Genomic DNA, 144,179 nt, shown 5'->3' on the forward strand with positions numbered 1-144,179 from the left:
TTCAGACAAATATTAGGAAGTCAGTCACCTAAGAACTAAGAAGTTTCCCGGGGGCGGGGCACTCGAATATGAAAGTGACGTACCTGTGCCCACCAGCGTATGAAACTAGGGGTCTATCAGTGTAGAAATTTTCAGAAAAAAGGGGGTCATTTGGTGTTGGCAGTGTCAAAAATGGGGTGATTTTGTATGGGAGTGCCCAAAATTTCAAATCATTAACAATCAAAAATAGCTTTTTACCCAATTTTACAGTACAAAATAGACAAAACTCATTTTAGTTTCTTCAAAATGTGCACGAAGCGGGCAGAAATGTTGGATTTTGAAGACAATAAAAATTGTTAAAAAAAGGGGGTTATTCAGTGTATATAGGCTACTGACAAAAACGGGGTCATTGGATGTAGGATTTGCCAAATATAATGGGGTCATTTCATGGGCACATGACGTATGTCAATATATGGGAGTGAGGGGGGGGGGGGGAGAAGTTGCAAATTTCATAAAATAGGACCCAGAGGTCAAGGATCACTCGCATTGTTTGAATGTGAAAAGTGAGTTAACAATTTATAAAGTATCTTCTGTTGAAATGCTTTTGTTGTACATGTACTTGATTTTGACTTTGTGTTGCTGACTACAAAATTGGTAGTGAAATTTAAAACATGCACTGCAAAAACAGTGTCTTGATATTAAACACCATTCTAGACACCATCTTGTCCTCGATTTGTAAACATGTCTAAATGCTAAACATTTCCGTTTTTTAAAGTTGCAAATCTTTTAAAAACTAGATTGTCTCAGCAGCAGGGGACATTAGGCTGTCATGTGCATCTAGGTGTAGAGGCTTATCCTCTTATTCCCACTTGAGCATTTTCAAGTACACTTAAAGTGTTTTGGTCTCCTGGTCAAGTCAGTTTTAATTTAGGGGTTGTTGTTATGTTGTTATAGCAACAAGCTCAGTTTTTCTGTCCAGTCAGCTGTCACGTAAGTGGTGTGCAGCCATTCAGGTCTTATTTTTTAATTCCTTTGTTATGTCCATAGTTCTCCTAGTGATGCACTTGCAATTGTTCCTTCGATCTTGATGGACCAAAAATCCCACCCACCCTCCCAAAAGCTGGAAGGGTGATTCAGTAACTAAATATGGTTAAAGATACTCCAATAAAATGGTATGTCCAATTATGCTGCTTTATGCTTAAAAATAGAGGCTTTGTATGGAATTTCTTGAAATCTTGAAGATATCATAGTAGATTGTCTCCACTTTCTACTGCGTTTTATAGAAGGGGAATGAATGCTTTGTATGGAGTTTCTTCAAAACCTGAAGAATCTCGTCAGTAGATTGTCTCCACTTTCTACTGCGTTTTTATAGAGGGTGGTGGAGTTTCTTCGAAACCTGAAGAATCTCGTCAGTAGATTGTCTCCACTTTCTACTGCGTTTTTATGGTATTGATTGGTTTTATTGGGCTATTAAATGCTTTGTATGGAGTTTCTTCAAAACCTGAAGAATCTCGCCAGTAGATTGTCTCCACTTTCTACTGCGTTTTTATAGAGGGTGGTGGAGTTTCTTCAAAACCTGAAGAATCTCGTCAGTAGATTGTCTCCACTTTCTACTGCGTTTTATGGTATTGGTTGCTTTTATTGGGCTATTGATTGCTTTGAATGGAGTTTCTTCAAAACCTGAAGAACCTCGTCAGTAGATTGTCTCCACTTTCTACTGCGTTTTACGGTATTGAATGGTTTTATTGGGCTATTGAAAGCTTTGTATGGAGTTTCTTCAAAACCTGAAGAATCTCGTCAGTAGATTGTCTCCACTTTCTACTGCGTTCGTTTTATGGTATTGGTTGGTTTTATTGGGCTATTGATTGCTTTGTATGGAGTTTCTTCAAAACCTGAAGAATCTCGTCAGTAGATTGTCTCCACTTTCTACTGCGTTTTATAGTGGGCTATTGGTTGCCTTCATGCTTTCCTCCCTTTCTACTGCGTTTTTATACCAGGGTTATAAATGCTTTGTTGCTTATTTGGAGTATCTTTATTTACTTGGTTGTAAATACCAGTGGATTATATATCAGTAAATGGTTTAAGCATTGATGCCGTATCTTGCTGTATACAAAATGTTCGTTTGCTAGTGTTGGCATTGTTTATTCTTTTGGAGATTTCTAATTATTTAATTGCGGTTAAAAATGCTGTTTTCCAATCCAATCCTCTGTTTGATCCAAAGATGTATCTGTTTAAGATATGCTTAAGATTTGCTTAAGATGAAATTTGGTTAAATGTGATTCAGAAGTCAACTTTTGTTTGTCCAGCCTGTATGGTTGGCTTGTACACATTTTTCCAATAATTCGTATATTTATTGATTTATATGATGATGATAAATAATTCCAAATGCTTGCTGCAATTAATCATCTCAATGTATATAATTTGTTTAATTGATATGAAATCTGTTATTATCTCAATATAGTCTTAATTTCTATGAGATTGTGAAATTATTATAAATAAGCTTATGTGTATTAAATGGTCCTCATGATCGTGGGGGCAATGCGGAGTCTATTTCTTTGCGTTGTTGTGCTTTCCTGCTGTCTCGAGACAATTAGTAATTTGATGCATTGTATTTAGATATTAAACACTTGATTTTTGTTTAGATTTTACTTGTGTTTACAAATCAAGGACAAAAAAGTGTTCAATCTCTTGTTTTTGCAGTGTGCCTTTGGTCAATTAACACAAACTGCAACTGTATTGGAATTGGAATTGAATTGGAATTTAAATGAATGCTCAGAATTGAATTGAAATTGATTAGCTGTTAATTTCACTGCATTGGATTGGAATTGAAATGAAATGATTTTGAAATTGAAAAATTGAATTGGAATTGAATTGAATTAATTCTAAAGCAAGGTGGATTGAATTGGAATTGAATAGCAAGACTCCAGGTGTAGAAAGAATTGAATTTGAATAGAATTGAAATCAATTTTCTGGAGTGAAATAACAAGTTGTGATACTCATATAAGTTGGCGACAGTGTGTTGTATAATGCACAATAGTTGATGAATATTGAACATAATGATTTATTGGCTACATCATGCATGTCATCCATCATAATAATTGACAAATGTTAAATATGCAAATATAGAGGCCAAATGTGTATGCATGAGAATCATTTAACATTTCTGAGAGTTATGTAACACTTAGCATATGTCTTCAATCATCTAAGAACTGATTGAAACTTTAAATAACTATGTAGAGTAAATGTATTAAGGACCTAACATTTGGAAAAATTGTTTATTTCGGGTATTTCACTTGTGGATAATGGAAGAGAATCTCTCTCCACGATTGAATGCAATAATAATGTATTCTAACTTTAAGGAATAGGGGCAATAGCCTCAATATCAGTTCAAATTTACTAGTTTTATGTTCTCTCCCATTACAGACCGACATGCATGTACATGGATTGTCGGTGATAGTATTGTTAACAGGGCGGGAAGAACAAGAGCTCAATTACATGGTGGAGGCTGGTGTATTTTGGCGTAGTAAACCAGGTGGAAAATTTTCGATCTGAAATCCAGAATTTGTGTTCTCATTAATAAGCTGGCTTTTCCATCAACAATCATTATCCACATAGGGACTAATGACATTTTTAATGCTTCCATTGGGGAAATCAGGGCCATGATCAAGGAAAATTTGTTGGCCATTAGGGAGCTCCTCCCCTTCACAAGGATCATATGGTCAGATATTTTGTTCAGATTAGGATATTCGTTGGAAAGATCAAAAGGGGCAGGTGTTTGTTGCATGAAGAATCTGAATAAATTAAGCCCACAAGATGTACACAGGAGAAGTTGGGCGGCAATGTGCATATCATCAGATACAACAATGTTCTCCATCCAAGCTTGAATATGGCCGATGAGCATGGGCCAATATTCGAGTTCGACTGTACACACCCCAATCCAAGGGGACTGTTGATTATGCAACAGCAGATGGCCAAGCCCAATGCACTAGACTTTTTCAACAGTTACCCACATATTTTTGCATACCCTCCAGGTTCAGACGAATGGGAGTAATTAAAGAATACGTGCAAAAAAGGAGGGGGTAGCATGTTCCCGGCATGTTCATACCAAAAACATGTTGGGAGTGTTAAATTTTAACTTATATTAAGTTATTTGAAAATAATTCTATATGTACATGTAATATTATGTTATTTACAGTACAAACATGAAAGAATAATATAATAATTAAAAATATCCTTTCAATTTTAAAACATTTTCTTGTCTGCAAGCTCGGAACTTCTCACAGGCTTCAGCCAATTGCATCAAATATTAAATCTTCTAATTAATAATGCTGAAGGCTTCAGCTAATAAATTTTGCTCTTGCTTCCAAAGACAAAGTATCTCACTTTCAGCTATTTGAGGTAATTTCACAATCAGCTTTTTGCTTATGCTTCTACAGTTTCCGCTTTCAGTGATTGGCGTAATTCACACCAGCTTGTTATATTGGCTACAAAGTACTTCACTTCCAGCTTTTGTGGTAATTCACAATCCAGCTTTTCTGCTTTTGCTTATAAAGTATCTTGCTTTCAAATATCCAAATTATCCTAATGAGGCATAATAATATCCAAAATATCCTAATTGAGTGGCCCAGTGTAAAAACAGCCCATGGCACATTTTTTAGTCATTGGGAGAAATCGGCACTGTAAATGTACGAATGTTCAATAAAATACATAAGAAATTTGATGCTTAAAAGATTAAATTGACAACATTCCCGAGTTACATTCATGAGGTGTTATGTTTGTATGGATGACCTTTGGTGACCTTTGACATTTTTCAACAGCGCCCTCTATTTTTAACAAATGTGCCATGGGCCGTTTTTATACTGGGCCACTCAATTAGCCATAATAATATCCAAAATATCTAAAATATCCAAATATCTGAAATGAAGCTAATTGGATATTTGTCAATATAATTCAGACAGTTACAATCCCGCACCTTAATAAAATGTATACGTATATATGATGCAGCAGGGGTAGTAACCCTGGACATCAGAAATGGTATGGTGGTTGGTGGTGCGGTGATGAACTTATTGGAGGCAACTGAGGACATGGAGGACGAGGCTCGCACCTGGAGACCATGGAGATATAGTGACCCAAACCTGGCAGAGGAAGACATATCGGGTTTGTGGATGAAAATATCAGTTGTTTTGGTATTCCAATAAAGGAAAACCATCTAGTGATTTTATTACGAAAAATAATATCACTTTGTCCGAGGTTCAAATGTTCAAGATCTTCTTGCCCATCTGTGAAGACTGCACAAAGATTGGCAAGAAGCCAATCACTAAAATTAGGAATGACCAATGAACCATCAACTTGATTAGAACACTCCCATAGACATGCAGGTAGCTCAACTGTGCACTGCTTGCACAGACATTTCTAAATTGAGCTAATTCTTTTATTTTTCATAATTTTTCTGTAAAAATTGGAGATGTTAATGCCAATTATGTTTTGTAACTATCCTGCAAATTACAGCATCATAACTTATTTGGTTTTTCTGTAAGTGTGAGTCAAAATTGGTCCATCGCCACAGTGCGCTTAATTGCCAGTGGCCCAGTGTAGCACTGCTCAGAATGGCACAAAATATTCAGATGAAAAAGATCAGGTGAACACCTTGACCTACTGAGCTGTAATTTGGCAGAGTTGTTGTTATTACCTCTATCATACCCTCTGTAAAAAGGAAAAAAAAACGGACAAGTAGATCTCGAGTTAAAAATTAAATCACCAGCTTCCCTTTGGAATTTCCAAACACCTTTCGAATCATGTTAAATAGACACCTTTCTGAACATAAATGTGAAGTTTCATGCTCATTTGTTGTATTATTCACCTGATCTCAACCCTAAACATTTTCTTATATTTATACCATCTGCACTGACTTGCTGCTATACACGCACAGGAGCTGTACTTTTAAAATACGCTGGCGCCTAATCAATAATGAGTCTTTCACTCCATTGTTAAAGTACTGTGCTCCCTGTAGCATATGGAATGACCAGGCCCTGGATGTGATGGTTTTGTAGCACATGACAGTATTCATTCAAGCCTATCAAGGTCTGTTATTAGCCACTTGCTGAATGGCTGGGCATTATCAGCTATCAAAGAGATACCTTATGCTGCTGCCAATCACAATAGAGGTTAAACATTTTGTTAAAACCCCAGAAGTGATATCAGGACAAAGCTGTGCATGTTGGTACTTGATTGTTTGGATTCCTATGTTGAAAATCCCTTGTAGTACATTAGTATTTTTCTTATGTGTAGTGTATATTGTTGTGGAAAAAAAGTTCACCTGGACTTTTGATTTTGTGCCACTTTGGCCATTATGGATGATTTTTGGCAAATGTTTTCTAAAAGCATGATTTCAGTGCCTCGGTTTGAAGAAATACTTAATGCTATTGACTAGTAAAGTGCCATTTCATAAGAAACCCTTTGATACTTTCACAATATGCTTGTTTCATGTTTGCATATATATTAAAATAAAGAAATATAAAAGGTAAATATATGCTTATACCAATTTTGCTCACATTGCTATATTTAGACTTTGTCAATTTATTTCGCTCCAATGACCGGTCAGAATGGGAAACTTTGAAAATTCATAATTGAAAAGTTTTTGACCGATTTTGACCATTTAACCACCAAAATACTTCTGTTGATGAGTTCTTTCCAGAAAACCTTTCCTAGGCCACGCTTAGAATAGAGGCAGATTTGTTCTATCCAATCAGATCACCAACATGACAGTTGAACAGACATTCATGTTTTAAATAAAAGTTTCCACAAGAAGTAAATACAGTCGTCTTGGATACAATTTAGAGACAGATTTGTTGTAATGTTGGCCGATACCGATCTGTGAATCGGAGATCGGTGCCGATATGGACTGCATCGGCCTTGAATCTGAATCGGCAGATGAGCTATCAGCTGCCGATCTAGCTTACCGATCTCTGAACTTGACAGTAATAAAAGTACACAACAATTCTTTAAGCTTACCATTACTTTCTTATGTAACATTACTACTATTTAATGCCAATATATTTCCAAAAAATGTTGTTACCACCGCAAGAATCATGCCGTTTCATACTGTATTTTATGTATGTATCCACCCTTTGATAGACCGAATTAAAATGTAAACAAACAATCACGTGTCTCACTGTCTTGTGCTTGCGCTTTTGTCGTCATGACTTGTTGCTGTTTGACATCTGTAACCTTTTGCACATACCGCAAACCTTGCTGTTGTATTTATCAATTGAACTTGCACGCTCGCGGGCAAAGACTAATATTTTCCAAAAATAAAGCATGCCATCATTCGGCCGAAGGGATCTGTGAATTGCCCAATATAATGAATATACCTACCCCCTCCAGTACCCCAGCAGTCGTGTGCCTGGCGCGTGGCTTCGCGCGCAATAACCCGGTTGCCGATAGCTCAATGTTGTAACTCAATTAGGCGCATTTTGAAGTGATTGAATTCAGAATAAAGAAAGAAGAATGGAATTTTCTGATTTGTAATGCATATATTTTAGGCCTACTAATTCTTTAAATAACAGATCGATCATGATAATAAAGACATGTTTTATCCCCCGTTGGTTTTATTATTTCCCTTCACGTTTCCTCAATATGACAATGAATTAAATTGGGTGATTGACTTGATAATTGACCGAGCTAAATTAGCAATACTCTTGAGATATGCTTGAACTTTATTTGAACCCGACTTGCGGTTAATAGATTAGAAGTCAGTCACCCACGTGTGATTAGTTATGCTTATGCTTGAGTGCCCGGCTTGAGTGACAGCGATAACTTGAGTTTCAATGAAATAGGTCTTAGTTTGAACTTGAATTGCTGTGGATTAACTGGATTTAATCATCGGATTTGAAATTCATAAACTAGGAAAGATCGGGATTAAGCTGGGAATAATTTGACAAGATTTTAGATTTTACGTCTTGGATTGTTTAAGTCACAATGCCGCTTACCAGCAAGATCTGGGATTACTTTGAAGTAGACCTTGATAACATACAAAAGGCAAGATGTAAAATGTGTAAGTTAGCCGTATCCAGAGGTGGGCAGACACAGGCCAATTTTACTACCACTAACCACTCACCTCAAGCGCTACCACTTTAACCTGTACAAAGAGCTCGATGACCAACAAAAAACAGAAGCAGCACGGAGGGTGGAGCAGGCTGGTGCTTCGTCATCGGCATCAAGTACATCACAGGCAAAGAGAGTGCACCAACAACAAGTCAATGAAATGATAAAGGGGGCTATTCCTTGGAGCCGTGAGGATCCGCGATCAATGTGGAAGATGTAGGTTTCCAGCGCTTCATTGGAGTGTTAGAGCCAAGATACAACCCCCCCTACCCGCACGCAATTGAGCAGGACCCTTGTCCCCGACATTTACAAGCGGGTGAAAGCAGCTATCATGACGCAGCTGTATGGCATTGAGTTCTTGAGTTTTACAACTGACATATGGTCGGAGCATGAGAAGGCAATGATGAGTCTCACTGGTCACTGGATCAACAAGGACTTTGAGTAAGCAAGCTGTCCTGAATGCCACCTCTTTTCGGGGAAGTCACACTGGTGAAGCAATTAAGGATCAATTCAACAAAATGCTGGATCAGTGGAGCCTGACCAAAGATCAAGTTCATGTGATGCTGCGTGACAACGCCCGCAATGCCGTATCAGCTTTTAACCTGGCAGGTGTATCTCACCAAGGCTGCTTTGTGCACTCTCTTCAACTGGTGGTCGGCGACGCAATTAATGCTCAGCGTGCAGTAAATGATACAATAGCCATTTCAAGAAGAATTGCTACACACTTCAATCATTCACAGCTTTCCTACAGTCGTCTTAGTGACCTTCAAAAGAAGCATGGCCTAGCTGAGAATCACCTTATCCAAGACGTACCCACGCGTTGGAACAGCACATTTTACATGCTTGAACGCATACTTGAACAGAAAGACGCACTCGTTGAGTTTGCCAGCAAATACGACCTACCAGTTATGACCGCCAATCAATGGCATCTGGCGTAGAAAGTGGTTGATACACTGAGGCCTTTTGAAGTGCTGACACGAGAAGCATCTAGAACAGCAGCATCACTTGCGATGGTTATTCCCAGTGTCTACATGCTACAGCGCATCTTGGAAAAGCAGGACAACAGAGGAGTACAAACTATAAGCGACTCACTTCTTGAATCCCTCAACAGGCGGTTCGGTGAGATGGAAAGCAACAACCAGGTGGCTACAGCAACCTTCTTGGATCCCCGATACAAGATTAGATTTTTCAAACAAGCTGACACCAAAGATCATGTCCACCAATGGTTGCTGTCCAATCGTCCAACAGATGAAGATAACGATGCTTCAGATGCTACTCCTGATGATATGGAGACGCAACCTCAACCAGCAAATGCTGATGCCCAGCTCAGCCTTGGGGACATGTTTGATGAGTTTCTGGAAGAAGATGGCGCAACAGTTGAAAGTCAGGTGTCAACTCTCAATCAAGAGGTACAGGCGTATGAGAACGAACCGCTACTGAAGAGAAACCAGGATCCGCTGGAGTGGTGGAAGATGAATGGTGTGCGTTTTCCGAAGATGGCTAAGCTAGCCAGACGTTACCTGTCCGCTTCAGCTAGTAGCGTCCCAAGTGAGCGTCTATTTAGCGATGCTGGTGGATCTAATGGACTACAGAGGGAATAGATTTAACGTCCCATTCCATAATGCGGCAGCCGTGTATCATCATAAAGAGCATTTCTTCTCATTATGTGCAACGCTTGATGCTAAGCGAGAAGAAAATATGTTTGTTCATTCTTTGAATCATTGGGCAGCATATATCTGGGCCACTATTGCGAATGGTAGAATCTGACATGCACATCAAGGACACAGTTAAATACTATAGCAGACTGCATCAAAAAATTCAGGATTAGATGGTTGATCCAACACCACTGGTCAATGACAGCACACTTCTCTTCCAAGATTTCCCCCCAGGGCAAAATGACTTTCACAAATCCCTCTATCTACCAACAACCGCAAATGTCGAACATCTCACCAAGCAAGCCCTCTCAATTATATTTCACAAGATGTATGTCTGCGTCTGCCGGCAAGTTCAAGATCATCTGCCTGGTGGATGCTTTCATGATGCCAGTGACCAACTACGGCAAGAAACATCAACATGCCCCAAAGACAACCTGGCTGCTGAAAGAATTTTTTCAGGGTTAGACAGGCTTCGTAGAATCATGCCTAATGCAAATACAGTTTCGTTTGAGGGCATCCTCTTGTGGAGTTTGAATAAAACTCGAGATTACCTGGACGGTATGGACGAGACAAAGAAGAGCAAATTCATAGCTGATGCACGGAAGCATAGGGGATCTTACCTCAAGTTGTACCATCGCAAAAGTGCTGCCATCAAAAAGGTTTGTGCGGAAAGAATGCAACAGAACAAAGACAAGAAAGAGGCTAAGCAGAGATTGCTAACAAAGCAAGCAGCTGAGAACACATCAAATGCCCTTAAGATCTGTGGGACAATTTGCTCGGCACAGGAACATGTGGATGAGCTTCTAAAGATGGATGACAAGAGAAAACTTGAAGAAGCATTGATATCGCAGATCAAGCACTGGAAGAATTCGTGTAGAGGTGGAGTTCGGAAAGATCCGTTTTATTTAACAAGCAAAGGCAAGAAACTACCAACAGAACAACTGGAAACTAATCTGAGGACCATCATATATCTGGGCCACTAATGAGAATGGTAGAGTATGACTTGCACATCAAGGACACAGTTAAATACTATAGCAGACTGCATTAAAATATTCGGGATTAGATGGTTGATCCAACACCACTGGTCAAGGACTGTACACTTCTCTTCCAAGATTTCCCCCAGTGCAAAATGACTTTCACAAATCCCTCTATCTACCAACAACCGCAAATATCGAACATCTCACCAAGCAAGCCCTCTCAATTATATTTCACAAGATGTATGTCTGCGTCTGCCGGCAAGTTCAAGATCATCTGCCTGGTGGATGCTTTCATGATGCCAGAGACCAACTACGGCAAGAAACATCAACATGCCCAAAGATAACTAATACCCTGTCTTTTGAGGGGATCTTGCTGTGGAGTATAAACAAGTTCATTGGGGAAGCGGGGAACAAAGGAAGCACCTGGGATTGTACCTGAAGTTGTACCATCATAAAAGTGCTTTGTTAAAACAGACCTGTCATCAAGAAAGAATGAAGCAAAACAAGTTCAGAACGGAAAGGAGCAGGTGATCGCATATGCCAATAGGGCAGTTCGTCCCTCAGAGTCCCACTATCCTGCGCACAAGCTTGAATTTCTTGGGCTAAAGTGGGCAGTAACGGAGAACTTTAATGGCTAACGTCATTTGTTAGCATACACCGATAATAACCCTCTGGTGTATGTCATGACGACTGCCAAGCTTGATGCTCATGGACAGCACTGGGTGGGAGAACTTGTCAACTATGACCTCTCCATCACCTATCCGCCCAGGACCCAGTAACGCCAATGCTGATGGACTTTCCCGGCTCCCGACTACCGTATGCCACATATCGGCTGATACAGCAACAGCGCTTTTGAATGATGTCATGGAGAGATTGTCATCAGCAACAACGTCACCAACTGTGAGACCAGCATATGCAGTTCATTGGGCTGATGTTCTGGAGGACATCTGTGTCTTCAGGTGCGACGATCCCCCGTGTGTATGTCAGGGCACGAAGTGCAACACCCTGTTCAAGTGGACGTTGCCACTCAGACGGGAACCGGTGACAAATGTGTTACAAATAGCATTATTGTGATGGCGAGCTCCAATACCCTTCCGTCACTGACTGGATTGGAGATCCAACGTCATCAAGAGGAAGATGAGGATGTGTCCCGCGTAATCATGTTTTTAGAGGCTGTAGTAAAGCCCACAAAGACCAACGGCACACTGAGTCGTTGGCCATGAATATTATACTTAAGCAGTGGGACAGATTGTCTTTGGGGAGTGGGTCACTGATGGCAGCCATGTGAATCAGCTAGTAATTCTGGCCCTGTTGCCTTGAAAGGTATCCATGATGATGTCGGACACCTTGATTTAGATCTGAGTTTGGATTGCCCGGCTTTCCTCCAGGGATGACCACAAGTTTTTCCCCAGGGATGCCCACAAGTTTTCCACAAGGGAGGTCCACAGACTTTTCCCCAGGGATGCATTTCCCACCCAAACTGTGGCTAGAATACATGCGCATTCAAGCAGATAAGGAGATTACAATTAAGGGCCCTAGAAGTCAAGGAAAGGGAATATGCGCATAATATGGTCCTGTTAAATCAAAATGACCAACAATAGGCGTGCCGCCGTGAGCTGAGATTTCGCAAGCTATGGGACACAGAAGACATTGAGAAATATTTATGTGAGTTTGACCATGTTGCGCAAATCAATGACTGGCCCAAACCTTCCTGGTCAGCTCGTTTGGCACCAGAACTGACAGGAAAGGCTTTTGAAGCATATATGCAAACTTGTCGCTTGATGAGGCTAAAGATTACTACAACCTAAAAAAGGTGATCCTCATAAAATATGAGATAACTGCTGAATCAGACACAAAAAGGAATATAATATAACGCTTGATCTTGAATTTAAGATGATTTATTTCAAGGATCAACTTCTCTCATCCTTTCTCTCGTGTGCTATTCTCTTGAATAGCAGGATCGGTGCGATCCCGCATTGATTTAGGACGCCAAATCCTTCACCAAACAGATTAATCCGCACCCAATTACCGTTAATCAGAAATAATAAAATGAACCTGCAACACCAGGACATAACAATATCACACCTGGAAACCAAAGTCCAAAACAAAGAAGATGACTGGACAAATTATCTGAAGCTTGGAGCAGGAGGCATATGATTCCCTTTTTGAAGACAGCTTTACACCTACCATTGAAATACACAAGGCAAGACATCTATTCAACATAAGGGATTGGTTAATACCCAAAAGTTGAAGATTCAAGAACCATACCAAGCCATTGTGGTTTCGGTTCGGAGTAGAGATGGTACAAGGATAGATTATAAATTATGGGTACCACTGAAGCACACAAGGCAAGACTTCTATTCAACATCAGGGATTGGTTAATACCCAAACGTTGAAGATTCAAGAACCATACCAAGCCATTTCGGTTTTGGTTCTTAAGGAGTAGAGATGGTACAACAAGAATGCATTATAAATTATGGGTACCATTGAAGCACACAAGGCAAGACCTCTATTCAACATAAGGGATTGGTTAATACCCGATTTAAGTGGAAGATTCAAGAACCATACAAAGCCATTGCGGTTTCGGTTTTCAAGGAGTAGAGATGGTATAAGGATGGATTGCAGTTCGGACTGTACAAGTCAATACTGGCTGAAGAAGACTGTGAGAATGTTGATGCAAATAATGATTGGTGGATCATAAGCTTATCATGAAGGTGGGTTAATAATTAGTGGTTAGAGATCAAGTCAAGAATATAGAGAAGTGGGGAGTTTTTTTTATTAATTTTTCAACCCAAAACCCGAGCAACCAAATAGCAAAAAAGCATAAAGAAGTTTCTCTTGAGCTTGAACCATATTTTTGTACCAGCTGTGTGCAAACACGCTGGCTCATCTTGAAACATCACTATCAGAATTCATTCATGTTACAGATGCACCAATTTATGTTTCATGATTTCTAACCTTTTCCCCTCATTTTATCTATCATGTCATAGGTGTACTTGTGAGTACTGCAAAGTGATGCAATCTTTCAAGGCAGGAGACTGTATCTGTTGCCAGGAAATCGCGGAGGTGCGTGATGAGACAGATAGGTACAGATCAGCCTGCATCACCACGGCAGAAGCTTTTGGACCGGAAATTCTACACCCCATTTCCCTATACATTGGGTGGCTAGACTACACAGACAGATGGAGGCAAGCTGCAATATCCTGTGGAGAAGAAGTTGTTGAATTGCACTTATGGCAGTGCACTCTGCATTTAACCTTGTCTACAACAAGGTTAGTTTCCTCCATCTACTTTGCATATGCCAGAAATGAATTTTTCTACCATTGAACAATATGGTCTGTATGCACGTTCTCATCAGGGTATTTTAATACGGCAGCGATTGTATCGTGCTGACATTTTCAACTTGCCCAGATTTTTAGACCAGCGAGGGCATCAACGACATGTCGCCGAAGAAAATAAACAATTTTGTCATGCCTCATACACTCAGTACATCCTGTGGCAGCATGGTAGACTGGGCTACCACAACAGACATGTTATACCCAGCTGCTGTGCATTAAAGATGAGGCAGTGCTACCAAGACCCAAATGGACACTACGTTCTCCATCAGGGTATTTTGACACTACAGCGATTGTATCGTGCTGACATTTCTGACTTGCCAAGATTTTTAGACCAGCGAGGGCATCAACGGCACGTCGCCAAAGAAATAAAATTATTTCATCATGTCTCATACACTCAGTACAATCTGTGGCAGCATGGTAGACTGGGCTACTGCAACAGACAGATTATACCCAGCTGCTGTATGTTAAAGATGTAAAGTGTGCTGAGGCTTGTGGATCAATTCATTCATGTTACAGCTGCACCAATTTTATCTGTTGCCAGGAAATCGCGGAGGAGTACGATGAGACAGATATGTTCAAATCAGCCTGCATCACCACGACAGAAGCTTTTGGACCGGCAATTCTGCACCCCATTTCCCTATATATTGGGTGGCTAGACTACACAGACAGATGGAGGCAAGCTGCAAAATCCTGTAGAGAAGGAAGTTGTTGAAAGTTGCTCATGGCAGTTCACTATGCATTTAACCTTGTCTACAACAAGATTATAAATACCGTAGACTTAAATCCAGAAATTAGAACACAAACCCCTGGATATCAGTGATTAATGTTAATTTCCAACCAGCACAGGGCCAGGGTTTGAGATGCACAAGATCATTGGGATTTTGTGCCTTCATGAAAACATGGTTAGTTTCCTCTATCTACTTCGCATACGCCAGAAATGGAATTTCCTGCCATTGAACAATATGGTCTGTATGCACAAAACAAGTTTGATTAGGTATAACCTCGTGCTGACATTTTCAACTTTCCAGATTTTTAGACCAGCGAGGGCATCAACGACACGTCGCCAAAGAAAATAAACAATTTTGTCATGCCTCATACACTCAGTACATCCTGTGGCAGCATGGTAGACTGGGCTACTGTAACAGACATGTTTTACCCAGCTGCTGTGTATTAAAGATCAGGCAGCGCTACCCAGACCCAAATGGACACTACGTTCTCCATCAGGGTATTTTAACACTACAGCGATTGTATCGTGCTGACATTTTTGACTTGCCCAGATTTTTAGACCAGCGAGGGCATCAACGCCATGTCGCTGAAGAAAGTAAAATATTTTGTCATGCCTCATACACTCAGTACATCCTGTGGCAGCATGGTAGACTGGGCTACCACAACAGACATGTTATACCCAGCTGCTGTGTGTTAAAGATCAGACAGTGCTACCCAGACCCAAATGGACACTATGTAGGCTTCTGCCCAGCCCCACTGCTGTAGATGTATTCTACTTTGAGGATGCTAGGAAGCATGACATTCTGGCTATGGGTACAATTCATGAGTCAGAAAGCCTGTATGCTTCTGCAAATGTCTCCTGGTCCGGAAGAACAACAACGATCTTAGGCTGACGGTTGATTACAGATTGTTGAACTTTAGGACTATATGTGACCAATACAATATTCCTAAGATCGAGGAAATTCTTCATTCTCTAACTGGGGCAGCCTGGTTCTCATGCCTGGACTTCAAGTCTGGGTATTAACAGATCGAGATGGAAGAAGAGGACAAGCAGAAGACTGCCTTCTGGTGCCCCTGCCCCCATAATGGTCAAATGGTTTAATTAATAAATTGTTTTATCACATCATGATCAGCTACAATTGGGATCAGCAGCAAAGAACCATCAAAGTGAAAGATAAACTCAAGAAACAAATGGTGATGCCAGACCAACCAAGGCCACAGGCCTACTCAGTACTCATGGTTTGAAAAGGGACATTTATCAAATTATGATCAGCTACAAATGGGAGCAGCAGCAGAGGACCATCAAAGTCAGAAATTAACTCAAGAAAAAATGGTGATGCCGGACCAAGCAAGGCCATGAAAAGTTCATTTGGGTCTGTTCATGGTTTGAAAAGGGACGTTCATCAAATCATGATCAGCTACAAATGAGCATCAGTAGAGAGCCATCAAAAGTGAGAGATAACCTCAAGAAAAAATGGTGATGCCGGACCAAACAAGGCCATGAAAAGTTTGTCCATGCCTACTCATGGTTTGGAAGGGGACATTCATCAAGTCATGATCAGCTACAAATGGGAGCATCAGTAGAGAGCCATCAAAAGTGAGCGATTAACTCAAGAAAAAATGGTGATGCAGGACCAACCAAGGCCATGAAAATTTTGTCCATGCCTACTCATGGTTTGGAACTTGGAAGGGGACATTTGTCACATCATGCTCAGCTATAGCAGAGAGCCATCAAAGTGAGAGATAAACTCAAGAAAAAGAGTTTTATGTCTGGATGGAATAATGCAATGTCTCCAAACTTGCAAAGGTTTGATATCCAATGTGGAATACCCATCCCCCCTCCCTTTTTACCTTCCAATTGAAATTTGTCAAAATATGCTTGAGATACTCAAAACTGACATTCTTATACAAATAATCAAATGTTTTATCAATTTTAATTTTAAATGTTAATCAGATATTTTTACAAAATAAATAGTGATACCAAAAAAAACCAAGGCCTACTCATAGTTTGAAAGAGGCCACTTATCACATCATGCTCAGCTATAATTGGGGTCAGCAGCAGAGAGCCATCACAAGTGAGAGATCACTGAATCTTCCTCTTGGGAGCTTTGCTAGGAGGTCGCTAGGAGTGGTTGTCTAATTCTTGTCTTTAATAATGTAGTCCAAGTAGCTGTCTCTGAAGGTCTTGTGGGTAGGGATGTCAATGATGTCTTGAGGTAGGTCATTCCAAAGTCTTGTGGTCCGTGGAAAAAAAAGAATTGCTGTACGCCCGTAGATGTGAAGTGTGGTATATCAAATTGAGTGTTGTTTCCCCTCCTGTTTCTTTGAAGTTTTGGTTTGAGGTGGTCGGATGAATCTATGTCAATGTCTTGGTTGATGATCTTGTAAAGTTGTGTGACTTGGTGAGTTTCCCGTCTGTCTGTCAGCCTTTCCCATCCCAAAGAACATAACATTTCTGTAACGCTGCTGACTCTCTTGTAGTCACCTTGAACAAATCTCGCAGCTCTACGTTGCACCTTTTCTAACGCAGACTGGTGACAATTTTTGTATGGATTCCACGCAGCAACTCCATACTCTTAAGTGTGGCCGAACCAGCATCAGATAAAGCCTCTCTTTAACAGACTTGGAGCACATGTAGAAATTGCGCTTGATGAAATTTAAGACTCTTGTTGCCTTGGTGACTGCATGCTGAGTCTGTTTTTCCACCCAAGATCATTTTGGATGATTATCCCGAGGTATGTTGAATCTGTGGTCGCCTCCGAACGAGTGCCAGACATTTCATAAGAAGGTTCACCAGGGTTGCGTTTGCGACTCATTCGCATCGTTTTACATTTTCTAATGCTTTTAAAACAAGTTTTCAAAATATGTTTCCTTTTTCAACAGAGAGGGAAAAATGAAACTGACCAATTTCTCCAAGACAAATATATACCTCAAAAGACAAAACAAACATTACTTGTTGCTGGAAGACTGGCTGAAACAAGAAGATTGGAGTGCAGTAAATGCAAAAATGGTGATGAATCTCAATTTCAGAAAAAGAGACCCTGAAAAATTTTTTGCAGTCAACATTTCATTGTGGGCGATCAATACTTGATTCTGTAGAAGAAATGCAACAACTGTGGAAAGACAGATAGACTCATGAGAAGTTCTTAGTGGAAATGAGCGTACATGGCCTAGTCATAGTTTGAAACGGTTGTCACGTCATGATAAGCTACCAGTGGGATGCGCAAGAAAAAGAGTTTTAATGTCTGGATGGATCTTGATAAAGTGGAGTGAAAGTTTGGAATGGCCAAACAAATAATAGAATGTCTCAAAGCTTACAAAGGTTTGAAATCTAATGTGGAATGCATTCCCCCTTTTTTACCATCCGATTGAAATTTGTCAAAATATGCTTGAGATACTCAAAACTGACATTCTTATACGCATAATATTTTCACTAATTTAAGGTGTTAATCACAATTTTTCTTCCAGCAAGTTTTACCAATACGTTAGGAAAAAAATTAAACTGGCCAATTTATGGAGTGCAGTAAATGCAAAAATGATGATGAATCTCAATTTCAGGAAAAGAGATCATGAAGTATAAAATAAAAGGTAATGCCGGAGCAACCAATGAAGTTCATCCGGGCCAACTCATGGGTTGAAAGGAGACATTTATCGAATCATGATCAGCTACAAATATGGTCATCAGAAAAGTGCTCTCAAGATCAGAGACAAACTCAAGAAGAAAAATTATGTCTGGATGGATGTTGATAAACTGGGTAAGTTTGGAATGGCCAAACAAATAATAGAATGTCTCAAAGCTAGTAAAGGTTTGATATCCAATATGGAATGCATTCACCTTTTTTTTCTTACCCTCCAATTAAAATTTGTCAAAATATGCTTGAGATATTCAAAAGTGACATTCTTATACACATAATGAAATGTTTTCACTAATTTCAAGTGTTAATCACAATATTTCTTCTAGCAAATGATTTACATCAAGTTTTACCAATATGTTTGAGTGTTTGTTTAGGAAGAAAATTAAACTGGCCAATTTCTCAGATATCAACTACAGCCCTCAAAAGGCAGAACAAACGTTGGCTGTTGCTGGAAGTCCATGGCTGGCTAAGACAAGAAGATATGGAGTGCAGTAAATGCAAAAATGATGATGAATCTTATTTTCAGGAAGAGATCCCAAAATATTTTAAAAAAGTGATGCCGGACCAAACAAGGCAATGAAAAGTTCATCAGGGCCTACTCATGGCTTGAAAAGGAACACTTTAATATCGCATCATAATCAGCTACAAATGTGGTCACCAGGAGAGACAAACTCCAGAATATGTGAAACATGGGCCTGAGGCATAATGACTGTCAACATATATTTTAGTATGGTCATTGACATGGTACAACAGGAATTAGCAGGATCTGGGTGTGATCTGGGCTACAGAACCATGCAAGCCCGTTTACGACTAAATCATGACATCCAAATTGACATAGATACAGTGTCCGCATTGTATTTGCACTAGATCCTGAAGGTGTGGGAAAAAAAATCCATATTTTCAATATGAAAGGTCAAAATTTTCAATTGATGGTCGGCTTTTCCTCCCAGCTACATACACTTTAAGAATATATGATTAAATTTATAAAATTTACTTCCAGGATTGTTATATCTCAAAAATGTGAAAAATATCAAATTTTATCAATTTGTCATAAAATTTGTATTATATCGTGAATTTCATAAAATGAAAATTATTTGATATCAGAAAGACATTCTTCGTATTCAGAATGCAATTCGATATGTCTGATGTGCTCTCATGTCCCAAAAAATACTGTCGAAACGCTCAAAAGCGCTCATATCGGTTCCCTTAAGGTACAATTTAATGTATATAATGAAATGTTTTCATTAATTCAAAATGTTGGCACATCTCTGCCTTTAGAGTGCGAGGCTGAACCAGGCAACAAGTACAGCAAGAGCTCAGTTGTTGTCTGCTGCCCCAAATAGGATATCTGGACTTGACCTCACATCTTGTTAACTCTCATTCTAGTTTTGGAATATAGATTGATACCATCACTTGCTCTACTGCTACACGGACTGATATTTCTACCACTTTCACAGCTACACGCAGTAGCACCCCCAGTGCAGTATGCCCCAGAACTAGAGCGTAATAATTAACATGCCCGATGATGAACCCACTCCCCCAGCAGAACAGACTCTGTTATCATCAACATCCCTACAAGTAATGTGTTTAGTGCTTTGGAAGTTGAGGACATGCCTGATGACTTCCAATCCATTCCACATCCCTCTCCAAATCCTACTACCAGTGTTCAAGTAAACAAACTTCAAGACATACAAGACCAGCCACAGGCAATGAATGTGTTATTAACATGCATGATGCAGCACCTACTTCTAGTTTTTCTATGGTAGCACCTGTAGCTTCAACTACAACACAGAAATGAACACGCCCACAACAGACTGTTTTGATTCTGGGGATTCAATCCCCAAATACCTTGATGGAAGAACAATGTTGCGACGTCTCAATGTTGTCAATGAATGTATTCCAGGCAGCAGAATTGAGTCTTGGATTAGATTGGCACCAACATACGTAAGGTAGCACAAACCCTTCTCGGTCATTGTCAACTGTGGGACCAATAACATTAGGACTACCCTACCACAAGAATGCCTTGCTGCACTAACGGAACTTAAAAATTTGTGTAATTATGCAGATATGACTCGCAGATTTCTATCGCCATATCTTCACTAACCATACAGAAACACAAAGGACGATGTGCTTGGATTAAAGAATTTAATTCTAGATTATTTGAGACATGTGAACATTTAAATTGGAACTATATTGACAATAGCAACATTATACATAGGAGTCTTGTAAAGGATGGCATTCACCTTCGTCGATCACAGACAACACAGTTGGCTAGCAACTTCATTTCAAGACAACTTGTATCAAACACTTTGAACACTTGAAGACTAATCTTGAAAGAAATAGTAATATATCTAGTAGCCAAGAAAATGTGTTTTGTGGGCATTGTAATTGTATAATTGGGAAGTCGAAACATTTATCTTGTAATAATTGTATTCTTCATGCTCCATGTGTTGATATGCTGGCAGAGGGCATTACTCACTTGTGATAATGTAACAAACACAAAAGAGAGGAGTAGAACACCAAGAAATATTTAGATTGGTTTGTAGGGGCATGCAGGTGTTTGCCCTAAGAACTTTGATGGATCTAGCTAGGCAATGGAGGTAGGGCATTTCTTGTTTGTTTCACAGGTTATTAGCAATTCTAAATTTATTTCTCAAGCACCTTTGGTGCAGAAATTGCTCATCTCAAAATTAATTTCAATTCAACAACAATAACCTAAAAATACAATGTGTTTTCTCTCTCTTTTCAGCCATACCAAGACTACAGTCCACATACAAGTTGGAGGATGCAGAAGATGGACAAGCAGATCTACTTTTAACAACTGTAACATCTGTCGGCAGAGATGTGTTTGTTTGTGATGAGTCACTGCCTCTTTCTCCACCAGTAAAACGATTCACAGATACTTGCATAGAAAGAATCAGAACAGCAAGTACCAGCTTGCAAGCTGCACTGATGCATTTCACTACATTGCTTACGCTATTTTGGCCGTCAATTGCAATTGCAAATAGACACACCATTATGTCCCAATGCCACGATGCAAGCTTAAGTGCTTATTTCCAACTGCGAATTGGCAAGGATTTGTGTAACAAAATCGGAGTCGTATTTTTAACACTAACTGGATTAAGCTATATATGTTTGTCCAGATATATGCTCGACAACTTCATGAAAAACTTATTGAACTGCATGAAAAAGTAACGCCAACAGCGAACGATAACCAACCAACCCGGCAACTGAGGAGCAAAATGCCCTCAGATACACAGCAGGATATGTTGTATACCGTATGCCTAACAAAATTATGAGGGAAGCTCAAAAGATTGAAATGAAAAGTGTTTTGGAAAACATGAGTGTTGGAAGTGAGAAGGAGATAAGACTATATCTCATACACAAGAATTGGTGGAAACGAAATAAAGAGGTGGGCTGTGCCTAATAAATGATTCAACTTTTTGTTGAACTTGAAAAAATAATAAGTAATAAATTGCCTACAACAGCAGTAGATGCAAGTTGCACTTGCAGCTACCTACATGACCTATACTTACAGCTGAATTGTAGCTCTGTAAATCAACTACTATTTGAATTTCAACTGCTGGATAATTGAGAATCATAAAAGAATTCTAATTTCATGGAATCATTCTTTTTTAACACTACAATCCCAGATTACAGAGCTCCCGAAGTGACATGGAAAGAAAAACAATCCTGGAGCAAGACAATCGAAATAGTAACTTGGAGCCCTGACCTAGTAACTCAGACTTTGGGGGGCCCGACTTGGTAACTCAGGGCCTGTCTTGGTAACTAGGGGCCTGTCTTGGTAATTCTGGGCCCTGACTTTTTAACTTGGGCCCAACTTAATAACTCGGGGTCCCCACGATAGTAAATTTGAGCCTGAGCTAGTATTTTGGGCCCGACTTAGTAGCTTGGGCCACTAATTACTAAGTCCGGGCCCTAGATATTTTTTCTTTCCATCTTGGTAAGAAAAACATCTTAATATTTTTAATTGATATTCTGGTTTATTTCTTTACAGATGAAATCTGAACTTGTACTGGAAGAAACCACTTGCAGCAACAAGCTAAAGCAAGAGATAGATCGAGATGATATAGTGATGATGATGTGTAAAGTAAATGCTCCATAGCAATCACCTTTGCTATATAGCACGTAGGTACTTCAACAAAGTTCAAGCAAATCAAAATTTGAGGGGAAAACAATTGACAGAAAAAGACAACTTGTCAACAAAATGGCTGGTAGGGCCTACGTACAGGCCTACCTATCAATTAGGCTGGGAGCACTAGTATACATCACCTGCTGTTAATTTTAATATTTTTAATTGATATTCTGGTTTATTTCTTTACAGATGAAATTATCTGAACTTGTACTGGAAGAAACCACTTGCAGCAACAAGCTAAAGCAAGAGATAGATCGAGATGATATAGTGATGATGATGTGTAAAGTAAATGCTCCATAGCAATCACCTTTGCTATATAGCATGTCGGCACTTCAACAAAGTTCAAGCAAATTAAAATTTGAGGGGAAAACAATTGACAGAAAAAGACAACTTGTCAACAAAATGGCTGGTAGGGCCTACATGCAGGCCTACCTATCAATTAGGCTTGGAACACTAGTAGACATCACCTGCTGTTAATTTTACCAGTGGAACTCATAATTTATAATTATGATAATGTCCTACAACATACACAATATTGAATTAAAAATAGTTACTTTAGATTTTGTGAACAAGCAGATTACACAGGTATATTTTAAATTGATTTTGTGAACAAGATTTCATACAAGTATTATAATAAAATAAGTATGATAATTATTTTAGATTTTGTGAAGCAAGCAGTGGTGATAAACCATAAATCAATACAAAAAAAAGGACTGGCTCCTTGTCAAATATGATGAAAATATATATCCTGGGAGTTTCTTGAGAATTGTGGGTGAGAAGACAGAGGTTCAAGTTATGCATACGGCAGGAAACCTTAGGAAGTGGCCGGAGCCAGATGATACACTATTCTATGCAGTGGAGAAAGCCTCCTGAAGCTGCTGTTCACAGGAACCAGTTCTGACTGGCAGAGCTCCTTTATTATTATAGCCTGCATATCATTTCCAAATATTTTAGTTTGGATGGAAATTGTGTAATATAATAGTGACCAGTCACTTTTCCAAGATGGCATCTGCAGGGAAAAAAAAGAGATTGTGAAGTAGGTCAAACGCCACTTCCTAAAACCAACTTCGCTGGTTAGAAACCAACAAATATTTTGAATGATAAGGATATGGACATATCAGTAATGGATGCCGACTTTGATGTGAATGATGAAAGTGATACGCCTGTGCAAGATTTAATGAAGGAAATTCACCTCCCATGCAATTGGTGAAGCACTAAAGACTGATCCCGGTGTCATTGTTGGTAACTTGCTACTTCAGATGATATAGCTGACGATGTCATCGCCAAGGCTGTAGATACCTCAGCTGAGAAGTTTGCTGCAAACATCTCTTAAGAAGCCCCAGGGTTTGTCGAGGTAGCAGCTTCAACTCGGGCTTAACATCTTGAAAAGTTATCTAGCCTAGACAGATTGCATCATTGGGATTTGCTTATTTCATTTCATCCACCTTCCTTTTTAAGATGTAGGCCCAATTTTCATAAATTGATTTAGGCCTACATATTTATGCCACTAGTATATGTGACCAGCTCCAACAAACCCCGGAACAAGTCACCAGGCATGTTTTTTAGTTATAGGCCTTTGAAGATGACATTCCCATAAATGACATACACAGACTCTGCCTCCTTTGGTTATATGATTGCTCAGAATTCGTGATTATTCATTCTATCTGACAAATGTGTAGGGTTAAGAAAGTCCAAGAAAAGAGGCCGATCAAAGGAGGTGAAGTTAACTAAGAAGCTGAAAGATCTGTGCATAATGGAGAACATAAGCTAGACATGTGTAACGTTGATGAGATAGAGTACCAGAACGGAGGAGTCACAATGATTCAATGTGACAGGTGCAGAAGTAGGCAGCACAATATATGTGCTGGCGTTAGCAGTGTGCCCGATGATAAAGACTATTTTTGCTGTGGGGAGGAGGATGACAATGACTTTGAGTAAGAACATGTTTTTCTTCTTCACAACCTAGGTTTCATAACAAAGCTGTGCTCTAAATGCATAATGGAGAAGCTAGACATGTGTAATGTCGATGAGATGGAGTACCTGAACGGAGGAGTTGCCATGATTCAATGCGACAGGTGCAGAAGTTGGCAGCACAATATATGTGCTGGCATTAGCAGTGTGCCTGAGGATAAAAGCTATTTTTGCTGTGGTGGCGAAGGTGACAGTGACTTTGAGGAAGAACATGTTTTTCTTCTCTGCAACCTAGGTTTCATAACACTGTGCTCTAAATACTGATTCAGTAGAAAAGTAGATCACTTCTGTTTATGTATGAAACAACCAATAAGAATTATCTATTCAAGTCAACCATATATTTACAATAATCGGCCTTTCTGAAACTCACTTAAAGGAAAAGCCATCTGATTATTATAATTTAGATGATAATATGGAATTCACAAATAAGAGTGGATATAGAGAAGCGTGGTGTTATTCTATATATTTTAAAGTAGACTAGGGTGTTTCATATGTACGCAGTATTATGATCATGATGATGCCAAGCGTATATCACAGTGTGTGTATGTCACAGGGGTGGTCCATGACATTGGCAGTACCGTAGATGATGAGAGGCATGATGATGACACTACTGTGGGAAGCTTTGATGTTACAGGAGCTGACCTTCCCAAGGTTACCTTCAACAAGTACATTTCCCAGGAAGTCAACCTAGCGGCATCACAGTTCACAGCTGAAGATTTAGACAATGCTAAAATTGTAAAAGGGAACAGTTATGGCACAAGCTGTGATGGCGAGGTTGTGGATTTTGAGGTTACAGTCAGTAAGGGGGAAACCATAACAGCTGGAATCATCCCAGTACCCTCTGGTGAATCAGAACAGCAGCTGGACGCATTTAAATTCATGATGAATAAGTTTGCCCAACTTCTTGATAATTCAGACACAACACATGCCAGCAAGAAGCTTATTTCCAAAGTAATTCTACAATTATGGCAACCCAGCTATAATACTGGCCACAACATACACATCTTACATTCTTACTGCAGCTACCTCAATAGGGCCTACAAACCCCCAGGGTTCGGCTCAGTGGTTAGCACACAGATTCATCACTTCACCGACGCAAGTCAAGATGATTATGGAACAGTTACCTACATTCGCCAAGCTAATGAAAGGAACAATGTACATGTTGAATTTCTTACAGCAAAGGCAAGAGTGGCTCCGCTTAAACGTCATACCATACCAAAGATGGAACTTACTGCAGCTACCTCAGCTGTGAAGCAACAAAACATGCTGAAGAAAGAACTGAATACAGAAATTAACCAGACAGTCTTTTGGACACAGGATGAGGCCAAAAAAAAAAAATTGTTTGTTTGTCCTCGTCCGACCGACCGTGTACCCTGGTCCCGACCGTTTTTTCTTCCCCTTTTTTTTTTTTTTTTTTTTTTAATTCAATATTTTTCTTTTAAAAAATGCATCTGATCCTGTGCCATATACTGGGGTACCCAAAAAGGTGGCTTTGTTACATTTTGATGTGCAGTTTGGATTTCAAAACCCTGTCTCTTGGGTATTCCTTCACTTAGAAGATTCAATTAGGTCTTAAATTGAGGCTAATTTATTCTATATGACTCATGTTTTTATCCTGTTTTAAAATATTTTTCAATTATTTTCTTATGACGTTTGACATGAAATGTGCCAAGGGTGGCTGAGGATTAGGGGGAGGAGGATTAGGGGGAGGGATTCATATTGTAAATTTGATTTAAAACCCCCTTTAAAAATTTGAATCTAGTAAAAAAATGTCTAAATGAACTCCCAGATATCTAAACCAAGTAAATAAATACAGAAGTTCATTTAAAAGACCAATACTTACTCAGAATGATTGTAAATGTGGAAAAAAGAGGTGGGGTTACATCCTCCCTACTTTGTGATTGTTTTTGCCCGCACTCTCATTTTTTAACCGATTTCCATTAAAAACATGTCAAAATGCTCAGAAGGATGAACCACTTCAAATGAGATGTGTAGGTAAAATGTTTGAACCATTTCATTTTTTTACTATGTAACACAAAGGTACCCCAGGTTGTGACACAGGACCATCTACAAAGTAAATTTGGGGGAAACAGAAATATTATTACCTGTACCATGCGTATTTGGATGTTTACAGAGTCCAGGTGGAGACCGTGGAGCTCAGTTCCAACATTTCGCATTGTTGTTGTATTTTCGCCGCTGTTGTGTAAATACAATGCACTTTTCAATGACATGAAATTCTGTATATTTCTAGTGCATTATAACGTATATTTGATGTACAGATTTTAATACATCGCCGAGTCAGAAATTTGCTGAATATGTACAATTCAATTCTAAAAACATTATTATTTCCATAAATTTATCGTAACAATAGTTTATAAAGATGATAACGCATATGTTTTAGAAAAATAATAGTCTTTTATTTTTTGTTAAAAGCGTGTATATGTTCATGTTTGAGCTTCATTTACATAAACCGCACGTTGTATAATATGACGATACACACGTACCCCGGGTCTACACCTCATCAAATGTTGATTGTTAAAAAAAATAAAAGTGCATTTTCGCCGTGATATTCTTGTTCCTGATTTCTGATATTTCTGTGTCAGTTTTGGTCCGAAACATGGTCAAAAACAGGTGCAAAAACATGAGCAAAGTCTGTCAATCTGGAACAAATTTTCGTTCGTAATTTTACTTCCGCATTTCTTTTTTTAAAATTAACGTGTTGTTGATGCTACAAAGCTAAACTAGCGCTGCCACAAAAAAAAAAAAAAAGGGTTATCATTTAAATTTTGTCTTTAAAATTGCTTTTATTCATCGTAACAATAATACTAATAAAGGAAACCTAGATTATTTATGAAAAAATAAACTTAAAATATTAAAAATTGAATATTGTCAGGTTGTGATAAATAATTAAATAAACATTAATCGCATGTTAGCGGCACGTGTTCAGTGCATGCTTGCTTGTAAACAAATCAATCGGGACTTCCCCAGGCCATCAAACAGCGATCATTCGGAAAGCATGCAAAAAGTGCACGATTTCCTGATGTTGCATTTACAAATATTGCAGAATTTACTTCAATTCTTAGCAGGTGGGTCAAAATTTTGGGGCTTTTATTATCTTAAAATATAAAAGAATAAAATTTCTTATTTTTATCATCAATTAATGATAAAATTTGAAGTTTTGTCTGCGTCCACATGCATGTGACATGGACGCAAAATACTTGATCAGCCATGTGAACTCCAAATTTGTAAAATACGCGTCTGGACGCACACTAACGGGAAGCCTGATGCAGAACCATCTGAAGAGTTAAATCAAAACACACAGCACTTTACTGGTTTATTTACCAGTCTTCAAATTGTCAGTTTCAAGTGCAATATCTGTAAAAAAAAAAAAAAAAAAAAATCAGACCTACCGACCCAACTGTTTCATAAGCCTCTATGGACAAACAAACAATTTTTTTTTTTTTTTTTGCCTGACTGTATTGAACTACATAAATAATCAAACAACACGGTGGTCAGTTTTTGTAGCAAACAGATTGGCTGTGATTCATGACAGTTCTAATGCAGAGGACTAGAGGTACATTGTACATTCCCACAACTCTTAATCCGGCAGATCATGCTAGCAGAGGTTTAAGTGCTGGGTGATTTAAATGGTGAGTATCAGAGTCAATGATTGGTTATTGTCCCTCTGACTCTGGAATTTAAACCAATCACATTCAGAGATATATATCGCTGTATCATGTGGTAAATTATCAATGTAAACAAGTTTGGGGGATTTTTTGTCATTTAAAGATGGCTTAAAAAAATACGATGTCAAAAAAGGCCATTGAAAAGTGGAACAAGGAGCTAAGATAAAACCTTTGAGTTATTATTCAGAAAGAAAAATACAGTCTTTGTATCATAAATGTGTACACGCGGAGTAGAGGGAAGAATAACTCTGGAGAGTTGGAGACCGTCTTGGACCAGATTGCTGAAATCATCATTGCTAACAAAGTAACAAGTGATATTCTTCTGGCAGGGGACATAAATGCATCTCTTCATAGAACACTGCCAAACCCTCAAGACAACATCTTTATTGACTTCTGTGCAGAACATGAGATGGAAACCCACACTGGTTACCCTCCCATTCCCACATTCCAGAATGAAAATGGTAAAGACAAATCACTCATTGACTACTTTCTCTTATACTGTGATGTGTAACACCAAAGTTCTCGCAGATGATGACAATATTGCTCCCGTCAATGGTTCTGACCATGCACCAGTTGTCACAGAGTTCACCATGCCTGTCAATGTCATGCCTATAAATGTGCAAAGGACAAGAAAACCTGGCAAACCAAAACTCAAGTGGAGATGTGGGGAGATAAGTTTGTTCGATTTATATAAGGTGGAAAATATAAGACTTCATAACACCGTGTATTGATATAGAATGGCATGCACGCAGCTGGGCGCAATGCTTACGCTAGTTGTGCGTTGTGTAATGCGTGACCAGCGCATGCTTATGTGAATTTTCGCGAGCGTGAGTTGTGACTTGATTGACGCGCGTAGTAACAAAAACTGAATAATTTCCGCCTTATATAAGCCGAACAAACTTTAGAAAGGTACGCAGAGAATGTGAGAGCCAACATCCGAGTAGGTGAGATGACGCCTACAGCACCAGTGGATGTTGAAATTGCTCTCAAACATATCACTGAAGCACTCTCTTTGGCTGCCAATGAAACAATTCCAGCCTCTAGAGTTAGTAAGAGTAGAATATTTATTTATTTATTTATTTCCAGTGCCTCACCTACCATTGTGCGTCTAATCAAAGAAAGCAAACTAGCCTTTCATCAAAGGTATGAAGACAACTGAATGTGGTCTATTCCTTCATAGAAAGAGACAATTCATGGGGGCAAGTCCAGACCTCCTGGTGTCCTGTAAATGCCATGGTGAAGGTATAGATGAGATAAAGTGCCCGCTCCAGAACTCGAAGCCCATGGCAGGCAAGCCAAAATACATCAAGGTTGTGAACAACAGATTCCAACTAAATCGGGTGCACCCATACTACACCCAAATCCAAATGCAGCTCTCTGTGCAGGGCAATCCTGGTGCCACTTTTCTGTTTACAATGTCAGGGGGTTTATAATAGAGTGCATCTTCTCAGACACTAACTTTTAAAATAGAGTTGAAGCAAACTGTCTACTTTTCTTTGAAAAATACCTAGCACCAGCACTTTTGGAAAATGCTGTTTGGTAAATGGAAAGATGCCGGCAGACCATTCTGATGCTTGAGGCAAAGAGGAATCTACGTAGACAGCAATGTTAAGAGGAAGCAAAGAAGGTGATAAAAGATGTGATGTATTTCGTCTCGTGACTCCAGAATTTCACGATTCTGATGTTTTGACATTTGTGCAACCATTATTTTTGATTTTGTGGATTGATTAGGAGACAATGAAACAACAGAAGAATTCAGGGCAAGTAAAGCGTCCGGCTTCACCGTCAAAATCTACGCCAAAGCAACCGACGAAGAAACAGTTAAGCTTCTGTAGTGTGGAAACAGAAATGGAATTACAGACCAGCACATCCGGGTCACCCGGTTCTGTTGTAAACAAAGATGGCGGCACCCACAGCATGTTCGTTGCCGATACGGAAAGTACACCACCGCTGTGGTTTTGTGAATTCGAAAAACGTCAAGAAAGCAGATTGTCTGAAGACGGTGATAAAAATCCAGGAGGTACTATTGACATCTTCCCTTAGCTTATTGCAAAATATAATGTACATTTAACAGAAACACCTAATTTATCATCCACCTAGTTGAAACATGGATTCTCAAATTTTGCGAGAATCTAGATTCTCCCAAATTCAAATGCGAGAATCCAAACAGAGACGGACCCTTGTCTTAATACCTAGCTCCTAAACTGAACACTGCTATATTTAAAGTCTCTTTTAGCTATTTGCATTGGAACATAGTGAAAATTGCTGTGAACACTGTAAAAATTGTCTAAAATTTTACTTTAAAAAAAGAAAAAAAATTATTGATTTACAGTATCAGTTTGACCATTTTTGGCTTAGAAAAAAAATAAGGCTCACATTACAAATAAATAAATGCATACAACAAATGAAATAAAAAATACCTTAGTGATTTTAGATTACAGATTGTTGCTGACCAATCATTCCATAAGCTATGAAGCTCACACCAAACGCATACATGTACACACCAAAATAAACCTTCGCAGCCATCATCAGCTTCCCGAGCAAGGGTGAAATTAAGCGGGAGACGGGAGCCGTTTGGCCCCCAGAAACTCTGCAATGGCCCCTGGTTCTATCTCATTAGTAGTTGACCAGGGACACTTTTCTCACAAAACTTGACCCCTGGACAGTGAACCAAAAATATCAAATTTTAAAGCAAATAGTGCTTATTTAACCCATCCAGCATATCTTTATTTTTATTGGCCCTTGGTAATTGGAAGTGGCCCCTGGTTTCTTCCAATCTTGGTGAACCAGGGGCCACTTTTTTTCTGCCTAAGTGTCCCCTGGTTCAAGCTCTCTTATTTTTACCCTTGTTCCCGAGTTCCATACAGTTTACAATGGAACAAGTGGCACTAAGCTCTTTGTTCAGAAGAATGTCAAGCTAGCTCAAATTTTCATGTGAATAAACTAAAAGTACTGTAGGGACTAGAACTGGTCGGCTGGTACTGACCTACCTTGACTGCTTGCTTATATTTGTCCAAATGACAGCAAAGTGTAAATGGTTTGTAACTTATCCACTCCACTGTTTTGATGACTATTATGTACTTGCATATACTTCATTCAACTTGTAATAGGCAAAAAATTTTTGTTTTTGTTTTTTGAAATGCACATAAAGCACTATATGCTATAGTGTAGATTTGCAAAAGCGACCATCAATTGTGTATTTGTGCAAGTGCCATGCCCATTTGCTTGTACTATAAAATCACCATTTTATGAATCGTGTTTATTACAAGCTGAATAAAGAATCATTCATTTGTCCTTCTTGATTCAAGTGATACCAAAGCGTACTGCTGCTATGTGCATTTCACAAACTTTCATATATGCAAATATACAGCATGTGTCTTGTAAGTACATGTACCAAGTCATGCTGAACCTCATACAGGATAACACTTGAGCATGTTATTGCACTACTACTTTTTAAACTTTGAATGTTACATAAAACATGACTTAAAGGTGGGTGACCCGATAGACAGCTTCATCCCAGACTTTACCCCAGCAAAATGCATATTTTGGTATCACATGAAAGCTCATACTTTTCTCAGAACTCTGAAATTGTAGGACTCAAATATATTCCGTTACAGCAAAATTAACAAAAACATGGCAATTTGGTGGTATACCACCTTTAAAGTCACCTGTTCTATGGGCCACTTTATGATACGCATTTTTGCTTCTAGAATCCAAATCGCTTGAGCAATGTAACTCAAAACCTGATATAAGACTGTTTGGATTAGGGGCCTAAAAAACAGGTACGTAACTTCATTAGTTACAATCGGACCACCCACCTATATCTTGCAGCATAATGCTGGTTTCACACTTTCTGTCGCTTGCCGCTGAGCAGTGCGACACTTCATCATGCTGCTTGTTCTTTTGTGCAAGAGCGGCATGACTATGAAAGCCAATGTTGCTGCTCAGCACAGCCAAAAATCGTATCTTATTCTCATACGTCAGAGCGGCACCACTCCCGAGTTGACTTGTTTGACTAGAATTCAACTCCTAGCGATTGGCCGCTTGGGCAAAGCGGTGGAGTGATCGATATATCGGCATGTCACTGGTTACCGCTAGCGATTCTGGTGTGATTGCACAGTGAAGCAAAATCGTCGTCTGAGCGGCAAAGTGGCAGGAAAGTATGAAACCAGCATAACACAAAAAAGATAGACAGAGCTGCATTTTAACTTGGAAATTGAATGGACCATTGGCAATTTTTGTAAACCATTGTAAATCATTTGTTAAAAAATATTCAACTCATGTATCAATGTTTGCCCATTCTATTTCCAAATTATATTAACAATTTCACTTATGGAAGGCTGATCTATCGTCAGCTCTCTGCGACTGGTTTGCGATACTTGCATTGAATCCAGACACGATACATTGTCAACTGGCGCCCTCTGTTGACCTGTAGCCTTCTGTCAACCATATTTTGTTCTTCTTCCAGTCCAGCTTTGGTGAATAGATCTCTAAGTTCATCTGTTGACAAGGACAAAACACACAAAGATACCAATTTTGTTAAAATTGCAGAATAATTTCTTTCTTCTTCATTTTTCTGTCTGTCTTTTTGAAGATCTTGATAGACATATTCATCGATAGTCATCTCCATCCAATATAAATATAGTGTAGCTCCATAATAAACTTTGCTGGAAATGGTTACGGTATGAAGGCTTATAATTAAAGCAAAACTAGTTTGAGTCTGATGATCCTGTCAATCAAACTCCCATGATTGGCCAATATCGCGTTACTATATGTAACCAATATTATGCTTTTGATTTATCATGTGTATTTACCGTTTATCAATTTACATTATTTATAATTGTATGAGGGCCTGCTTGGAAAGCAGTGCTTGACACTGAAGTGGAATTACCCTCAATAAAGAAAGATTATTATTATTATTATTATTATGGAAAGCACCCCCTACTTACGAGATACTAACCAATCATGTGCATGTTGAAGTTTAATTGAAATAATTGTCACGTGCAATTTTTTCTACCATTTTTAATTATTGTAGCACAGTAGTGAATTCAATATTATGTCATATATATAGGAGCTTGTTGTTAGAGGGAAGAACATACAAGCACTTCCTTGAGTTATGTATGTGATCCACCAGTGGAGCTCCTGCGCCCCTCCGCAGAACTTCCGGTAGTGGATGTTCTGCGCTCGGGGGCGCAGAACATCCACTGTCGGAGTAACTGCGCCGGAAGCAAAATAATGGATTTTCTTATTATAATACTGGTGGATCATTTCTGCGCTCGGGCGCAGAACATCCACTGTCGGAGTTGATGCGCCCGGGCGCAGTCCCTTATATGTAACGGTGGATCATTGCTGCGATCGGGCGCAGAACATCCACTGTCGGAGTTGCTGCGCTCGGAAGCAAAATAATAGATTTTCTTATTATAATACTGGTGGATCATTTCTACGCTCGTGCATTATTTATTAATATAGGCCTAATAAGAAAATGTATTATATTGCTTCCGAGCGCAGTTACTCCAACAGTGGATGTTCTGCGCCAGCGCAGCAATGATCCACCGTTATTATAATAAGAAAATCTAATATTTTGCTTCAGAACGCAGTTACTCCAACAGTGGATGTTCTGCGCTCGAGCGCAGCAATGATCCACCGTTACATATAAGGGACTGCGCCCGGGCGCATCAACTCCGACAGTGGATGTTCTGCGCCCGGCGCAGAAATGATCCACCGTTATTATAATAAGAAAATCTATTATTTTGCTTCCGAGCGCAGCTACTCCAACAGTGGATGTTCTGCACCCCAGCGCAGCAATGATCCACCGTTACATATAAGGGACTGCGCCCGGGCGCATCAACTCCGACAGTGGATGTTCTGCGCCTGAGCGCAGAAATGATCCATCGTTACATATAAGGGACTGCGCCCGGGCGCATCAACTCCGACAGTGGATGTTCTGCGCCCCGAGCGCAGAACATCCACTACCGGAAGTTCTGCGGAGGGGCGCAGGAGCTCCACTGGTGGATGACGTACATACATGCTTCCTTTGCACATAAAATGGTTACCTTGTGTAAAGAAGTAGACCCTAGTTCCGTCTCCCCGTACATAGAAATGTTCTGATAAACAGCGACCTGTGGATAAAGATGGCCCACACAAGTTACAATTCTAATACATTTGGATTCAGGCACAAAATGGAAAGTCTGTTGAACTGACACTAGGGTGTACAATATCCCAGAGCTTCTTAACCTGGTTGTCATATGATCCCATTTGGAGTCAAAAGCTCAAAATATGCGGTTGTAAGACTTTCAAAGAATAAGATGGAACAGAACAGATGTTTACACATACATGGTCCCACTGTCAAGAAATGAACTTAAATCCAGACACACATGTTGGGCATTACTACCGCAAAAATTCTTCACTATTATATTATATAAACCATATGTAGCAGCCAGAATCAGTTTCATACAGGTAAGATAAAATAGAATGATCAGTTTGTCCCGGAAAGTTTAAGCTACTTCAATATTTCACAAGGACATAGTTAACTTTGACTTGAATTCTTTACCTATTCACATCAGCTATCACCAACAAGAATTCCTTCAAATCCCATGTCAAAACCCATTTATCTTCAACCTCAATGAACCAGGAAATGGCTGAATATGTTTAACTTATTTCTCTTTTGTCCCCCTCTTTTGTGGCTCTGTTTTCATCTCCCTTTTCATTTTGGACCCCATTGGAAATAAGTTGGCATATTTAGCCAACTTTATGAGTTATCCTGGCTCATTGACTTGGTTGTGTGTTTCTTGTGATGATGATTGATAGCGTATTTGTTATTTTCTGTATTGTTGTCAATTTTGCCAAATAAATAATAAATAAATAAATAAATAAACTTGCCTGTATTGGTATGATCATTCATAGTCACGTGTGCCTTACTGATTCATTTTGCTTAACTCTAGTTTATTCTTTCTTTTGTCTGTTATTATTCAATAGCAAAGTGTTTTTCTACTAACCTGTTTTAAATCTGAGTTGTGCCATGTCGTAGCGACCATAATCCCTGAGTAAGATTAAGCCCCCTGGTTTCAAGCACCTAGCAAGCCTATTCACTGAAGACTGCATTCTATATAGAGAAAGCAATAACATGCACAATATTTTGCATTCATATTTTTGTTAAAGGGTTAAAAATAGTAAAATAGTAGAAAAGACAAAGTAAACTCATTTGAAAATATGTAAATATCACAACAAGACTCTATTTGAAAATGGGTTTTTAACTTTTCATTGTAAATGCAGTGTACATGCATGTGTTTAGGATAGATGTGCTCTGTTGGTAGATATTTCTCAACATTTGGCAACATTTTAAAAGAGTACAACAATTGTGTGATATGAGACCCCCTCATCATACCATACAAATGTACGGCCGTGTGTCCTGAACTCGCCACCCTTAGCGTTACATCACAAATATTATGAATTTTTATACCATACGAGTTTCTAATTAGATTATCTCCACAATTATGTACCCAAAACTAGCAAAAGTATATATTTTTGGAAAGCTGAAGGCATGAGCAATTCAGATATATACATTTCAACTCATTATACAGGGTGACCTTTAAGTTATACAGGGTGGAATTAAAAAGATTCAGATAAAAAATGGGATACTTAATGCATTGCTTATTACCAACTTGCAGTAATAAACTGGAAGTAAACAACATTCATTTGGTTAGAGGATAGGGGGAGCCTACTGACTTTGGAAAAAACCAAAATCACAGCTGTTTAGTAATCTCGGAATACAGGGTGTTCCAAAGTATGTTAGAATATTTTACAATTCAACATATTTTGAACTGAAACATTTTGCCCCTAACCCATACAGAAAAAATAAGTCCATATTTAGATTCCTCATTAAATTTCCCTTCAGAAAATGTATACTTCGACTATGATACGATAAGTAATTAAGATAAATTAGACCACAAGCATGACAATAACTTATTGCTTAGCAGAGATATCATCATTTCATTGGAGTCGACTTTGGAAAAACGTTTTTGGATGGTGAATTCAAGACGCACGACCGTACAAGTATCACTATGGGGATGTTGATATAGTTCAGCCAGGCAATTAATTACATGCATGTGAGTTTGATTTATAAGATAACATTTGGTGTCACTAGAACTAAACTACCACAGAAAAAAGAGAACTTCAATTCTGTGATGTATAAGTTCAGTATAATCCCAACCAACAATTACAATAATTGATAGCAATCACTTACTTGTCTGGGTGAACAGCAGATAACACAAAGATCAAGATGACAATATCTAGGCTGTTTTCTGGGAATGGTAATGGTGTTGCCTCATCAGTGATGTCAAACACAAATGCATGGCAACGCCTTGGAGTGTAGTCTGCATGTTCCTATGAATGGAATATGGATGGAAGTATCAATAATATTTAAAGCTATATCTGTAATATGAGGCATGATGAGAGGATAGGTGTAGTGAGGTGACAACAAGAAGTACTTTCGCAATTCAATTGTGCATGATCAGAACTTCGACATCCAGTACATTGACAAGAGATTAATGATCCAATTCCCTCTATTATTATGTTTTGATGAATCCCAGTGTGTAAAAATATTGGATCCAAAACATAATAATGATAAAATTGGATGCTTTACGCCCAATATTTATTGGCCTCGCTATGAGTTTTAAAATATTGGACTCGACTACGTCTCATCCAATATTGTAACACTCATAGCTCGACCAATAAATATGGGCTAAATCGATCCAATCTTATATCATTGCCGGCCGTGTGGATAAACTGCGACTTTCAGGAACTTTAGTTTTCATTAGTTAACATTATCCCAACTCTACAAAATCTTAGAAAGCAAAAGCACCAGCATGCATGCATCACACATGATGCGATAATATAATCACCCAAGGTCATACATGTATGTGCACGGTTGGTGATGGCCGGGCCAGTGAAACACCCGTGGTGAGTTAGGTTTTGGCAGTTCTAATATGGTTCAACCAATTTCAATATGTTATAGCAATACGCTTATGCCAGACAAGTATAAATAAAGCATTTTGTACAAAGTTTGCCATTGAAATACTGAATGAGATCCATGCTGGTTTATCTCCCACTCCTCCACCCATGCATATTACCCACAATGCATTTTGTTCTGAGATTTACTGGAATTGTGAAAGGGCTCATTTTTTATTTTAGCAGCAACTTTACATTCAGTGGTCATCACCCTCAACCAGTACATTGACAAGAGATTAATGATCCAATTCCCTCTATTGCCGGCCGTGTGGATGAACTGCGACTTTCAAGAACTTTAGTTTTCATTAGTTAACATTATCCCAACTCTACAAAATCTTAGAAAGCAAAAGCACCAGCAGGCATGCATCACACATGATGCGATAACATAATCACCTGAAGTCATACATGTACATGTATGTGCACGGTTGGTAATGGCCGGGCCAGTGAAACACCCATGGTTAGTGGTCGGCGATGGAGTGCTTGCCACACGAGCAGTCTGGGGTCCGAATCCCGATTGTAACAAACAACTTTTTTGTTCATCTTCTCACTTTTAGAGTTAGGTCTTGGCAGTTCTAATATAGTTCAACCAATTTCAATAATGTTATAGCAATAGGCTTATGCCAGACAAGTATAATAAAGCATTTTGTACAAAGTTTGGCATTTAAATACTGAATGAGATCCATGCTGGTTTATCTCCCACTCCTCCTCCCATGCATATTACTCACAATGCATTTTGTTCTGAGATTTACTGGAATTGTGAAAAGGCTCATTTTTTTAATTTTAGCAGCAACTTCACATTCAGTGGTCATCACCCTCAACCATCAGAAAAAATGAAAACTTACCTTAACCAGATTTATAGCAACATCAGAGAAATCACAGCAGTAAACAAACACATCAGGATCACTGGAAAGAGAAGCAAGCAAGTCAAGACGGTTACACTACTTGAAAAATGAATGCCCATTATGAGACTGACCCGTAAAAACACGCAAAGATTTTCTATTACGGGAATTAAAGTTTGTTTCTCCACCAGACTGTAATTTAATTAACACTGAAGAAAAGGATAATTTATTTTTGCATTTGCTTGAAAATGTAATACAATATTTGTATGGGAAATAATAACAAATATTTGTATTTTGTGTAATTGTGGCTATTTCCTTAGACTTTTTTTTATGTCGAGCATATCTAGGCATTAACAGCCGAAATCTAAGAGATAACGCTGATGAATCTTCAGCCAGGCACAAGTGACCTGGTGAACGAAGGGGGTCGCCGTATATAGCTGGTCGGGGTAATTTTTACAGGACAGTCAAGTGTAGCCAACGATTGGGCTTGTTACCCTGATAGGAACTGACTGTAACGAGGTCTTTTATCGTGGGTCATCTGCCCCGCTTTTACCAGATAAGCCACGGGGAGAGCGGATAAGATTTTTTTTGGTCCTGCAGTACCTGCAGGGAATCGAACCCGGGACCTCTAGCACCAAAGGCAAAGTCCTTAACCAGTGTGCCACGCTGCTCCCAGAGGCGAGATAAAAACTGAAACAAACAATCTGAACAAAAATCTAGAGACAAAGACTGATGACCCTACTACATGACTCACTTGTTAGTCTGCAGAATTGGGAAGACAGTATTGCCAACGCCGCATCCAACTTCAAGCATGCGTGTCTTAGCCCACTGCCCAGGATATTCCCAATCACCAGGAATAACAAAACTCTCTGCTGTGACCTCTGACCCATCTTTTGATAGTTCATCAATAGCACTTTGCCCCGGATCAGATGCAGTTGAGTCTAGTTGAGATATTTGAGCACCATGATCCGTTTTGGTTTCCAAGTTTGAATTTGTTACTTCAGTATCTTCACACCTATTGTGACCAATAGAAACTTGGTTGATAGTTCTAACAGCTTCCCCAATTTGACAAGCAGCACCTGATTCAGGTAAACTTTGGTCACCTTTGACCTCTGATGCATGCTGGGTATTTACGGAAGTAGCTAGTTCTGGGAACTCAGTGAATAGCCAATGACGATCCTTGAAGAACCGGTTCTGATGTTGCGAGTAAAAACAATTCCAGAATTGGTCTGCTTCATTCTCATACTTATCTGAAATAAAAGAAATAAACAAAGCTTGCAATATCAGTATCACATACAATTGAGCAAGTTTCCACCTACATGTACATGTAGCAATCATACACAATCGGTTGTGTTCCAATAATGCAGTGGCAGCGTGATGGCAGCTTACATTGCTTTACTGAATCTGAAGTGACTCCCAACATCCCGTGCTTGCATACTAATCTGTGGCAGTATACCCTTTGCCAACATTTACATTATATCTCATTTCTGAAACTACTGCAGGTTTAGACTTCTTAAAATCTCAAAAGTTTCCACATATGTCTTTCATGGGAAATTAAAATTTCCCTTCAAATTCCAAAGTGTCATTCCAAATTTCCCTCAAAATTCCAAAATGTCCCCTGAATGAGCTTCTTGAATTTCCCATATTTTCCAACACTTGTCAACATGTACCTTGCATATCTGGCTCCAATACTTGACTTGAATTTGCTTCAACCTTCTTCTGAGCCTCTGCTAACTTGTCATTATCCCAGCTCACATTATCCCTGTAGAAATATATAACATAAATAAATGTGTGTGTGTGCGGGGGGGGGGGTGCATTTGTAATCACCATCGAAGAGGGACGTTATCAGCCATGGTCCCTACATTCTGAATGTGTAAAAAGCTTCAAATAACCTAAAGTTGCATTTGAGCATCATCTCCACTTATCGAGACAGTTATTACACATCCCACCATATACTATATGGCTATAATCACTATATAGACTTATGGTTGTCCAGTTGCCGAACATCATTCAGGACATTGATGAATAGGGCTAAATACATAAGTCAAAGTGTAATACACATAACACACACATACACTACTGCTTTTGCTCAACACTACATGTTTTCACCGACAACCATGGACCCATATTGTGTGTCACACAGACATATCATAATCCAAACGTGGATTTCTGTCATATTTCACAGCTAACCGTCAACCTCGTATTACACCTACGATAGAGGACCCTACTCCATATCATCAGCCTGCTACGCTAAATGCCTAAGTCATTTTTACATGTTTCTCATTTGCAATTTTGATTTTCTGAATAATAAACCCATAATTCATCAAATTTCCAGCCGCATTTTTCATTAACTTGTGGAATAATAAACCCATAATTCATGGGTTTATTACTCAGAAAATCAAAATTGCAAATGAGAAACGATATGCAAAGTTATACTGTATAGTATACTCTCTGCCGCTGTCATATGACTGTGACGTCCACGGTTTGCTACATGTATGTGTGGATTTTCACTACATAAGTGTGGACTCAAAGTCCACGTTTGGAGGTGAAAACAAACGCATCCCTCTCATTTGACCCCTTCACCAAATAGAGCACAAATAGAGCACTAAAAATTAAAGATAAAACCCTGGTTAAAGGTGTTACTACACCCCCTGATAAATTTTGTGACTAATTTTGCATTTTTCTCAAAAATTTTAATTTTTGAGAAAAATGCAAAATTAGTCACAAAATTTATCTTTTGTTACCAGTGTGTAGTTAAAACTACACACTGGTAACAAAAGTTATGTATATTATAGGTAAACCCCGGCAAAAAACGCAATCTCGGTTTTCTCGCCGCAAGTCTCGCTATTGAGTAATTATCTCGCTTTTACAAACAATAAAACAAGGTGTTTAATGCCATAAAAACTTCCGAAAATCATTGAGTCCCATGCCGTGTTGACAATTCATGTCATCAAGTAAGCTTAAAATGCACTCACCAGTGTGTAGTTTCAGTGCTTAATTGGTCTCTAAAATGTCATGTCAAGGTAATTGAATACTAAATTGTAGTAGTTTATAGTTAAATTTATTAAACTGAGAAAAGATTTATTATGTAAACAACATATTGAGGTGGAAATATTTGGAACTTCTGTTTACGTTTTTCATCCTTCGATCGTGAATCGGCACATGTTTACATACATTGGACTAATTGGACTTCCAGAGGGCAGTATTTTGTTTTTAATATTCAGGGATTTTTCTGTTTTTGGCGGTGATTTTCCGGGAAAATCTCGGTTTTTAAAGCATATTTGGGGTAAATCTCGCTTTTTATTTTTTCATATCTTGTTTTTGCCTTTAAAAATTGCGTTTTTTGCCGGGGCCTAATTATAGGGGCAAGGAATCCAATTACTTCACTGAAATTTCAGTGATACAAGACAGGTGATTCATAATATATATTCTTGAACAAATTCATCAGGACTGTTCATTGTAGAATTGTTGGTTGTGATTTCTTACGACTAGTCCAATAAAATATCCATTTACTTGCAGACGTTTCGGAAACTATCAGTTTCCTTTATCGATGCTATTGATGTAATGACATTCTGTATACAGCTGATGTTGACTGCTGCCTAGCAACTGAGTTGCCAGTTGATTTCTTGTCACCTGGAAGGGACTGCGATTGCTACGGCGCCTATGGAATGCAAACCGAAGCTGTGGAAAAGGTATGTCGATGATATCTTGGAAATTGTGACGAAAGATGAAGTTAACGCCCTCACCGACCACCTCAACCAAGTGGACGACACAGATTCAATCAAGTTTACTTATGAAGAGGAGAAGGATGGCAAGATCCCGTTTTTAGACGCCTTGATTGTTCGACGTGATGACGGATCGATTAAATTATTGGTGTATCGGAAGGCAACACACACCGACCAATACTTGAACTTTAGGTCACATCACCCTCTACACCAAAAATTAGGGGTCGTCCGCACACTCATGGACAGAAAGAACCGAATTGTCACCGAAGATGAGGACAAGGAAAGAGAGGACGATCACATCAAAGGCGCGCTTCAGAAATGTGGCTACCCGGATTGGAGCATCAAGAAGGTGAAAGATCAGATGGCAAAACCAAAGTCAAAGAAAGAGAGAAAGAAGAAAGACGATTCGAACAAGTCTAAAGGGTTGGTAGTTGTTCCTTATGTGGAAGGTTTGTCCGAGCGCATTTCTAGGGTTTTCAAAACGTATAACATCGCCACTGCAATGAAACCACATTGCACTCTTCGCAATCTCTTAGTTCATCCAAAAGACAAGCCAGAACCTCATAATTCTACGGATGTGATATATTCCATTCCTTGCAAAAACTGTAATTCGGCTTACATCGGGGAGACAGGCAGGAAATTCGGGAAAAGGCTTGACGAACATAAGACTGAGGCTGAGAAAATCGGAGACAACATCAAAACAAGTGCCACGAGAAAGGCATCACAGTCTGTTATTCATAAGTCAGCTATCACAGACCATGTGGTTGAAAACAATCATGTAATCGACTGGGATGAGGCTAAGATCGTGGGCAAAGAGAGCAACAGATATAAAAGATGGATCAAAGAGGCAATCACCATCAGAAAGCGGGGCAACACCATGAACAGAGGCGAGGGCAATACAACTTGAGTCACGTTTTGACGATCTGATAACTGACAAGAAATCAACTGGCAACTCAGTTGCTAGGCAGCAGTCAACATCAGCTGTATACAGATCGTCATTACATCAATAGCATCGATAAAGGAAACTGATAGTTTCCGAAACATCTGCAAGTAAATGGATATTTTATTGGACTAGTCGTAAGAAATCACAACTAACAATAATATATATATGTTAAGAAATGAGGTACATTCTAGTGGTACAGTACCTCTTTTCTTATCATAAATAACATATCGCTTGTCTTGAGTCACTGAAATTCCAGTGTAGTACTAGTAACTGGATTCCATGCCCCTATAATATAAATAACTTTTGTTACCAGTGTGTTATTATTTTTGAGAAAAATGCAAAAATAGTCACAAATTTATCAACATTTGTTGATTCTGTACTGATTGTACAAACTTACCATGCATTATGTTGGAATACATTTTCTGGATTGGTCAAAAACCGAGTTCCAAACTGTGGCCTTTTTGGTTGGGCTGTATCGCCATCATCAGTAGTTGTCACCGCTTCACCACTCATTTTGAAAATCTTTGGATCAAGCTCTGTTGGAAATTGACAAATAATTCAGTTTCAGTATACAATGTACATGTACCAGTATCATGTCTAAATTTGAAAACTTTGGTTTTTGACCTTACACATGTATTTGAATTGAAAGAGCTTTTAAAAAGTCTGAAACTACCATGGCTACGCGTACAGTACATGTTCCCAACTGTCAATCATCGGGGGCCAATCACTTCGAGCTAGACAACGATGATCTAAATAGACTATCGCCAAGACTTACATGTAGGTGTGTAACTTTAGGTTAATTTTTGTGTTTGAAACGGTATTTTCTTGTATCTTGGCCTGGATAACAGGATTGTTGATCAAATGGATGTACCGGCAACCACTCGGGTATAAGCCCACCTTCGGATATAAGCCCACCCCCTATTTTCCAAACTATTCTGAGAACAAGGGTGCACTCGGGTATAAGCCCAGTAGTAATTTTGGCTAAGTTCTTAAATCATATCAATGCTTTTCTTTCACATTTAAAACAAATATAAAAAAATATCAGTTAAAAATTAACATTCCATACTTATTTAAACAAAAATTGACCGGTACATTGGGCAGGGTAATGGCTGCTTCCATAGTTTTATTTCTTTTATAATAGAGTGACACTTCCCAATCTTCTGTATTCCCTGAGTGATAGTAGGATACAATACGTAGGCTAAAAAGGTCATACGCATGGGCGGTGGTGTTCTTGAATTCACTGGTATCGTTTGAGACTGTCTTGGTACGTGACAAGCAAAGGGTTGGGGATCGCATTTTTAACTATATCACCAAAATGTTTCGGAGTTGAGGTCCGCTAAAAGTAGACCAATTCGGGGGCTGTATTTGGTGTCACATTTTGAACAATGAATGAGTGAAAACGGACAACATTTGCTGGTGAATTATAGCGACGCTGTATTTAGACAGCGGAACTCAGTCCATAATGATAGTCAGTCATATATCTTTTGGTTATTATATGACTATCATTTGAGGACCAAGTTCTTATGATACATCTTCCGAGGAGCAATTTCAGACAATAGATGGGATTAGTGGGGCAAAGGTTATTGAATCCTTTCATGACCACTGAAGCATAGTCAAGTCTGCCATGGACACTCGGCAGGAATTGAAAGACCATGTCACTCTCGACAAAAGAATGCATGCATGTCAAAGGTCATACGTTTCCCGTTTGTGGGCTTTTAAATTGTAGCTCTGTGACTGTTTATTTTATGGATTCTTCATGTTCTTAATATAAACAAGTAAGTTAGAGACTACATTCTTACACAAGAAAAATAGTCCAAAGAATCAACATGTTCCCACGGTAACACAAATTCATTGATGTGGCGGGACGGAATGATAAACTTCATGTACACCAGGCACAAAAAGAAACTTGTCAGTTATATTTATCCTTGCTGTTCAATAACTTGATAATTTTGGATTATTCTGAAATATACATTATGTTAATTGGACTTTGCTTTCTCATTTGACACCCTGTTCTTGAACATTGAGCAAGAAGTGGCCAAGCTATGCGCCTCCAAAGCCTCAAACCCCAAAATCAAAAGTTGCATTTTCAACGATTTTCAATGGGAACGCATCGGTGTATTGCACACAAGTCACACGGGCCAATCAATAAAGCACACAGTGTAACAGGGACAATTGAATCGTTAAAATTGCAACTTTTCATTTTGGGGTTTGAGAGTTTGGAGACGCATCATCTTGGTCATTTCTTGCTCAATGTTCACGAACAGGGTGTCAAATGAGAAAGAAAAGTCCAATTAACAAGTGTAACAGGGACAATTGAATCGTTAAAATTGCAACTTTTCATTTTGGGGTTTGAGAGTTTGGAGACGCATATCTTGGTCATTTCTTGCTCAATGTTCACGAACAGGGTGTCAAATGAGAAAGAAAAGTCCAATTAACAAAATGTATATTTCGGAATAATCCAAAATTACCAGGTTATTGAACAGCAAGGATGAATATAACTGACAATTTTCTTGTTGTGCCTGGTGTATTTGTGAACACAGTACATTTGTTGAATTTTTATCAAAAGTACTGGGATAAAACATTTGTTTCTAACATTGGTACTGTATTAACTTCAACTATCCTTCTTTTGTTAGGGAAGTAATTATAAAATTCACCCCCCTCTTTATAGTACCTTCATTAATTTTTAAAAATCATGTCAATGTGGCGGGACGGAATGTGGCAGGACGGAATTCTGTCCACCATGTCAAAATCAAGAAAAAAAGCAATTGATTCACTTTAAAACTTACAAAATTGTCTTTTCTTTCACTTCCAATGAAGGGGGCCGGGCTCAAGGGCCCCGCCCCGGTGGGGGTTGAGGGGGCGAAGCCCCCCAAAGCCAGATGGTTTCTGCACGTTTAGCACCACAGGAAAGGCCATTTCAGAGGGTAAAAGAACATTTCAAAGCTCCTGGCTTGTTCTACACTTTTAATAAAAGTGCTTCCTTCTTCAGAAAACATGCTTAAAGTTTGAGTTTCCTATACTTTTATGCACAAGAGACACTCTTAAAAAATGTTTTTTTTGGCTTTATTACAAGACAAATATGGCTGATGTTGATATATGTGAAGCAGAAAAATAAAGCAATATTTAACCATTGTGCTTGGCATCCACTGCCTGCCCCACCCCACCCCACCCCACCCACCCCCACCAACCGGCACCCCATCCTGGGCCTTGATGGTCAGTGTGCTTTTAGTTTCAGGATGACAAACATTTTAGCAGATATAGCACCCCAAAAGAGACCATTTTGACATTAAAACCTGTTTTAGATTTTTTTGAAAAAATGCTTCCTTCATCCTACATGTAGTAAAAAAGTGGTTTTAAATGTTCAGTTTCCTATACTTTTGTACATGAGAGACATTCTTCAAAGTTTTTTTTTTCCTAATGACATGGCTTACATGGCTGAAATTGATATATTTATTTTAATGCGCAATATAAAAACGATGATTCATCAAAATTTTGACCCCCACCCCCTCTTCGGGAATGTGGGAGGGGGCCCACATGCGGGGGATTAATGTGCAAGCCAGAGGGTTTCTGCTCATTTTGCACCGCAGGAAAGGTTGACCTACAAAAAGGGAAAAAATGTTTGTGTTTTTAATATGCATAGTGATTAATGATTTTAAAATGTATTGAATTTGTATCCATTTTGAAATCATTGGAAGAGTATGACATGAACACAAATTATCACTAATTGCATATTAAAAACACAAACAATATGTTTTGTAGGTCAACCATGAATGATCCTAGCATTTAGTTCATGGTCCAGGGACACTCCAAAAAACAAAAAAAAAAAAAACAAAAACAAAATTAAAAAAAAAAATCATTATTTTTAAAAAAATCCGGAGCACATAAAAAAATCCGGAAATCCGGATAAATCCGGAAGTGTGACATCTCTGTTGCTGGCATCCTACCACAAAAGGCCTGAAATAGAAGAAGTTAAAATGGCTCTGAGTCTAGCAAAGTTGATGAATTCAATTTGTGTGTACTCAGGAATGTTTATTACCATAATAGTTTTGACTAAAAATGTTTTTTTCGTCCCTTCCGGAACGTAAAAAAATCACCTCAAAATGTGGCGGGACGGAATTTTACAAATGTATATTTTAATTTATTTCTTTATTTTTGAAAAGTCCACTGACATTTTTTTTAGTGCTGAAATTGTCTATACAGAAGACCTTTATAATACCATAAACAAAAAAATCCTATATTTTTTAAATATGTAGTAACATCAAATTTAACAATTCTGTCCCGCCACACCGAGAGGGCGCTATGTGTGTATTTTATTGCTTGGATTCCGAACTTGATGGGCAAATTTTACTCCTTTTTTGCCGATTCATAATCTTTGGTAAGTAGTCTATTAAACCAGAGGAGAAATTCATTCCTGTGACAATTTCTCAATTTTAGGTTCAGTGATGACCATTTTTGGCTCTGGCCCATTTGGTGTTTGTTATGCTCCTCGGAATATGCACCTAGAGGCCTATGTCTGCGCTGTATTCATGGTAGGGACAGCCCCCGGGAGACAGCTGTTCACGGAAGAACAGCTGCAGGTAGACATACCAAGCCCCCAGCCGGATTAAAACTAAACAGCAAAATACATGCGTACACACTTCATGACTGCTTCTGCTTGACTTCATCAGGAATGTTCATTTATTGTTGGCCAATATCCAAACAAGAACAAGATTCAGTCAACTGGAACCAGCCTGGGCATGCTTTGCTGTGTACATTGTATCATCGAGCTACTAATAGAAGGAGATTCCACAGAAAAATCCTACTCCACTCAATAGGGTTAAGCCGATTACGCTATTCAACGCGAGTCATCACTTGAATGGATTTAATCAGTGCAGTCCCTCAAACACGGCCTTTGATGTTTATGGTCGTTATGCGACAATATCGATCATCTATTTTAAAATTGAATTTAAACCGACCCCCCAGGTGACCCGTACCGGAAATGGATGGTATTTAATAGTGCCCTTTTGCATCGGTCACTTGTTCGTCGATTGCGTCATTGTGTTTCCGAGTTCAAGTTGATTTACTAGCGAAAACCTGATCGAATTCCCTCATTTCCTTCCAAAGTTACGGTGAATTTATGTATTTTTTCTGATTGTGATTAGCAATACTGGCGGATGTCTGCGGGACTTTTAAACCAGTGGAAATGATTTGGAAAGGTTTTCCAAGACTGGCAATGTTGTTTCTACGATCCGCCAAGCAAGCTTGGCCATAAGAAATATTGGCGTTATAAAATTACCGGAAGCAAATTGTTTTCCTTTGTTTATGGTCACGGCTATGCCTGGTCGAGCACCCTCACAGACCCGAACGTAGTGAGGGTGCTTGGTATATCCGCCATGTTTCAAATACATGGATGGCCAGCATAATTTCCCGCAAATTTAAGCTTTATGAGAAGCCTATTTTGGTTGCAAAATGAGAACACAGAGTGGCTTATCTTTAACCCACATTCTCAATCTCTCATGCCAGAGGTTAAAATAAAACGATCCCTAACTAATTATCAAACTAGAGCGGTTCTCGACTTGCTTGCGCGGTTCTCGGCATAAGCGTCGGCCATAATGCCTCCACCTTGACGCGTATCATTTTAACTGGTGCAATTTCACTAGGAACTGGCCATCTCTAGATGACAGTGTAGTTTTTAAAAAAAGTGTAACAAATGAAAGATCCTTGACCCATTTTGTCTTCATCAAAATGGTTTGATTTTGGTACCAGAAGCAAGGAAGTATTTTGATACTATCCGAGTGGAATGTAAGGCCAAAAATGACCTTCCAAAAAATTTAACTTTATATGTTGACTGTACCCACCAAGTTTCATGTCCATACGACAGTTTTAAGTTATTTGACCTCAGATGACCCCTGGGTGACCCTGGTTGACCCCAAACTGACCGTCCAAAAATTTGACTCTAAATGTTGACTGTATCCACCCAGTTTCATGCCCATACGACAGTTTTAAGTTATTTGACCTCAGATGACCCAGGCTGGGTGACCCCGGATGACCCCAAAATGACCCTCAAAAAATTTGGTTCTAAAATGTTTACAGTACCCCCCAAGGTTCATGCCCATACAACGGTTTTTGCTAATTTGACCTCAGATGACCCCTGGGTGACCCCTGATGACCCAAAAAAGACCGTCCAAAAATTTGACTCTAAATGTTAACTGTACCCACCAAGTTTCATGCCCATATGACAGTTTTAAGTTATTTGACCTCAGATGACCCCTGGGTGACCCCGGATGACCCCCAAAAGACCGTCCAAAAATTTGGTTCTAAATGTTTACAGTACCCACCAAGGTTCATGCCCATATGGCAGTTTTAAGTTATTTGACCTCAGATGACCCAGGCTGGGTGACCCCGGATGACCCCAAAATGACCCTCAAAAAATTTGGTTCTAAAATGTTTACAGTACCCCCCAAGGTTCATGCCCATACGACGGTTTTTGCTCATTTGACCTCAGATGACCCCTAGATGACCTTGGGTGACCTTGACCCACTAACCAAACCTACTGGAATTTGAAGACCGCCAATGACCATCCCTCCACCAAATTGCATCACTTTACATCTTATCAGTTCCGAGATATTTCACCCGCAAGCTCGGACGGACGGACGGACGGACAGATCGACGGACGGACGGACGGACGGACAACCAGGAAACATAATACCTCCGGTGGAGGCATAAAGATCGTAAATTTAATTTCTTGAAACGTGCCGGCGAAACGATATGTCAGTAGATGTCATTATGTTTATGATAAAGACTGAAGTCTTGCTGGCAGGACTATAGCATGGCATGATGGGCTCTCGTTTTAACTCGTATATTCTCGCCCAACTCATGAATATTTATTATTTTACGTCATCAACTGAAGCTAAATTTTTCGATCTTTCCAGTCATACCACACGTCACAAGACATCATGCATCATTTGATCACAAAAAAATGGTGAAAATTCCTGTTTCTTGTAGCGTGAATTTCGGTACATTTTTACTACATTTTAAACATCAAAATCATGTAAATTACTCATAAAATATTAAGATTGCATTTTTGTTCAGGTGATTTAATGAAACTTTGGTGTGTTTTTAAGACAGTTTTGTAAAGCTTACTGGCAGTTTCATCCGCGGATTCGTGCAGTAGCCACATTATGACATGCCATTTTACTGTGTTATTGATTGGATGCTGCATGTTTCCAACATTTCATATCTACCAGAACGTCCAGAAGTTGACAGACAGAAATGTGTCATCATCAAAAGGGAAAATGGGCTAACTTCCTTATACTTTGGTCTATTGAGCTGGGGTTTTCACCATTCTCTTTCTTTTTTGATGCTCTTTCCAGGGATACCAAATTTGTTAGTTGAAGAAATCCAAAATCCACCGGACTCGCTAATCGTACTAGATTGAATCATGAATCATTCATTGAATGATACTAAAGAAGTGATACCAAAAAAAAATACACATTGCCTAATTTTGCATTTTAAAATTAAGTGTAAAGTCATGATTGAAACTGCTTTCACAAAGAAGCTGCTCGTGGATGAAAGCATTCATGTAATATGGTATTGTGACTTCATCTGTAATAAAATAAAGAAAAAACTTAAAAAGCTTACAAAGTTCTGCAGCCACATGCACCAAATTGACCGACTGTGGAGTGGATGACCGGCTGCACATACCGGAAAGCACAGACACGGGCTGTTGCAAACAACTTCCGGCAGCAGGCAGCAGCCCGGAAGAAAAATATATTCTGACGAATGTGGGTTTTTCCCAAACAAATTTCCTTCTTTAAAGACGATAACTGCTTACGCCCAATATTGTGTAATTCCAGATCTTTCCGATACATCATGTCGCGTTGTAATTGAGCCGGAAAACTAAAAATTATCATGTTATATGTTTAACTAAAGTTTAAGCTTACTGAAATTATCATGAATATTTTTAAGTAAGCTTACCAAATTTACTAATATTCGCTTACTTAAAATATAACTTAAAATAACACATTAATGTGTATAACTATAGCAAAGTGCCAGTTTCAGTGCAGAACCATAAGTCGACTGGTTTTATTAAATTAAAGCTGGCAAGATCAGGTAAGTGTAATTACTAATTGACTGTTGTAATTAAAATTATGGATAATGTTGTTCTTCTTCTTCCTCTATACGTGCATACCTCAAATTGAGTATTGTCGCACGGGCTTAACGTGCACAGTTTTTTACCTATGCACGATCCTGGAACCTAGGATTGATTGCAGATATCAGAAACGGGGATGGTCCCCCTTCTCTTTGCGAATAACTTAACGTGCACAGAGTTTGACTTTTCCTGTACATGGAACCAACGGCTTTACGTGACTTCCGAATCATGGACGAAGCACATACACTACCTATCTGTACGTGCTTAGCAGTGTATGGGGGCGAGAAGAAATTCTTCAATTAAATTCCGAAATTAAATAACTGAACTTAATTGAAGGATTCCTGACCATATAGGAACTTTTCCGGATGGAAGAGAATTTTCGCCTAAGGCAAGCCCAAGGCTCGAACCCTCGTCGATCGTATCTCACGGCCGGCAGCGCAACACCTTAACCACTCGGCCATCTCGCCCTTGTTTGTTTGCTTGCTACGTCATTGTCAGTTCCTGTAGCCTGTGTGCACAGTGCCTGTCCGTACTCGAAGGCTACTGTTGCTTGAGAAGTCTAACCACAAAATTGTCCACCGATATTAAGCTTCAATTCACATTCAAGGCTAGAGACCATTGCATTCGAAATCTTAGCAGAATAGCTGAAGCACAACACCTTGACAAAGCAATGTAAGTTAAGAAGTAAACACAGCTAGTCTTGTGTGAGCATAGCCTCTATCGCATATCTTTGATTTGCGTTAGAGACCCGACCATAGAGGTTATTGTGCGGACCGATTCACAAAGATGCGCCGGCATATAAACATTGATAAAATGCTTCATTTTTCACAAACACACTTTCATAAGCGTGTCATTATAAGCTTAATTAAGTTCAACCCTACCTTTTGACATCTTTGATACATACGATCCTCAAACATAAGATGATATATGAAGCCTAATTCAGCGCTGCTTACAGTGCCGCTTATCGTAGCTGTCACATCATGGAAAATAATCTCAACCTATGAGATAATTGTACACACGTAAATTCTGGTGATTTATGACTGGACAGTCACTTAGTAGGTACGAGATTACCTCATTCAGATAACACCTGTTATGTTTTTCGATCGATGAACCAGCCAGGGCATTTCGATCAAGGACACGGTCCAAGGCAAACTCGACCACATGCAAATTCGGTCCCTGTATAAAACCACGTTTTTATGTGTAAGGGGCGCACCATTAGATATCAAGGGGGGAGCTTGGTAGATTGTTGAAAAAAAATTGTTCCACTGGCAAAAAAAAATGTTGATGTCAAGGGTGAAAATGTCACAGTTAGTGAAGAAAAATTAACCTCATAGAGCTTTTAAGTAGCAATTTTTTTTCGCGAATTTGCTCATTTTTCATCATTATATAAGGCCTAATAGTAATAAAAATTTCTGGTAACCCGACCGACCGTGTAAAACCCTTGCGACTCAAGTAATTTTATCCAATTATGTTCAAAATAAAAAATAATTGCTCACGACCGACCGGGTGTCTACAATTCTCCTCATCAGAAACTACATTATTGGTAAAAATATGGGACGCACCATTTGAATTCTCGGGGTAGTAAGTTTTTGACTCTCACTCGATCCAGTTCTCAGACTTTTTGAACCCGAACTCGAGTCCCAATTTCCGCCTGTACCGATGGCTGGCTCTGGACCTGTACGGTACCTGTACGTGCAGCCAGCATACGAGGGGAGGGGGGGGGGCACGGTCAGTATCGTCCCTATTTTTACGACCCTTCCTTTTCTCTTTTCTCACCATCTTCTCGTCCCATTCTCACTTCTCCGTCCCCATTTTAGGTGTCGTGTGTGGGGGTAGGGGGTCTGCCCGACACCCCCCTTGCTGGCTACGCTACTGCCTGTACCCATGACTCACGGGTCCGGACCGAAACACGGCCTTGGACCTGTACCCCAACAACTCGTGCCTAATAGGCCTACTACCAGTCTGCTTCTCTCCCTCGTTGTTTCTGTCCAGTGGCGTAGTGTCATAGGCGCATGGGGGGAGCACGTGCCCCCAATTGATCTGAAAATTTTAGAAAATCCCATAGTAAAATTGCCAAAAACGGCTTGTGCCCCCAATCAGGGGGGCTCATAATCATTGCACAGCCACAGCACATTGTGTCTTCTAATTAACATGGCATCTACACATAAAAACCTAAGTGGGTTTATACAGGGGCCGAATTAGTTTGTGGTCGAGTTGGCATGGGCCCGAGCTGACGATTCCTTCTATTCATGTGTTGTATCCATTAAACATGCGATCACCGGAAAAGAAGGGAGAGATTTTTATCACAAATTGTGCCGAAATATTCATGTGAGTCTTATGCCACCAACACGTATACTAACAGAATGGTAAGTGAAGTTAGATAAAAGGGGGTTATTTCAGGGTATGTTTATCATGCTGTATTGTCATTATAATTTATGTGGTCTCTTACGTAATATGTTTACCCCCCGAAATTAGATACGAAAGGACACTAGCCACGAATGCGAATTTGTGGCTAGTGTTTCTCGAGCAAAGCTAATCACGACGGGTGATTGCATCAAATTGTTGCTAAAATAAAGTTAACGCATCAAAATAACTTTCACCCAAATCACGACATTTAACAGAATAAGAAGTTGCAAAGAATGTCACCGCTAACTAATGAATATTATTATCTAATGAATACCTAATTTGGTGATATTTTTGTTGGATATAGTGATCAAGTGAAATCCTACCAGTCTGTCACCAATCATGACTAGTCCACAAGATGATATAGAAATAGATGCAGACCAATCTAACCAAGGAGATGGGTCGAACATACAGGTAGGCATGCTGCGATAATCACAGCCTTCGTAATTCCCACTGTTTATGTGTTTCATTAGAGGAAAGGTTTCATATATCATGATATTAGCAAGAGGTAATAAAGTAGAAACAGAAGTACATGTGCTACCCAATAGCCATTCTCCACCTTGAAGCAGATATAGGTGTATGTATAACACTTAGTAATCTGCTCAGCAAAAACATAGTTGGCAGTGGTGATACAAACCCACCCTTTTTATTTCAAACCCACCCTTTTTATTTTATACTAAAACTCTGATACCCACCCTTTCTAAGCGTGGTTACTGATCATAGATAAGTGGTTATGGTGGTCTAGGAGGTGCAGATTTGCATCCAAAGAGAATTACATATATTGAAGTTTTAGATGACCAAACAGAATGGGATTTGAATATTTTTTTGTTTCATTTAGTGTCATTCAATCGGAAATAACAGTAAGCTTTGAGATTGCAATAATTGTTGACTTCTAAACCCACCCTTTTTATCAGTGACCACGCTTTATATTTGGACACACATTTTAACCAGTTTTTTTTTTTCAAACCCACCCTTTTAGGCATTTTGTTGACCCTTCGAACCCACCCTTTCTAAAGTGCATGTTACCAACTATGAGAAAGATGCATGTACTGTTATACTTGCTGGGTATACTGCAAGGGTAGAAATATGGTTAAGGTGTTTGGCAAGAACCAGTTGATTCATGCAAATTATCTTGTAGTGTGCAGACCTGAAACTTTTACAACAAGCAACTCTGATTAATAATAATAATAATATAAGATGCTTGCACCCAATACCAAAATGGCCTGTAGGCGTTAAATACAAAAAACCTGAATACTACAGCAAATTTAAAACATTACACAAGGAAAGCTACAATAAGAGCATCATGCAAGTCTTTTGATGTTAATCTTTGCAAAAATCAAGTTTGAGATTTATACATCAAACTTTTAACCCTGATAGTGATCACTGTACAAGTATATATCACCCAAAATTTGCAGTTTGATATACTTCCAATTTACCCAGTAAAATAGAGTGATTTACAGTAACTATTAAATTTGCCTTTTCAGTAAAAATTGTGGAAGTTAAGTACCAAATAATTTCAAAGATCTATGCTCAAGTATGCTCAAGTGCAGCCAGTCATTCTTGCCTTCCCTGTTTATATTGTCCAAGTGGTACACATCTTTGGCTAAGGCTAATGAAAGTTGATGCATTGGGTCCTTTTTTCATACATTTGGATAAGAGAGGGAGTAAAAATAATTTCATTATTACACATGTCACTGATATCTAGCAGTTTACCAGAACCTGGATTACTGAGGCAACATAACCTGGATTACTACTTAGGCACATCTGTGGATCGACCTTGGAATAGATTCATCAGGATTGTAATGTCAAATTAAGATCAATAATTATGCAAACAAATCTAAAACTTCTACTCACTGTTAGACAGTTTCGTCACCCAGATCAGGTGATTTCGTCCGTAATGCAATGATCCACTGATTTGCCTGTGAGCATTCTAATCTATAGGGTTCTCAACAGGGGATTATATGTGATTTAGAGAATACACATATTACATATGCCTTCATCCTTGCATCACTGAGAAAGTCGCCCAACATCGGTGACTGTCTAACAGTGAGTAGAATTTGGATTTTCTGCATAATTATTTAACTTAAAATGCCAGACAGGTTCTTTTGTTATTTATTGATATTGTTCTGGCGTTAGTCCTTACAGTCACCACAAGACTTACTTGATGGTGCTAGACAACTATTACCTGATGGGGCAAGACAACTGTCCTTTGAAGCTGTCATAGATGACATGAAACACCTCCATCTGCAGAGTAAAGAACACATTGATCATTTGGAACTGAGGCTGAAGAAAGCCATAGAGGAGAAAGAGATATGGATGACACGATGTCAGAGGATAGAGAGTATGCTGGCAGATGCAGGTTTGTCATGAACTTTATATTTGTTAGTTAGGAATTCACATTGAATTCTCGCGTTTCACAATACGATGCGCCTCCAGCGGTCGCTGGGTCGAGGCCAAAATGCGCAGTGCATCACACGTGGAAAAATGTCGACATCCAAAGCCCACATAATACCAATACAATACAGGAACATACATCATTGTGGGTTTAAATGTCATTATAATGATGTTACATGCGAATGCACACTAAAACAACAATTTACAATTATAGTAGATCCATTTTCTATGTATTGATCACAGGGAATCCTTCGTGGAGCTGTTTTCAACATATTTATTATCACACTTGTGCGAAAATTCAATAGCAGCTAGACTGGCGATGTCGACTCTGGAGTCAAAAATTTGACTGCCAAGAGGAACCTCTGGCGGCACATCGTATTGTGAAACGCGAGCATTGATGGCCAACCAGCAGCCTGTGGCCTATATGTATGCTGCCGCTGCCCTCAGTCATATCCAATGCAGCCCACAAAACCTTTTACTACAAAATATAACATTATAAATGATATAAATTCCCATCCTGGCCTGGTCTGTGAGAATGTTATATCAGGTTTTTCTAGCATTTTGAGTTACAGGGGATGGTTAATGCTTGTGCTCACCACTTCTAACCACTACAGCACTTATGTGCTATTACCGTAACCACTCGGGTATATAAGCCCACCCCCCTAGATGGCAGATTTCACTTCAAAATGGGGGTAGGCTTATACCCGGGGAGGGGCTAGTACTTGAATTTAGAAATAAGAAAAATCATCCCCATTTGTATATGCCCAATGTACCAGTAATTTCTATCATCTATGTCAATTTCTTAACATTCTAAGTGTGGAATGTTAATTATCAGCTGATATTTTTTTTTATTTGTTCTTAAATGTGAGAGAAAAGCATTGATTTGATTTAAAGAACTTGGCCAAAATTTAGTACTGGGCTTATAGCCGAGTGTACCCTTGTTCCCAGAATGTTTTACAAAATAGGGGGTGGGCTTATACCTGAAGGTGGGCTTATACCCGGGTGGTTACGGTATAGCACACATATGCATGGTATAATAATATGCCAACTAGCCTACCATTTGCCAGGTAGCAAGCTTCATAAAGTAGATAACAATATAACTCATGTCCAAACAAAAATAATGCTACTGAGAGAATGTTTTACAGGACAGGAATCCAAACATATCCAGTATTGCTTTGCAAGGAATCCTGCTGAGGACACAAAACAGGATCACAGCATTTTGCCAGCTTTTTTTCTGCAGATGGTCAAAACCCAATTTAGATTGCAATATTAAGTAATCTTATTGTTAACCATTTTGCATCAAGTTCAAACATGTTTATTTACTCTCTCTGATTCTTTTAGGTGGTTATTACTTCTTTTGAAACTGATTACTCCTTCTCTCTTTTTTGTCTACCATGGTGCCAAGGAGAAGAACATATTAAAAGACAAATAATTTGATGCTTGCATGCACAGTGTTGGAGAATTATGCTCCTATGTTCCTGAGGGTTGTAAAAAAGCAAATAAACTATGCCCAGTGAATAGTTTTGATGTAATTCTTAAAAGGAGGACATAGCTAATTCAATGACACATTTTTAACCATTCAGATGGTAGGAATCTATATGAGGCATATGGGAGTAGTAAAAAAACAAGTGAACTGTGCCCGGGGAATAGTTCAGTTTTGATGTAATACTTAAAAGGGGTGACATAGCTAATTCAATGACCACATTTTCAACCAATCAGATGGCAGGAGGTATATAATATGAGGTATATAATAGAGAATCTACACATACTGAGTATTCAATTTCTTTATCATCTTTACCTAGGCGATAGAGATGGCAATGTTGCAGGCCACCACATCGATGGTACAAAGCAAGTTGAGCATTTTCTCCAAGAGAATGCTTTCCTCAAAGCTGATAATAAAAGACTCAGGGAGCAGTTAGAAGTCATGAATCAGGCCAGGAATGAAAGCACAAGTAGCGATGGTGCTGCATTTATTGATAGCGTCTCAGATGAAGAAGAGCCAAGAGCAGCAACACAGACATCAGATCATCGCCATACCCGTCCAGATCAACATGAAATGACTCTTGATGCTGATCCAGTACCATCACAAAGTACTCCATTGGGTATGTATTTAGGATAGGAGCATTAATTCAGTACATTATTCCTGGCAGACATTCTCTGATACTTTTAAGAATGGTGCATCATACACGTCATACACAGAATACAGCGTAGCTCATGCGTGGCGTACCTCATGCATGATCAATCAACTTATGTAAAAAATTTACAACAGGAAAAGCAAATTGGTGTTTTTTATGCGGAGAAACTGGAACTGAAAAGCCCCTTGTATAAACCAATAGGGATTTCACAAGGGTGTCCCCTTTGACAGTCGTCAGAAATGGGTAAGTGCACTCGACTGAGAAAATCCTGAATTAAATTCCTAATACAGTCCTAATACAACCTCCCTTACCTGGACCTCTTTTATACAGATCTCTCTGTTATCTGGACATGTGATCTTCATAGAAAAATGTGTTTTTAATGCTTTGAGATTTGATTTCATGTCCTGAAGCATTTAGAAGGCCATAACTCTGTGGCATAAAACACTCAAATACCATCTTTCATTGTTATTACCCCATTTTGAGTAACCGTTTGTTGTCTCAATGTTAGCACTTCAGACACTCAATGCAGAATTACATATAATTGAATTTTCTGGATTTTTCACTTATCAGGCCAATGCTTGGTCCCATCAAGTTGTACCGTACATTTAAATAGTATTTAATTCCAAACGTTGAAATTGACTTTCAGCACACAAATTCACTAACCCTGATTTTTTTTATCCCAATCTAGTTCTGGCAAGTTTTTAATTTTTTTTTTTGAGGGGGGAGGGGGGGTTATGTTGTTGCTTTTCCCACTTGTTTTACAAATTGTTTTGTCTGATTATTTAAGCTGTAACTAATTTATGTTGTTGTTGTTGTCGTTACTGTAGACCAAAGTGCAACTGTTGCCGGGACACCTCCTCTTCAACATCAGTCATCTTTGTCAGGAAGACGGGGTATACCCATGCAGCAATTGCCAGCAGACGGCCCTGCATATGTACCACCAAACTATTCATCTGCTACTGCAGATTCACAAGTATCTAGCAGCTCACTGGATGATGGTGATGTAATTAAGTAACATAATATTAGTCATCATAAACAGTGTGGCTGGCTAGTGTCCCCTCCAAAGGATGTAACCCTCTCATGGTTCATTTTAATTCTGAATACACCATAGGGAGAGTTGAAATACTGTAAAGATTCGCCTAATGGCGCTATGGGCTTACTCGACATAAGTGAAACATTCCCACCAGCAAATAGTACCTCCAAGAATAGCAGTGCTTTTACACTGAAGGAGCTACCCTGTATAAAAGATTTCAAAGTAGGGAGCTCTCAATTTGCACATGAAATTTATCCCAAGACAAAGAAGCCCTAGTGCACCATTAGGTGAACCTTGATGGTATAAATTTAATCTACAGATCTTACCAAGTAAGATTTTTCCCTGCCAATATCCAGCAAGACTTGGACCCACTGGGGTTTGAACCCAGACCACCAGTGCCATAACTATTGCATCACACTCTCACAGGAAGGCACTCATAGTAGGTACTTTATATAGTGGTGTATTTGAGTCGCAATGGATTCAACAACTTTGTTAATTCCTCCGACAAGATTGAAGAGATTATTAGTGATTGCTACACCAGAACACTCTAAAATTCATAGAAGTTCAGATTTGTGCAAAAAAAAAAAAAATTAATTGACACATATTGCATCTTACATGCCTATTTGGATGGGGAAACTGCTCTTCATAGATAATTTTCATCACATTAGTACAGGTTTTTTTTCTTGTGCATCCCCTAGAATAATTTACCCTACCGTCTGTCTTTGATTGCGACACTGACCCCCAGACAATCCAATACCTAATTGTAGGACAGTAGGTCAACAGAGTTTAGTGTAAGGACAGGACAAAAGAAGAGGATTTACCCAATAATTTAAAGTGGCACTTAATTCAAGCAATGACCAGAGAAGATGCCTTACACTTCCCATAATGCATTTGTTCCCTGTACTCATTTGCTATTCAGTGCAACTTGGGTCGATAATGACAAGAAATACCTCAATTGCAAAATGGGGAGGACCTCTGTTAGTTGAAGTATTTTTGGTCAGTATCTACCCATTATGATTTTTGTATTGAATAGCAAATCAGTACAGGAAAGAAATGCATTATGGGAAGTGTAAGATATCTTTTCTGAAGGGATTAACATTGTATTCTCTTATAATTCATTACTGTATTATATTAATGCCCAGTTTATCAACAAGCTAGCCTATGTGTCATTAAATATTGGTATCCATTTGATGTTTTTCTTTATCTACCATAAGCTATTAATTATTTTACCTCAACAGAAACCGCCAAATGACGAAATGTTCATGACCTTGGCTAAAAAGTTAAGCCGCACAGAATACAAAGTGATTCTCCGAAAACTTGGTGTAAGCGATAACAAACTGGAAGACATAGAGCACAAGTACCCAGGAGATGCTCAGGAGGTCCGTTTTCAGTCTCTGAAAGAATGGAGAAATAAGAAGGGTCGTGTAGCCACAATCCGCAAGTTAGTCGATGTTATGTTTGGGGAAGATATGAGGAATAAGGCAGAGGAGTTCTGCGGCATATACAACCTCTCTTATCTTGTTAACGGTAATTATTTAATAATTTGTAGAATTCTAAGACTAATTAACACATGCAAGTTGAAACTCATCCGTTTACTTCATCAGCTGCTATGACTGCTGGTTGACGTTGGCAGTAGTAGAGTCACATGATCGATCAATGTCATAACGACTCATGTGGCTCCATGTAACTATATAAAATTTGAATCTTCTGAATATCGTATATATAATTTATTAAATGAATTCTGGTGAACTCCTTAGCACACAACTGATGACTTTCAGGCATACAGTTATTACCAGGGACAGGCGATTTGCGCGGAACTTTTTTTCCGCGCAATTCCGCGCAATTGGCCATTTTTTTTCCTATGGGCAGGTATACATGATTTGCACTGAAAAATGAGTTCCGCGCAATTTGCTATTTTTTTCCGCGCAAATCGCCTGTCCCTGGTTATTACCTTCCCATCACTCACCGGTAAACTGTTGAGTTACCCAGGAACTGGGGAGGGATGGGGCACTCCCATATGGACATATTCATCACACATGATTCTCTTTTTTTTAAAGTCAAACATACGCAAAGTTATACCCAATGAATTAAACCAGTATTGGTTTAATTCAGATACCTGTTGAACATTTTGATGGAATTTGTTAATGTTAATTCATGGTATCATGACACTGAGTATATTTGAAAATTAATATATTCACAAACTGTCCAGACCCTATGCTGATTTTATTTTACTATCCATTTTCAGGACTAAATATCATGTAAATACCAATGTTGTTTTGTTTTTATTGTAACAGAATATGACAACATACATGGTGTTGACGATGATGATTCAGTTGGTAAGTGTTAGCATTTTGCATCATCATGAAAACAACTCACATTGGTTAAATAATTTGCTCTATCAGGCATTTTGTAACCAGATGCCTCCCTGAGGCTTGCTGTTCTGCTAAAAAAAATTGTAACATTTTTATCTGAACAGACATTGAATACACAAAGGAGTCTAAAATTAATCATTTCATAGACTCCTATAGTCTGCAAGATTCATAACCATTGTGAAATTTAATGTAAAAGAAAATACTAATTTGTTCTATTTCTAAATATAACATTACATTCGTAGCAGCTCATAATTGGGGCTTAATTAAATAAACTCAGAGCAGCAGTATTATTTTTGATCAGATTTAATTTTGTTCACATTTTTAAAAATGGTTTTGCAGTTTTAATCTTAAAAATGAGTTTTGCACTACCCAATTATTACACATAATGCAAAGTTTTGCCATCAAGTCCTTTTGAGAGCCTTTTGATGGACCCCTTTCCACTGCGCCCAAATTATTGTGGGAATGTTTCAGACCTAAATTTACATGATGTAGCAGTAATGTTTGTAATTGCTTATTTTACTACTGAAATTTTGGAATTAATCAAGAAGTTTTTTTTGCCAAATCCAAATCTTTTAATCACAAATCTGAGCTTTTGCAATTTTGGCTGATTGCTTGATATCACAAATGATCTGGTCTACTGCAAAATTTAGCTGCTGATACATCCTCATTACTCTTAAGTAAAACAGTGGACTAGATCATTTATGATCAAGCCATCAACCAAAATAGCAAAAGCTCAGATCCTTGATTAAAAATAAAATTGGATTTGGCTAATTTTTTCTTTCTTTTTTTTAAATATTATTTTATTGCCAATTTGTGGCCTGTAGGCCGAATTACATACAATAAATTACAATATGAAATACACATGAGAACAATAAGAATTAAATATTTAAGCAAGAATTGCACAAGATATAAAACACACAAAAATATACAATTGGGTATAAAATCATTTTTTGAAATATTGCACTTTTTAACATTGAAATATTGCACTTTTTAAAGTTCTACTCTTGATCAGTTGCAACAATCCTATTAAATGAATTCCTTCATTGAGGTTTTGAATTGGTTTCATTAAAAACTGGTACACAAGAAACTATGATTCATAAAAATATTTTTGAGCCTTTTAGTTTTTAACTGTGAGAAGCAGGAAAATAAAACCTTTTCAAAAATGTCCCACTATAGAATACCAATAATTGCAAGTCAAATGATTGATTACAAGGAAATCTATTTCCTCTATCTAGGACATTTTTACACCGTAAAGGTAAAATATGAAACAAGTAAGCTACTAAAAATGTGACAAAATTCATGATTATTGACTTCTTTTTTGTTGTTGTCAGATCCAGTAACACCTGTTACACCTGGAGTTCCTGAAGTAGATGGTCCACTGGAACCAGAACGAGAGATAGGGCCACTAGAGAGGATCATTGCCCCACTAATGCACCAACAAGAGAGCTTTGGAGAAGATTATGAACTGTTGTTAGAAGGGAGAAATTTTACAGCATTGCAAATGGAGGAGTTTATGAAAGACCAAAAGTGGGGAAATGGAAATAAATTAACCTTTAAACAGGTATTCAAACATAACATCAAATGTAACATAGAAGTGGATAGTTAATTTTAAATGTGGTACTTTGCAAACATTTTTGGGGAGAGAGTTCTTCCCATTGTGTTTGTACAGAGTATTTACCAAGTTAAAGGTAACAAATATTTATCTCAGATATTTGAAAGGTATCATATGCATGTAGCATAAAACAATATGCACATTATTGGGTGGGGGGGGGCACAAAGTCAAAAGGAAAATAAATCAGGATCAGGATAAAAAACATAATGAACAAAGATGCTAGAACCTACAAGATGTGATTGAATCAGGGGTGGGGTACATTATATGTAGGGGCAAGAGCATATTAAAGTAGAAGGCATGTGTCTGTCCATGTTCCCATTTGTAGGCCAAATCTCGCTCCCAATGACCATTTTTTGCCACTTACAGTCCCTAGTTTTATGTTACAACAAGCCAATAATTGAAGGTCTATACCTTAACTTGGAAGTGTGAATGCACACCCCCTTTCCAAATAGAATATAGAACTTGCTCAGGCCATTTAAAATGGCAACACAGATGTATGATGGCATTGTCCATTGTTGACAAGATAATTGACAAAATGAACTTCTAGAAACACTGCACCAGACTGAACAAAAGATAAGAATTTATTATTCTTAGATTGAATACCATATGTTTGATCAATTTTCTGTATATTAGGAAATGGAACTTCTTCACAACAATAGGACCATGCATAACATCCTCACCAGCTGGGCAGCAACAGTACACAGTATTTATGACAGTAATAGAGGCAGATACACAGAAATTGATAAGAGGAAGCATGTATGGAGAATGATGCAATCATTGCGCAAATCCCATCCAGATATTTACAGGAGTTTTTTAAAGGAAAAGATATTTCCTGGTGGAGTGCTAGGTATGTAGATAAATATATAGCTCGGAATTGTATTGCACATGGTACATTCCTTTTGGGCATGAAGTCCCAGTTTTGACCCCTAGTGTTAGCAGTTTATTGGGTTATTGGTTTAGGAAAGAATTATAAATCTGTAGATCTGTAGAAAGACTGACATGATATGAACAATGGGTTCAGAATAGCAGTCAAGATAGCTCAGTGGACAAGGCTCTAGAATCTGGTGTGTGAGGTACAAGTTTGAGCCCCAGCAGTGTTGGTAGTTTTTGTTCTCCTGAAAAATTGAGTTAATGTGAAATTTGCTTAGTCAAAGAACTTGCTGCTATAGTTTGTGCAGCTTGTAATTGGCAAAAATAAATGACACTCATAACATTTTGTATTGATATAAAATGATGTGCACACAGTTAGCGCCCCACTTATGCTAGTTGTGTGACTGACACACGTTTATGTGAATTTATACAAGAGTAAGTTGGGACTCACACAGTAGCAAAAACCAAATGAATTTTGCCAATTACAAGCCAAACAAACTATACATGTCACACTGTTGTAACCAGTACAAAACTCTGGAGCTAATCCTGCATTCTTCAAGGGTTTAATTTTTCAGTATGTTTAGGGTGTATAACATTATGTAGTATGTGCTAAGGTCTTTTGGGTTTTGCTTAGCGCAGCATAAATCACTATTTAAAAATACATACATTTTGTTGTTCAGATTAGCATAAGTATTAGGATGTAGAGTAGGATTGCATATTTGGAGTACTTTTACCGTCTGTTTTATTCTAAAGTTGCTTCTAATTAAAACCAATGGTCAAAGATAACTATTACCCTATTATGTTTTGTTTACAGGCGTTGATCCTATGATGGGACGCAAAATGGTGAACCAACTCAACTTTGGCCAGCATAATAAAATGAAACTTCTCCTACAGCAGACTCGAGAGGGTAAGTATGCATATGAGCTATATTATCACAATAATAAATAAATAATTTTGCCCATATTTTTGCTATTGCGGATTTTGACCATACAGGCACAACTGGGTGAATTATAGGTCTCTAAGAACGATTTTGATGGGTTACAAAATAGGGTTATATCATGTATTGAGCCAATCAGAGATATGGTTAGAATAGTAGGCACCTAAGGGGATTAAGCTTAGAATTGCAGATCTAAAAGCCCCACTTATCTCAAAACAAGTTGAGATTTTTATACCTCAAATATTTAGGTCTTTTGAGGGAAAAATGTATATCTTCAATACGAAAGGTCAAAATTTTCAAATGATGTTGACTTTTCCTCCCAGCTACATACATTTAAGTACATATCATTAGATTTATAAAGTTTACTTTGAGGGCTGCTAAATGTCTAAAATATCAATTTTAATAATTTGCCATAAAATTTGTATTATATTGCAAAAAAAATCAAAATTATTTGATATTAGAAATCTACTCAAATTCAGATTCTAATTTAATGTGTGTGATGTGCTCTTAGGTCCCTCAAAAATACTGCGCAAACATTGCTATGCGATCCCTTTAACATGAAGAAATTACAGCACATTAGCCTGTGGAGAAATGTACATAATCATGCAAAACTTGCAAATGCAAAATCAGAATCAACTGAAATTTGGGGAAGAAACTTTTTGTGGACATCTGCTCAAACGTAAGAGGATGCTAGGATCGCAGATTACTTATTTAACGATGAATGTTTGCTATCAATTATCATAACTTGAGCAGCATGTGTATGAATTGAAAATCCTTTTTGTGAAATTGACTTACCAATGTGTGTGTCTCTTATAAAACAAACCCCTGAAAATAATACTCTAACCTCTAACCATGCCTAACACAACATTTATTTCTCTGTGCAGATGGGAGTGACTGGCGAGCCCTGGCAGGCAAATTAGAGAATGTAGACCAAGGCATCATCAATACATGGGTTCAGAAAGGGCACGATGTAGGAGCAGAAAACACATTGAAGACATATGGTACATCCAGGAAAGGCACTGTGCAGAACTTGTACGAAGATCTCATTTCCATAAACAGATGTGATGTGGCACAGGTGTTGGAAGATGACCCAAAATTATAAACAGATTTTAAAAGTGTATTAAACGTTTATTTCTCCATGCAGATGGGAGTGACTGGCGAGCCCTGGCAGGCAAATTAGAGAATGTAAACCAGGGTATCATCAATACATGGGTTCAGAAAGGGCACGATGTAGGAATAGAGAATACTTTGCAGACATACGGTACATCCAGGAAAGGCACTGTACAGAACTTGTACGAAGATCTTATTTCCATAAACAGATGTGATGTGGCACAGGTGTTGGAAGATGAACCAAAATTATGAACAAATTTTAAAACTGTATTAAAGTTTAATTAAAGGAGTTTACCAGAGCTACGTGGATCACCCATTTTGAAGTGGTGCGAGGTTGGAAAAACCAAATTTCCGTCCGCTTTTGTTAATTTTTTTGTCCCATTTTCAGTCATTTTAATGACACTTTACTCTTTGCCATCCCAATTGTATGGGGGGCACTGACCAAACTAAACTTATGGCACATTTCAAACATTCTTGTACTTCTATATTTTTGTGTACAGTTATTGAATTTTATATGAATATGTTCCATTTATTTGATTGTCTTATAATTGGACTTCTGAATGCAAGGAGGTCATACATGTAAGTATTTTGTTATCACTATATATTCACAATAATTGAAATATACTATATGATCAGCTTGTAATAGGCGGGAATTATACAGGTTTTGTTGTAACAAAGCGCTTATGAGTCACACACTATGCAAAGCACAGTTCGCATAGGTACTGTGTCCACCTGTGTGTACGCCAGTCTATATCAATCCACAATGTTAATAAGTCCTGCCTATTACAAGCTGATTATAGTATATGTATGTACAGCTTTAATGTCTTATATCTTGAATACAACTCAATTATATATTGTACAGACAGTTTGTAGTACTAAAACAGCATTACAAAGTGCTTTTATATTTACAAATCATGAAATGGTTTGTTTGTTTGTTTGTTTTTAGTGGGAAGGTCACAAAATGACACCACTTGAAATACATGTAGTGGTTCATACATGTACCATGTTCGTTCTATTAACCGCCCATAAGTGCCCACCCAGTGACTTTACTACACATGATCATCCATCATTATGTGCAGGCTTCAGCTACATGTGATCTTCCATAATTATGTACAGGATCCAAATACAAAATTACGATATCAAACACGGAACCATCTGCACATAAAATCCATATTTTGGGCCATATTTAACATTATGCAATTATGTAAACAATATCAAATTGAAATAACCGCCCACCTAAGATACGTTTCCTAAGCACCTAGTGCGGTTAATGGAATGAATAGTAAAAGGAAAATATATTGATATATGTACTATGTAACCGCACACATAAAGACCAATTGTCTAATCATTGGCATTTTCTTATAGATGTGGTGTGATTGACAACCTAGTACTTATTTTTGTACTCAAATGTATAAAATACTGTGTGTCAGGTGTGTTTGTAGACTTGGCAGCTGTGATGCTAAGGGTTATGTAATGAATGGATTCTAAATCTAAAAGCTAGATATTGAAAATAGACGTTCTCAAATCAGATTTTAATAACTGTAAACTATTTTTAAAGCAAAAATTAAGTTACCGTCATAAAAACTACCCTTTTTCTAAAATGAATGAAACTTGTTTACAACTTCACATCTTTTGTTGCGGGTACTGCTAGTGCGTGCGAGTATTCCACACTGTGTGCGCATACAACTATGAGCGTGTTACGCGTTATCAACACTCATGATGGCGTGGGGTCGTCTACAGCCTGATAGGCGACACCCAAAATCATGCGATTGTCCAATCAGATTATGTGTCTACGTAATAGCCACGCCCACTGACTAAGAATATGGCTTGCTCAGGGGAGGCTAGGACTACCAGGTTGGCAGTCATTTGTTATGAATTATGACAGCGCAAAATTGAGAAAGTCTGTATATATATGCGCTATGTTTTATAGAGTTTATTGTAAAATAATATATGAATTGATTTATCGTTTATAAGTGAACATTATATAATCATGAAAATAACACAATTCTGAATGTATTAATTGTATTTCATAATTTCAAAAGTATTATCACTGTATATCCTAAAAAAGGAAACCGAAGTTGAAACTAGTGCAAAGTAGAGCTCTCCAGAGCTGGCAGGGAAGGTGGCGATATTTTTTTTCCTAGTCAACATTTGCATCACATAATACATTTACATGATATAATTTAGTATATGAGGCTGGATTGCACTGTGTTTAGTTTTGTACAACAGATTTATTGCCATAATTATTACCTCTTACTTAACAAAAGAAAAACAAATTAATTACAATTAAAATTCTACCAGGGTTCGAATCCACAACCTTTGGATTAACAGTCGAGAGCCTATACCACTACGCTACGAGTCATTCTGCCAGAAATGCGTTTGTTCATCATAGTTATTGATTATGGAATAAAGCGCATACACCCAATATACTATTACTTGTCTATACTAATAAATATGTATATAATCACCGATCAATAACGAACTTTGCCTCCAACTATGCGTTCCTATGCAAATGTTGACTAGTAAAAATAATATCGCGTGCAGGTGGAGCAAAGAAGGTGCTTTTAAGGCAAATCATTAGCAGCTGATTTTGTGTGCACCTGCAGAGAGAGATGGAAACATCTGCAGAAAGTTGACATGTGATGTGATCAAGCAAAATCAGTCGGAAGTCTGAAATATTGATTTTCAGATATAGCCAAACAAAGGAAATATTTCCTTTTGTTGCCTATTATTTTGGAAATACTTACTTCAACTGTTCATATCTTCAATTTCAATGGGGTTTTCTGCAAAATGTAGGGGAAAATTAAATATGCCCGACTTCAGACTGATTTTGCTTGATCACACCGCGTATGTGATGTGATCAAGTTGTTGTCTCTAATATTGTTTTTGAGATATTTTATTGTTCTGAACAACTCTAAATTGACCATCTCTCTGGAATAAAAGTCAAATGTGATGACATTTTCAGCAAAATAAAGCTCTGCAGATGACACATGAAATGAAATTTGATTTTGCTCAACAAACAACTCATTTTGCAGGTTACCGGTATAACTGATTTATGTATCTATGGATTGTACATGTATTTCTTAAATGATAGAGGTGAAATTATATCATTATATAGTTCCAAACTTCTTCAGTATTATTGATTTAAAGGACAATCAGTGATTTGCTCAATCAGAACATTAAATTGAATTCAAAATTACGATTTGGGTATTCGAATGTAAGTTCATACGTGCTGGTAATAAACAATTTCCAAAAGTTTAAACTGACTTTCAGCACAAAAATTCACTAACCTTGAATTTTCGATGTGTGACACACATCTTCATCAGAAGAAGTCCTAAGATGTTGTGATGGACTTGCCCTTTTGTTGATCATTGGCAACTTTTGGTCAAATGAGGGTGTTGTATAAGGTTGGCAATTCCAGTCCTTGATCGCGATTTAGTTCTGGCGATTTGGGTATTGTTAGAATGAACATAACATGTTCTAATAAACTGCAAATGGCAAACTTGGGAAAGTACTCTCTAATAAAGACAAACTCGGACAGTTAATATGATTGTTAAAGTGAGACTGATGAATTCGGAAACTGTGGTTAACATCTGATTGCACAAAGTAAATGCTGAGGATAGTCAATAATACATCCGAGTGCACATAGTCGATGCTGAGAATAGCCAATAACACAAATTATATGCTAAAAATTGCACATCATCAAATTATTATTATTGTCAATCATCTGGTCGTGCAGTTTGGCAAAATATATTTTATTCAGAAAATCTCTAATCATCCCTTAATAGTAGGGATGCCCACTCTCAATACAGTTTCCACTAGAACGATTTTTCATTTACTGTGTGCGTGCACTCACACACGTATTGTCTATGGAGAAACTGATCGATACCAGAAATCCCAGGCATGTTAAATGGCGTACATACTTGTTTTGATCCAAATGTAGGCCTATATCAGGGTGTTTAAAGAAATTCCTGATTCCACCAGAAAACATTCACCAAACTTTTTCCTGTTTGGTCAGTAAATAGAGAGGACCTTCCTGCATGAAGAGATCAACTTTTTTTAATGAAAAATTTAATGAGATGAGAACTACAACAGGTTGAAGTGACACCATTCCGTGCATCAGGTGTTCAACGCAATTATCTCCGAATTTGGAGTGAATCAGACAAGCAAACTTACATACTCATAAAATTTAACTATTTATGAAGACAAAATGTGTAGGATGTTAAGAAATTTAAGAATGTTTAAGCCTACATGGCCCATCTCAAATCATGCACTTCCCGTGCACTTCTCACTACCATGTCCATTTCATAGGGAGTATAAAAACCGGGGACCATCATGGCTTCCATGCACACAGTGTATTGCTCAATGTAGTAAAGATAACCTTTGAGTTGGAACAAATTTCTCAAAATTGGTAGTGATTAATGTTACCAAACTTATGCCATGATGAAATATAATAATTTTTGAAGATAAAATGTGCTGACCTTAAAAGATTGAACAATGTTTAAGACTACCGCTTTTCATTTGAAATAATGCACTTATTGTTCATCTCCTCTATGGAGATATTTTCCATGTCGGCCATCTATGATCATGCTTGAGGTTTCAACAAACAAACCATGGGTTTTGAGGTCTTATAGTTTTTGTTGTATGTCAACAAAATTGATTTAATTTTCAGGATGATCTTATTTTCATGTTGTTATAAGCAAATATAATGTTCCAGATAAGATAGTTAATAAATACATTAAGAAAAAGTACCTTAAAGTTGCACTTTCTGTTAGTATTCCTTTTTGGACTTTAACTTTTTAACATGTTCTAGCAGCCCTATATAAAACCGTGACACTCGAAAGGCCATATCTCTGGAATGAAACGTCCGATTAAGATTATGTAAACGCCAAAATGTTTCTTTCATCAATTCCCATCCAATAAGTTAGGTCTGAATCAATTTAAAAGTACTTCAATTTTTAGTGGACATGCCTATTAATAGATGAGAATATATTTATTTGTTTACCAAGGGGGTCTAATCACAAAGTGTTGTACAATATTGTTAAGATATTTTTTACAATGAAAATTTTATTAAGATGGTGAGAAATATGCAAATAAATTGCTACTCTATACAGAATCTATGTTGTAAGTGAGTTGTACTTTGTAAACTGTTATCATTAAGGCGGGGAGGGGGATTAGTTGTCTTCATTTGATGCAAGGTTGGGAGTGAAATGGGCCGTTAACCTTTGATATGCAGTGGCAATACCAGGCGGAGGGTCCCATGGGACATCTTCCCTTCGTCATTGGGATGCTGGCTGCCGTGATATAAATTTATAGACCTTTTTGCCCATTTTTATCCCCCTCTTCCTGGCTATGCTGTGCACAAGAATTGTCCAGAATTGCCAACACTCACCAATACAATGATATTACAAAGATCGCAGGATTTCACACCTCAAATTTTAACATTTATATCACATCGCCATTTGCCTGTTACAATACAACTTTTGATTGGTGTGCAAAATTGTGATACTTTTAATTGATATGCACTCCATTGCACCTAATTCTCACATTGTACAATGAAAAGTATAATGCAATTTGGCAACAAGTCTATTTTAAAACCTGGTTCCAATATCCAGCAAACAAGAAACAAGATTTGGCACATCCCATTCTGAACCTTGATGCTAATAACTCCCAAATTACTAAATTCCATCATCTAATACTACTGCTAATCTCGACCCTTCTCCTAAACTTGGGTGGTACTAAAGACTTGGCAATGAATCAACATAACAACATGTCACCCCCCGATTCAAATATATGGGGAAGATACTTCAGCTTAAAATCCTGAACTATTTATTTTAATGTGGAAAAAAAACTCAATAAATCCTGGTTGGCAAGTGGAACTTCACTTACTATCATTTATGGAGTATAATCAAAAACAGAGTTAAAAAGACTTGTTTGAGTCTGACGTCATCCGTCAATCAATCTCGGGCACAGTTATCTGAATGCAGCGGTAAAAAAGTTAGGTATTAGTAATAAAAACTTTCTTTCCTGAATGCACCATGTCAAAAATGCCTAGAAAAGTTGCTTTCAAAAGTATGGTAATTTTTCACCAGATGAAGTAACCTCCCTTTTATGTGCTACTAACCAACTAAGAGTATGTCAAAGATCTGGAAGAGTTGTGGTTTATCAATCAACCTCAAGGTACGTTTACTTCGTGCAACGGTCTTCTCTATTGCTACATACGGGTGCGAATCCTGGGCAATAACAAAGAATGACAGGAAGAAGATGCATTTGAGATGTGGTGCTATAGGAGGCTGTTGGGAGTATCTTGGAAAGACAAGAAGACAAACATCTGGGTCCTGAATAAGATTGGCACAGACTTAAACATCAGAAAGTCCATCATTGAGAGGCAATTGCACTACTTTGGCCACATTGTAAGAAAGGATGGTGGAGTTGAGAAGCAGATTCTTCAGGGAGCCGTGGAAGGGGACGTCCATCAACATCTTGGACAAATGATGTGAAGAACGTTTCACCACACGGAATGTATGGTGCAACACGTTTGGCTTTAGAAGTAGATGGCGTACTCTTGTGAAGACCACAGCAGCGCAATCCTGCGCCATCTGACCCAGAGAGAGAGAGAGAACCAATCAAGGGTTGCAGGGAGTTTGATTGACAGTGAAGTCAGATGCAAAACAGTCTTTAATTCTGTCTCAGATTATAGGTGTTTGTTTGGAGCTCACATTTAAATGTTGGAGATCTAAACCCTGTTTGAATTTATCACTCACTGTTTTCATCAGAATAAATAATCAAAAAACAATATACATATGAGATCCAGCTTGGTATCTGGATAATATTTTTGTTTATTCAGTCATTGTATACACATATTACACATGGGACGGATCATCAACAATCTTTATAAATATTTACATATTTCAAAATATGTTACATGTGGATAAAGAGGAAAATTTATGCACACCTTTGTACAAATTTCACAGTAAAGATTTACAGAAATATGAGGATATGGATTCAAAATAGCTTATTTTAAAGAGTGACTACTGACCGGTGATGGACATCATCACTGTTCATTAATCGCTTTTTATGGCAACTTTCTCTGTCCTGTTGCAAAATATCAGGGAAATAGTGGGAATATTGTATAATATGAGATTTGGTATTCTCCAATCAAATGACAGATATCATGTGTTATTATCTATTCCAGCTCCATTGACACCTCATTATTTTCCCTAGACCTTTGGATGTATTGAAATAGGTATTAGCATTTTACTTTGGAAAATTAATATAATAGAGCGGCAGTGCTAGTTTTTATGCCCCTCCAGTGAACATGAGCCTAATCCTATCCAAAACAATATGCATGAGATGTCACTGGAGTTGGAACAAATTATAAATACTGTTCAATATCAGTTTCTGTCAAATATACCAGAAGTGCACTAGTTTGAATATCATGTCATACTTTTTGGTTTATCCTTCATGTACTTCCTACATTCAAGTAAACACTCTCATTACCTCTTTGATATGGAAAATTTACCATAGTATCTTGTTGTTTTGATTTTGACTTGAAACTTGAATACATCATTCATGCACACAATCAAAATGCATTATGTGATGCAGTCAAGCAAAATGAGTCATATGGCAAACAAAATTAAAATTCAGTTTTCAATTTCATTGGAGCTTTATTTCTATGAAAACTCCCATCACAATAGAATGGTGATTTCAGAGATATGGTAAATTTAATGTTGCTCAGAACATCTCAAAATCAATGTTAGGGACACATGGTTCATTCAGCTTGATCACATCACAAATTTACAAATTCAACATGCACAGAATATGTCTCTCACTTTCTCCTTCAACCAAATACAAATAAATATCTAAATACACAACAATAATTGGCTATTCCAGTCAAAATCTATACACTTACCCTATCTAAGACATGACATTAATCTCCCACACAGGGGGTGCAGATTTCAAATGGTCTTGCCCACTTTGGTAACCCCATTTGAAATTCACACTCCCTGTGTGGAAGGTTAAGGTCATGGCTTCCATAGGGGTTGTATGGATTTCAACAAGAATAGCCTAATCTTACAATAGTTTAATACTTTCATACAAAAATATGTGTATTTGCCTCAAAAGAAGCGCTGAATAGTATCTACAATATTTTACAATTAAGATAATTAACTTATTGGTGACTTCCATGTAACAGATATAATTACCAGTTACAAAGTTCACATAAATAAATCTCATTAAGTGCATGTATAGTATCTTAGTTATTAAAATGGATGGATTGGCATTTTTGTAGTACAAGCATATAATTATTTTAAACTGATTAACTGAGTAGGAATGAGTATGCTGATCAAAACGTCTTTTGTTGTTTTACGCACTTTATATTCATTGGTATTTTAAATGTTTTTACAAAGAATCAATGAGTTAATGAGCATTTTCAAAATGGAATATTTTGCTAAAACACACTGGATTTAAATGATCATGGTACTTTGCCCTACTCAATAAAAAGCATTCAAGAAAATGCATATCCATCCACCTTACAGCAAATAGGCCAACAATCAACAAGTCCATACTCCTGGTAGACATTCAGTGCTTTGTGGCCTCATATGTATTACGTTGATCACTACACTTCACTATGGACGGAAACATGGAAATATACAAAAGAGTGTAATTGGTCACTTATAGATAGCATATGAGCGAACAAAAAATCTTGTGAAACTCAAACTTGTAGGATTGGCTTTCAAATGATTTTTTACAATTTGCCATGTGTCTTACTCTCTCAGCTGTATGCTATTAATAACAACTACATTTTGTATTCACAAACCAAAATCAAATGTTCACAAGTGCTTCATGACGGCTATCATATGACCCTTGACCTTTGACAGAAAGCTCCTGCGGTATTTCACCGAGATGTCCATGGAATACAAGCTTGCTCTCATATGGAATGTTATGTCTGCAAAAAGAAAAATAGAAAGAATAAAGTTTCAAGATAACCTTTTGATACACCTTATTTAGCCAGCGTCAACACTGGGTCCCCAGATAAAATATTTTCCTAACAAATTGAACTAACACCTCCACTATTGTGCACTTTACAATATTGAGGATTGAGAGCCAGAAAGCCTCAACTCACAATCACCTGCTCCCACAAAATGAGCATAAAGTCACCAGGGCACTATAGAAGATACAGTCCATTAATCATAACAAAATTCAATAGAAAACAAAAGACATTGTGGAGGAAATATTGATTTTGAAGACCAAAGCATGGAGCCAACTTTATGCTCATTTTGTGAGAGCTGGTCGTAGTGAGTTACTGGTTTCTGGTTCTGAACCCTTGAAAAGACAGCAATGGAAAGAAAAGTGCAAATGTTCATCATTTTAAGCACTTACGATTTGGACAAATTGACACTTGGCAATGTAAACATCAATCTCATAAACAAGACATACCCCACGCTTGATGGTGTCTTTCATGTTACACATTAGAACTTCACACTGCACACATTAGGTTTCACTGCCTGAACAGAATTGATTTTTTTTCAACCAAATCAACAGTAATAATTTTTGTAGTGAGGGTACAACATTTGACCACAAATTGCCTCAGGCAAAACTCACTTCCTGGGAACTAAATACCACACAAGGTCATTTTTATGCAACTCAATGACTCATTTGTGTCATATACTGTCCCTAGCTAATGACTCATCGACAGATACCAACCTCAGGAGGGAATTCAAATTTTGATCAATTCTCTTCAGGTAGTGAAACCTAATGCATGATTCTGAAGAGGTACCGATTTACACAAGTGTTCAGGGAATTATGTCATGCTTCAGGTTTAATCAGAGTGAATTGATTTGAAAAGGTCTATTATTACAATCCAATATGGTGACTTCCCATAGCTTTATTCACAGAGTTAGTTAGATTCTCTAGTCTAGCATATGGGGTCTGACACAGGTCCCTATTCTCCCATTGCATAGTTCCGCCATGTGCGAGGAGAGCCTCGATCTGGCAGCATGCATGAATGGGAATTGAACCAGTCATAAAACATTGCATTAAGTTATGTAATTCTTCCTTTCATGTCATGCCAGTTTGAGGCTCTCCTTGCATCATGGCGAAACCTTGTAATAGGCGAATACTTACTTTGCAGTGAACTGCACCCTGAGTACCATCTTGCTGTTAGATACATGGGTTATATAGGCTTGTAGATATCCTTCATTAGGCACTACACCATCTAGTCTAACATAATGGTCTGACACAGACCCCTATACTTACTTTGCAGTGAACTGCACCCTGAGTACCATCTTGCTGTTAGATACATGGGTTATATAGGCTTGTAGATATCCTTCATTAGGCACTACACCATCTAGTCTAACATAATGGTCTGACACAGACCCCTATACTTACTTTGCAGTGAACTGCACCCTGAGTACCATCTTGCTGTTAGATACATGGGTTATATAGGCTTGTAGATATCCTTCATTAGGCACTACACCATCTAGTCTAACATAATGGTCTGACACAGACCCCTATACTTACTTTGCAGTGAACTGCACCCTGAGTACAATCTTGCTGTTAGATACATGGGTTATATAGGCTTGAAGATATCCTTCATTAGGCACTACACCATCTAGTCTAACATAATGGTCTGACACAGACCCCTATACTTACTTTGCAGTGAATTGCACCCTGAGTACCATCTTGCTGTTAGATACATGGGTTATATAGGCTTGTAGATATCCTTCACTAGGCACAACACCAAACACTCCTGATTCTGGTGACTTACCAGCAGCCACTGTGATGGGGAAGAAAAGATTGGATTGTATTAACTATTCTATACAGTAAATTAAGTTGTAACCACACACTTGGGAGTGATTATAGGGACTAATAAGGCCCCCCCAAAAAATTTGTTTGCCCTCCACCGACCGACCCAAAATCGAGCGGTCACTTTTGAGTTTATAATTTTAAAGGTTTTTTTATTACTTTTTCTGCATCAAAATTTTTCCGAAGAAAATCAATACTATAAACTCGTTATAACATTTATAACTATCCATTCCGGCATTATTGTTTCCAATAAACTTGGCGCCTTATACAGTTGTTCTATTGAATCCATGTATCTTGCATATTGAAGGTCTGTACTGATGTATCTTTACACATGACCAATGTTCATTGCCTACAGGCCTATACAGTAGTGAGTCATAAAAAAAAAATCTGACCGACCGACAGACCCACCCCAAAAATACCACTGGACGGCAAGCAAGCAAACTAATTTTATTTGGCCTAATTTGTAAACCGAAGCAAGAAAATAACAAGGCGTTACAGGATGTATCCAAACCATTTCAAACCTACGTATCTGTGTGACCAATTTGAAAACAAGGGGGGTAAAATATTGAAAGACTGTTAACACTCATAAAATCCTACCAAATTGCTATTATTTCTGCAGCATGTCGTATACAAAACTAAAAATCATACTTTCAGTTGAAGACAGGTAACATGCTTCTAAAATGAATTGCACTTTTCAAATAAATATGGGTCTTTTTCATAATGGAGGGGGCTTGGCAAGTGGTGGTATTACCCTGATTGTCACACCTGATAAATGACACAGGTAAAGCACAGCTTAACTGATCAAAGTAATCTTCTAATAGCAAGGTTCACTAAAATGCTAAAAAGTATCTATATAATAAATTACTGAGTTGGAAAACTTTTCTTGATAAAAACTCTATAAAGGTAGTGGTGCATTTGCAAATCATTCACCGAGGTACGCTGCATATTCACATCATTTGTTTTTCAATCTTCGCGATTAAAGTCCAAAAATGAGCAAAAACAGCCTAAAATACATTATCCAGGCTCAAAAAAATATTGTACTGTAAGCTAACATGTATAAAGGTGACTGCTAGTGGCAAAATGCACAGCTATTTTTCTCCAGAAAAAAATATTTTTACATTGTCATTCTCAAACTCCAAAGAATATTTGTATTGCCATACCTATTGCTGTTGTCCAGTAGGTAGCAGACCCAGTGTGGTTTCTGATCACAATTTCCTTCTCTCTCAGCTGACCAACAAGACAGGTGCCAAAGTCAATTTCAGTGGGAGTGATGATTAATGATGGAATGGTCACAACTGCATGTAATGGTAGTCTCTGTAAAATGAAAATAATTATATAAGACAACATACTGGTTTAATGAAAAAACTCTGCAAGTCACATATTTTGTCTAAATTTGGACAAACACACCAATAATTGTCCTTTGTTAATCTCACAATCATTAGCTTAGATAGCATGACAAAATAGCATCAAGAGCTTAGTTTAACATACAGATTACATGATAAAGATTTCACAACATTCAAAACTGAATTATTGCAATGCGCTAGTCAGTTGGACATATTTACTGTTTTACACACTCTTTATTAAATCACTCAATCAATCAATAATCAAATTATAAAATTACGAATCATACAAATTAACAACAATTATGGAGGAGCATTTGAAAGGCCAACGAGGCCAGCAGTGACTGTCCCTGCAAAATAAAATTACTTTAAAGACTTTGCAGCTCCAAGCCACTGGTCAATCAAACTTCCCAATTAACTTGCATGATATTTAAAAGGCATATCTTTAATTTAAAGTTCAAAATAAGTGCGCCAAGAGTAACACTTATATAAAATAACATATATCCTCTTATGTTCTTTCATATCATTCTCTAATGTTTTTTTTGTTAATGTGTATTTGTCTCAACAACTAGTCTTTGAGTGTTTAAAATCCAATCCAATAATTAAACATCCTATATTTTCTTACCTGTACACTGCCATTGTTATAATGCATCTGTAAGTCTTGCCTGATGTGTAGTCTCCTCTCACCTTCCTTCTCTACCAAACTAAACCCATCTTTGGTATCACCCACTGATAACTCAGTCAAGCTACTAGCTAGTAAATGCTCCGTCAGTACAAAAGCAACTCGCACCTGTTGAGTGGGAAAGTTAATGCAGTAAATTCCATTTCCCAAATACTATCATCTGCACTTGCACCTTAAACTTTTAAGTTGGCTCACAATCATAATTTGAAGACAAAGTTCAATAATTGCAGGCGAGTATGGTCAAGCTATGATATGTCAGGTGTAGGTCTTTCAACCTTCAATATGGTCATTTGTGAGCTACTTGTAGAAGAAAAAAACAACTGACAAAGTGTCTTTTTCCCATTTTCCCCCATTGAAAATGCACATTTTGGTATCAGATGAAAGTTAACATTTTCCTAAAAACCACAGTGACATTTTAGGCCCGAGATATGTTTTGGTTAGATGGCATGAACACAAACGGGATAGTTTGTACCACCACAGAAGTAACTTACTGTTCTGTGGGCCACTGTGATACACATTTTTGCTTCTAGAACCCAAATTGCTGAAGCAATAATATTTAACTCCACACTTGCAGTATGAATGTTTGGGTGATGGGTCTCAATGTGCGGAAGAAAAAAAAACATATAAAGTCAAGAACTAGGACAATTACTATAATTTAGTAAGTTCTCTCAAACAAAAATAAGAATAGAACTGGTCTTCAATCTTACCTGTAAATTCTTCTGTTGAGGCAAGATGACCTCACCTGTGGTCATGACACCCTGGTATTCACCTTTACCCTTTGACCTTGGATCAATAGTCTGTACTAAGAATGGATGTGGGGCTATGATCACGGAAGGCTAGTGGGGTCTGGGTGGCATTGGTCAGTGTTGCGGCATGACTGCTGATGAATTTTGGTAAGAGATCAGGTTCATTGGGCCGTTGGAGGAGGTCGCTTGCCGCAGTCAGATATCGCATGCCTTCTTCTTCAGCTGTCTCTATGGTTAACCTTTAAATGATCAAAGGCAAATGATATCAAAATGATTAGTGATCACTGTGAATTATATATGTTGTAAATTTGCATTTTGGTTTCTGATTGTGTCTTGGATATTTGATTTGACTTCCTTTAAGACATGACATGTCTTGCTCTTGTACAAAACACATCATCTGTACATATATCCCATCAATATTATAAGGGATTGCCTTGAAGCCTTTAAAATTCAAGGACTTTCAAGGTCCAAAAGCATGATTTTCAAGGACTTACCACAACACAAAAATCATGATACGGCTCTCCATGCGGCACAAATTAACGAAAGTGACAGCTCCTCTCCACTCCCCAAATTTTGTCAAAATTAAACCTTCAAAAAAAAATCCAATTTTCAAGGACTTTCAGACCGTGTGCAAATTTCTAGGACTTTCAAGGCCTTGAAAAGGTGTTTTCAAATTCAAGGACTTTCAAGGACCGTGGGAACCCTGAATATACCCCTCTATAATATACTTACAATGCTGGTTTGATATAAGCAGAGAAGTCGAGTCTGAGTGGTGCTATTTCCAACCCTTGGCTTCTTGTGACCTCTCCTGGGATAAGACATGTCTCTGTCTTGTCCAGACTCATGTAACCCAGGGCAAACCCTGTGCAATCATGACCACATTCAGCAGATAGGTTTGGGATGATTGGTGTGAAGGCAGCAGACATGTTGAGGCAGCTACGGGCTGGTACAAGCTGTACAAAAGGGGAAAGTGTGAGAAAGACAGCATTTAGCAAAATATACTGAGACTACCTAATGAACAAAATATGATCTTAATCCCAGGGGGTACTCAGTACAAATGACCATACAGGGACATGCCACAAACATGGGTAGCATGTTTAGCCTTTTGGTATATATCAATGAACTCTTTTTGAAAAAACAGCTCAATTTTGCCTCAATCTAGCCAAAATGTTTTTAATTTGCCAGAAATTTTGAACAAAATTGATAAAAACTAAGATAATAAATTCTGCCGAAATTTGACTATTGGTATATCGATGGGTCCAAATTTAATGAAAAACTGGTATATTGACAGGTCAACTTTCAAATTCTCAGCGGCATACCCCTACCAAAACCAAATTGAATACCACCAGGATCTTAATCAAGTGAAGTACTACAAAATGAGCTCTTTCACTTTATGTCATCAAAAAACTTGAATCGGGAAACTTATTGATACCTCTTGCTATAAACTGGTTTCATGTTATATACATCATAATGTTACCATTTTTTTGTAACAGATGAAAAGTTAGCTGCTTAATGTCATGGATTATCTCGAAGTTTTTTAAATTGAATTTCATCTGCAAAGATGATCCCAACTCACTTTCCTCTCTAAAATGATTTAACCAGACATTAGGAAAATGCATTGTACATATGAAAATCAGTTGTACAATAAAAAGCTAAAAGTTCAAACTACACACCATCTGTTTTGAGCTAAGGCTAAATGGTCCATCAGCTGGCACGCCGTCATGCTCCCGTATCCTCACGCTAATCACCCGCTCCTCCTCCTCCTCCATATCTTCAAACCTCTGTTGTTCATGTTCAAGTTCCTGTGTGATCTTAGACAACAGACTGCCTTTCTCTGAGATGGCTGCCATGCTTGTTGTTGGCGAATCACAGAACTTGTCTTTGATAGAGTGAGTTGAGAGTGGTCTGATGTCCTCGCAATCATCTAGGATGACTTCCTCCCCATTTTCATCAAGAAGAGGGAATGGATTGCCAAAGGTTACCAGCATGTCTAAGAGCTTCCGGTCTCTTGGAATCAGGTTGTAAATTTGCCAGTCTATTCGGATATCTGTAACAATGTAATGGTTTGATTCATGTTAGGGCAGGTAAATGCTCCTATAATCCTCTTTTCTTTCTGCTGCTGAAACTCATACACCACTGAGGCAATCTACAATACTTTTTACATGATTCAATAGAATGCAGTAATGAGCTATTCCACTTAAAATCCATACAACCCCTATGGAAGACATTACTATAACCTTCTACACAAGGAGTGTAAATTTCAAATAGGGTTGGGTGACTCCTTTTGTAATGTACACTTCTGTGTGAAAGATTAAAGTCATGCAATTCATTATAGGGTGTATGGATTTCAATTGGAATAGTCCAATGCTGTGAATGCGCAAATCTGAAAACATTCAAACCTCTAAAGCTACAAACAAAGCATTTAAAGTCCTTTCCCCCCTTCTCATACTCCATTATGTTCCCCAAAATAGCCATGATATATATTCAATGACCACCTGATCAACACACACAAAAATACATGTCAGACAGGTGACATATTTTGATAAATGTTGGCATTAATACAGCACCTTTCACATGTATCAAAGCACTTCACATCTGATGTTCCTTTACTTTAATACTGGCAAGAAAATATTGTTTTACACCTACCATATGGACTGGTATTCCTTAGTTGCAGTGGTCTTTGAATATGAGGCAATCCAGAAACATGAGTACCAAATCTGACAACAGGTAACTGGCCTTTCAGTGTTGCCATTTTGAATCCTAAGGGACAGCCTGTCACCTTCAATTCAATAGGTATCTCAACTGTCTCCAAATCTGCAACCTGTTGACAAATCAATTAGTAAATTTGGCTTTATTGATTGGCATATTTAAGTCTTTGATGATTCATTACCGTGGAATTTAAATGTTTGATTTGTGGAACATGTAATTGTTTCCTTTTGGTGTCAGACCCATCACAAATATGTATCTTTCACACAGATGAACACACATTACTGTTGAGGTTCTTTGTAAGTTATGTCTTTTCTTATCAACAAACTGGAAACATATACCATTATCTTTCTTCTTTCTCCCTTCAAGCCACACATTGAAAAAAAAAAAAACAGATTTGGAAATGAGCTCGTATAATTTTAGAGAATAAACAATAAGAATTTTTGTTTTTACTATCCTCTACCATGTGATAGACGACAGGCAGGTCCAATATTTTGAGTAGTGGATGCCAGTGCACAACTGGTATCCACTACGATAAAAAATATTGGACCTGCCTGTCGTCTATCGTAGGTAGAGGATAGTAAAAACAAAAATTCCTATTGTTTATTCTCATTCTTAGTTAGTTAAATATTATTTTAATAATCTGTAAACTATTTTTTAAAGCAAAAGCTAAGTTACCATCATAAAAACTCCCCTTATTATAAAATGAATGAAACTTGTTTACAACTTCACATATTCTGTTGCGCGTACTGCAAGCGTGTGCGAGTATTCCGCACTAGTCTACACAAACAACGCGATACATACACGCACCTCTACAAGCGTGTTACACGTTATTAACTCATGATGACGTACGTACGGTTGTCTACGGCCTGATAGACAGCATCCGAAATCATGCGACTGTCCAATCAGATTATGTGTCTAAGAACTAGACCACTCCCACTAACTAAGAATGGCAATTAGATACTAGTTTAGTCCCACTAATGCATGGCATATTGGATGACCTCAGAGAAAGTTATGGGGAAGGGGAACATGCAGGATGGAAGATGCAGTTTTCAAAGATCACACATAATAAACAAGATGGTTTGCACTGGAGCATGGGAGTAGATATGGACCTGGAGTCTTGGGTTAAATTAGAATACACTGGATAACTTACTTTGCAAAGAAGATCGTCTGTATAGTCACCCCACATATCACTGTAGGCCGTCACATCAATCTTCAGCTCAGAGAATGGCTGTAGAACCCCTAATGTTGGATACACAACAAATGCAGCCCCATTACCTCCTTGTAGTACACCCTTAGAATGGTCTGCTTGTACCTGAGCTGGGGTACGACTCTTAGGATCAGCCAAGTTTTGGGTACGAGACAGTAATCCACGTCTGGCCCTGAAATGAGAAATTAAATGAAATTATTTAGAAGAATCATATGGATTCTTTCTACCCAAACAATCTGCTTCAATGTCCAAGGTCAGATTATACTATGCTTAAAGCTAATGAAAATTTGCTTTAATATTTGAATACTTTAGACTAGTGTTTTTATATTTGATACTCTAGTACTGGGCAGACCTTTTCAGCAGCTGATTGGAAATCTTGTTGTGAAAGATGTTGTGTGCGATGATCAAAAACACAACTAATCACACACTTGCAATGGCATGTTTGAAGAGCGTGTGGCATGATAATGACTGCTCACATCAATCCTGTATCACACATGATCAGTGATTTTTGTAAAAGTCCTCCTGAAAAGGTCTGTTGTTTGAAGTCTTGGCAGCAGGTATGCATATATTACTCCAATGTTATCGGTGCTACTATGGTTTTATAGTTGGTTACCTTACGCCATACAATATTCATCGTTTGAAAGATATCTGCTTTTAATACGCTGGTCACTTTAATTCAAAAGATGAACGTTTTGGGTAAGTCCACCATTGTCATTATTATGTGGTGCTTCTCAACACTGCACCTTTTTTATCACATTTGTACATCATTTTTACTCCAATACATATTTGCCTGTAATTATTTTATAATATGTTGTAGGCCTATTGTATGGTCTGTTGGCCTCCACATATTGACCTACGGCAATGACCTAAACCTAACTGTATGCCTTAGTTTTTAATTATTAAAAGAGATCTAAAATGAAAACCATATCAAATTTACCCTTTAGTCTCTTTGTTCTTCTCTTCTGTACTAGGTGGTGTTGGTGGCTTGGCTGCAGGTAGTCGTGCTACTCTGATGTTATAGGGTGATGCAATGGCAGTATGGTTTCTTATTATCACCTGACGAGTTATGATGCTACCCAGCTCTGCATTGGGACCAAAATCCAACAGCAATGGAGCGTTTTGCTCTTCATCTGTAGTGTTATCTGCAAATCTGTGGGATAGAACAAAGAAGTTATCATAAATATGTAACAAAACTAATGTGTAACTACACTTGCTTGTACAGAAGACCTGCACTTGTTTACCTCTTTATGGTGCAAACATGAAGTGGGGCTCTGATTGGATGATTGAAATCCGTCATGAAAAGATGTGAAAAATCAACACGTAAAAATCTAAAAATTGCTAACCGAGCTGTGTGATCCTAGTGTGACAGTTCTAAGTATGTGACAAACAGTGTATGTCAATCAGTTGAAAAGAGTGCTGTTCTTCTCTGCCAGCTACCATAACACCTGTAGCTTATGTCTCATACACATGCAAATACCAAGTTATACCACCAATAAATCAATCGCAAAAATAACTAGCAATATAACCATAATGTTTGCTAGGAGTCATGAAGAAACCCACAATGTGTTTTACAGGGTTATGGCTGTTTCAAAAGAAATTTGTAATATGACGTTTTACCAAAAGAAACACAAATATATGAGTATTATAAGAAAACAACTGGTGCAAAATACAAACAGAGAAAACAAGATACATTAAATGAAGAAAAATAATATGCTTATTTTATGTATGTATTTATGTTTTTCTTTACTCTAAGATTCAAAAGGTGTCAAACATGAGAAAAAATTGCATAAGTGCTCCAAATATCATTTATGTTACAACTAGACAAAAAAAACCCATTTCAAGCTGAGGTAGCTATAATAACAGCATTCTCACCTGTTGTCAGCAGCTGCTTTGGGAGTCTTGTATGACACAGTTAAACCTTTGACATCTGATGACAAAGCTAGATAAACGGGATGCTTCATACCATCTACATGACATGGAATCTGAACATCATTCAGTTCACCCTGAAAATGAAGACATGTTGAAGCACAGATTTTAATATTCATAATACTTGACTTATCTTTATAACTTGATTCATTACTTGTACATAAATATCCAATTCTAGGCATAGTTACTGAATTAGGGTTTACAGTTAAGTTCAGTGTTAAGATGCATGGAGTATTCTATAGTTATTCCCAATTCTATAATGGTTTTCAACAAAACAGACCAGACTTGGACATTAATTTTTATATCACTCATACATAAATTCTAGACAGATCATTGGTTGATTACCATTTATCATTTTTACCATCACCCTCACCGTGTGAAGCTGTGCGCTGACTCTTGGACTCGCCAATTTAATTATGGGGTGGACCCCAAAATGTGAAGTATATCACGGCAAAACATGGTGTTATGTTGATGAAAAATGTATTTTCTACCTTAAATAGTATTTTAGTAATAGAATTTATGCATGAGTGATATAAAACAAATATTAACTGTCTTAAATTAGTGTAATGGTGAAATATAATCACTCAGTGAAAGATGTATTGTTCCATCTTTCACCTCGTGATTATATTTCGACCATCACACTCATAGACAGTTAATATTTGTATACTATACACCATTTTAGCTTACCTGCTGATGGGATAAGAACTTCACAGTAACTGGCAGATGTTCTCCAGGACGTAGTCTTCCTTTCTGTGGGTCAAAGGTTACTTCACATGTTGAGGCTTGGGATCCTCTAGGCTGTTGTTAAATAAACAGATGATATTCAATAATTAAACAAAATGGTATGTTTCTTTACCAGAAAACATCCTATTCTGTCGGTCAGGATTGCCGATTTTTACACAATGGTTTAACATTTTCTTGAGCAATACTGAACAGTTTTTTAGATTTTATTCAAATTCGGTAAACTTTCCCATTCTCCAAAACAGCAATCTTTCACTCCAATGTTTAGAGGAGAGTTAAGGAATACCTCAGTTATGAACAAGCATTCCAACGGACATAATACTATATTAATGAAAATCAGAATAAAGAACCGAGGCAAAAACAAAAGGATTATTTAAACCCAGTCTTGTATGATCTTGCAATAATGACCATAAAAGAAGCCAGTACTAAGTAAAAAGAAGCCAGTACTAAGTAAAAAGAAGCCAGTACTAAGTAAAAAGAGGCCAGTACTAAGTAAAAAGAAGCCAGTACTAAGTAAAAAGAAGCCAGTACTAAGTAAAAAGAAGCCAGTACTAAGTAGTTCACATTTATGTGATTAGCTGATCGATTTAAACAAAAAATTTCTTCTGAAATACAAGAAAACATGCAAAGTGGTCAACATACCTCCCCCCAAGTAAAATCTGCTTCCAGCTGCGCTTGGTTAACTAGAGTGACTGTGTGAGAGACCGGCACCTCTGCATATACCTCTTCCATGTGTAGTCTACAACACAGGAGGCAAACCTGAGGATGTTGTACATCTGCTGTAACTGGGATGAAACTGCAAAGAAAAAACAATTTTTTTATCAATATTACATGACAATATAAGTGATATTGTATTTGTTTTTAATTATTATCGTGATTAATTTAAGTAAACAACTGTGCATGTGGCATGCTTGAAAATAAATTCTACTTTCTGTAGTTGCAATAGCTATTATATAAGATATATAACTGAACTAATCAATGCAACAAATATCGCATATAATTATATTCATCTTGTAGATTTGTTTAGGTTGATAAGTTACCAAATAGCACATACTGAGAAACAACAAGAAGCAATTAGTAAACCAATAAAAAAAATCACATCATGACAGCCATGCTGCTGAAACTATGTTTAAGTCCATGGGTGTACAACGGTGAATTTGACTCTGCTCTTCTTTTTAGTGCTGTTTGTGAAGTCAGTGTACATTTCACTTAAGCAAAACTTCAAAATGTGAAGGTTCACTCAAAGTGCTGAAGTCACTGCCTGCACTAGAGAAAATAAAATAAAATATTTAGCGGCAATGAAAATATCCTTAAACAATGGGAAATTGCTGCCGGGAGGAGGTGAAGGCTTGAAGTCACAATACTAGACACATAACACAGCCTCACATCTATATACTAATATAATAATGAAAACAGCAATCTAATGAGCAGATTAAATGACATCTTGCATAAAAATAGCAGGAACTCATTGTGGAGAGCATGTAAGATTCAATGCAACTGCAAACAAGTTTTGCAACTACGGTTGAGGGTTAAGTGCAAATGTCTAGGGTTATCGCTAGGGTTAGGAGCAACAAGTATTCTCCCTTTGCATGGTAATCTCAAAACAAGGTTCTACCCCAAAACCCGCTTCTACCCCAGTGTGTGTACGCATGCGTAATTACCGCATATGTTTTGCAAAAGCCTTCTGGCGCAGTGCTAGAAATGAGCAAAAACAAAAATTCCCTTTTTGCTCATGAGCTTGTGAGGAGAACATGCAAAGGGTGAAATCGGATACACATGAAGATGAGTACTTAACAGGTATGCTTACATTTTAAGTACAAATAACATACTTACTAAGTTTTGCCAAGGTTATGGCTATCAGTCAAATATAAATGAAGTGACATTATTAAAAATAATTATGACATTCAATAAAGCCTAACCTGATTACCATCTTCAACAAAATCAAATTATTATACTTTTGAATTCTCAAAGTCATACTGTTAATACAGATCTAGGAGTACACCATAGTCAGAACTATCGGATCTCAACTGGAACCAACTCCATACTGTTTCTCCATTGGGTTTTAAATTTGACTGACAGTGGGATTAAGTGGGATTTCTGAAACAGCCTATCAGACTCACCTGTCTTTGCTATGAGCAATATTGCACTCAAACACTGTGTTGACAAGTCGACAACTTCTAGGCTTAAACTTGATATCAACAAATGCTGATCCTAATGGTGGAAGATCACCCCCTGAGGGGGTAAGTGTGAATTCTGAAACAGCCTATCAGACTCACCTGTCTTTGCTATGAGCAATATTGCACTCAAACACTGTGTTGACAAGTCGACAACTTCTAGGCTTAAACTTGATATCAACAAACGCTGATCCTAATGGTGGAAGATCACCCCTGAGGGGGTAAGTGTGAATTCTGAAACAGCCTATCAGACTCACCTGTCTTTGCTATCAGCAATATTGCACTCAAACACTGTGTTGACAAGTCGACAACTTCTAGGCTTAAACTTGATATCAACAAACGCTGATCCTAATGGTGGAAGATCACCCCCTGAAGGAGTAAGTGTGAATTCTGAAACAGCCTATCAGACTCACCTGTCTTTGCTATCAGCAATATTGCACTCAAACACTGTGTTGACAAGTCGACAACTTCTAGGCTTAAACTTGATATCAACAAGCGCTGATCCTAATGGTGGAAGATCACCCCTGAAGGGGTAAGTGTGAATTCTGAAACAGCCTATCAGACTCACCTGTCTTTGCTATCAGCAATATTGCACTCAAACACTGTGTTGACAAGTCGACAACTTCTAGGCTTAAACTTGATATCAACAAACGCTGATCCTAATGGTGGAAGATCACCCCCTGAAGGGGTAAGTGTGAATTCTGAAACAGCCTATCAGACTCACCTGTCTTTGCTATCAGCAATATTGCACTCAAACACTGTGTTGACAAGTCGACAACTTCTAGGCTTAAACTTGATATCAACAAATGCTGATCCTAATGGTGGAAGATCACCCCCTGAAGGGGTAAGTGTGAATTCTGAAACAGCCTATCAGACTCACCTGTCTTTGCTATCAGCAATATTGCACTCAAACACTGTGTTGACAAGTCGACAACTTCTAGGCTTAAACTTGATATCAACAAATGTTGATCCTAATGGTGGAAGATCACCCCCTGAAGGGGTAAGTGTGAATTCTGAAACAGCCTATCAGACTCACCTGTCTTTGCTATCAGCAATATTGCACTCAAACACTGTGTTGACAAGTCGACAACTTCTAGGCTTAAACTTGATATCAACAAGCGCTGATCCTAATGGTGGAAGATCACCCCCTGAAGGGGTAAGTGTGAATTCTAAAACAGCCTATCAGACTCACCTGTCTTTGCTATCAGCAATATTGCACTCAAACACTGTGTTGACAAGTCGACAACTTCTAGGCTTAAACTTGATATCAACAAATGCTGATCCTAATGGTGGAAGATCACCCCCTGAGGGGGTAAGTGTGAATTCTGAAACAGCCTTTGAGGAGAAAAAAGAAGAAGACAAAATTAGATAAAAAGACTAGTAGGGTTAACATGAATCAAACCTTTTCTTCCTTACTGGGAAAATTATTATTTTCTTTTGATTGTATCTATTGGAGATAAAGACTATAATAAATTTTATAAAAGCTACAGTGCTCAATTTGCAACATTTTCAAGGATCAACACTGTTCTGTAACCAAAAAAGACAAGTAGTTTTATAACATATCTTTAACATAAATTCTGTGATGCATAATCCTTACCTTTCCAAGATCAGGATGAAATGCCCTAAACTCTGGGCTCTCATTGATTTCATAATGAGCCGCAACCTGAGATTTGTTTCTGATATGTAGGCGTTGACATGTAATCTGACCGTATCTCACTAGACCAAAGTCTATGGATGGAGTGTCAATAATTACCTCAGGACCCTAAAAGTAATAATAATAGTAATGAAAAGAAGGAAGAAAGTAGAAATGTTAAAAAATGTGGAAATTATCAAGCATGTTTAATGCACTTTCTGGGAAACATATTCTAAGACCTTTCTATGAAATTTTCATTGCCAAATGAAACATTCCATATAACTATTTGATCAAAGGCTTGGTTTCTGCTGCATGTTTGTTTCCTGTAGCAAGTCAAAAAAGTCAAATGTGGTTTTTATTTTTTTATAATCCACGTCTTCAAATGAAAAAAAAACACACCTTTTTTTGCTGCAAATTGGAATGGAAATTTACAGTGGGTCTCTCCAACACACACAAAAAATCATATTTCTTCATTTCAAGAATATTTATGATCCCCTTTCAACCTGCAGACTAAAAAAGTATTAAAAAAAATGTGTGATGTTTTCTCCAGTAGTTTTTCACTACGCTCGTATGTTGTGTGATGTGTAAATGTTTACTCCAGTAGTGTTTTTTACAGTGGGTCTCTCTGACACACACACAAAAAATCATATTTCTTCATTTCAAGAATATTTATGATCCCCTTTCAACCTGCAGACTAAAAAAGTATTTAAAATGATGTTTTCTCCAGTAGTTTTTCACTACGCTCGTATGTTGTGTGATGTGTAAATGTTTACTCCAGTAGTGTTTTATTTAATTTTTTGTGATTTTTTCCAGTTTGGGGAATTTTTTCTTTGTAAGTGAAAAAAAAATTCTAATGCGCAAAATAAGCTGTCAAAAAGCTAATGCGCACGCTAAAAGCTAATTCCAAACCCCCACGCTGTAGAAAGCGTGCCGGACAAACAATGTTCCAGTTTCTACATGATTGGGAACTAGTGACTAAAATATATTTCTAATATGTTGTACAGAATTTGAAAGTTTCCACTGAAATTAAAATTGAAAGTCACTAAAAATTGGATGCTTTGAATATGAATATAAGAGAATGATGTTCAATACAGAAGGTGACGACATAAACACAATGCATCACTTGTTGTATTAAACCCATTTACATGTAGCACAGCGAGTCAATAATTTTGTTAGTTATTGTTTATCGATTTATCAACTTTATCTCAGAATCACTAATTGAATCTTTGTGGAATTTACATAATTACATAACATTATAAGCTTTCACAAATAATGTTAAGTTCTTGACATTGACAAGAAACCATATATCGCTTTTTTAGCAACATTTACCTTAATGTTGGCAATGACTCTCAAAGTCAATGGTTTCTCCTGATGTTCAATATGACAGAGTAAGGTATGGTCAATCAGCCCTGGACAACCACCAGTAATGGTCAGTTCTAGTTGGGCTGTTGTCTCTGCTGGTATCTGACCCTCAGGGGTCTCCACTTCTACCAGGTGACAGTCCCTCATTGATGACCACTTGAAATTGATAGGAAACTTGCTGAAGTTGATCATCTGAGATGAGAAGAGATGCAAGGTTTATAAGTAACAAGAATGAAGATGTTATGGTAAACATGGCTAGTAAAGTCATTATGGCTTTACTAATTAACTACATTTAATATCATTATGGTAAATGTAGTTAGTAAAGTCAAATAACTATATTTTCAATTTTGAAGTAAATTGTTCATGTGATGCGATCAAGCAAAATCAGTCGGAACTCGGAAATATTAAATTTTCAGTTTCTTATAGGATAGTAAAGGGCATTTACAAAGCTGGATTTTGCAGAAAACCCTATTGAAATTGAAAAACCAGTTCCGAAGATATGAGCAATTAAAGAGTTTCCAAAACAAAAAGAAACAAAAGGAAATATTTCCTTTGTTTGGCTATATCTCAAAATCAATATTTCCGAGTTCCGACTGATTTTGCTTGATCACATCACATATGTAAAGTAAGCCTTTGACTATGACACCTGCAATTACCAAGATGCTAATTGACCCTTTGCACGGATCTGTTATCTTCCTACCAAAACAAGGTTCTCCATGGGTTAATTAGACTTCTCCGTAGTCCATTGCCCATGTTGCATACTCTGGCTATTACATTTAAGCATAAAACTCTGATTTATATTGATTTGTGTGCAACTGATAGATTTTCACATCTGTATCTGATCTTTTCAGTCACCGCACTACCTCTCTTGTTAGCTTTCCAAGTGGACTACTGACTTTGCCTTGCGGTTAAGATTTTTAACACGGGACTCTATGGAGAGTTAGGCCAATTTCAGGCCTAACTAAAATTGGCCATGATGTAATGCATCTTTAAATGGATCTGCCTTGTGATTGGTCGCCCATATCTCGCTATGGTTTAAATCTTCGGGCCAGCGCCATTACCATTAACTACACCGTACACAACTGTCTGTGGTATTTGCGGCGCTTTTGTGTTGACGCGAAAGTTAATCTCTCATCAAACATCTAGCGCGTCTTGTACTATACCATGCTTAGTACTTGTGGTTAATGGACTGATAAACAAGTATGCTTGACAGTGTGTTTTTAGAGAGCAAAGTCCTGGGGTAAAGTTCTGCTTAAAATTCAAAGTCCATAGTCGGATTTTCGGGGTTCGCAATCAACAATGTGACATTATACACCAAATGAAGTACCGGGAATCAAGGTGTTTAGCTCACAACCCAGCTGAAGGTCAGTGGTACTGACTGCAAAATCTTGTAGACAAAATTGAATTTAATCTCTTGTTTATGATTCCCAGATGATTAAGAGTACTCACAATAAGGTTCTCCATGCTATAACTTAGTTATTTTTTAAACTCAATATATAGTTACTAACTTTGGTATTTTGAGACAAAATATGTGACATGATCAAGGGGAATGAGTCACATGTCGGCCCTGGTCGAAAATGAGTTTTACACATGTTTCTAAAGAGGACATTTAGAGCTTTCAGAAACTGAAAACCCCATGTTGATATAACCTTTCTTTCTGAAGTTACGCCAATTTATCAATCGCTGAAAACAATATAAAACAAAAGAATTTTAACACTTTCTTTGCCAATATCTCAAAATCAATATTAGCGACATCCGACTCATTTCCCTTGATCGTGTCACATATACCTAAAATATTTTGAATATAAGACAAATTTATTGTACATAAATTTAGCGTCTACTTTACCTGGAATTGCTGTCTAGTAGATGTCGATACCAACAATTCACCTGGCACAAGTATTGCATACGGTGTAATTGCCACATCATATTCAACACAGTCACCTTTGACCTCAACCTCCAGGCCTACCACATCATGACACCCATCTCTACTGTGTACCGACCCAGAGGAAGACCTACTGGAGACTGATGAGGCAGAACTTTGGCGGTCTTCAGGAACACCTTGTAGGATGAGATGTAAGACGCTATGATGGGAACCAATCTGAAGAGAACAAAATATGAACTTTGTTTAACTCACACAAAATGGGACAGTAACAGTACATACAGAAGAATGGCACTTGGTTACCTTTAAAAAAAAGCGCAGTGATTTATAGTGCGCTTACACACAGGCACAACGCCTAGACGTTGATCCACAAGCCTCAGCACACTTTACAGGTTGTCGCTGACCACTACGGCCCCACATCATTCCATAAACCATTTAACAACAAATCAGGGACTTTGCTGCTACAAGAGCGCACACCCTAGACATTCCACAATTGACCATTGCAACCAGGATCAGCTCCCGAAGTTTTGTACGGGTTATAACGAGACAATTAGCAGCAAGATCCTTGTCCAGTGGAATTTCAAGCAAACTCAATTTTTCCACGAGAGCATACTAGGCACCAGCAGGGTTCGAACCCGCAACCTCTCGCACCATAGTCGAACGCCTTAACGATTGAGCTAACTTGATTGCTGATTGACTGCTTGACTTCATGAGACATTCAATACATTGACTCCTCATTTGATACAAATATATATCATCAACCAACCCGTGTAGCATTGCATGATCCTGACATGACCCAGTCACTTTTTAAAACAATAATTCAGTGTAGTAACTTACTCCAATATGAATATGCCACAAGCACTTCTTTTGTGTTAAAATAACAAATCTTATAGTTCAAATGTTTGTCACTGGTGACAAGTAATTTAGTTTAATTCAGAAATCAAGAATGAAGGTGGCATTGTATTGATTTAGAGTTGGAGATTCCTTTTTTGCAATTTACAAATTAATACTTGAGATCACATTGGCCTACTAAATCTTATTGATAGTATCAGAAGGGATTCATCATACAAAATCTCTACTTTTGTTAGTATCATGAGACATTGATTCAGGACTATGAACATAAAAAATGCTTTAACAGTAGAACGGGATAATAAAGCTTGGTTTTATTTCTAGAGAGATGTATGCCCAGTTCTCTGACCACAAATGCAGTATTTGTTATATCAGTACATCTGTTGGTATGGCTGCCAACTGCTGCACTATTGCATTGGCTACTGCTACTTGTTATGGTCACCCATCATTATTGTCCAAGGATATAGAAATAAGGATAGTTGTTCAGCCAACATAGCATAAGAGGTATCAATATGTAGACATAGGGCCTAAATGGTAGGCCTAACTCACCATAGTAGGTGCGAATGCTACAGTAGCCTTCTGTAAGCCCTGTGGTTGTAAGATACCTCTCTCTGGGTTGATACAGAAACAATTACTCCCATCTCCTTGTCGTGAAATGAGTCCGGTAACTGATGCTGTGTCATCTACAGCGGGATCTTGGCATTCTAAGTGTGGTCTCAGAAGACTCCAGTTGAATGGTAATTCCACATTACTGCAAAGAGATTTTGTGAATAAAAGTGTTTTTGCATTTGAAGTCTATGTAACGAGCATTTTGCATAAACTGCAATAATTATTGCAAAACATATAAGCCTGAAGATGACACTTAGAAGAGTATCAAAAGCTCAGTCCCTTCTCAAGTGAATGATCTAATCTTGTCAAAAAGATTAGACTCTGCCATCTTTTTGTGTTACTCATGAGGATAAATTAACGTACCTCTTGATTATTTTGCCATGTGCTCAGCAAACTCAGATTTGAAATGAGTTCTTGTGTGCGTTCTGTGCCTAATGCGTTGTGCCAATAACGCACACTAAGTACACACACAAACCTTTACAATGGTCAAAATTATTGTTCTTTGTATGGCTCTTGCCAATAACTGCCGGGCATATGCTATTTTGGATTCTATACATGACAATCCAAAATGGCAGCTTTACCACAGCATCACACACTGAGTCTCTGTAAATCTTACTTATTGCTCAACTTACGTGGAGTTCCTGATGACAATCTGTTTGGTGACATAAGTCATAGGGTTGACGGGATCAAACTTGATTTGATGCTGAGCTGTTGAGTCACACATCTCCCCTGGGGTGGGGAAGCTCTCTCCACCACTCACAGATGCCAATTCTACACCAGCTGTCTGACCCTCACCTAATCATTTAGATTGAAAAACAAAACAAGTTGCTCCATTTAGATCAGATTTGAATTTACCTGATATGAATAATGCTGAGGTTAGCATGGTTAGTTAGAAATATCTAATTATGAACTAGTATTCTTCTTGAAGGGGCAATTCATGGTCCATAGCTTCATCCTCCCCACCCACTTACTTATTTCTTATACCATCAGAAATCTTGGCATACATGTTTCTTTGCATTTTATAGCCTTTCTTGCAGACTTGGTCTTTTGACGAATTGTATTTTCCAATTTGTATTTTCTGTCTGTCGACAGACAGAAGTTACAACAAAGTGGCCTATGAGACATTGAAATACGTACAATTGTACAACTTGCAAATTCAATGTCAGTATCAACTGAAATTTGGAAATCAGCATTTCTTGTGTATATCTATTGGACCGTACTAAATAAATGAGGATGTGAGAATCCTGGAATGCAAGTCTGGGATTATAGCAGAAACATGCTCAAAGTATGCTCTTCCTTTTATTGACTTATTTTGATAACAGTATACATAAAGTGATTCTCCTACTATACATGTTCAGCCTGCTTTTCGTTCACTTAGGAGCTATTACTTACTTTGTGGTTGTTTTATAGTTGGTGATATTGATGTGACATTGATGTGATATTAATGCGATGTTCAGCCCTATCAATGACAGGAAGGTGCCAATGACAGGAATGATCTATGAATCTAAAACAACATTTTATTTCTTTGTAACTACAAGGTGTCCCATAAAAAGGTTACATGTAGAAAATGAACCGCATTTTGTGGTGGTATAACAAAACAATGTAATTTTTTCAGATATTATTTATTAATCCTTCTTGTAACTGTTTGCTAAGTTTCAATCCCGTATCTTAAAAGCAACTTAACTTATGAGCGCCAGATGATAGGGGTGTCAAGAATGTCTAACCATCAAAATATCGTACAACAAAATTTGAACACACGCACACCTCTGTTTTCAGATTTTTTCTTTGTTAATTTTTATGTTTCTCTTATTTTTCATTGTTGAACTTATTGCACAAAAGAAACATTGAAAATTTAAATATTGTACACTGAAAATAAATCAGGTTTAGAGCTTTTTGACTCTTGGTGGGGGTTGGTGGTAAGAAATAAAGGAAGATGGTCATTAGAGAAGAACACGTTTTAATGAAAGCAGTTCTGTACGCTGTATCTCTTGTCATCAACATAGTGAAATGAATAACAATCTTTTGCATTTAGGCATTGTGTTGACTTGAAATCGCTGTTGTTTGTTTTTACATATCTAACTGAACTCTTGAAATAAAACTGAACAAATTTTATATGGCTGGGCCTACTCAAGTACCCCACCAAATACACGTTGGCTGTGACGGTGGTATAACGAACTTTGCATGTTGCATTATGTCACGTAAAGAGCTTGCTCAGGAATGCGTGGAATGCGGACAAGTACGTAGGTTGTGAACTTGACATTCACAGGGGTGCTAGTAGAGGGTACATAGATTATGTCATGAAAAGGAATATTTATATTTGTTAACATTATCTTAGATTATTTTCAAAAAATCTACATGTAACCTTTTTTTGGGACACCCGGTATCATACTTTTAAGCGGATAAACAAGCAAGTCTCTTCAGGATCACAAACTTGAAATACTTCTAACACTAGCATCTCATTTTGGCAAACCTATGCATAAAGTTACCAGAATCACACTTCAGAAAGCCTCAAATCATGGAAGAAAAAAGCATTCATGGATTCCATCTATAGAATATTTAAATATGATTTGCAGCCTACCTTTCACAGTGAAATGTCTGACAGTGCAATTATCACAAACCATGGTGATATCACGGCTGAAACTCCTGATGGATGGCGGTGTAAAGATTATCTGTTGGGAAAATAGAAAAAGATTGAATTTAAGAACTGTGACTAGCAAATAATAAAATTGGTTGTTGTAGCTTCTTTCAACAAAATGCCTCGTTTTGGTTATCCGTAGCACCGACCATGAGTTCACACATGCTGGGGATAGGTTTCCAACACATAGCTTAATTTTGAATTGCTTCTTTACCAAACCCTATTCTACTACTATGTATGTATGTATGTATTTTTGAAACTCCTGGAGGAAGTCGGCAGGGGCGATTGCCATCACGCCAAGCTGACACAAGGCCAATTTCTACAAACTTTTACGCCTGTTTGGAAACATCATAGCCTGATGGTCCATTTTTAGATGGTACAATGATTACTCTTGGGTCTACTGAGTGGAGGCAATGGCTGAGACGGGGTTCGAACCCACAACCTTGCGATCATAAGTCCAATGCTTTAACTACTAGAGAGAATACTCCATACATGTAACAAATACTTACTTGTAATGTAATGGTATGACCAGCAAGGAGCTCAAACAGTGATGGCTCGATCACAAACGGTTGCAGATCCACTCTGTCTTTAGTAGCTACCGACTATAAAAAAATAATAGTAATGTCAAGTTAGATCAAGTTGAATAGTTTTGTGTTGATATCATCCTGAAGCAACTTAAAAAAATTTAAAAACAGCTGGCCTAGTTACAGGGTATTATTGTCAACATGTAAATATATACCAATACAACAACTATTATTTAGCTACAGAGCAGGGGAAGCTCCCGATGTATAACACTGTTCATTCTCTTACCTTAAAGTTAGTGGCAGGCCAACTTTCTCTTGGCATGATGCTGAACCTGCCGCTGCCACCTTCATTCTTGATCTTAAACTCAGCTATCCTTTGACCACCAATCAAACAATGTCCGCAATCAATTATTGGTAATACTTGAAAAGAAATAAAGGAGGAAAGTGGAATATTTTCAATACAATAAAGGTCAAGGTTGATGTATAAAAAGTAGGACAGAACAAGGAGATAACTTGATATTGTACTATACAACACAATTGAATATAAAAATAGAAATAATAAATTGAAATATCTAAAAAGGTTGATAACCTGGTTGACCATGTCATCCTCCCCTATCCCCCGTGCACCCACACATTTTACCCCCATCAAAATGTAGATTTTTGTATCAGCTGAGAGTTCACATTTTTTCTCATAACCCCAGTGACATTTTAGGCCTGAAATATGTTTTAGGTAGACGGTATGAACATAAACATGGTAGTTTGGTGGTGTACCTCCCAGGAATGTCATTAACTGTTCTATGGGCCACTATGATACACATTTTTGGTACTAGAAACCAGTTTGCTTTGGCTGGAGGAATTTAACTTGTTTTTAAAACTTGGAATAAGATTGTTTGGGTGATGGGCCTCCATGTCAGATAGAAAACATTGTGTGATCAAAGTCTTTCAAGTCTTTGGTATGATGCAATTGGACCACCCACCTTTAATCAAAATGTGAATGATGTATTATTATTATTTTGTAATGTTTTGCTTCATTTTCTACTACAGAAATAACAATTTTTGCAAAGATACTCACATGAAAGTTTTGGTGGTGGTCTCCTCCCCAAGACTTGGATAACCATAGGTTGGCTGGACTGCGTCTGTACAGTGATCTGATCATCAAAGTCTTTGAGGGAGTCTGGACGGAATCTGATGCTGTACTGGCAACTCATACCAGGTGCCACAATGCCTTGTTCTCCTGGAAACTTGCCTAGATTTAAAGAATTTATGACTAACAAATAGTGAACAATATACAATATCATATCAAGTTCTTGGTTTCATTCATGATGACACCACAGTTTGTCAGAGTAAAAAAGGCATTTTTTTCTCAATAATTATGAAGTTATAGCTTAACCGGATACTCAGGTGTCACAGTTTGCATAGAAGAAAATGATCTGGATCTGGTTTGTAATGCAAGTATTAAAACATTGTTGATCAAAATACACAAATCGAGGGCTTAAAGCCAGAACCACCTATGTCCACTTTTGGCCAAACCTATGTCCACTATCTTAATACTAATTATGGCGTGTCCGTCGTCCCTCTGTCCGCTGGGCTATCGGCGGCGCTGGTTTCGCTAACGCTGCTTTCATGGTGCGTATAACATAACGCGTGCTGGCGGTGCGTGATCGCGTGCAAGCAAAGTGAGCATCGGAAAGCATTACTGCGCTCACATTTCTCCCGATTGAATTGACGGCCTACATCCAGACACTACTAGAATTTCGGGGTATTTTGGGTCCTCCGATGTGGTTGCAGGACAGGGTTTGGAAGAGGCTAACAATGGGTTTTCAGATTATAGGTTCAAGTAAGCGTCACAGCTACAAAACAGAGTTGATATTTGTGTCTTAATCATTGAGAGACGTAGGCCTATATCGTATAGTAGTTTGGTCAGGTCAGGACAAGTATTATGGGTAACGGGTGTTGGGTCATTAGAATTTAGAGATAGGTCTATCACGAGAACCGCTCAACCCGAGAACCGCGAAATCTAGTTAGGTATGTTTATGGATACTCTTTCTTTTGAGTGAATAAGTTCAATAGTGAAGAAATGAGGGCACCATAGCAATGTCAATAGTGTTTATGTCCATAAGCGGTTTTTATATTTTGTGCCAAAAGTGGCTGTGTCCAGGTTTTTTTGTCCAGTTTAACATAATTTTTCCCAGCCAAAAGTGGCTATGTCCAGCGTGATCTGTTACATTCTCTGTACTACAATGGCCTGTGATAGGTGATAATAATAATCAATTCAAAGCAACACTTGTGTTGTAAAATAAAATAGAAAAATAGTAGATGACAGCTGAAAAAATGACAGATGTCTGTTATGTCCAGTTTGTCACTAGTAGTCTTACTATAATTTTATGCCAGAACTGGCTATGTCCAATTTTGGCCATTTTGAAAGATTATTGTTTATGCCAGATTTTCTGATTTTTCAGGTGTGATCAAACTTTCAAACTTGTTTTTCTCAGAATGCCATTTTTGGACATAGGTGGCTCTAAGCCCTCGCAAACTAGGCCATCTTTTACTGTAAACCCTAATATCCTATATTAGAAATAATATAGCTTCATTTTTACATCATCAAAACAGGGGCTTGGTATCACTATAACAATGACAAATTGAAACTTACCAAGTCCAATAGAGAAATACTGTGTTTTCGGAGGAACCATTCGTAATTGTCTGCTTGCTGCAGACACATTCTTGAGGTCAAGGGTCATCTCATACACCTTGCCTACTTGGTATTCAGAGAAGACAATGGTAGAAGGTGTGGCAATGAATACCACTGAAGGCTTTTGTACACTGAAACAAACACATGAGTATTGGTAGAATGTTACACACTGATGATACATTGGCATGTGATTACTTATTCAAGTCAAGTAGCGGCAAACACAGCTTTCATAGTATGTCTCGTCTCAAGTTGAGAGCTACGCCATGTCGGATTTCGCAGTAGCAGATTCGAATCAGTGCATTTACACCCCTAGGGATTAGGTTAGTGTACACAATTTGAATCTGGCACTGCGAAATCCAACATGGCGTTACTCTCAACTTGAGATGAGACGGACTATAGTAGGGGTTAGAGAATCAGTTTTTTTACACTGTCGCAGTAGCTGTGACCATGTATATTTTGCAGTAACCTTGAACAAGTGCGTATTTTAAGCATACATCGCATATTTACTGCGTTGAAACACACTTGTCTCTGATTGGTTGCTGAGGCAATCTGCTGTTGCCGAGTGGAAATTTATGAATGAACTTTGCACTGTATGCGTTGTTAGGTCTGACTTTGCAACATCAAGGTAAAGGTTTACTGCAAAATATTATAAATTAAATTAATTTGATTCAAGGGCAATTTGCATTTTGCCTGCCCTACTACTCTCAATCCACAATAGTATAGAATAGTTTGTTAAAATTAAACCATTTGTAAACAGACAAAGCAAAGTTCTGTTCAAACCTTTGTGTGATAACATCACAAATAAAAGCTTTCAAGTAAATAATAAAGCTATAATAAACCTGCTTGCCTTCTTTCCCTATGTCTCTTCTTTTTCATATAATTATTCATCAATTGTTTTCCTCTTGCTATACTATCAATGATCAGCTTCTGTACAAGGAATTTTATAACTCAACCTTTGATGCAATGCTGCTTTCTAAAACCATACTTCATCACATTTACACAGCCAAAAGCAAAAGTAAAGGTTTGTCATCAATTTTTAAGGATAAAACAAAATCTCCTTTAAAAACTACGGCTTTGACACAAGATTATTTTTGTACACAACCAATTCTCAACTTACACTTGTGTATCAACTACCGTTGATTTAGCACCACCAAGCTTATGTACCACTGTGTTGGGTTTCACTAATGATTTGCCACCGCCAGTGCTAGAGGGCGGTCTGTGTCGTGGATTGCGCAGAAAATCAGACTTCTTGTGAACGATCGCCATGTCGGTACGATTCCGCTCTCGAGTCTGAGGGGAGGTCATTTCTTTCCACTGCTGACCTCTCCCTTTTTTCTGTAACAGGAATGATTAATGATAAAAATGATAATCTTGGTCTTTGAGGTGGCACAAAGTGGCCATTATTGTGGATGGTTTTAGGATTTTTTTTTCAATGTTCACTGTAAATTTCAGTATCTTGGCAAATTTCCTTCTGGGAATAACCTAAATAAAATACAATCCATATATCTTGGATATCTTATACAATGTGCCAAAGTGAGTTCTCATATTGGCCCATATTTGAGGAGTTTGGATTTGAATTGTGAACTTTTCTCACATTTTCTCTTACTTCTTCAACATTTTTTTCTTTCTGTATAGCAATGATATGAGTTACAAGCATTTTTATTGATGCATGTAGGGATAGATCAGGGGTGTGAGAGTAGACTCCCTGAATAGATGGACAGATGAAACTGGAGACAGGTAGAGTTGCTTGACTTCAGCTTTGTTTAATAGTCAAAAAATTAGTTGTGACTAATCTGACTATTTTTTCCACATGAAACAAAATGAGTTATTAGCATCTGTATTGCTGGATGGAGGGGTGGATGGCCAGAGAAATGGAGATGCAGGTGGATGGATGGGTGGCTATTCAATTTATTGACTAATCAGCACCAATACTTGCGACTAAGATGACTATTTTTTAAATGGTATGAATTATGTTTATTGCTGGATGGAGGTATAAATAGATGGAGATGGATCGTGTTGTATGACTTCAGCTTTTATTAGTAGTTGACTAATCAGTGCAAAATAGTTGCGACTAAGATGACTATTTTCCTCATACAGCTATGTAAAATGATATGAATTATAAATATATTTCTAGCTGGATGGAGGGATAGATGGTCAGATGAATGACTGCAACTGCAGAAGAACAGAGTTGTATGACATCAGCTTTTTTTTAGTAGTTGAAAAACTATTAGTTTAGTCAAGCTGCGCTTTGACTAATCAGTGCCAAATAGTAGGGATGACCATGAAAATTTGAAGTTTCTCCTGTATTGTAGAATCATACCTTATATTAAAGAGCTCATTAAGTGGAGCATTTCAGTCTTTAAATGACCTCAATAGGATAAATGGTTCTGAAGTTATGGCCAATTTTATATGCGTGTTTTGAATAGGCAGTTTGGACAGATTATGGACACCAAGTAAAAATGGCACAAAATTGAATAATTTCCAGTTTCAAATTCATTATTTTCAAAAAATGCCTTTTCAGTAACCCTTGAAAATGGATTACATGATTCATACAAATACTTACAAGAAGAAATCATTTATAAATACGGGTTTTCATAAATGCATTCGGAGATCTGGTCTTGTGAAATAGCCTTTTTGTTCTTTATTTCTTTGTACAAATCCAAGATGGCAGTCATGGAAGAAAAATTACGAACAAATTTGACCAAAAAAATGTATCACCAAATTTTGACAACTTGTTATTTAAGTCACAAAACATGTAATTAAGTTGATTTGTAGTGACGATTTTTTGTGCGAGGTTTCCGAATTTTGCATCCAAGGCCCAAAAATTATCAAAGTCCAAAAAAGTGCAAAATTCGGAAACCTTGCATAAAAATTAGTCATTACAGATCAACTTAATTACATGTTTTTTTACTTAAGGATGCACACAGGATCACTGAAGTGTTACATGGCCAAAATTGAGTTTTCATCACTAATGTCATCTTTAAACCGTATTTTATCTTGTCATTAATAGATTTTAAAGAAATCTTAAAATTTGAACCATAAGAAAAGCTATTTTAAAGACCCTTTTTCATTAAAAATTCGTCAAAATGCCAAAGCAAATAAATCATTGTTTTCCCGCAATAGATCGCGTTCTCGTAACGCGTACTGCGGCGTACAGCTAGCAAAGACACGCACACATGGTAAACTGGATGGAGGAGGTGATTGCTGATTGAGGCGCTGGAGTCGCTAATCGCGATCACTACCGTATTTTATCGTATTGATCTCTTCCAAGGTAGGTAAAGCTTGCACCATTGCATTGAGAAACTGCGGGCCGACAGACCACCACCGTCCCCGTCCCAGAATCAGTAGGCCTACTCGATAAATTTCGCCAAAAAAGTGCTGATATAGTGGTATAAATTATAGGTTTTTTTTTATAATTATGAACATAATAGTGAATTTTTTGTTTGTTTTTGTTTTGTTTTTCAAGTTTCATTCTGAGCTTGAAAAGATGAAATTTATCTGTAAGAAGTAGTTACCCGTAAGAAGCCCTGTAATTATGACGCAATCTATAGTAGATACGATGGAAACCGTAGGCCCTAAATACTTTGCTAGTATGCTAGACTTAGCCCGTATAGTACATCATTGGGCTTATTATTTTATGTTTAAAAATTTGTTTTATTTCATTCATTCGTTCATTCATTAATTTCATTGTTATTATTTGATTTACCAAGTTGGTGTAGTTGAACAAGAATATAGGCCTATTATATTTTATGCAGTCCCAGCCTTGATTCGGGGCCTCTGCGGTCGTGTCTTAATTAAAAAAAAAAAAAAAAATAGGCAAGCAGTTACTACCGGTAGGCCTATATTAGATACCTAAGGCCCTGAATAATGTTTCAAAACACGGATTAAAGATTCGTTTTCAAACGTTCTCTACTCCTGATTGACCGTTAACGCAATGTCAAAAACGTTGACATTTCAATACATCATATCGACCATCTAGGCATAGGCCTACAACTCTGTCAAAAATGTCGATATTTGAAATTGGCATAGCGAGCACGCGTTTATGAAAGCATTTTCGTGAATGTTTTAATGCTAAATAATAATTTCAAACAAGAAATATAATCGAAATCGCTTTTTCGTGCTTTTTTCATAACCAGTTTTTACTACATTTCCATTAGTAGGCCTATTAGGTCTACCATATGCCATGATTGCGATAAAAGCTTTTGGTTTTACAACACTTTTTGCGAATGTTTTGGCTGAATGCCTTTTTATTTGCAATGTTTGTCTGGCTTTCAACTTTCACGTTTATAATGTTTTCTGCATACTTTAAAAGGTAAACTGCTTTATAGCATTTTTCGTGAATGTTTTCATGCAGTGTTTTAAAACGCTCTTTATAGCATGATGTTTATATAGGCCTCACGGTAGTAGGCCTACTGCATAATCATACAGGGTCGTAAAACCACAATCTAATTTAAAGCCATAAGTGTTCCGTTTTCTACTTTTGAAATTCGGTTTTGTTAGGCTATGTGTCAATTTCCGTGTTTTTCAGTTTTCTTGTGACCTCTCCGTGTTTTGCCCGTTTAACATAATTATATATAGGCTACTTTTTGTCCGTTTTACAAGAAGTTTATTCAAGACATATTACAACTTTTACCCCACTTTTTACACGTTTGTTTGATTGAAAACAACAACAGACACACACTTTTTTGATTTTTTGTTGTTGTATTATTATTCACTTTTTATGCGGTACAAAATATTTTACAACTTTATTGTGGCTTTAGGCCTATAATAGGCCTATGAAAAAGTTTAGAATACAATATGATAACAACAAACTATTACAATAACAAAAACGGAATATTGAGTAATGCGACACATCATCAGAATCTTTTAAAATGTTACTTGGGATTCCTGTGGTGTAGGCCTAGCTATAACGGGCGTTAAAATGCCTATCTTTGGCGCTGACGGGCCGCTGTGGTGCCTCTCAAGCACCAACTAAAAAAAGAAAAAGCAAGCAGTAGTAACAACATCATGTTTGCGGTTCAGAAAAGGACAATGAACATAAAAATGCAATATTTGTCAAAACCAAAAAAAAAAAAAAAAAAAAAAAAAAGAAAGAAAGAAAATCACCAAAAACGATAAATTAAAAACATTGCATTTTTAAAGCAAAATTATGAAAATTAGTACAAAACAGAAATCGCAATTATCATGATTATGTCTCAATTTATTCTTCATTTCATAAAACTTCCTGATTATCTGCTAAAATAATTGCTTGTCAGTTATTCTATCCTAATTTTAATGTTCTGATGTCCGCAAATTTTAATACAGAGCATGATCTTTTTTTATACGGAACAGGACAAAATTGTACTTAAATAATTATGGTTTCGATTCAGCGGCAACACGACCATGCACTGTGCAACTTATTCGCAGAACCTGTCAGTCTGTCCCGCGCGCCCTGTCGCTCCTCAAACGCCGACGCGACTCTGCGGCCTTGCCGAAGCACTGCTGCACCATGGAAACAAGACTGCAGTAAATAAAATGGCTAAACCATGTGGATAAACATATGCCGAATGTGCACGGATAATTTTTTCATATTGTATATTTTACCTTCTAAATCACCAAAAAAATGCCAATCTGCTGCAGTTGGACGCCCCTTCTCATTTTCTAACTTGACCAAACGTCACAAGTCACCGGATTATATATTCATGGAATAATCTTCAAAAATGGACCTAAAATCCGCTGTATTTTTCTAAATCGCGATTTTCGGCAAGTTCACTTTTGACCACTTTTAACCATTTTTGGTCCGCCATAGCGTCTAAATGAAGCATCACTGAGGTAAGTTTTTAAGTCAAACGTTTAGATATGGCCAAAATCTAGATAGTGTTTTTTCATTTTTTTAAATTAGGGCCTAGAACTTTTTTTATCACCCATGACTCAAAAAATTAGAACACGGGTCACACGTTTTTTACTGATTTTTTGCCTATATTTTAAAAACTAAGCAAAATTTCGAAAAAATAAAAAAAACACTTTCTAGATTTATTTGTCTAAATTAATAAAATTCATGTTTTACAGTTTTTGATTTTCAAATAATTTTTTTATGGCGGACCAAAAATTTTTGGTCAAAAAAGCCGTTTTTTTTTATTTTTTCTAAAATTGTACTTTTTGACCCAAAACTGACATTTTAAATGGATTTATGAGCTCATTTCCATTAAAAAAATGTATACTTTTATATACTTTACATAAATAGTTTTCGAGTTATGAGGTGAATGATAATGGATAATTAGTGATCCTGTGTGCCTCCTTAAATAACAAGTTGTCAAAATTTTGTGATACATTTTTTACACATGAGACTCATCCATGTGCTCAGTTTCACATGGAGTGTATCTGTATTAAAATTTGATTTTACTGCAAATTTCCTCTAAATTCCAAGTTATATTGGATGAGTCAAGTTTTGTATATTATAATAACAATATTGAACCAATTTCATGTGCAATTTTAAGATATTACCATGGTCATTACAGAGTATACTGTGCATGTAGGCCTACGGTACTGCATAATTCTGAATCCTATTAAAGAGGGTCTACATTTCATCATCCAAAATGCACTCCTAAATAGTTGTGTAATTTTATGAAATTGCACATGGAATTAGATAAATATATATAGTATAGTATACAAAAACTTCACTTGCCTAATATATCTTGGAATTTGGAGAAAATTTACATTAAAATCACTCTTTTATACAAATAACCTGTAGATTTCACTTTAGCTTGCTGTGGAGGGAAAACTATTGGTATCTTAAATCATTAAGTTGGCTACAGTAGATGGGGACTTCTTGTTAGGTGATTGCCCAAGTTATAGATTTATTGATTGATATTTAGGGGTGCATATTTGAACTTCATCAAAACATGTTTTTGCCAAAATTACAAACAGGTTAATATGAGGTACTACTGATGCACTGTGTGTGCACTCAAGTGAAATCCATTGGTCAGTGTAGGGAGATAGTCTCTGTGTGCATAGCTCCATTTAGACGGTGTGTGTGTTCAGTCTTGCATGGTAAACATAAAAGGTGTCCAAAGGAGTGGGTTCTTGTGCTGGTCATCCCTACAAATAGGACTATATTTCCCCACACAGCTTTGTAAAATTATATGAATTATGAATATGTTTATTGACCCTTTGAATGGATCCGCCATCTTGCTCCCAAAAAAAGCTCTGCAAATGCATGCAAAGAAAGTGCTTTTTGTTTCTCACTTTTCTAGCAACATACAAGAAGGCTTTTGCAAATGCAAGTGCTAATCAAGCATGCGTATCAAGGGTGTACGCTCATTGGGTAGAACCTCGTTTTGAGATGACTGTGTAACCGGTCAATTGCTGGAAAGATGAATAGATGAATGACTGTAAGTGGAGATGGATAGTGTTGTATGACATTAGTAGTTGACTAATCAGTGCAAAATAGTTGTGATTAAGATGACTATTTCTCCACATGAAGCAAGATATAAGTTATGCACATGTATATTACTGGATGGAGAGAGGGATGGGAGACAGGCATGTAGATGAACAGACAGACAAACAATGAATAAAAGAACAATGATAAAAACCCAACAAACTATACTCAGAAATTCAATTGAATGGTGCCATTTTAGATGCGTGCGTAATTCCACTCACCATTGCATCCAATAACTCCCATGTGGGAGCATTTTTATTGTTGAGTTGCAGGAACATGGGCGTTTATACCAATTTCCACCCTGATGTGGCAGTGACGTCAGAGCGTTGAAGGAGTTGTTTTACGTGCACATCTATGCTGCGTCTTTAAGCGTGTGCGTGTGTAAGCCAGCCCTTTGAGCAAACACTAGCAATTTGAAGCTGCGCCTAATGAAATGCGCACTGACGTCACTGCCACATCAGGGTGGAAAATGGTTAAGTCATGTTGTGTTTAATCAATTGAATTTCCAAGTATACTCAGTACATAATACCCAAAATCACTTCAGACCTACCTTTGTTGCCATCTGGCTTTTAAATTAAAGTTCCAAAATAAATGTTACAAAAAAGAACACTTACAACAATAATTATTACAAACAGGACAATAAGACAAGTTAAAAGACAAGAACTGTACCGTGTCATTAATGAGAGTATCTATCACATCAGTCTCACTCATGTTGGGTCGGTTACGAGGCTAGTTAAAAATCAAAGCATCACACAGGTTAATACAGGTCTAATATTACAACAAACTAGTCCACAACAGTTATGATGTCCTAAAGTTTACTTGAAATGTGACCTGATTTGATCCACTCAGGCTAAAGTTAGAAATTTTGAAAAATGAGTTACTGCCATTACTAACTTGCTCAGTACCTACACTTATTGATGTTGAATCCCCATGTCTCTTGAATACTTGGTTGCAAAGTTATGAACCTTTTTATATCCATTTTCTTATGTATTTTATTGTTTTTTTCTCTTTATATTGCCTATATCTCAGTTTCATTATTGCTGACTTTTGCCTGATTGGACCAGATCTGGTCACATATGCTGTTCAAAGATGTAAATTGTTCCAAAATTTGCAATTAATTTCCTCAACGATTTTCACAGAATTATTGGAATCAACTATGATTATCAGTGTCTTTAAAAAAATCCTCAGACTCCAAAATTATGGAACGACAACCACATGTAGTCATGTAGGCTGCTTAAAATTTACATGTGAGTACTTTTTTAATTTATTTTGTCTCTACTAAACATCAATCTCTAAATAATTACATTTATATAAATACACAATGCGAATCATTTCAATTAAGTGTGAATTTAATATTCTAAATGTTCCTAAGTTACGTCTACATCTCAAATATTACTGTGCACACACAGATCTTCACACAGACCTTCCATATCATATTAGACATAAGAACAACACATCTTGGTTAAAGTGTTAGTATAATATGAGTATCTCAAATGGCTACCTTTGATTTATTTTTGTGATCCTGTGCAAATCTGTCTTCTACATGCTGATTGGAAGTCTCTGTTGCTTCTGCATATCTTGGCTGTAAGGATGCTATGTTGGGATATGAATAGATCAATTATGAGTAAAATAAAATGCTACATAATGTTGTTGGGCTGGACAAATCTCCTATGTACCTGTGGCCCTTGAACATGTTTAAACAAAACTGCCAAAAGGTTATGACACATAGGAGGTTTTTCCTGCCCAATGACAAGAGCATACAATGGAGGGACCTGCACATATTGTCCTTCAAGGACTCACTTTCTGTGTTATGAGTAATTTTAGATGCACATTGTCAAAACAAACACGGGCTTAAATGATGGGAATTAACTCATTTCACAAAGTTTCCACAGTTTTGCTGCTCTTGTTATATTTGTAGATAGAAACAGGAAAAGTATCCCACCAGGGCATGTGACCCAGGAATCGCATACCACATGTGTTTTGTTATTAGGCATACTGTAAATTTTATATACAAGTGGTTTACTCAGCCCTACCACTTCTCAAGTTCGCCCAATGATTAAAATACAAGTGTGAAATATCATTGTGAGGTTCCAGAGATATGGCCATTTTAGTGTTGATCAGAACAATAAAATACCAAGGAAGTTGAATACTATTATTGGCTATATCTCAAAATCAATATTCCTGACATCCGACTCATTCTACTTGATCATATCACACAACCAATCATAATAACCCTTATAGCTACATTACAGAGATCTCTGTATCCTGCATTTCACAAATACTTTTCTTTTGTGTTTTCTTTCTGAGTAGTGAATTGTGTACCTTTAGGTGCTGCAGCTGGTGGAGGTTCTGCTGTGGAGAAATCTTCGGGAACAATAAGTCCATGTTTCCTCAACAGCTCACTATCAAGACAATGCTTGAAATTGGAACCAACTGAAAAACAAATAAATGATGCATGAATTTAATGAAAATAGATGAGAGGAAATATAGCCTCACAGAGCAATCCAGCAGTATTTTTTCAACAGGTCACAATCGGCTTGAAGGTGGGATCTACAAGTTTCCCATAGGGAAAACATTCAATGTTTCTAATATTACTGTAACCCGTAGAAGTTCATATGCATATCTGAATATTGAATAACTATTACTTTCCAACCAGAAAGTTGGAATCTACTTTCCAACTGGGTAAACTTCAAATTTAATAAACAGTAACATAATAAAACAACCTCTTACACTTGTTGAATCCCTTACTTCACGTTTGAACGAGGGGTTTGGGCAATGGGCAGCTACCTATCATTCATAAATTTTGCATACCCAATTTTGAAAATTGACTCCCACATTTGCTTAACTATGTATGCATCAATTATTGAATTAAACAGGGGAACTTTTACTGTAGTCCTTCATGGTTGCATGCCACTTGTAGAGGGGGAAATAATACTTGATTATTTCTCCAAAATAACAGGCACTGCCTCATTTCAAATGTTCAGTTTTAGTTTTGGTTTTGGTTTAGGTCATGTGGTTTTCTATTGTCCTGCCTAACCACTTGAATCATAAGATATCGAACTCATTCTTTCTACCTTTTGTTAAAAACTGAACATTTGTGTCAGTCAGTTTCGGTTTTGGTTTCAGTTTCTTATAAGTGGTGTGAAGAAAAAAATTATTTGGTTTGAAGTTACCTACTCCAAGTATACAAAAGAAATGTTTAAATTTCGCAGTGCAATATTCACGAGGAGAGAAATCGAGCATGGTAATCTACATTGAAAGACGTGGTTTACAAAATCGAATAAGCCTAGGCTATTTCACTTGTGAAAAAATATAGACCATCAAAATATTTGCATTCGACATTACAAAAGGGGCCACTATTGTAATTGTATAGGTGCTATAAACGAAATCGATTCATGTCCTAATCCCATGTACCAGAATCGATGAAAGGCCATTATATGACCTCTAATAACCTAATGACTTTTACTACGAAAAAGTAGAAGATAGAGGGGAGAAGAGATTGTGTGTGTGTGGGGGGGCAAGGAGGGTATGGGCCGGGAGAAAGAGAAACAGATGGGAGAGAGCATTGGAAGTGAAAGAGAAGGTGGAGGAGAGCTTGAGATGAAGATATCGAATGTAGGGGAGAAGGAGGGGGGAGAAGGAGTCACTTAGGGAAGAGGTGGTTATATAGGGAGGGAGCCCCCACTTAAAGAGGTATGGGTTGTGCTTCCCGGGGATAATACACTATTTCATAATCAAATCATCTCCATGCATCGCTTATGTTTCATACAAACAAACAAAGCCCCCACCCCACCCCCACCCCACCCTTCAATATACGCGCATGTATATGATTTCTAGGCCTAGAACTTGTGAGTGTAATATGCCACCTTCGACAGAGAGCATGAACTGTCGTCTGCGGGATAGATTTCCGATATCAATCATGATAATAATTATGTTAGCACAATAGGCTATTGTATACTTCTGGTTATATACCCTATACCAGTTCGGGGGCACTGCTAATTCAAAGACGTCTCTGATATCAAAGACTCTTCAGTGCCGAGTCACCTGACAGTATCATAATTCAAAGACGCCTCATAAATCACATACTCCCTAGTCTCAAAACCCAGCCGCAAACGATATTGTGAACGTGAACTGGCGAACGGGAATAATTTTGCGAGTAGGCCTAATCAGCATGATCACAGGGTTGTAGCTAGCCCAAGTGCCTGCTAGCTCCTGCTAATTTTACTATCCAATTTATTAATTAAATCGCGGGCTCGGGATACACTCTTTCTAGTGAACGTGAGAAATCGGAGAATGCTAAAAAAATGTTGCTCTTTTTCATAATTGAGCTTAAATGCTGCAGAATAACTTTGCTCCCTCGACGACATTTTGCAGACTTTCAATTCTCCGGACACATCAAAACTTTTTATTGGTTATTTTCGAGCATATATTTTTTACAGATTTCCAACTGAGCCGCATGAATTTTAGTTTTAGGCTTAGAGGAAACTGGGGTAATTGTGGCCCCTTTTGCATTTTTACCATGTAATTCTTTAAGTATGAACTGAGAAGTAAAATTTCTGCATGAGTGGATAGAGGCAATGGGTACCTATAAGATGTGATAAATATAATTGGAAAATATATTGCAATTTGCATAATAATTAACATGTTTTAGGGGCCACAATTACCCCAAGCGGGGATAATTGTGGCCCCTGAACAAAATAAAGAATTTAAAGAGTATTGTGAATCCAGTTCTTCCTGATAACTATTAATAACATGTTTTACAGTCATTGCGATAATTCTAGGCCATTTGGACTGGTTTATTTACCAGAAAAGGGCATTTTAAGGCATTTTGTAAAATACTTGTTATTATGCTAATTTTTGCATGCGAAACTGCGGCCGGATCTGACTGTTCATTATACTTCCTTGTTTTGACTTGAAAACATACTAAATATGTCTTTTTGTTTCAATAATGACCCCAAATGGCTCATTTGATTAACATATAACAGATTAATGACCAAAATAGCTTTTTAGGGGATCAGATGCAAGTAATTTGCTTAAGACATGAACAGGGGCCACATTTATCCCAAGCCGGGTATTACATAATATGCAAATTTAGCTCATTAAATAAATAATTTTTTTATAAAATTGTTATATCAATGGGAACTGTTATGATTACCTTTCATGTCAAACACATACAAAATAGTCAGTGATGCAACCAATAAGTACCACCCCTATGAATAAAAAGTGGACTTGCCACTTTTTAGAGCCATTTTGCGATGTCGCTCCGCTAATTAGACCCCCTCATAACAATTTTAATGCTATTTGAATATGTTTTCACCAAACAGTAACATAAAGACCACTCTTTCATACAATACAAAGTTAAGTCACCTAGACCAATGCTTAGTATAAAGACACCCTGATAAAGACAAAGGGGCCACAATTACCCCGGGGCCACAATTACCCCAGTCTCCGCCTATATTTAACACTCGTGCTCAATAATTCCTTCAATTCAGCCTAAGTTTAGGCTTTTCTGTTTTGCTTGAGGGGGATGTGCTATAATAGGCCTATAGTCATTATATCTATGAAAGATAGGCCTATAATTCCTAACAAATTTCCTGCGGACCTGACTTCTGCATGGGTATGAACCTGCTCAATAAGGCCTATATGGATAAATGCAAGTTAGCCTTTTTCTTTTTTTGACGGAGAAGGGTGCCTGAGGGGATGTGCTCCCTCAGAAGTTGGAGAATTGTTTTCAAAAAGTTATGAAAGGCACAATAAAGTCATTTGGTGTAAAAGTTTACACTTATTATTCGTATTATTTTGGGCATAACAGATTTCAACGGACCCGACTTGTGAGGGGAATATTATCCTCAAACTAAAAGCCAATTGGTGCATCATTTTGCATTAGGCCCCTATTATTAACTTATTTTTCCGACCATCATGATTAAGCATAGCCTATAGGCCATATAACCATGTCATGATAATGCATAATATGTATTTTAGAATGGATTTCCAGTGGATGCGACTTCCGTCACAAATTTCAAGCATGAACATAATTATGATGCGTAATGACTCAGAACGAGGCCAACTCTTAATCGTTTCTTCTTGTTTTCTTCCTTGTTTTCTTTCCACTTTTCCCCTTTCGTTTGCCTAAAAATCCCGGATATTGAAATGAGCCTGGGTGGCTGTGGCACAACAAAATTTTCAACCCAGTTTTGCTAATATTTTGTCCTGATTTTTGTAACATTTTCGTTCCGGTATTATTGGCAGTTATTTTATATATATGTTTTCAGTTGTCGGGTTATTTCTTTCAATTTTTGGGAAATCAGACTGAAAAAGTAGACCTTTTTCTTTTCCCTCCCTTTTCCGCCCTTCAATTTTTGTAGGGGGCACTATACTGCCCCAGAGTGGAGCCGTGCGGTGAGGCAAAAGTCCTCAAAAAAATCCTAATTTACGACCGTAGTGAGCAAAAAAATATGTTTTTTATGCTTTTTAGTCAAAAAAAGGTCCAAAGTTTGTGAAGAAGGTCCACTTTTTACAAAATCGCCCCCTGATGGAAAAAAAAAGAAACACTTTTTCAAAATCAGCACCCCACAAAAAAAACGGGCCTGGCTATGCCACTGCTCTATCACTCCCCTTCCTCTCCTCCTTTCCCTTCTCTCTTCTCTCTCTGTCTCCCTCATTTTTTTTAAGACCCGGGCTGCAGGCCCCAAAGCCCCACTCCCTGGGCAGTGGGCACGCGCCTGGTTTTGTTGATCTATTTTGAGCCACCTAATCATAACATAACCCTACCCCTATCAATAAAATAAAAGTGTCCATATTTCTCCGAATTCATCCCATGCACGTGTGCAAGAGTCAGGCCACGAGGTTAGGCCTGAACGTTTCCGTAGGGGCCTACCATTTTTAAAGTCATTTTTGAATATATTTTTCAAAAGTTGCCGCCACAATGCGTGCCAAAAATCGCTCCCCTCCCCCCTCGTTGACTGGCAAAAAATTCATTGTTCCCTCCTTTTTTTGCCTTGCCAAAATATTCACTCCCCCATGACTTGGGATTTTTGTTACTTCAAAACGTTGGATATGGCTCGATTTTGCCAATCTAAGTGTTTCTGGGACCATTTGTTAGAATTTGCACAGATAGAGATGATGTTTGCACAGGCAGATATTTGCTAAACATAGGAAAGCATATTCGATACAGTCACCTTCTTTCCGATATGCTGCATCTAGCCCCAAACTGTAAAAAAAAGCACGACGTATGTGATATCACAGACCCCGTATGTGAAATCACTGACCCGTCTTTGATATCAGAGACGTCTTTGAATTAGCAGTGCCCCCGAACTGATACTGTGTCCTCCCAGCATAATAGTGTTATGATTGCAGACCAGATCTGCTCTACTTTTTAATCCCTTGATTTTTGGTTTCTGAACAAAAGAGAAACCAAAACTAAAGATTTGAAATGAGGGATTGTAATTTCCTCTTGTGAAATGTTCAATTGCAAGCCTTCACAAAAACATAGGTGGTTCACTATTTTAGTCCCCATCAGCAACAATCCAATATGGGACATTTCCCATAATTATGCTTGGGGCTAATTTCTTTAGTGACCCAACAATGCTGACTGGCTGCATTTTATGCACTTGGATTACCATTTCATAAAATCCTGCCTTTGTGTCTTGTCTAGACTACATTAAGCATGTAGTCTTTCTTCACTTCAGTTGAAAAATTATTTCACACTTCAAGGTACCCTTACCAGGAGGAAGTCCAAGATCATGGTAGATATCACAGCCCTCAGCTGCTTTATTTAACTGCTTCTCATCAGCAGCCATAGAGCGTGCTCTAGCCTGCATTATATGGCGCTCTAACATCAAGGCTTCAGCCATCCGTCTCTCTCTTTCTGCTTGAATCTGAGAATGATGATACAATAACAATAAAATTAATATTATTATATTTGTTGTGAAGAATTTTAGTATGCAGAAACATTTTTGGTTAAAAAGGTGATTAATAGATGAGAAATTAGATCAGATTCCCAAATTTGATGGGTATAGGCCAGTTATAAAAACATTATAATCTAACAAAAGAAAATAAACCCATAAAAAATCAAATCAAACAGAAAAATTGAAAGATGTAGAAATATGCCAGTAATAATTACAAATAGTGCTCCAACTCAAAGAGCAAAAACATTTTGCAGTGCATGTGCAATTCATATATGCCAAGCTTAAGGCCATACCTCAGAATAGTATGAAGCAACTCATATATAGTTCAAAAGAAACAACACGTCTGTTCATGTACAGTGCATACCTTTCTGAGTTCCTCCACATATTTATCATGATAGGTGTCATCTCCACTCTTTGATTTGTTGAGATTCCGAACAATTTCTGACTCCACATCATCACGTGTGAACAGATCACGGAATGTGCGGGCCAAGATGTGTGTAACATCCTGAAATGCAATATGTTAGCATAGTAAGGGAACAAACCAAAAGATAGATCGATGAAGTCCCATGAACGGAACTAATTTAGTTTGAGAGGGTGTGGGTTACAATGTCAATTATGTTTCTTCTATGCTCTTATAAAATTTTGATCCATACGAGGGAGGGGGTCAGCTATGAAACAAAGCTAGCTATGTTTATAGGACTTCATTGATCTTTTGGCTTGTTCCCTAATATATATACAGTTATTAAAATGAATTACAACTATGATAAATAGCATGTTTTATCCATGCAAAGCAACAGACTGGTACAATTTGTTCCTCTTCATGTTTGTTTTGAATTAAGTGATCATATGAATTCCCATCAAAAAGTGATACAGGTGTTGTAATATTCTTCATCTATTTTTGAGTTCATTTGCCAAGACCAAATGAAAAAAGTTTTTCTGTTGACAGTTTTGCCAGAAACCTAGCTTTCTTAAAGCATTGATGAACCTCTTTCAATCCCATGATATTCTTGTTCAGAATTTTGAGGGTACACATTCTGGTTTATTAAATCCCTGATTGTCTTTGCAGTTCCTGGTGTTACCAATGCATATCAGCTATTTTGGTTTCCCTTCAGGTTGCAAAAGAAAAGTTTTTAAGATAAACTTATTGCTCACATAGTTAGAATGGATTAACTTACCTGAGAGCGACCTGATGATGGCCTCTGTAAAAACATAGGAGGCTCATCATGGTAGAAGCGACTCAGCTTGATAATCGACATGGTGGCGCTCTCACTTTATCTCTCACCTAGGGAAATGGATATGTATATGCATATCTGTAAAGAATAAAACTGGAAAAAAGAACAATAAAATGAATGCTAGCTACAGAGGGGAAAAAATAATATTTGTTTTCAAAGTACTTTTTTTCTTATGGTCTGCATTCTGTCAAATGCTTATCTATAATACTAATTCTTCTTTAATAGTATAGATGCTGTTAATGCAACAGCAGATCACACAGCAACCAATCACAGATGTGTGTTAGATCATGGAACTCAGTCCTCAATGATAGTCAGTCATTTATCTTTTGGTCGTTATATGACTATCATTTGAGGGACTGAGTTGTTATAATATATCTTCCGAGGTGCAATTTCAGACAATAGCTGGGGATTAGTGGGACAGAGGTTATCTATTGAATCCTTTCATGACCACTGAAACATAGTCAAGTCTGCCAAGGACACTCGGCACAAATTGAAAGACCATGTCAACTCTCGACAAAAGAATGCATGCATGTCAGGTCATCGACACCAATTTGGTGTTTGTTATGACACCAATTTGGTGTTTGTTATGCTCCTCGAAATTAATACCTTACAGTCTATGTCTGGATGTGTGTGTGGTAATGGATACACCATGCCACAAAAGTATAACTCCAAAATTATTTTAACATTTTTTATTCTTCTAATGGAAATTAATTTATTGCCACTTGTGATCCTGTGCAAATCTGTCTTCTACATGCTGGTTGGATGTCTCTGTTGCTTCTGCATATCTTGGCTGTAAGGATGCTATGTTGGGATATGAATAGATCAATTATAATTAAAATACAATGCTACATAATGTTGTTGGGCTGGACAAACCTATGTAATAATATCGCCAACCCATGGCACACATGCACTCTCCTCACTCCTTTTGATTTTCCCATGTTTATTATTCCCACTGCTTTAAAGGCAGCATGTTTATATACGCGATGTCGTGAGATGACGCGAACTAAATGATACACGTTGGCTTTTTTTTGATGCGGCGTGTTGATACGTGAAGACGCAAGATTCTTTTGTTTGACGCGATGTAGTTGTTAGGTAGACATCACATAGTAACTGATGCTCACTATTTTGAGGTCCCTGGATATTTTAAAGGTACCGTATTTTTGCTCATTTTTAGACTTTAATCATTGAAGATTGAACAAAATGAGGTGAATATGCAGCGTAACTCGGGTCGACGGTGAATGATTAGGTTTGCAAATGTGAAATTAATATCTCTTCCACAAATAAGAAACATCACAATATGTGGGCTCATTTTGGGCTCTAAGGATGTAGCTGAGGAACTCTCTCACGGACAGTTTGGGCATGCACTGATGATTTTAATCCCATTGTACCAGGGTTTGGGCATGTGTGGATGATTTTAATCCCACTATACTAGTCTATACTCACAAAGTTGAGGTAATTGATCTACATTGATCTCATCTTTTGGGTGAGTTCAAAATTGAGTTGGCAAAACCTGCGATCTTCATGGGAGTAATTAATTTACTTAGTGCAAAAGTGGTCAAAATATTGCTCTGCAAAATGTCTTGATTTTCATGATTTGGATTTATCATATTGAGCAGCATTCTACTTGTGATGTTTCTACACTGTGTAGAGAGGGTCTACAGCATCTCTGAGGTAAAACTGACAAATACAAGGTTAGGTATGCCCACATTGCTTATTACAGGGGGCCTCATTCAACTCCTACTTGTGACCACAGAAATGGCTTAACTGTGTAATCCCCATAGGAAAATACAAAAATGTGAAATTTAGATGCCAGAAACCTTACGTAGAAAGATAAAAAGTGTCAACTGGTATACTTTGATACAGAAGTTATCATACAGTGATAGTAATTTGTTTTCAAATAAAATCGCTTTTCTGTAAAATGGATCGCCATACTGAAAAATGTTGCATGTACTTGCTTGTTTGTACAGTAATTCATTGTAAGGTACCGTCAATGATGGTCACAGAACTTGGAAAATTACATTTGCCCATAACTTCGCTAATTTTTGTCCTACAGACATGGTTGACCCCTCATTTTTTAAGTTAAATAATCACCTTTCTGAATAAATCAATTTCAATGTGAAATATCATACTTGAAAATTTGATGATCATACCTAACAAGGTATATTTCTTGATGCTTGAAGTTTGGATTTCTTAAACGTACAGTGCATCCCTGTGGCTATGTACCGCTGCAAGACTCAGGTCCGTAGATGTCATTATGACATGTTTATGATAAAGTCTGAAGTCTTTCTGGCAGGACTAGTTTTTATCACGAAAAGTTTTGCAACTCGGTAATTTGTTATAGATATTAATATTTTGTGACATTTATAATTAAAACAATTAACACTGAAGACACCTTATAGAACCTGCTACAACTTGAGAACAAGTCCTCAAACGTTCTTCTCTGGCACGGAACTGTCATGACTGTGTTGACGTTCGTTGATGATAAGCTTACCTAAACTAAATGCTAAATTAAATTATATTTAAATCCGTTTGACAGTTACATTACTGACCTGTTTGCGTAACTAAGAGAGGTGACGATAAAGTGACAATTCTCAAATCTTTTATTTGTTTGTTAACTTACTATATACACAGTTGAATTACCTGGGGCAAATCATGAATTTGTCACGAAAAATAATCTACCGTGTAGGCCGCCATGATTGTTTTCCGTTGCTACGGATTGTATGAGGGCGCTATTTTTAGTCTTGGAGTGACCAGGGGGTGACAAGACCATCATGTTGATTTCGCCAAAGAAAGAAACAGAACAAATCTATCAATTTAAGGGGTTGTGCAATAATATTATGAGCACTGGAGGAGGGTAAAGTGGGGGAGGGGCAGGGGTGCAAGAATTTTGTAGCCATCTGAAAGGGGGAGGGGCAACCAACTTTTTGGCAAGCCGAGAGGCCGCGCGGGGAAGAGAGTGACACACATTCATGGGCCGATATGCTCTCTTAAGAGGCCTAGTGTGCAAATTTCAATGATCGCTGCTCATGCAACACACATGCAATATGTCTATGTCTAGACAATTTGCAAATTGGGATCCCAAAAATATGGCATGTGCAAACTGGGGGGGGCAATTTTGGCATGCCGGGGCATTTTTTTGGTAGGCCGATTAGAAAATTACACTGAAAATCTTTGCTAATGTTGACGATGCATCCCGGCGGGTGCTGCATTCTGAAGAAACTAAATTGCACCTCCAAGTTTTTAATTATCCAAAACTATTAAAGCAATTGTTTGAAACTGCATTGGGAATGTTATTTTAAACCACACCATTGATCTCGATCGGTCAGATCATATCAACAATCTTTTCATCATCATTGCTTCTTCTGAACTTTGGAACAATTTTACCATATCATTAAAATTTAAAAATTCTAAAACTCTTAAAGAATTTAAATCTTCTTTGAAAACACATTTATTTTTGAAAAAATCTTTATTAACATATCATCTCTTGATATAATTACACACATAACAATAAGATAAATGTACTATAATATTGTAGTTTACATTTTTAAGTATATCAGTATTAAAACAATAAAAATATTAAATGTGACAACAATGCATGAAATACATACAAGATGCAGTTTAGACTTGCAATAATTTAAAAATGCCTATAAATAAATAAAATCAATTGATCTACCATTAATATCAACTAAATACTGTATGCAGGATTCTTTTTGAGGGTGCAGATTATGAAAAAGTGGACCTTTTTGTGGGCAATTTTGTGAAAAGTGGACTTTGGACAAAAATAAAACCTGGATTTTTTGGCTTGCTACACAAGCAAATTGTGACTTTTGTGAAACAGTTAACTCCTCTGCGTATGGGCCTGTTTGTGGTCCAATTCGGCAACTTTGATCATCCCAGGTGCAACTTGCCAAGAAGCCACCCCAAATACACAATTTTGAACTTGTGCTGGGAACTTTTTCAATCAATTGCCTATAAATTCTGTTACAAAACAAAGAATAATTAAGTTGTTGAAGATAATTTTCAATTCACAAAATATAATACAATTTCAGACCAATTTTGTCTCAAAATGCCCTCTTAATTGATTTTTGCTCTGTTATATTAAAAAAAATATGTAGCAGATTTGAATCTGCCTAAATGATGGTAGAGCTGAAGGAGTTAAAATTGAAATGTTCATTTCTATTACTGACTTGCATAAAAAGTTCATTTGTTTGATTTTTCTAAAGATATTTTCAGGCATATATCTTCCATTGTTTTGGTCACCTTCAAATCAAATACTTATAAACAATATCAGGACACCACCATGGATGTCACCCGAAGCACCAAAACTTGCTGCAAGTCTTCACATCAATTCTCACTGAAAGTTCTCTTACTCTCCCCAAATTAATACATTTCTTACAAGTTGACATACCGGTACATAATACCTTTAATACAAATACTTTTATAAGACAAACACACACACACATTTCATTTAGTTTTTGAAAAAAGGATTAATTTTTATCACATAGATCTATAACTACAGACCTTTTCTTTTAGTGACTGATGAGGTGACTTTTTCATTATTTTAAACATTCATTATTTAGTAACACATACCAGGCTTTTAATGGTAACCAATAAAACATTGAAGGCAAGAAAATGATGGGTCAATTAATATACTATAATTATATAAAAGTAGTGTATGCCTTATTTTGGCCCTTTTTTTGAGCATGCGGTGTTTATTATACACACAGGAAACTATCAAAAGTAGTAAAAACATTGAAATATTCAAAATTTTCAATAAGATGGCAAAAATAACAAATTATTTCTGCAAAGTGACTTTCTGATGAAAAAGGTGACACAAGCAGACAACAGGAAAATCACTATCAACTTTCATCAGCCTAATTACAGTAACATTGACATGGCCGGTTAATCACAGCGTTCCATAAAATCTGCATTGACAAAGTTTAACATCATGTGTAATCAAACAAAAGTGCACATTGTACAAGGAAATTTTACATGATGCCAAGAATCCAATATTTTTTTTGCCAATCATGGGGGGAGGGGTACCAATTAAGGACAGCATCACCCTATCAGAGGCATATCAGTATTGTAGGTCTCGAGAACAGGTCTCCGTCTCGAGGCCATCTCGAGACCTGGTTTTGCAGGTTTCGGGTCTCGGATGTCTTGGTCAAGTCTCGGTCTTTAACGTTTCTTAGTTCAAGACCTGAAGAAAAAGATATGATTTTCTGTTGTTGTTCATTAGTTATTCCGTACACTAAATTTCAATGTATGTTGAAGAAATTGTTAAGAATAAAGATACAGAAATCATTTTCATAATAGTGATATGTATGAGTTTAGGGAGTTAACAATAAATTTAGTTATAAATGAATCAAAAGTGAGCATGTTCGGTTGAGAGCTTCCAATTTCAGTTCATGATTAATCATAGGTGGGCAGGTGGCGGAAGCGGGGGACACGTTCCCACTAAACTTTTGTTAGGGGAACATCCAAAAAAGCATAAAAGAAAAAATAAAGCAACAGTTGCCCTGTGCAGTGTATATATCTTCTTTTCAGCATGAAAAACACTGTACTTTGGGCCCATATATGGTAAAATTTCTCAATTTTGCACGCTTTGTGCACTGGCCCATCGTGTGGAAAATACACTTTCATTTGGGTTCAAAAAAGTCCAAAATTGCTTCGTGTGCAAAAAACGTCCCAGTAAAACCGGAACAAAACAACCCCCTCAATTCTAATGCTTCCGCCACCACTCTGATTAAGCCCTGTGGGGGGTACTCAGTACAAATGGCCATATGGGGGACGTGTCGCAAACATGGGTAGCATTTTCAGCCTTTTGTATATCAATGGTCCCCTTTTCTAGGCCAAATTTGGTATATGGATGGGTCCTTTTTTCAAAAGTTTCAAAATGTTTGCAGGAAAATATCCCAATTTTGCTTTCACTTGAGCCAACGTTTTTGAAATTTTCCCAAAATTTAGAGGAAAAATTGTAAAAATTGGTCTCTGTCTCGATCTTGGACGGGCAGGTCTTGGTCTCGGTCTCGTCTTGACTACAACACAGAGCTGAGAGGTGGATGATCTGCTAGCAACTATTACAACTGCTTAAAATATAAAAATAAATTTGAAAATATATATACATTTCTAAAATATCAAATGTTTTACTAGCACCAAATGATAAAACATCACATTCAGTTTGACTGATTTTTGTAGAAAAATATTTCAAAGCTTTGAAAGCTATATATCTATTACCGCACCATCAATATTTTTCCTTGTAGATAAGAGCATTTGTATTATATAGTACACCAGTCCAGTCTAACACACTTTGGGTGTTTTGAAAATGTGGATTGATACATAGAATAAAGCACACCTTGTGGATTAGAAATTGATAATGATTCTTAAAACTAGAAAACAAAAGAATCTGCATACTTGTTATGAGGTGAAAATCTCAGAATCATCTTTCTCATTTTTGTTTGATCTCACTAGGATCTCAAGCATGTTCATTTGTCAGACAACAATTCCAAGGTACATTTTTGAAACTATGATCAAAAGTAGCACACAATTTGGAATTTATTTTTCATATTTGTGACCTGCTATCAGCGTAAAGTCGCAAGGTGTTATAGTCACTCAAAACGTCCTGGCTACTGCGCCGGTGTTCACTCATCTGTTAAAGCCATTGAGTATGTCTGTGTGTTCTTTGTGAATGTGGGTACAATGGGCCATTCACAGAGGATAATACTACTGGCTTATACAGGTGGCGGCAAACAAAGAATATAGACTTAGTCAGACCAAATATCTCGAAACTACCAGCTCAACAAAATGAGTATATAGTCGCGGCAACTTTAAGCTGATTTTGTGGTAGCAGATCACATTTGTGATGCGATCAAGCAAAAACAGTCGGAACTCGGAAATATCAAATTTTCAGTTTCTTATGGAATAGTAAAAAGCATTTACAAAGCTGGATTATGCAGAAACCCCCATTAAAATTGAACAACCAGTTCCAAAGATATGAGCAATTAAAGAGTTTCCAAAATAAGAGGAAACAAAAGGAAATATTTTGTTTGTTTGGCTATATCTCAAAATCAATATTTCCAAGTTCTGACTGATTTTGCTTGATTGCATCACATTTGACCACTTATATTTACTGATATCTCAAATTTAGGAAAAGAAAAACATTTGAGAGATCGGATTGCAACATTTGCACAGTATTTTTTGTGGGGCATGATCGAGAGCACATCAGACACATCAAATTGCAATTTGAATATGAGAATGTCTTTTTGATATTAATTGATTTTGATTTTTTGAGATTTGCGATATAATACAAATTTTATGGAAAATTATTATAAATTGATATTTTTGATATTTAAGAGTCCTTGAAGTAAACTTTATAAATCTAATGATATGTACTTAAAGTGTATGTAGTTGGGAGTAAAAGCTGTCCATCATACAAAACTTTTGACATTTATTCAAGAAAAATTTTCCCAGAAAAGACCTATAATCTTCAATATGAAATGTCAAAATTGTCAAATGTCTGGATTTTCCTCCCAGCTACATACACTGTAAGTACATATCATTAGATTTATAAAGTTTACTTTGAGGATTGTTAAATATCAAAAATATATAAAATATCAATTTTTAATAATTTGCCATAAAATTTGCATTATTGATATCAGAAAGACATTCCTCATATTCAGAATGCAATTTGGTGTATCTGATGTGCTCTCAGCATTCTTTAATGTATTTGTTTTCTAAATTTGAAATACCAGAAAATATTAAGAGGTCAATACTATGAAAATTGTATATTTTTCCATCTGAACTATTCATATTACTTTCATACTCAATGTCTCAATTTAGAGAAATACGATGGCATATCAGGATTAATGCTATAATCATCAACACCCTGAGTTGTAGATGTCTCGTAGTCTTCCACAATAGTTGGTACATAGTCATCTAATGCCCAATATTGGACATCGCCTGAGCCTAGTAGAAGGAATACGATAAACCCAAGCATGAAGAAACCAAAGGATATCCAGAAGACTATCTGCCACTGTCCGATGGTGTTCTGTACATGGGGAAAATGGGAACAGTGTTATAGTTATCTTGGTAACTGTAATTGGGGTGAAAGAGAATACAATTTCTTTGAGTTATAAGAAAGGGAAAGGGAAAGGGATAATGACAGAGCTGAGATGGAGTGACTGACTGACTTTCAGAAAGACATATACAAAGTGGTACACAAATATACAGATTGACAGACTGGCAACTGAGAGACAAGCATATTTGTTTGTTTGTTTACCTACATTTGTAGGTTAATCCAGAAGGGACACATATTGAGGTCCATGGAAAATCCATGGTCCAGAAGTATGCAATTGCACAAGCACGGCTACTCTAGACTACATAGTTAAAAGGATGAAAAACTACCAAGAAAAGAGAAAGTAAAGAAGGCCACTCCCAACAATCAAATGTTTGTGCTTTTTATCTGATGTACAGCACATTGAAACTTTGGTCTCATGTACTTTATAATTGTAATTTGTTTATGTACAATAACAATTTTGCTCTCAGTCCTTGGGTCAAGAGATAAGAAACTGGGAATTTTCCCTTGCCCCAATGGACCAAGTGACAGATACATAGACAAACATAGAAAGCATGTACAACAGAAGCTCCAAACCTGACTTTGTAGGTGACCCTGGTTTTTGAAAGTCAGACCCATCACCCTGGGGCACTCAAATTTGGTATAGGTGTGTGGCAGAAAGCACTGCACTGGGTCTTGGGAACTCAATGAGATAACAAATTGGCCTGGAAACTGATTAAAAGGTCTTAAGATCCGATTCTTTTCAATTTTGGGGGGTCTTGGGAACTGAATTTTGTCTTGTTCTATTTTACTATAGAGTTGAAAATAATCAATAATGAAAACTTTCTCAATGTTTTGGCTTGCTAACTTACATTTTGAGTTTTTTCTTTTGAGCTGGGGTCATAAGAACTGAAGTATGCTCCAACTGGAAGTCTTAAGAACTGCTGAAGAGGCACTAAATGGGCCGGTTTTAACCACCTTTTAAAGTCAGTGCCGCCCCCCCCACATCCTCATGTTGAAATTGGACCGCATGTCCCCCTTATAATCTTGTGACCCCATCTTTTGAGCTCATTGAGGTCATGATACCATTGGTTGGGAACCCACAGACAGACAGACACCCAGACAGACAGACAGATTACAGACAGAGAACAAGGAACTTACATTGTCTTCTGTGAGCACACCTACTGTAATTGGTGCCAGGAAGCCAGCAGCAGTGCCAGCTGAGTTGGAGAAGCCCATCAGTAAGCCAGCATATCTAGGCGCTATGTCTAAATGATTCACTGAGTGTCCTGACTGTACTAGGCCTTGGCCTACACTAGCAAGGCAAAGGTATAGCATGGCAAGTACTGTATCACAGCCTACATAGCCTACCATAACCACACCAAATCCTGATAAGATTAGACCTGAAACAAAGAAAATACAACAGATTACAGGTACATTAAGAAATTCTTGGCCAAGCTTGAACATTCGTGTTGCGTCCATGTAGCGTACTAAGCCTGTACGCAATATAAAGCGTGTGTATACTTCTTCTGTACCGCGCTATATGTGCGTGTGTTTATCGCGGAGCCACTAGCATTCACAATGTTTGAGACTGGCCAAGAATTACTTCATTTACCTGTAGTACAAATTGTCACAGTCTATCAAGGAAAAGAAAAAAAAGAAATCTGATCATTTATACCAGATGACCAAACATTTAGAGCTGTTATTCACTTACCAATGCTATTGAATATCTTCCTAGTTTTATTTGTACTAAGTATACCAGATTTGCGTAGGAAATCAGCAAGGAATCCTCCAATCACTGATACCACAAATAGAAAAACATACGGAAGACCAGATAGAAATCCACTCTGAAATGTAAAATGAAATCATTTATAATAACAAAGAATTTGATATTTACGAGTATGTCAGACAGATGTTGACATCGGGCCTAGACAACATCAAAAACTCCCCCATTCGTGCTGAATATAAAATTCGCATTTATGTACAATATTTGCTTCCATCCTTGAGGTATCATTTTACTGTGAACGACATGTGCGCATCCCTTCTTGAAAAGCTGGATGCCCTTGCCAACAGGTATTTAAAGACATTTTTTGGTATTCCCCACCCTGGCACCATGGCTTTCGTTCACATGCCAAAAGGTTTAGACATCAAATCTATCTCGGATTTGTACCGTGAAGCTCATTTAACAGCGCACATCTCTTCTAGAGTTAAAGGAGGTCCCCTTGTCAACCACTGTCTTGACACTCGTCTCAATAGGGAACAATCCTGGACTAGGAAAAAATCTATAACTCATGAAAGTGAATCGGTTTTAAAATTGTAAATAAATCTGTTGACACTCCTCTCAAAACTATTTAAAAAAATGCTAAAACCTATCTGAAAGATAAAGTTCAAAAAATGTGGCACTCGCATGTTAAAACTCTCCTTGTCCAAGGGCGATTTTTCGATCTTCTTGCTCTAGAAACAACATGTCACCATTGGAAGAGCATTATTTACAATCTTCCCCACGGTGTCCTGAAATTTTTGGTCAATGCCCTTGGTGACACAATGAATAATAAGACCAATCTCAAACGATGGGGCAAAGCAGCATCTGATAAATGCAGAACTTGCGGGAACTGTGAGACCCTCCACCACGTGCTTAACCATTGCAAAACTTCCCTTGAACAAGGTCCGTTCACATGGAGACACAACAACATTCTCAATTATATTGTCAAAACCATAAAATTGGGCTTTATTAATGATGTTAGTCCTCCCCAAATTTTGTCCGACTTGGTAACCAGAGCAACTAACATTCCACCCCCCACAACAATTCCTTTTGAATGTTCAACTACAAACCTGGTTCCTGATATTTGTCTTTTTGGAAAAACATTAAAATTAGTCATCATTGAGCTCACTGTCCCTTTTGAATTCAACGTTGCTAAAGCTCATGTTCGAAAGTGCAATAAATATGCCCCCTGGTCGCTGACATTGAAGACTCTGGTTACGGAAGTTAGTCTTATTTGTTTAGAAGTAGGTTCAAGAGGATAAATTACTCCAGTCAATATTCATCGTTTAAACGAAATCTTGAAACTGTGCAATAACCCGACATCCTTCAAAATATTCAGGATAATCTTTCAAAACTGGCAATTGTTTCATCTTTCAGTATTTTTCATTCAAAACAAGAGCCTTCCTGGATTTGTCCACCGTTTTTAGAAATTTAATATTTTTATATTGTTAATCTGGGTGTCTGGTCTGTTTTAGGCTGCTCTTTTTACTCTTCTGATTGTAATTTTATATTATGCCTTTTTATACAAAGTTTTATAACATGTCTTGTATTTGTGTGTGTTTAAACTTATGTCTTGCGTGCCACCATCAACATGGGGCACTGATCAAGACTTGCATATTTTTGTTTTCCTTTTTAATGAATAAAAGTGATGTAAGATTGATATAGAAGCTAATCCAGAGGTGGCTAACTTTTTTGGATATGAGGACCACATTGCAAAGTTCCACAAGTTGATGGGCTGCATATTACTAAATTAGTTTTGTATTATTAAACATGTTATCTTAGTAAGAAAATGCTTTGCAATCTGCATTTGAAATTCATGAGGGCTGTACATGACCTGCTGGCTCCAGGCCACCCATGACCTATACTGCTTCAACCTAGAAGACAAACCAAATCTGGGGCATCGGGGGTCAATGCTTTGTGTCACATGTGGTGCACTCGGCAAGTACAAATTGCGCAGCAGTTGGGCGCCAAAGAAGCATTTACACACACATTGCACTGAAATAATTATTCTCATACCTCCAGTTTCCGAGGTCTATTTTAATACTTTGTACTTCTGAGTTGACGGACTATAAACACTGATTTTGGTGCTGAGTGACTTATGCTGTTGAGGTTGTGGTTGTAGTTAATGTTGTTGTTGTTATTTGGCGCTTTGTAAACATGTTTACATATGTATGGATAATGGAATAGTCGGAATAATACAATCTGCACCCTAGCACTTATGGAGGCCTTATTACCCTAAATTTAAATTTGTACTCCATCACTGAGCAACAAGCGATTGGTTTCTAGCCAATGAAGTAACATGCTTTTTGTGGTGCGGCCCTGATTTGGTAAAATGATCTAACTTGGAAATAGCTGTTTTGAGAAAAAGAGCTTTTAAAGGGCATTTCGTGATCCACAGCCTCATCCCCCACTTTTCTCAAAAAAAGTTGAGATTTTTATATCACTGGAAACCTCTGGCTACATAATGTTTATGTACAAAATATTTCTTGCAGATTAATTCGTTTTGCAAAGATATCGTGAAATTTGAATTTCGTTCTGGTGCACCAGAACGAAATTACAACGCATTGTCTATGGAGCAGTGTAATACACATAATCATGCATAACTCGCAAACGCAAAATCGGAATCAACTGAAATTTTGGGAATAGGCTTTTTTCGTGGATATGTACTGAAAAATGTCATAAACAGAGGATGCTAGGATCACGAAATACTCCTTTAAGATTGAACACTTGACGTTTTTCTTTTTGAATAAAATAAATTATCAAACACATCTAATATCTTAGAAAATATATAAATCTTTTTATTTGCAAATATTTGGCTAATTTGGTTGAGTAATTTTGAAATAACAACCACTTTTAGGGAGTTAGATTCTTTTACATTGTTTTACCTCGTAACAAAAATAAACATAGCGAGACTCATTTATTTGGTAAAATGATCTATCTTGAGATAGGTTGTTTTGCCGTGTTAGCATTAATGTGTTAGGCTTTGTTTGGCGCTCCCTAGGGTCTTGGCTAATGCGGTAAAATGATCTAACTTTGAGAATATTTTACCATATTAAATACACAGAAAGTGACCAAAAAGTGTCAAGATAGGTTCTGCTATCTTCATAATGAAGCATGGTGGTGATTTGAGGATGTCACCAATGGAAAGAGCACACTCACATTACCCAAGATATGGATTTATCTCAAAATGTCCAAATTTCAAGTTAGATCGTTTTACCAAATCAGGGCCGGGTGTTGGGAAAAGCACCCTACCTCATTGGTCATAATACCAATCGTTCATCACTCAGCGATGAAGTATAAATTCAGCTTATTCTCATGCCCCCCATAGCGCCGCCACTGGCCATGCACTTGGCAAATCACATGGTACATCATGATTGGTACATCAGGCTGCCAATTTATGGGGACCACTTATGGTAATCCAGCATTCATCAGTATGCAAAAATCCTGACGATCTAAGAACTATTGCCTTTCTTACAGCGTTTCTGATTGGTAAATTATATGATACAGCCATTAGAGTGACCAATTAAAATACACCTTCTATATATTTAAGCTCCTTCAGTCCTACCACCATTCTTACCATGATGCTGATTGGCTCAATAAATCATAATAGTCTTCTTGTAACCAGAGGCGGATTTAAGGAAAAGGGCCCTGTCAGCAAAATATCCTGGGGGCCCAATAGTACTAAGAGTTGAAATCAGGATCGCATAGCGTGCCTGAATTTTTGTCGGGAGGAGGGTAAGAACAAAATTTGGTAGTGATCATTAGTTCGGCCCAATGTTATGAGATACGTGCGCATAGTGCGCGAACATTAATTCATTTCATGAAGTAAAAGTTGATGTAGGCCTACATAAATTTCGCGCAAAGCGAGCGAAAATTTGCAATTTCACACTATTCTATACCCAAATCGAGGGTTTATCAGATTTGTGAGTGTTTAAACGGTACTAATGAACAAGGAATATTTCCTTTTCTGTTTTTGCTTGATAGTCAAGAAGCAAGCAAAATCCCAGATTAAGGTCCAGAATCAGTTTTAATATCATAATCTGACCTCAAGGAATAGGAAGCCAATACGTTAGTACGCGTGAATTTTGACATGGGGGGGTGGGGTTGGAAAAAATTCTTAAATCCAGAACCTTTTGGCGACAAAATAAGTTTATTGCACAAATGCGTGCGTAGCGCGAAAAATGTTGCCATTTTAAAACTAAACTGTTAAAACATGGTGCAAAACGGGGAATTTATCCCCCATACACCCCCGGATCTACGCCTATGCACCTTAGGGCCGGATTTGCCTTTTGGGGGTCTGTTTTAGCCCAAAATGAAGTGCATTTTGCTATATATAGGGCCAGTGCACGCCTCGCACGGACAAAATATGCAATTTTACCCTATTTTGGCTTAAAAGGTCTAAAAAGGAAGTTGCACAAGGTAATATGGGCGGGGATTTTGGGGGCCCTGGGCCTGGGCCCATTTGGGCCCTGTAGCCCATAATATTTGACATTATGAGGCTCATGTACCCTGGGGCATAAATGTTAAAACAAAGGGCCAAGTGGGCCTATAATATTTGACCTTTGGAACTCATGTACCCATGAATAGTTATCATATTTTAGTTGAGAAACGACTGGCCCTTTGTATTGACATTTGGGCCCCCGGAAACTTTTGATCTTGGATATCTGGACCAAAATTGGCAAAATTCATATCTAATGGGAAAGACCTTTTAGGCTTAATAAGTGCATCACGGTCCACATACGGGGTCCTTTGTAGTTTTAGAGCCAGCTTTGATGATACGCTTATATCTAACATTGGGGGCCCTGGACCCATACTAGATGCTCTAGGTACCAATTCGTAGTCCTGATTCTATAGAAATTGTATTCCAATATATTAAATTTGGGCCCCTGGGGCCCTTGACCTTTGACCTCTTGCTGTGGCCAAAACGGGAAAAATTTAATGAAACTTTTCAAGAATTATAAATGCGGACATGAATAGAATATATATTATTATAACCTTTTCAGTACTGTTTTACACATCGCACCTTTGAACCTTGCAGAAAACAATTAAAGAAAAAAAAGCAGGGGGCCCTTTGGCCAAAATAACAGGGGGGCCTTGTCAGCAACTGCTGACTTGCTGACAGCTTAAATCCGCCACTGCTTGTAACCAATCAGCACATAGTACTCATGGGGTTAAGGTTTCAGCTGTACACTGAGGCTTTGTTTGTTGCTTTACTCACCTGAGATACGTCAAACATGAGGATGTTCTTCAAATAATTTGGTAGATTTGTAATAAGTGTATAACCACCCCAGTTATAGGCAAAATTGCAGATTATTATAGCCCACACTGGTCCTGAAGTTAACATAGCTAATAGCGGAACATAGAGGGTAGTCTGAAAGGGAAAGATTAACAAACATTTTAGACAGCATTTAGTGGCTTGCAATAAGAGTTTAGTGGAACTATCAGTGATTTCCTAAATCAGACAATCTTTACAAAAAATCATCAGAAATTAGATTTTTTTGCATTAATGTAACAAAGTTGAATACTTTTACTGGCTATATATCAAAATCAATATATACTATGATCAGCTTGTAATAGGCAAGAATTATTCATTTTTTGTTACTACACGTATAATTAGCTAATCTGTCTGTACAAAAAAAAAAAAAAAACAAAACCCTCTAATGGTGACCCGCAGGTCAAATTGCTAGAATTGTACATTAAACACACCTAAACAGACACAATGCAATTTGCAGGCAGCAGCTTAATCAGCGCCAATATTGCAACATTGAAACAAACAACTATACAAACATCCAACCAAACCCAACCCCATCCCCCAGTAGGCAATGAGGACAAAGTGCCTTGCCCAAGGACACAACATGTTGGCACGAGCGGGGCTCGAACTCGCAACCTATGGATTATGAGTCGGGCGCCTTCTCCACTCGGCCACACATGCTCCACGTACGCTATTCTATGTCAATTCACGATGATATGAGTCCTGTCGATTACAAGCTAATCAGAGTATAGTAGCGGCAAATGACTAGTTTAGCTTAATCATAAATTGTTTGTACACATGTACATTGTATGCACATACAAGCAAAGTAATCAAGTAATACAAGTAATCATGCTGTCAATTCTACAAATGATCCCTTTACTTCAGCCTCAACAAATACATACCACTTTGGTAGAGCCTTTACTCTTCTGTATATATTCTCTCTCCTCTTGTGATATTCTCGGATGTTTTTCAGGAGTGTCATGTATAAATAGCATCCAGAAAATGAACCATAAAATACCAAGAGCGCCTGAAAGACATAAGATCATTTGAGTTCTTTATTTTCTTAAATAAATCAAAAGGACATTCAACATTACATACAAATGGACAAATTATATGAATTTTATTATGTAAAGCAGTAGCTAGGCTAACTTTGGAGATGACAGTGCAACTGGGAAATACTATCTATTAGCATCTAGCTTTAGGCTCAGTTATTAAAAAAAAAACAAACTTTTCAATGTCAAATATTTTGCACTTCAACAAGACTAGTGATAGAAATTAATTGCTGGTAAACCAAGCCTAGCTGGCTGGGTATCTTGAGCATCAAAGTGTAACCCATGCTCCTTAAGCATCCCTCACAACAGAGTATCTGATGGTAGTTTATTTGCTGCCCTAAATGGCCAATCCTAAATGGGTGACGGAAGTGTCACCAAAAATGGACCTTTTTGGCAAAAAATAATGAGGCCACTATAATGCTCAAAATCTAATCCTTTTACAACATTTTTTGTAAACTCTCATGCGTACCACTCTACATCCATATCAAAAGGATGCACTTGTCGGCTGCTACATGTGTCTCATTTCACATAATAACTAGGAATAAATACCAAACTCATCTCAAGTGGAGGTCACTTCAAATGATCCCCAAGTCACATGGTTAAGGATGTTCTCTGTATTCCTAAACCATATGACTCTGAGATGATTTGAAGTGACCTCCACTTGAGACGAGTCTGGTATTTATTCCTTAAAATGAGACACATGTAGCAGCAGACAAGTGCATCCTTTTGACACCAGGACACAGAGAAGGGGTAATTCTGACATTCAGAAGAGAAGTCCTGATTTTACTCTGGTCCCACATTTGTACATTATGAGCACCATAACTGATTAACTGATTGAGTCAAAATCCATGACACACCTCACCATCTACCAACCTGACAGGTAGAAGACCGATGGCCAGCCTTCAAGAAAATTGGAATCACATAATACTCCTGCTATAGGATAGGCAAAGATCGTTCCAAACATGGAACCTGATGTGGAGATGTTGATGAGTTTGGTATGTTCTAGTGGTGGTGCCCAATGGGCTATCATGGCGTATATGGCTGGAAATGTGACACCCTGAATGAAATGAAAATACAGGTTGAATATGCGGATGAATCATGGAGAATACACCGATATAGTGGTGCAGAAATGTGAGAAACAATTTTTCAATGGCATGGGAGCATAACAAACTATGCTCATCATGATTCATTAATGCACTGTGATCAACATTCTGTTACACCTCTTGTACACAACACCCAGTGTCTATGGGTCCTGTGGCCGGTCCATAACAGTGCATTGTTTTGCACTAATTGAATGAGTAAACATATCTAACAATTCATCAAGTTTCTAATATATATTGTCATGTTATGATTTCGTAACTGGATTTGACTAGCTCAGCAACACTTGTTGTCGTAACACATATTAGAATGTAGGACTTGTCATCTTCTTTAGGGGTGAAGGTTACACTAAATGTTTTCCATAATTATGCATTCAACAACTCTCTCTGATGCTATTTGAGAGGCCATGAATAATTTAAGGATTAAGATGCTGACACCAATTAGACACTAGTACATGTATTTTATGTCACTGATGATTAGGGCTCAACCGATATGGCATTTGTCTACCGATCCAATATCGATTTTATAATAACAGCCGATATCCAATCCGATCTGATATTGGTAAAAAAATAAAAATCAATTTTTTTTTCTTTTATTAATTTTAAGTTTTAAGTTTTAAGTTTTCGGCGACTTTGGAGAACCACTGGACCTATTCTCAAGTGCTAAGATCATTACGATCATTACGATCATTCACAGTTAATTTGGAAAAAAGATTACATTAGGGGTTTTGCATGTGATTAAATATATTATGTGGACTTTTTCCATTTACTTAACCCTAATGCTCATATTTTTTCCCTGTTTTTCAAGGTATTTTTTGAGCAGGGGTGGGCGGGCCTTTGTCCCCATACACCTTGGTCCAGACACCACACGAACAATAATTAGTTGCTTGACCTACCTCACCAATCCCTTCCAGTATTCTGAGTGTAATAAACCATCCTACTCCTGCCCCAGCTGCTAAAGGTGTTAACAAAGTCAAGATGGATGTAGAGAGGATACCTAAACCAAAGATCCACTTGCCACCAAACCTTCCTGCAAGCCAGCCACCAGGGATTTGTGTGAGGATGTAACCATAATAGAAAGCACCAAGAATCTGGTTCTGAGTGTCCTCATCCCAGGAGTATGTAGCAGCAGTGCTCTGAAAACAAAATGTCAGGTTGGCACTGATTTTCAACAACGTTAAATTCTTTAAAAAAACCCACAATTTTGACAACATTTTTGGAAAAAATACTCAGAGGGGGGCTACCTCCCTAGGGCTCCTCCCTCCTCCCCCGAATGGCCAAATAGTGTTGCATTTGCTATGAAAACATGCCTGCATTTGTTTTCTAGAGTGACACCCTTTCAAAAACCTGGATCTGCCTTTCCACAATACTTCACTGGTCTTCACATGCTCAGATCATCAAATAAACCTTTACAGTGAACATTTTGACACCACTTTCATCAAACTCTGAGTGCTAAAATTGTAAAATTTGCAAATTCTTTAAATAATTCTGATCAAGTTAAATTTTTTTTTAAATATCATTCTGCTGATAATTTTCTATGACTTTTATCAAGATACATTCAACAACTCTTCCTATATCTTTGTACAGGAGTCAAGCGTTGTTAATCGGTGATCCACAGTCCAGTAGTGTATATACGAGAATGCAAGGTTACGTGTACGCATTACCAGTGGGTGCGTAAAATTTGTCATGCTTGAACATAAACACTCTTTTATGTTGGAGGTAGCAGCTAAATATTACGTCAATCATTTGTGAGTTTTCCTTATTGCTGATATCAACAGAGAAACTGCCGATCTTCTTGTAAGGTTAAGTGGAAATGACAAACGGACATTCCATGTGAATTAGACGATCTTTAGCTTGTTTTCGTTGTTGAAATGAATTCAAATGTTTCACTGTTGTCCATCACAGATTAACAACTCATGTCCGGCATGTCTGCATCAGTGTTGTAGTCGAGTCCTCGTCATCCGAGTCTGAGTCCGAGTCCTTGGTATCCGAGTCCAAGTCCGAGTCCGAGTCCCTGTCAATTTCTGATGTCCGAGTCCGAGTCCGAGTCCTCAATGTTCGAGTCCGAGTCCGAGTCCGAGTCCTTATGTATCAAATTCAAGCCCCGGGGTTTTCACCAATACTTTATCTATACTTAACCAGAATTTTAGTTCTATATTATTTTCTTTTAAATACATAATTTGCTAGTCCCACCTAGCATGCCTAGTATTGTTTTTGGGCTGTGCAATAATTATGCTGAGCCCGGGGAGGGGTGAAATTGCCAAAAATGCTGATAAATCCCTTCTCGGCCTGCCAAAATCGTTCCCCCCCTCCCGACCTGCCAAAAATCTTTGCACCCCTTTGCACATGCCATTTTTGGGGATCCCAATTACAAACCTTAAATGGTTTAGATAATTATGTTTCGAGTGCAGCGAGCAGGAAATCTGTATTATGTAAGCGTTTCCGTACTGTTTTCTAAGCCTTTTTAGAGCGTTTTATTTGAAAGGTGCCCCATATGTGCCAAAAATTGCTTGTTCCCCCCCTCTCGGCTTGCCAAAAATTGCTTCCACCCTCCCTTTCGATCGGTCACAAAATGTTTACCCTTAGGAAACCCTTAGCATACCTTGGAAACAGAGTATAATCACAGACTCACAGTAACTTATTAGGCTTGTGTTTTAGAGAGGCAAAAGATGCAGTCAGGGGTCCTTTTTCAGACTCTCCGCCAGTCCCTTAACACATTTGCATCATGCTCCAGTTCATAAGTTGAGCCTAACACTCTGAAAATTGTAGGTCTTTAGATATAGATCAAATTTGGAAATATTTTGAATTTGTTAGCTCCAAAGCCTATAATTTGGCCCAACTTTAGACCTCCACAAAATGTTGAAATTTCAGTTCATCAAGCCCCTATTTTGCACCAAAATCAGTTCTTATAGTTCCCAAAGTTCGGCGCCGCGCACCCCTACCAAAATTTAACTTGAGTGCCCCAGAGTATTATTATTATTCATGTACATTCTAGACTTGCGTCTAACAAAGCAGTCATGTCAAAACAAACGAATATGATTAAAATCCATTTAGCCAATTAAAGATATATCTGAAAGCAATCTTGCTTTTTGATTGTAGGCCTACTTTTATTTACAAACTGAATTTATTTGCATGTAAAACTTCTTAAATTAATCATGTGATGTGATCATTGATCAAGCATAAGAAGTTTACAATGAACGAAAATAAAAGACCTAAAAAGACCCTATTTTACCGGACTCGAGGGGGACTCGAAGCCGAGTCCCCGAGTCCTTGGGGTCCGAGTCCGAGTCGAGTCGAGTCCTTAGCTTCCGAGTCCAAGTCCGAGTCCGAGTCCTGGAAAAAAGGACTCGAGGCTGGACTCGAGTCCGAGTCCGAGTCCCGAGTCCTCCAACACTGGTCTGCATGGTTTACTTTGCTTGGGCAGCTAAAGCTGCCCTCGTGAAGTAAACCACACAGATGACGTGGACGCATCGTTGTTAATCGGTGATGAATACTACTGATGAATAATGATGAAACATGAATGAATCCCTAATTTAATGATGGAAAGGAGAAGTGTAAAGTACAATCACGATAAAAGATTAAAAGCCAAAACATATAGAAAGAGGAACTGCAGATAAAATAAATAAATGATACCAGTACAAGATATCTTTGTAAGTTCACAGACTGTATTAAAGTATCACTTGTAATTTCATAATAAGCATAATGAAAACAAATTACTAGTACCAATAAAAACTGTCTGGTTTGGAATACAACATACAGGGTGCCCAGAAACTAGGGGTCTCTCGGTGAGAGCCTAGACACCAAAAAGGGGTTCTTTCAGTGAGAAGGCTCCCCCAAAAGGGGTCTTTCCAGACTGTGAAAATCTTACCAAAAAAGGTGGTCTTTAGACATTCAGTGAGGCTGGGACAAATTTTGGGTTAAAATATAAAGATTTTCAAAACTTAATCAAAATTTGAAGGAAAAAAAATGAACAATTTAAAATGTTTTGAAAAATAATGAAAAAATGGGGTCATTCAGTGAGAGATTATCGGAAATTTCCCCAAAATAGGGTCTTTTGAGAACAGAAAAACAAAAGGGGGTCATTTGGTGAGACAGGGTTCAGTAAAATAAAAAAGGGGGTCATTGGGTGAAAGGGAGGTGAAAAATGGGGGTCAATGATTCAATGTGGCCGCACATCCCCATCACAAATTTTCAGTGAGTGCCAGTGTTGTAGTCGAGTCCTCATCATCCGAGTCCGAGTCCGAGTCCGAGTCCTTGGTGTCCGAGTCCAAGTCCGAGTCCGAGTCCCTGTCAATTTCTGATGTCCGAGTCCGAGTCCGAGTCCTCAATGTTCGAGTCCGAGTCCGAGTCCTTACGTATCAAATTCAAGCCCCGGAGTTTCACCAATACTTTATCAACGTAGGCCTATACTTAACCAGAATTTGAGTTCTATATTATATTCATGTAAATACATAATGTGCTAGTCATACCTAGCATGCCAGGTATTGTTTTGGGGCTGTGCAATAATTATGCGGAGCCGGGGAGGGGTGAAACTGCAAAAAATGTTTATCACCTCTCGGCCTGCCAAAAATCGCTCCCCCACCCCTCCCGGCCTGCCAAAAATCTTTGCACCCCTTTGCACATGCCATTTTTTGGGGATCCCAATTTACAAACCTTAAAATAAGGCATGAGAATTCCAGCATTTTTGTGGTCCCAATTTCCACACTTTTCTTTAATTTTAGCCCGTTTTTGGCCTTTTTAGCTTCATTTACCTCCCCCCCATGGAATGCTCATAATTTTTGCTCAGCCCCTTAGGTAGCATACCTTGGAAACCATGGAAACAGAGAATAATCACAGACTCACAGTAACTTTTTAGGCTTGTGCTTTAAAGAGGCAAAAGATGCAATATAACAATCAAAATATGACGTCAATACGTTAAACGAAGGGGTGTTGGATCTGGCTGTAGGCCTATGCAGTGTTATTCCAGGGACGGCGGGGGGTCACTCACATATAAAGGTGGTACGGGTATGTGCGGCGGTCAAGGGTCCCTTTTGCAGGTTCTCCGGCAGTTCCTTAAGACCCGCATTTGCATCATGCTCCAGTTCATTGAGCCTAACACTCTGGAAATTGTATATAGCTCTTTAGATCATATTGGAAACATTTTGAATTTGTTAGCTCAAAGACTATAATTTGGCCCAATTTTAGTTCACAGACCTCCACAAAATGTTGAAATTTCAGTTCATCAAGCCCCTATTTTGCCCCAAATCAGTTCTTAGTTCCCAAAGTTCGGCGCAGCAAACCCAAAATTTAACTTGAATGCCCCAGGGTATTTATTATTCATGTACATTCTAGACTTGCACTAACAAAACAGTCATGTCAAAACAAACGAATATGATTAAAATCCATTTAACCAATTAAAGATATAACTGAAAACAATTGCTTTTTGGTCGTACTTTTATTTACAAACTGAATTTATTTGCATGCAAAATTGCTTAAATTAATCATGTGATGTGATCATTGATCAAGCATAAGAAGAAGTTTACAATGAACAAAAATAAAAGACCTAAAAAGACCCTATTTTGCCGGACTCGAGGAGGACTCGAAGCCGAGTCCCCGAGTCCTTGGGGTCCGAGTCCGAGTCCGAGTCCGAGTCCTTAGCTTCCGAGTCCAAGTCCGAGTCCGAGTCCTTGAAAAAGGACTCGAGTCCGGACTTCGAGTCCGAGTCCGAGTCCCGAGTCCTCCAACACTGGTGAGTGCCCCCCTCCCACCCCCGGACAACACATTCAAAAGAAAATGAGACAGTTGGTTTATTTATAAGGATACAAATGACAGTATTGAAAATAGGCCTACAAACCTACCTTGCTATGATCTGAACTATTTGTGTCTCCTCTAGGAGGACATGTGTCATTATGGTTTGTTGGTGTCAAATTAAAATTTGGCGTATATTCTACCATGGCAACCAGTGCCACACTCAGATTCACTCGCATCATGTAGACATTGACAAATCCAAAGAAGGCAAAGATGGCGAAAACATGACGGGTGGCAATACATCCTGGAACTAGAAGAAAGCATGGTCACATTTCATATTAGAACAGTTGGCAATGTTGCTTTTAAATAACTTTTTTATCATCATCATTAATGAATTCATATAGGGCTAAATCAAAAGTTATAAAATTGAAAAACAATTGGACCATACTCCATCATTTTGTTTCTCCGAACTTGAACTGCTATTTGGAATATTTTCTGCAAGGTCAAGAGTACATACAAGCCTTAACAGATAATGAGATATGGGTTTGATGCAGTGGTGCTTTTTCATGGGCAAAAGTTAGCATGCTGACTTTGCCAAGGCAGTTGCATTTTTAGGTCCTGTATTAAAATTTTGTGTATTTTTGACAGACTTATATTTTAGGACATGGGATTGAAAGTTTTAGATTTGCGTACATTTCATTTTTCTTTATTACTTTCAGTACCGTAGTGAATGCATTGAACAGAGGTATATTCATGTGTGCTCAGATCGAAGCTTTAAGTGGATGTGGCCTATTCTATTACTGGGAGGCCCTATGTGCAGTGCCGATTATTGCACAAGTAAAGCGTTCACAAGCAGCTTGTCGATCCAGAACTTGAAATTTTTGTTTCAGAGTCTTGTGGTGTGGGAATAATGAATTTTTTTTTAAATAATGAAAATTTCATGCGCATGATGCGGTAGGTTTCGAAGCATGCGGGCGGTGGACGCAAATCTAAAACTTTCATTATGGCCTTAATGATGTTACCATCGAGCTACTAATAGAAGGAGATAGGGTTAGGCCGATTACGCTATTCAACACGAGTCATCACTTGAATGGATTTAATCAGTGCAGTCCCTCAAACACGGCCTTTGATGTTTATGATCGTTATGCGACAATATCGATCATCTATTTTCAAATTTAATTTAAACCGCCCCCCCCCGGTGACCCGTATCGGAAATTGATGGTATTAGTGGCCTTTTGGATCGGTCACTTGTTCTTCGATTGCGTCATTGTGTTTCCGAGTTCAAGTTGATTTACTAGCGAAAACCTGATCGAATTCCCTCATTTCCTTCCAAAGTTACGGTGAATTTATGTATTTTTTCTGCTTGTGATTACCAATACTGGCGGATGTCTCCGGGACTTTTAAACCAGTGGAAATGATTTGGAAAAAAAGACTGGCAATGTTGTTTCTACGATCTGCCAAGCTTGGCCATAAGAAATATTGGCGTTATAAAATGAGGGTGCTGTCGCGGTGGATGGACGTGAAACAAAAATGCTGCTCCCAAAAGACTTTTAAAATCTTAAATTTTTAACATTTTTAACGCCTATTTGGCTTTTTATCGACGCTGTGACGTCTTTTAAACATTTGGTGTTCATTTTGGTGTGAATTTCGGTTATTTTTGGTGTTTCGAGCTGTGTTAAATTAGTGATTTAGTGCAATACCCCACTTTCCTTTGTGTGAACATTTGCGGTGCCATTTTGCCTGAGGATATTTTTGCTTGGTTGTGGAATTTTGCTACCGCTGAAAGGATGTATACAGAGCGGAAATCTTTGCTGGATACCTTCAGACGGACGGTGTTTGTGTTGGCTACATTTCACCTAACAAGCGGGCTTTGTATTTCCCAACTATCCATCAAGTTAACAGGGTAAATGATGAATCTCAAGACAACAACACGTGGATTCCGGTAAGGTTTCTAGGATTCGAACAAATAACGAGGGTGAACATTCCAGAACTGTATTGTGTTAGAGAGGGCAATTATTCAATCTCCTGCGGAATTCAGACGGGTGTTGATACAGATTTATTGCCTGAAAACATCTCCAAGTGTACATTGTATTGGAGAAGCCCTATTTGGAAATCGCATTTGCTGAACTTAAAAAACTTCGCTTTGGACATGGTTAAAACTCATAAAGAAATCAGAGGCTCAGAGAAGTATATCACTAGACCAACATCTTTTGTGTGCATCATTTTGTGTGGGGACATAGAAGTAAACCCAGGGCCTACTAAGCCTCAGTCTCAGACCTGCCAAGTTACCTGTGGTAAATGTGGCTATGTCATGCTTAGAAATGCCAGAAAGTTAAATTGTAATGATTGCAGTGAATGGTTTCATCTGAAATGTACTGATGTTAGTGACAATTGTTATAAGAAACTTGTTAAAGACAAATCAATTTGGTACTGTGGCGGCTGCAGCCCCATGTGCTGCGTGTTTAAATCCTGTCTTAAATCACCACCAAGGATTGCAGTGTGACACCTGTGATTACTGGTTCCACACACATTGTGTGGATGTTGATGAGCACAGTTACCAGGTTCTTCAAGATTCCGATACACAATGGTTTTGTCCAGGTTGCCCGACTGGGGATCATCGGACTTCGGTTCTGCTCGACTCGAGGATTCTGAGGTCGAAGAACAGACACCCGTAAGTACGATGCATGTAAAACCGAACAGAGACTCTACCAATACATCATCATTGCCCAAGAGAAGACAGCCATCCAGACCTACAGTGAGCAAAGGGAGTCATGGCAAACTTCGTGTTCTTTTAGTAAATTTCCGGAGTGTATGCGCCAAGGCTGCCGATGTTGAGGCATTGAACTTCACCAGCCTGATGTAATTTGTGGCACAGAAACATGGTTAGACTCTGACATTAGCAGTAGTGAAATCTTTCCAGACAGCTATGTGGTGTACAGAAGAGACCGCAAGACAGTGACAAATGGTGGTGGGGTGCTACAAGCAGTTAAAAAAGAACTTATTTCATCCCAAATCCAGGATAACTCGGGTGATTGTGAAGTGATTTGGACAGAGATCCAAGTGAAAGGCAGGAAATCTTTGATAATTGGTACTGCATATAAACGCGGGAGGATACGCAAGGAGATCATGTTGATCATCTCTCGGCTGCATTGTCCAGACTGGGTGATAAGCTTATTACTCACCATGTCATGCTCAACGGGGACTTTAATCTTCCGAACATTAATTGGTCTAATCTATCTGTCACCAATAAAAGTGGTTACAGCAGGATAGCAGCTAGAAAACTCATCGAGCTGGGTGAGGATCATGGACTGAGTCAAATGGTGCATGAACCAACTCGGGTGCAAGATGAAGCGAGAAACATATTGGACTTGGTATTTACAAACAATCATCAATCAATTTTCAAGACAGCGGTGGTTGATGGAGTTGCGGATCATTTTATTGTGATTGTGGACATCAACATTACACCGACTAGAAAAAGGAAAGTTAAAAGGAAGGTCTACCTCAGAGACAAGGCTGATTGGGAACAGATACAGAACTGTCTTCAAGACTTTTTACCAGAGTATAGTGGTGAAACGGCTGGTTTTGGTGTGGAAGAAAAGTGGACAAAATTCCACGAGAAAGTCCTTCAGATCATGGACGACTATGTCCCTCATAAGCAGTCATCGACACGATATAACTTACCTTGGTTTAGTAGAACGCTGAGACGTCAGTGCAGAAGAAAACAGAGACTTTATAACATTGCAAAGACTTCCGCAGGAAATCAGATTGGGACAAATATAACTCCATGAGAAAGGAGGTTCACCACAGTCTTAGAGTTTCCAAGATGAAAGTAAGTAAATAGTTTTCCTTTGGTTATGGTCACGGCCACAATGCTTTGTGGGTAAAAATGACGTCATTCTGCTTAACGGTGGTTCATAAACCGGCCAAGCTCAATAGATCAGAAGCTTAGCAAATCAATAGTGCACCATTCATACCTGATTGCTCAGTATCGACTCATAACGATCATAGTACAAAGGGAACTGGGTTTGTGGATTCTCCTTCTAATAATAGCTCAATGGTGTTACCACTCACATTTTCAGAGCCAATTTGAAAAAGGATTATTGACACTACCACAGAAAGCTACAGTCAGATTAGAAAAAAGAATGGTTAAAAGTTCTCTCTACAAAACTCTGTGCCGTGGACCGTGCACCGTGGTCCTGAAATATTTTCAGTGAAAACATTGAAACTGTCTCTATAAACTTAAAACTAAGCTACTCATGACATGAGTCATGTACTTCAAAACAAACTCACTCTTTGGTACATCAATATTTGGATCTCCTCGCGATGCACTTAGCAAGGGAGCCTCTTCAGTTTGATTGTTGTCAGTCATTGTATACCGCTGTTTTTATTTCATAACCTTTCCTTCATTTTAATTATCTGTTATCATGGTTATCG

The 144,179-nt window shown here is 37.8% G+C and overlaps 4 protein-coding genes across 7 annotated transcripts in view; 1 reads left to right on the forward strand and 3 right to left on the reverse strand.

Moving 5' to 3' along the window:
* Positions 1 to 32,143: 32,143 nt before the first annotated feature.
* LOC140151393 (tRNA N(3)-cytidine methyltransferase METTL2-like) lies at positions 32,144 to 43,269 on the reverse strand. The gene is made up of 8 exons (XM_072173718.1): positions 43,137 to 43,269; positions 39,742 to 39,833; positions 38,826 to 39,321; positions 38,075 to 38,135; positions 36,469 to 36,608; positions 35,222 to 35,328; positions 34,280 to 34,345; positions 32,144 to 32,726 (listed from the first exon to the last, which is right to left on the reverse strand). Exons 1-8 carry the CDS (start codon positions 43,250 to 43,252, stop codon positions 32,578 to 32,580), a joined length of 1,227 nt encoding a protein of 408 aa, XP_072029819.1. The 5' UTR covers positions 43,253 to 43,269; the 3' UTR covers positions 32,144 to 32,577.
* A 7,214-nt stretch (positions 43,270 to 50,483) lies between these two features.
* Positions 50,484 to 69,979, forward strand: LOC140151394 (uncharacterized). 4 transcript variants are annotated; one of them, XM_072173720.1, is made up of 11 exons: positions 50,484 to 50,502; positions 53,581 to 53,687; positions 55,410 to 55,632; positions 57,470 to 57,769; positions 58,630 to 58,805; positions 60,074 to 60,362; positions 61,130 to 61,171; positions 62,539 to 62,768; positions 63,453 to 63,666; positions 64,504 to 64,596; positions 65,511 to 65,912. In XM_072173720.1, the coding sequence occupies exons 2-11, from the start codon at positions 53,616 to 53,618 to the stop codon at positions 65,726 to 65,728; spliced, it is 1,857 nt and encodes a 618-aa protein (XP_072029821.1). In that variant the 5' UTR covers positions 50,484 to 50,502; positions 53,581 to 53,615; the 3' UTR covers positions 65,729 to 65,912. The 4 variants fall into 4 exon arrangements, with proteins under 4 accessions (XP_072029821.1, XP_072029824.1, XP_072029820.1 ...); XM_072173723.1 differs by lacking the exon at positions 50,484 to 50,502 and adding an exon at positions 50,715 to 50,830 and having other exon boundaries at positions 65,771 to 69,979; XM_072173719.1 differs by lacking the exon at positions 50,484 to 50,502 and adding an exon at positions 50,718 to 50,830.
* A 2,566-nt stretch (positions 69,980 to 72,545) lies between these two features.
* LOC140151395 (deleted in lung and esophageal cancer protein 1-like) lies at positions 72,546 to 119,510 on the reverse strand. The gene is given in 33 exon segments (XM_072173724.1): positions 72,546 to 74,683; positions 76,390 to 76,513; positions 77,703 to 77,856; positions 78,508 to 78,672; positions 79,272 to 79,391; positions 79,393 to 79,549; positions 80,043 to 80,263; positions 80,984 to 81,357; positions 81,957 to 82,131; positions 83,170 to 83,398; positions 84,164 to 84,376; positions 85,099 to 85,229; positions 85,840 to 85,950; positions 86,536 to 86,689; positions 89,260 to 89,402; positions 89,665 to 89,829; positions 91,030 to 91,254; positions 92,909 to 93,160; positions 94,340 to 94,541; positions 95,032 to 95,194; positions 96,978 to 97,068; positions 97,544 to 97,636; positions 97,845 to 97,978; positions 98,631 to 98,804; positions 100,209 to 100,378; positions 101,365 to 101,582; positions 108,334 to 108,393; positions 109,166 to 109,257; positions 109,987 to 110,097; positions 115,388 to 115,541; positions 115,936 to 116,076; positions 116,747 to 116,896; positions 119,444 to 119,510. Coding segments are annotated over 32 exon segments (5,121 nt in total). The 5' UTR covers positions 116,828 to 116,896; positions 119,444 to 119,510; the 3' UTR covers positions 72,546 to 74,559.
* A 4,697-nt stretch (positions 119,511 to 124,207) lies between these two features.
* Positions 124,208 to 144,179, reverse strand: part of LOC140151397 (sialin-like) — a 20,026-nt gene continuing 54 nt past the window's right edge. Inside the window, exons 1-9 of the mRNA XM_072173726.1 lie at positions 144,036 to 144,179; positions 139,856 to 140,055; positions 134,915 to 135,154; positions 133,795 to 133,978; positions 132,772 to 132,896; positions 131,837 to 131,989; positions 126,571 to 126,703; positions 126,018 to 126,259; positions 124,208 to 124,850 (exon numbers count right to left, since the gene is read on the reverse strand). The exon at positions 144,036 to 144,179 is cut by the window's right edge and continues 54 nt beyond it. Coding sequence (XP_072029827.1) covers positions 124,626 to 124,850; positions 126,018 to 126,259; positions 126,571 to 126,703; positions 131,837 to 131,989; positions 132,772 to 132,896; positions 133,795 to 133,978; positions 134,915 to 135,154; positions 139,856 to 140,055; positions 144,036 to 144,114 — 1,581 coding nt within the window. The 5' untranslated portion in view covers positions 144,115 to 144,179 and the 3' untranslated portion in view covers positions 124,208 to 124,625. The remainder of the gene's footprint in view (positions 124,851 to 126,017; positions 126,260 to 126,570; positions 126,704 to 131,836; positions 131,990 to 132,771; positions 132,897 to 133,794; positions 133,979 to 134,914; positions 135,155 to 139,855; positions 140,056 to 144,035) is intronic.

The sequence above is a fragment of the Amphiura filiformis genome, chromosome 4 (assembly GCF_039555335.1).
Source record: "Amphiura filiformis chromosome 4, Afil_fr2py, whole genome shotgun sequence".
NCBI classification, from domain to species: domain Eukaryota; kingdom Metazoa; phylum Echinodermata; class Ophiuroidea; order Amphilepidida; family Amphiuridae; genus Amphiura; species Amphiura filiformis.

Bases quoted from the DNA above. Each gene is read 5' to 3' on its own strand.
- LOC140151393 (XM_072173718.1), bottom strand. From the start codon at position 43,252: ATGAGTGGTGAAGCGGTGACAACTACTGATGATGGCGATACAGCCCAA. The intron at 39,834-43,136 runs GTAAGTTTGTAC...ATATTTCTACAG, and splicing joins GTATTCCAACATAATGCATG to GGATAATGTGAGCTGGGATA. The intron at 32,727-34,279 runs GTAACCATTTTA...CCTTGTCAACAG, and splicing joins GGTCTACTTCTTTACACAAG to ATGAACTTAGAGATCTATTC.
- LOC140151394 (XM_072173720.1), top strand. From the start codon at position 53,616: ATGACTAGTCCACAAGATGATATAGAAATAGATGCAGACCAATCTAAC. The intron at 62,769-63,452 runs GTATTCAAACAT...TCTGTATATTAG, and splicing joins ATAAATTAACCTTTAAACAG to GAAATGGAACTTCTTCACAA. The intron at 64,597-65,510 runs GTAAGTATGCAT...TTCTCTGTGCAG, and splicing joins CCTACAGCAGACTCGAGAGG to ATGGGAGTGACTGGCGAGCC.